Source organism: Sciurus vulgaris (genome assembly GCF_902686455.1).
Source record: "Sciurus vulgaris genome assembly, chromosome: 7".
NCBI classification, from domain to species: Eukaryota; Metazoa; Chordata; class Mammalia; order Rodentia; family Sciuridae; genus Sciurus; species Sciurus vulgaris.
In genome coordinates, this window is record NC_136467.1 from 38,389,397 (window position 1) to 38,533,575 (window position 144,179).

At 35.4% G+C, this 144,179-nt stretch overlaps 1 protein-coding gene across 2 annotated transcripts; it reads right to left on the minus strand.

Moving 5' to 3' along the window:
• Window positions 1-8,740: 8,740 nt before the first annotated feature.
• RSPO3 (R-spondin 3) lies at window positions 8,741-89,716 on the minus strand. 2 transcript variants are annotated; one of them, XM_079148750.1, is made up of 6 exons: window positions 89,103-89,716; window positions 59,457-59,648; window positions 57,512-57,658; window positions 52,624-52,821; window positions 14,646-14,815; window positions 8,741-13,227 (listed from the first exon to the last, which is right to left on the minus strand). In XM_079148750.1, the coding sequence occupies exons 1-6, from the start codon at window positions 89,197-89,199 to the stop codon at window positions 13,192-13,194; spliced, it is 840 nt and encodes a 279-aa protein (XP_079004876.1). In that variant the 5' UTR covers window positions 89,200-89,716; the 3' UTR covers window positions 8,741-13,191. The 2 variants fall into 2 exon arrangements, with proteins under 2 accessions (XP_079004876.1, XP_079004877.1); XM_079148751.1 differs by lacking the exon at window positions 8,741-13,227 and having other exon boundaries at window positions 13,596-14,815; window positions 89,103-89,710.
• Window positions 89,717-144,179: the final 54,463 nt, after the last annotated feature.

Consider the following 144,179-nt stretch of genomic DNA (forward strand, 5'->3'; position numbering starts at 1 on the left):
TGACAGCAATAATTTATAATATTCCTTACATAGTGTTGTTCAATAAACTACGCAGCCATCTAATCATAGTCGTGTCTATAAATCTTACTCATAAATATATCCAGAGAAACTGTCAAATCCTTTGTTAAATTCAAAACACATTCTATGAGGGTTTCCTAATTTATTACTTAAAATAGTCTAAACAAGGGCAACAAAACACAACAGGAAAATAACATCATTAAGGCACAGCCTGATGTCTGAGAGTTGTGGTGATCCCAGATACTATAGTCCCTCTCTCTCTCTCTCTCTCTCTCTCTCTCTTTCTGTACAGTCTCTTCTACTGGTAAAATCTGGTTTTCCAGTAGCTATCAATAGTTTCGTTTCGCTTATAGAATTTTCGTCACATGTCAACACACAACTTCAGATTGTCTATCTTCAGAATCTGTATTTGTTTCTCAGATCAGACCCAACTATTTAGGCAAAAGAAAATATATTTCAAAAATAATTTTTTAAAATGACCATGCTAAATATAATTGTGTTTTTCATTCAAAAGGATGTATAATAGATATGAGAAAATTGCTTTATTTTTCTGGTTTTATATCTGATTTTGTAATGTAGAATCCAAGTTGAAAGCAAGCACTTCTCCTTTTTTGACTTAGGAGGAGATTTGAAGATGTGTGTTTTTATTGGTCTGAATTTCCACTGGGCAGAAAACTAGAATTCTATATTTATCATTGGATCCATACTGTAAGCATTATATTATGTTTCTATTTTTAGACATAAAAGAACAAGTTAATGGAGAAAATTTAGCCCTATTTTTGCTGAATACACTAAGCATAAGATGGTTTCTATCAGCAACTAAATACATTAATAAAGTATTTCATTTTTAATTGAATAACTGAAACCACGCCAATATGTGAAAGACAAGATATAAACTGTCACAAAATATAACAGGTTGCATTAAATAGGGTTACATATAGTGGGCTGCTTATGCATGTGTTTGAAAAAAAGAAAAGCAAATATGAGACAAAATTATGCTTTATATAAAAATATAATTAACAGATTTAAGTTTAGTTAAATTGTTTTTATTAAGTTTCTCTTCTAATTGATGACTTAAATTCATGATTCAAACACTGGATTGCAACTTTATTTATGAGATAATACATTGTTAAATTGATGTTAATATAATATTTCACATTTTATAGTATTTTACATTTCAGAATATTACATCTACTTTATTTTGTTTATGTATAATTTATTTATTAAGTAATATACAAGAAATAGAAATCAACATAGTACATATAAAGTTTTAGGAAAGTTCTGTGTAAGCAAGGTTGCCTAAAAGTCAAGACTTGATAAGAAAGGCAGCAATACAGATTGGTTTTAGATTGAAAATCAGTTAAGTTGAAATAGCATTACTGGTTGTATTTATAGAAAAAGAGTCAAATAAAGGAGAGGGCAAAAATTATTTTGCTGAGAATTATAAAGTGATATGGAGAGTTGAAAGAACTGGAAGGATGTGTTCGTGGAACAGGTTCGAATGGAAATACTGCTAACATTGACATTTGCCATCATGGCTAATATTTTTAGTTGAGCTTTTAGTTTTATTACAGGTTAGTGTAATTCTAATCCTTGTCTGTTAAGCTAGGAAATTTTATTACTTTTTCTCCTATGCCTAGCAGGTTGACATGCTCTAGTCTAATTTCTTCCTTCATAAAGCAAACCCAAGTAAATCATACCTTGACTCTGTAGGCCATTCCTTGCAATTCCTTGATCATTCACATCCTTTGTGCCTACGTCCCACATTTGTGATTCCCGACACACCAAGACCTGGATTCTTTACTCAAGACTTTGTTAAACAAGTTGTTAAAGAACACCATATCAGCAAATCCAGAGGACATGTCAGTCTTTAGATTGACTTTTTTTGTGAACTTTGGTGTTAATTATACCTCCAAAATTTCTATGTTATCACATTTTTAGATCTTCACTTGTTTACTTCTTATTCCATCTTTGTCATTTTTCCTCATAGTTTCTTTTTTCTCCACTCACTTTCTAAATATTACTCATTGTATGCAACCTTTATTCTTTTCTTTCACTGTATTCTTGGGTTGCTCACTCATACTTATTAAATGATTATTCCTAAATCAATACCTCCTCCACCTTTCCCACATTTTAACAAGAGACAGAGCTATATTCCATTTATCACCATTGACTTCTTTCCTATACCTGAGTATCAATAAAGCAAACAATGATCTTAATCTTGATTGTAGATGATGCTCTACCGAGTGATGCTGCTCTCCTCAGACACCCCAGAGGGAAACATGTGATTCCATTTGTTCACTTATGTCCTCCTACTGTTCATCACATTTTGTGGCCACTACCTTCAAATGACCTCTGGTATCTATTCCCTCCTCTCCACCTTTCTCTGAATTGATTTGGACTCTTATTTTGGAGTTGACTAATATAATTTTATACTCCAATATTTAAACATGCTCTTCATCAGCATCTTTTTTTCTTCATTCTTAACAAAACTCATCTTTTCATTTCCACCAAAGGTAATTTGTAAGGCAAATTGAATCATTTCATTGCTCTTTATAAATCTTTAACGGATTCATCACTGTTTTCAAGATAAAGTCCAGAATTTTCCCATGGTACATAAAGCCATTTGTCATCTGTTCCCTGCCCACACACCTCCTAAATCTCTTGCCAGAGAACACAAAATCTGCTAGTAATTCAACAAACTGCAATATTCTCTTTTATGTCAGTCTCTTCTCATGACTTGTGATACACAACCCAGCATTCTTTTCCTGGCAAAGAAATACTCACTGGCAAGGAAATATTCCAACGTGAGGAATTAGTTTAGGTTCCTGGATACACATCCTCTCTTGCCCTGACAATCAAGACCGAGTGGCCTCATTCCTCTTGATTCTGCACCTCTTGATTCAGGCACATACTTAGGTAAAAACACTTTAATAGCATTTGGGTATTACTATATATTTCTTCCATAAGGCAGTTTCAAAGGTAAGGATTTTCCAAATATATAAAGAACTCAAATAATTTAACACCCAAAGAACAAGTAACCCAGTCAATAAGCAGCAAAATGAGCTGAATACACATATTTCAGAAGAAGTATAAATAGCCAATAAATATATGACAAATGCTCAACATGTTTAGCCATCAGGAAAATGCAAATCAAAACTGCATTGAGATTCCATCTCATGCTAGTCAGAATGGTTATTACTAAGAAAATAAGAAATTAAAAATGTTGGCAAGGATGCAGGGAAAAAGTACTAACATACTGTTAGTGCTACAGCCCCTATGGAAAACAGTATGGAGTTTCCTAAAAAAAACTAGAAGTAGAACTGCCATGTGATTCAGGTATACCATACCTGGGTATATGCCTGAAGGAATGAAAATCAGCATACAATAGAGATAACTACATAGCCATGTTTTCAGCACTATTTACAATAGCCGAGTTATAGAATCAGCCTAGATGCCCATCAACAGGTAACTGGATAGAGATGTTGTTATATACAATGTAGTATTATTTAGCCAGAAAGAAAAATGAAATTTTGTCATTTTCAGGAAAATTAATGGAATTGGAGATCATCATGTTATACTAAGTAAGCCAGGGTCAGAAAGACAAGTATCGTGTATTTTCTTTCACAGGTAAAATCTAGGGGGTGGGAGAGATGACATGCAAGTAGAAGGGGAACTATAAGGGAAGGAGAAGAGGGACAGAGGGAGGAGAAAAGGAGGTAAGAGAGAGTAATAGGAAAGGCAGATATGATCAAACCATGTTATGTGCATGTACAAAAATGTCACAATGAAAATCATTATTTTGTACAATTAATATGTGCTAATAATTATAATAAAAATGAAAAAGGTAAGGATTTTTGTCTTGTGAATTTACATTAGCAGGTTGAAGCATGTTGCCTGGCAAACAGTAGATATACTGTAAATACTCATTGAGAAAATTGAATTGTCAGGATAACAGGGCAGGCTGCTCAGGAGAAAAACAGGAACAGAAGAGCAGGACTCGCTGTAGGGGCTGAGTGGAAGAGGGCTGGTGGAAGAGATGGATTGGTACTCTTCTCCCTCCCTTTCTGTTGAATGGAGTGTTTATTTCTGGCTGATTATGTTTTATTTTGTTTCATTTGGAAACTTGGAGAATCAAAAGAAAATGCTCTTTGTAAACCTTAAAATATGAATCAACTTTTTTTTTTTTCATTTGTTGAAGGAAAGGAAATGATTAATCATGGAAACTGAGGATGATTCTTTTAAGTTTATTACAACAAATAGCCTGAGTAAATTTGACCTTACTTCCAACCGTTGCAATATCTGAAGAAAGGGAGTCTGAAATTTAGGACATCTTTATGCAGTCTGCCTACAACTGGCATTTGGTTATGAAAAAAATGTTTGATAAAATTTTTAAAAGGGAATTTTGTTGAAGAAAACTAATTTTGCTAGTATAGTTCAGGCCATGTGAGAAACACAATAAATTTATGTCATTAGGAGCAGACTGAGTAGATGAAACCACATCTCACAACACTAATTTGAATGTAATTATGTTTACATATTTATTTGACTAGATGAGAAACATTTACTGTTCCACTCTAGTGAGGTCCTTCCTTCCTTCCTTCCTTCCTTCCTTCCTTCCTTCCTTCCTTCCTTCCTTCCTTCCTTCCTTCCTTCCTTCCTTCCTTCCTTCCTTCCTTCCTTCCTTCCTTCCTTCCTTCCTTCCTTCCTTCCTTCCTTCCTCTTTCTTATTCATATTATTATTCTTATTTTTCAGTACTGGGGATCCATCCTAGGGTGTTTTACCATTGAGCTAGATCCTCAACACTTTTTCTTTTTTATTTTGAGACAGTGTCTCTTAAGTTGTTCAGGCTGTCCTCAAACGTGTGATCCTCTTGCCTCAGCCTCCCATGTTGCTAGGATTATAGGTGTGTATCACCTTGCCTGGCAAAATTATTTTTAAAAATCAAGATTTATGACCTGGGAACTAACAACAAATGAGGGCCTATAAATTTGGAGTCATTTATCTCATTCTTTGTTATTGCTATAGTTGTAAATAAGGCAAAATGATTTTTAGGAGGTATTAGAATTTACCCAAACATTACATAAATTTCTAAAATTTTTGTTTCTTTGGCATTGGACCTACAGTGCTAACTATGTCACCTACAAAAATCTGATCAGAGTATTATATAAAACAAGTGAAGTGATTTCTTGGGCAAGGATCTGCATACCATTTCTTAAAATTTACTAGGAGTGACTTGAGCATTCCATGTAATTATTTTGTACAGGATACACTTTCATAATGAAAGTTTTGTGCTTTTCTAGTATAATACATTAGAAATTTTGGTTCCCTGAGGCAAAAAGAATGGATAGTTTTCTATCTAACAATAATTAGACCTTAGAATGAACCATTTTCATATCTAAATATCAGGCTTTGTAACTGAATGCTTATTATACAAACTTCATATAGTTGAAAACAAGAGAATTAAAGCATTTCCTAAGAAGATTAGCCGAATTTATGAGAAGAAATTGTATACAGACAGTATTACATTCTTTGAGATTTTAAATTAAAATTAGTAAATCTTTGGTTTGTGTTTGGTTGATAGTGGAAAGCATTTCCCAAATTAAAAATGTGACATCCATACTTTATTAACAGTACTAAGAAAAGTTAGCACTTTCTCTCTCTACTCTGTGCAAAACTTTGCCTCCAGATGTTATTTCGTATTTATTTTGCAATGTTTATTATGACAGTCCAAGATGTTTATATTTTAAAGACACATTGGCCAGTTTATAGAGGGACAGCTTCTTCAAGTGAAGATAGTTTACTTTGGGTGTGAGTAAGCTACGCAGCACTGGAGAGTCTAGTTCCCTCCAGGGTGTTCTCTATTATTCCTCATTTCCTTTCTTTATGAGAACTCTGTTTTATTCTTTTCTTTTTTCTTTTTAATACTGTAGGGTTTTACATGATTTACCCTGTGAGAAATATCTGAGCTCCTGGAGCTGTTACCCTGAACAGGAAATGAAAGAAACACAGGATGGGTGATAGACCTTGGCACATTTGCTCATAAGTCTGGCTCCTTTCAAAGATGAGACTGGAATAGCTGGAGAATTTCTCAAGACATCCTGGATAGAGAGCACTTTGTTGTATTTTGATAGACTCACTGGTGTTTCTCAAATAAGGCTCAGACCTGGCTAGTTGGAGACTAAGGAGGCAGTAGGTGATTGTGCTGTGGATGAAGGTTGTTGGGGGCCCTAAGTGCTAAAGATTCTGTTATCCCTTTAAAACACTGCAAAATAAGACAATATTAAAGTGTAAAACTTGTGGAAGAGAAGTCAGCAAAGTTATCCTATTTTTCTATTATGATAGCTTCAATGCCATTTTGATAATATTGAACAGCATTTATTTCAAAATTTATTTTTTAATATAGAATCACTTTTTTTTTTTTTTTAAAGTTGTTTTTCTTTAACTTTTGTTGAGTTCCTCAGAATGTGCTTAGGAAATCCAGTTTGTGGGAGGATAGGCCAGGAGCATTATAAAATAGAAGCTGGCACTGTGAGAGCTTGTGAAGGCTGGGGAAAGCACTGAGTTTTGTTTTCCCTTAATACTAGAGTGACATCCTTAGAACCCTAATTGAAGCACTTACCGGTAAGGTTGTACTTGGAATTTAGAAAGCATAGGGAATTCCACAATGAACTTTTTTCCTCCATTAAAAAATTATTGTAGTTCCTATGCTTTAAGAAGTTATTTGGGGAGGGATTTGTTTTCTGATACTCTTCTCAATTCACTTTTAACTTAAAATATTGTTTAACATTTACTTAATATAACTTAACACTTACTAGTGTTTCAGGTGACACAGGAAAAACAGGATCATCTGCCACTTTTTCTTTGAGGATCTGAAATAATCTTATACCTCTGAAGAAGACTCCTGTTAACACTTTGACAATCACTAGCCATTATAACTGATTTGATATTCCAAATGAAATGTGCCTCAGAGGAATAGTTGATTTTACTTTTTTAGTCATTTGAAACATTGCTGGAATAGCAGATCATGATTTTGATTTTGCTGGCCAGTCCAGTAGTTCAGTCCTGATTATTGTTACAGATAAGGAAGTTTCTTATAAATGGCTGATCAAACCACTCTTGGTCTATGTGAATTTACACATAACTGTGTATTTTCACATTTTCTGGTTTATTTGAAGGGTATGGCATAAAACTTACAAAGTTAAACAACTAAAAAATCAGTAATACATTTTAGTATCATTTTAACAGAATGGAAAACATCAGTATTTACTGTGGGTACTGGGTTTGATATATCAGTTATTACAGATTAACAAAGGCTTTTTACCTTCACCTAGAAACCTGATAGAAAATTTTAGAATATTATGTAGTCTATGTATATGAGGATATTCAAATCTAGTCTGATAGCTCTACTAGCATCTCAAATATTGTTACTAACTAGCTATACATTAAGGATGGCAAACTCTATGGCTTGATGGGTTGTTTATATAAATAATCTGATTAATGGGTGGAAAGTGCATCTACTGACTGGTTTTTTATTTGTGTTCCAAAGTGAGTACATTCAACTTGAAATAAGTGATGTTCTTACAGTGATTTCTCTATGTAACTTATTAATTTCTAATTATACTTTGTTAACTTTGTCTTAATTTATCTATTATTGAATTGACAGAGCTTTGCAGGGAGTGAAGTGTAGGGAGTGGAAAGGGTAGAGAGGCAAGGAAACTAATACAGTCTCTGAATTTCAAGTGGCTTAGATCTGCCATGAAGTCTATGATCAAACAATTTACTTTGATGATCACAGTCAATTTGGAAAATCTAGAGACACTAACTAGCATGTTCTAATTATCTCTTCCTTTCTACAAATAATACCATTTTGAATTTGGATCATCTATTTCCACAAATTAAGCTCTGTTCTCTTAATCCTTCCATATGTTCATATTAAGCTGTTTTAAACATTCCATAGTCAACAAGTAGAAATGTTGACTTACTATAATAATTCACTCTTCTGCCCTGCCATGGGAAAACTCCAACTTTTAAAATGAAACTGGCAATCAAAAAAGCTAGCACTTTTTGGCATGAAACTGAGTCATTTTCCTAAAGTGACTCTGCTTGTCTGTGTCTTTTTTTAAATTATAAATTATTCTCACTGCTGGTTTGGATAAAACTAAAATCTATTTTCCTGGAGCATTTGATGTGTTCCTAAAGTGAGTCATAACCATTTTTTTTTTTGCTATGGGAAAAAGATCAGTAGGAGTGAACCTAGTGATAAATTGAATCACCTTCTAAACAGTTACCACATGAGGACGATCCCTTGGATATTAAATATCAAATGTTTTATTTGATATTTATTTTCCTGTTTTGTTTTGTTTTATTAAATTAATGGTTTAAGAATTACAAACAATAGTTTTTCCTTGGTTCTATAATAAGGGTAGAGGAATTTATTATACAATATCTTCCCCAATTTATTCCCATAATTTTTAAGTCATGAGATAGTTTTTTTTTTCTCCTTTCCCTAACTAGTCAACCAAAAAACATAAATAAGCCAAGTAATAGAAGCAAAGCAGGGAGGCGTCAAAGACCAGGATGAATCTATGACTACCATGAATAACCCAGAGCCCCAAGGCATGGGGCATGCTCTCTCTCTCTTTCTCTCTCTCTCTCTCTCTCTCTCTCTCTCTCTCTCTCTCTCTCTCTCTCTCTCTCTCTCTCTCTCTCCCCCCTCTCTTTCTCTCTTTCTCCCTCCCCTTCCCCCTCTCCTTCTTTTTGGCATGGAATTCTCTAGGACAGACAGTACATGACTGTTAAATAAGGAGCTTCAACAGTAAAAGGAAGGATCTCATTCTTTTTGCAATCAGAATTTCTTTTTCTTTTTATAAACCTTGAGATCATCATAGCCAGATGGTTGACTGAGCTGTTGCAGAATTTCTTACCTTTTGGAAAATTGGGACCAATCAGAACTGTGGGTGGTCTATGGGAAACAGCTAACTGACTCAAAGATATCTCCAGATCAAGATACAAGATTTAGTATTAGCTTATTTTATTGAATTTGGGTATATTTACCAAGTAAATATAAAAGATGAAATATATATATTTACAAGGTGAAATTGCTTCTCAAGGACATCTTTAATGTAGCTCCAATGCCAACAGCTGCAGAAGAAATACACCAGAAGAAAGGTTGCATTACTGTGTTCTTAAACATGTGATTGCTGCAGTTATTATTACTTCCATTGATTCCTTTTTGGGAAGGATATGGATAATTTCCTCTAAGGTTAAAATCTCCAATGAAAGCAGAGTTTGAGGAATGGGGAAAGGAACACAACCTCTTATAGTAACTAGCAACTGGCTAGTGAAAATAATACCTTATGTATTTATTATACTCTATAATTTCAAAGCATTTACAATATGTAGGGTTATTTTAGATTTTATTAGGAAGACAAATGTCTCTAAAATGTTTTCTAAAAGAGTTATTACATTGACTTTAAAAATCTAACTCTTGCTTGAAATGTATTTTTGACAGAAATTAGGAGTAGCTAAAATTTTAACTGATATTAATAGTGCAAAAGGTAATGTCTCCATTAAACCTCAATTAGCCAGAACATTTTGGTAATCAAAATTACTATTCAACTATGTTTAAAAACTTTTCTAATATGTATTGTCCATTTCACTGTGTTTAAAATTTAATCTTTAGTAGATGATTCAGTCTTGGATTATCTCAACGTTGTTTTGAATAATTTTCATTGCACACAACTGCAGATACGGAAGTATAAGCATTTTGCAAACTGTTTACATATCAGATTATTTTATAGTCATGTGATTTTGTCTTCTGAAATTTAAATGTTGATTTTGCAGTTAGTGGAATTTTCCTACTCATTGAGTTTCTCCTACAATTGTATTTTAATGTTAAAGTAGTTACTATTTAGGGGGTTCCTCCCTCCTGCTCCTTCCCTCTGTTTTCCTTCCTTTTCTCCCTTCCTTCCTCCCTCCCTCCCTCCTTCCCTTCCTTCCTCTTCACTTTATTTTCTGTTAACTATTTATGTGATGCATATGTTGGCTTCTGAATTATTTGAGAAACAGAATGGGTGAGAAGAGATGTTAACAACTGAAGTCCTGATATTAAATGTCTGAAAGTAGCTGTGAGAAAGTAAGGCAAGGTAGGAAGGAAGGAGCTTCGTCTGTTCCAAAAGTGGAGATGTGTTAATGCTTCCTTCCAGATCAGTGCAATTCTGAATAATGACTCAAGGGAAAAGGGACAGTGCTGATAAACACTTTGTTTGCATACTAGAAGAGAAATGAATTGAGGGCTATTCCAAAGTCATAAAGGGCTACAGAAATCTAAGATTTCCGAAGGGTTCAGCTCTCCTGGTGTGAACTTTGGTCTTTCTCTAATGGCAAAATCTCATTTCTCCCATTAATTCCTCTCACCTCCCAATGCATTTATGTCCCTTTCAATCCAAGGGCCCTACTCACCCACAGGCTCCTCAAAGCTCTCATTTACACAGATCTCTACAAACATACATTGGGGGTCACGTTTCAGTTTCAGGTTCCAGGCTAAGTCTTATCCTGGTTAAGACCTGTAAGATTGTCTTCTCTGGCTGCTTCATGAGGTTATTATTCCAGATCATGGGAAAGCACTTTAATATTTAATATCATAGGTTGTCTCTGAACTAAAAATGAATATTTTAAGGGATATAATCACTGGAAAGAAACACAGGCTTGGGAATTGGCCAGTGCTCAGCGGGACATCCAGGGTCACTGGTTTGTAGTTGTGACTTTGTGTACTTTTCTGTCTCAGTTTCCTCATTTGTAAAACAAGGATATCAGTAACCCCTTCAGATGGCTCTTGACATAATTATAACAAAGTATGGTGAAAGGACAACTGGGTAGCATAAAAGAAATCCAGCCATTTATTTTGTTTCTCTTTTTACTAAATAACCTAGAAATGAACTGTTACTAATCTACTAAGCTAGTTAGGTGAAATACTTGAAATGGGAAAATTCTCAATTGATTTGACCCCCAGATCTTATTCTTTTAATAGCTAACAGACTCCAGACAAACTCCCTTTGAATTACAAGAAGTAGCATCCTCTAACAAATTAGCCTTTGATAGAAGACTTCCCTTCTATTTTGCCCAGTAAAGTTGCAGTTGTATTGAGAAAGAATCTAGTCATTTCCTTTGCTATTAAAATATATCCATGGGAAAGATGGAGTGTCTTTACTTAGCCCATTTATAAAAATGCAGATTCCTTAGAATAAGTAACATCTTAATTTCAAGAAGTTTCAAGACAAATTGTAAACCGGGATTTACCTGTGAGTTGCTACTACTCATTTCATTTTTGTGATTCTTACATATGCTCCATGAAATGATCACACATGTACACTTATATGGGTACTATCACATATCATTATTCAGGAAATAGAATGAATTTATATGTATGACTTTTTAATTTGTCTGCAGAAGAGATGTTATTATATTGAGTGATGGAACTTCTAAATTCTCATTACAATCTTGTGAGAAGCATTGCCACCTCTATTTTGCAGATGAAGAAGGAGGCTCTGAGAGACACACAATTTGCCCAAGGTCACACAAATTACAACCAGTTAGTAACCCAATTCTAGCATTCACATAGACTGTCTAACTTGATTACTTCTCATTTTCTTTACCACCTTCATTTGTGGGAATTTACCCCTATTCTTGGCATTACTTGTATTTATGTACACTGTTTCCTCCCTATGTTTTTCTGGTCCTGTATTTGTATTATCATTAATATGAACCACTTATAACTTAATAACATCAGAGTAGCAGAGTTCAATCTTTATTCTCTGACAGTCTGTACCCTTCCACTTTGAGAAGTAGGATTAGGATAATTTCCAAAGGACACTGTTACTATGGAGGACTCATGGGACATTAACCTGAAATGGGACAAGGGTCAATGTTCTCTTCCCTGAGACTACAGTGATCATTTCCTGTCCCACTCTTTTTCATTGCACATGAGAAATGGGGACCCAGATAATTTATGTGACTTACCAATGGTTACACACCTGGGACTGCAACATAAATCTTCTGATGACAGAACAGAGGCCACCCTTTGGTTATAAAGCAGAATTTGATGACCAGGTTAGGGGTATCGATCAGACACTCACAAATTAATGTTGCTACTTTCTCTCATTTCTCATTGTATCAAGAATGTATTCACTGTCTATTCTCATGGAAAGTGTGATTCATATGGGAACTTTACCAGAAAGCTGTTAATGAGCTTTTACTCAGTTTTGAGGGTTTCTAGTTTGAATATTATAAGATTTCATGTGCCTAAGGATCTATTAGGGTAGATTGAGAATTACAGTTAAAATTAATGTTATCTTTGTCTTCATGAATATTTCACCCAACATATGAAGATTAATGCTAGCTTTCAATACTTTTCCTTGGTATTTTTACTCAGGTTTTGTATGAAGAATTTAGATCTTCTGCCACGGTCTGGAGGACCACAAGGGAAGTCATGATGGTCCTTTGCCACCATTGTTATGTCCTGGTTTACTCCTTTACCAGCATTGCATATGCAGATATAGATATTCCCAATAAGTACTTGTTGAAAGAATAAAGACGATGAGAAATACCGACAGAGATAAAAGCAGTCTGGCTACTTATTCTCAAGCACAAAAATGGTGTTTGATACCATCCAAAAGTTTTAAAACATGGGGACAAAGCTTCTATCTAAAATAATTCTGCAGGATAATGTTTGTGTCCCCTTGGTAACCTAAACTTTAGTTAAAAATAATATTAGAATTACTTTATACATAGGGACATAGGGAACAGATCAAATTCATTGAAATAATTATGTTGTGTAAAGAAGGACCAGAGTAAGAAGAAGAAGCAGGAATACATCATTTTAAAGTTTTATATCTTAGAAGTGGAAAACCAAGGAAACCAAGCAGTCCACATGAGCAGTACAGTTAGTGGAGAACAGGGCCCAGAGATAGAGAGACAGCAGCAGATTCACTGATTCTTCAGAAAGTAGTGATCTTGAGAGAACTAGGAAGCATGGCAGACAGAGCAGCTGTATGTCCTTCCATTACAGCAGGAAGCCTGAGGGTCATAAGATTTTGTGGTGCACACTCTGAGAGGCCTCCTCCTGGACTGGGCTGGATGGATCCTCTGTGAAACACTGGTTAAGGCTTCAGCTAGGGTGACTTCAAGTCCCAAAAGAGATCCACAGACTGAGAAGATATGGAGAAGAGAAGGTTAAATACTGAAGATGCAGGAGGAAACAACATAAAAGAAAAGATGCTCATTTCTAGGCAATGAAGAGGGAGCGGTTGAGATCATAGGTAGGCTCATGTGGCCAAATCTAATTGTGTTGATTTATTACAATAAGAAAGAAAAGGTGAATAAGTATCTCCTAATACCCCGTAAGTAAGTCTTCTCTGGCTCAGATAAAGATGGATGCAAAGAGAAAACACTGAGAAACATTATATGTTTTGGATTACACAGGTCACAGCTTCTCTGATTTAGCAGATTTTTCAAGTCTCTGAGTAACAACTACCCAATAAAACAAACTATAAAACAAAGTGAACCAAACTTTAAAAACTATGAACAAATATATTTATTGTGGTGGCTTTCTCCCCTACTAGATACACCTTGTTAGAAAGTAGTATCCCTTTTAGTTTCAGGTGGACCATTAAGCAGGTAATAAAATTGTTTTTCCCTCATTGAGAGAGAAATAAAACACATGACTTTGCAAACATGTCATATTCTCCTTTCTCTATTTTTTGTTTTCTATGACATCAGAGTTTTCTTCTAATAAGTATGATTTTGTTTTTGGAAGAAAGTTACAGGCACACGTTTACAGATTTATATAATCCAAGGGGTAGCAGAGGCTAAACCACACAGTGCTGACAGATTGGAGACCTGTTCCAGGAGATCACAACCCTTCACAGTTTTGGAAAGCACAAAAGTAATCTCCAACTCTATGATTTCTTCCACATTTTGCCTTCCTCCAATCCCATACAGTATATTTAACTCTGGTATGCACTCTCGTGTTTCTTGCAGAAATACAGGATGTGGACAATAGAAGTAATCTTAAAATAGTTGTTTCTGTGATGATAGATTCTATCATTCCAAATGCCAGGCCCTAATACTGAGCATTCTCTAGATCTCCTGAACAAAACCACACTGTCTTAGAACGTTGTTTCTCTCCCCCTGGTCTTGTCTTTGTTTTCAAGGGACACTGCGTCTTTGAATTTTCAGAATTATCTTCTGCTTCTTAAAACAATAGCTTCGAAAATATTTTTATAGGGAAAAGAGGTTTCTTCTCCAGATATCATCATTGCATTAATGATAGCTTATTGATAATAATGAACAAAATTTTCTTGTGTTTTAAAAATGCTTAGAAGCACATAAGATAACCATTCAAAAGTATCCCTTCTTTGAACTTTTGGCTCTTTGTTGTTAACTATGCTCACATGAAGAATATAGCAACTATTTGGAATGTTGTTTAGACAGAGCAATAACAGATATGTAGTCCATTTGTTGTCCTAATGGCTAGAACACCTGTCCTGGGCATCTGGCTGAATAGCAGCATCATGAGTCTACAATAATCTCATGGGAACATCTAGTGTACGGTGCTGACTGATACCGATTTCTGTGGTTTTTCTTGAACTTTTCGCTTCTTCTGCTGTGGTTTGTCTTTGTTTTCTCGTTGTTCTGGGGTTTCTCTACTGGATTCCAGACCTTTGTTGTCAGGGATAGCTTCCTTACTTTCTTCTTTATTAGGTTTTTTCCTTTTCCTCTCTCTTCCTTTTTTTCCTGAAATGAAAGGACATTCCTTTAAAAATTATATTCAATTATGTTCTACTAGGTTATTACAAGTTTTAAAAAATGACTTGCATTACACTTGAGTATGGCATACCAAACCCCATTGATAGCAAATATCTACTCTTTACATCATCCATTCAACTACTTTTTAAGTCCTTGCAATATTCCCAACAATGTAAACATGAAATGCCTATATAATATAATGACACAATTAATATATGATAGTTTGAATGCTACAGAGTTCTATTCCTATAAGTTTGAGGTTTATTTTATAGGTTACTTATGTATAGTTAATAAATAGAAAATTTCAAATACATTTCTTACCACTTAAAATGTTTATTAATATATTTTATTTCGCTCCTCTTTAAGACACCATTTTGTATTTAAAAATTTTCAAGTAAATGTTATATATTTGCAATCTGTCAGGATGTTTGCATGCCCTCCAAGAGAAAAGAATTGATTATCATAACAAATATGGAAATAATTTTCACGATGAGTGACAGGATAACTGTATTTTATACTAACACAAATATTTGCATTTTGAAATTAATTTACACTTCAATTCCTCTATGTATTAGGATGCTATTGATAACTTTTCAATAATCATGTGGTATAAGCTAAAAGGGCAGGGGATTTATTATTTCTATGGACCAAATAAGTAGGTATTTATTGGATATATTCTGGATTCCACGGAGACTCCCGACATTGAACTGGATTTGAATGAAGCGTAGAAGCGTAGATTTACTTCGGATTCACTGTGAGGTATTTTTCACAAGAGGAACAAAATGCCTTTTTCATGTGGGAAGACATATTGTAGCCAGCATGGGTAAAGCACTGAATTTTATTCCATTGTCAGAAGAGAACCTCTGAGAATTTTACAGATGGTAATTTAATCAAACTATATGAGCCTGACACCAAATTGGATGTATTATTTTCATTTGTTTCTAAAAGTGAATTGATTATATGCTTTATTATGCAAACATTTCATATGTATAATCAACGATGGCATGGTTTTAGTAACACTCATTACACATATATCCCAAGGAGAAATTACTTATACTCAAATCATTATCATAGTAAATGAAACTAGGAACCAAACTATCCCTCGATGTATAACAGATACTGAATGTATAACCTGGTACCCTGAACAGTGTAAAATTTAAAATCGATCTATCTCCAATAAGTCACTTTGGACATAATTATTTTGGAAAAACTATTTGAATGAGAGAACCAAAGAATTTTCATGTCCTGAAACAGGCTGCCAATATTGAATTCAGTGGTTTGGCCCTTCTTTTTCTGAGCTCTGGTTACCAAATCCTAGGGAGCAGTGTTATTAATACTGCATACATATCCTAGGCCAATAGTCTCCTTGGATTAATGATTTTATGTCATAAGTAGCTTTGTCAGGAGATTATATTTACAAAACGCTCCAATTACTTTATGAAAATTTTTCTTGTTGGGCTCAACATAACACATCTTTGAATTTCTAACTCTAGAAGAACAGTTAATAAAAATGAGAATTCAGATGGGGTAAAGCAAATATCATATTATTTGGGATATATAGAGATGAACGAAAGAACTAGAGTCAACTATCACTTCTAAGTTGAACTACTTGTCCACAGATTTGCCATTTCCATTATTCCAATATTCTGTAGAGAATATTGCTATTTTGGTAATATTTCTACAGACAGAATCCAGGGCTTCTTTTTCATGTTTGATTTAAAGACTACATTTGACTTGAACATGGTAACTAAACAGAGAAAATTGGAGAGTAAATTTAAAGTAAAATTACTTCTTGAATACGAAGCATAATTTATAAAGCTACACAAACTGAAAAAGAGAAATGCTGGTTTTCATAAGAGTGCTTGGTTTTCATAGGAGTACTTAGTTCTCACAAGGAGATGGCTGCAAATGCTGGATTACATAATATTTCCATTTTGAGGCATATTTTGGAGGTGTTCAAGTTCAGTTCTAAAAAAGTTGTCAATGAAAATCATTCCAAAGTTTTGTAAAAACTACTGACCCCAAACAAAATGTTATTTTTATGGAAATCATCCAGAAGTTCAGTGTTTGACATTGTTCTCTTGATGATGATCCAACATGTTACAGCTGTGATCCTAACATAGTGTTTAGAAACTTAAGAAATGTATTGTTTCTTTCTTGGTTGAAGATTGATTATATGGTTTTTAGCCACTTATGACAATAATGCTCAACTTGCAGAACATATCTGCTTATTAGCAAGCTGATATGATTATTTCTTAAGACAGGCAGAAACATTTTTGGAAGTACCTCGAAACTCAGTATTATAGCTTTATTACCCAAGGAAAAACTATTTAGTCTGGCCAGTGAGTGAAAGGGGAGGATCTGGTGAAGTAACAGGAAACTAACACATTGTACACTGTTGCTGCCCAAGAGAGGGTGATTGTGCAATAGAAAAATGGGATTATTATTATTATATTTTACAGGCCATGTGTTAGTGGTTGGAAATGCTAACTACCCCTCTGCATAAATAATATATTTTCTTCCTATCCAAGAAATAAAATAGAAATGTGAAACAGTGACTGTAGTCCATTAAAAATCATGTGCAATTTAGGGTGATTTTGTAAGGTTTTCATTAAAGAGGACTTCTTTTTCTATTTTGGTGATTTGATGACTTTTCATTGATGTGGTTAATAGTTATTCTATGACTTTTTAAAACAACATTTTTGAAAAATTAAGCCTTCCAGTTATAAAAAATATCCACCATATATGTGTTTCGAATGCACGTGTGTAGTGTGCATAGACACACGTGTGCCTGAACTGGGCTGTGCAGTATTCCAGAGCACAACAGAATGTTCATCCTCCCTTGGTGTTCCAGTCATGAGGGTGATGAGTACTCTGTTCCCATGAATAGATTAATAATGTTCTGCAAGTGGGTTTTTGCAGGAATGAGTTCCTGATAAAAAGGGTGAGTTCCACCAATTTTTTTCTGTCCTACGCATTCTTTCTTGTCTTTCCACCAGATTGTGATGCAGCAAGAAGATCTTCATCAGATGCTTGTGCCATGGTCTTGGATTTCTCCACTTCAGAAACATGAGCCAAGTAATCTTCTACTCTATACAATTTATCCAGTCTATGGTATTGTTATAGCAGCAGAAAGCAGACTAAGACAGTCCTTTCAGGGAAACACTATGATGTAAGATTTAGAAACACTGTCTTTAGGGTCAGAAAAAACACTGTGTTCAATTTCTAAGTCTGCCACCAATAGTTGGGTGGACCTTTTGGCAAGTTTCTGATATTTCTCAGGATAAATTGATATTTCAACTATGAATAAGCATTCTTAATTCCTAACTTTGTAAGGATTAAATTAGATGTTTGTAGAACACTTGATTAATATGTGACTGACATACTAATCATTGGACAAATGAAAGCCTAAAATTACTAACTCATTGAATAACATGAATTAAGCCCTTCTACATGCCAAAAATGGTTAAATCCTGGGGATACAAGTGAGATAGGGCGATCAACACATTAGTCACACACCTATGCCAACATAGAGATATGCAGGAGATCCATTTGGAACACAATGGGGAAAGCATTAAACTTTTCCAACAGAGACTGAAAAAGGTGAGATGATGTTCAAGTTGAGCCTTAAAAACATGTAAGAATTTGCAGGCTAATGAAGTAGAAGGGCAATCCAGGCAGTGAACAATATAACAGCATGAAGGCATGCAAGGACAGTGTACTCTGCAGCACTGGAAGTAGACTTCCTCCATTTGATCAGAGTCTATATATAGGATATTACTGAGAGACCTGGAAGGATTACAGGGGTCAATTGCCAAGTTGGGAATTTTTCCTGAGGACCAATGGCACTGAAAACTGGAGAAGGGCAAGTATCAGAATCTGACAGCAGGGTGGAGTTTTGATGGTTCTATGACTGGTTTATAAAAGACCAAGGAATATTCTGATATGTAGTTTTGTTTCCTTTTTCCAGAAAATTGCTCTAAGTAATAAGAATCCATCGAGGGAATATAGTCAGTGGCTGATATTTATATTTGAGCCTTAGCTTTTGAAAGAGTAGCTAAAATCTTTATGTAGACCATGAAGGCATTATTATTTATGACTTTGTTGCACACTACCATTACATAAGTGAATGGTTAATGGACATTTTTGAGTCTTTGAAATTATTCCATTAATACAAGCATATATAATCTTTTATGTAAGCAATTTCTAGGCTATTCCACAGATCAGGTTGCAAACGGATAAGATTTAAAAATACCGATTCCTTGATTCCACCCCTGAAGATTATGATTTATAATTTTTATAAGGAGTCCAGGTCCCTGAAATTAATAAGATCACCTCCAGTTTGTTCTCATGTGCGTTCTCATCAAGAACTACATCTGTCAAGCAATAAGAGTACCCATTTTCCTAAAATACATACAATTAAAATTTATTTCAAATTGCATGGTTACTCACTTGATTTAATTTTTCTAATGGATATTTTCCATTTAATGGATAGTAAGTTTGACTTACTATTCCCAATAATTTTTAGGGAAACTTTTCTAATTAGGTACATTTGAATAGGCACCCAGTTATGCTATGAAAATTCCTTGCAGAATTTTTCTTTACCAATTGTCTGTTAAAATGCCAATGTGAGCAAAGAATGAACATATAAAAATAATAAAGAGAAGAAAATGATCCTGAATTATTTTTCCCAAGTATATATTTTAATTCCAAGTGAAAATACCAATCTTAGAACATTTTCAATATCCTTTTAAACACACTGTGGTTATTAATAAAAGGGTTGTCTTCCCTAGAATAAGAGTTTAATTCGTTTATCAAGCATTACTTAAATTATGAATGTGAGTCAGAAATGGTCTGTCCACAGGTTTTTAAAAGGGCTTCTTTGTGAAGTTCCTACAAAGTGTCACTAAGGGGAGCCATTGAGCTTTAAGCGATTACACATCCCAAGATAAACTAGGTTATAATTTTTCCCCCAAAGTTAAAAATGTATCCCACATTCTAGACTGAGGACTAAATGATTCTATGACTTCAGCCAATCAAATAAATATCCTATTTAAAAGATGAATTTTCTTACTATACCTTTACTTGTAAAATGAAATTCCGTTGGAAGTTGATGGCTTTTACCTTCAGAAAAGCACAAATGGTGTGGAAAGGGGTTTATCTGATGATTTTTAAATCTGCAGTTGGACTTGGTTTTTATGTAGACAGGATAAAAATTTCAATATTTCTTCTTTTTAATGAATATATCACTGGAGAAAAGTTGCAAGGGAGGGGAATTACTATAGTATTATTTTTTAAAAATAGCAATGATGATCTGTTATGTAGATACATATTTAAAGGCCTTTGAACTGTGGGCTGTATAAACACAGGACAGCTTGACCCAGTGGTGAAAGACACAGCTGAAAGTCATCAAGGCCAAATGTCCTTCTCAGTTATATTATTACCAAGCAGATTGACTTGAAAAACATATCCAAACTTTTTGTTCTTTTTTGTTTGCTTTTTAATAAAATAGATATACTTATACCCTTTGCCATAATTTTAAGAAATGTAGTAAAAATATCAGAGAATAGACATCTCCTCCTTCTTCTTCATTTTTTTAAAAATAGGCAAACACTTCATTACTCTAAGTTGAAATTTTTGGCTACCTGAATTAGCTATTCTCTTACTTTAAATGTGAATAAATTCTATTGTTTTCTATTTAACTTCGAAGATGTTTTTGACTAATTATTCAAAGGTTCACACCTGTAATCCCAGCGAGTTGGGAGGTTGAGGCAATAGTATTGCAAGTTCAAAACCAGCTTCAGCAACTGAGAGAGGCCCTAAGTAATTTAGCAAGTCTCTGTCTAAAAATGAAATAAAATAAAAATCTGAGGATGTGATTCAGTGGTTCAGTTCCCTTGTGTTCAAACCTTAGAACCAAAAGAAAAGAAAAAGAAAAAGAATTCAACATATCCTTATATACTCTCCTACCTATTATTAATTTAGGACAGTATCTTGAACTTATTTTTTGCAAAGATAGAGTTGATCATTAAAATATGTTAAGATTGGGATTACATTTTGTCAGCATGTGGGGAAAAGTCAATTTAAGAGATGTCATATATTTATATCATGTTCTTCTGGGAATTCAGAAATGAGAGGACACTGAATGCAAATTTGAGGGGTTAGTATTAAACAGAAGATTTTTAGCATGACTTTCATTGTGACCTGTCATCCACTTGCTTCCTCAACTCTGCTGCCATTATGCTTGTCTTCCTAGTCATCCCTGCACTTCCTCCACCATAATGTCGACCAATGACATCTATTTGCCATTCTTACCTAGAATACGGTCTCTAGAATCCCTTGCCCTAAGTCAGACTTAAGTGTTTAATTCTCTGGTCACATGACCTCTTGAAGAAAAGTTTCCTTGGTCTAAGCCTTCCTAGGTTAGGTTATCACATTTCTCCTTCCTGGGTACTCAGCTCCCAAATAAAACCCTGCTGCAGTAATCAAGGTGAAGATGACTATTTTTTTTAAAACACTAAGAATAATGTTCACTAAAATTCCATGAGCACTTCTATATGCCAGGCACATTTCTAAGTAAGAGTGTCGTGTCTATAAGCTCTATTCTTACCCCCTTTTTGCCGATGAGGAAATTGAGGCTCTTAACCAGGGACCTTCTGCTTCTGTGGTATTTCTCAACAGAGTCTGTGACACTCCATCCTTGTTTTATTTCCTACTCGAGTTACTGAGTAGAAAAAGCGAGGCAAAGCAAGTGTCCAGATGTGGACTAACTTTCAAACAGAGGAGTTTTCTTAAATTCAAGGTTTGCAGCCAACTTATTTAACCTCTTAAAATTTGAATTTCCTGGATCAGCAAGTTGCTTATCAGAATCTGAGGGCATTTTGGAATAGATGTTTTATGTCAGCACCATCGTTCAGTTACCTCACTCTCTTTCTTCTTCTTTTTTAGTGCTATGAGTCGAATTATTTTTTAGTATTTTTACTCCCCCTTACATATAGAGGTATGATACATGTAATTTCAAGCTTATTTATGCAGCAGTTCCTACTTCTCTGCAAAATATGTTTCAAGACTCCCACGGGATGCCTGAAATCATGTATCCAACCCTGTACATAATCCTATATATACACTATAGTTTTCTGCTATATACCTAACTATGAGCAAGTTTAATTTGCAAATTAAGCACAGATTAACAACAATAATAGAAGAATTATAACAACATATTGTAATAAAAGTTCCATGAATGTGGCCTTTGTCTATCCCTTTCTCCAATTGTTTCATTGTACTGTGCTCACCCTTCCTGTGATGGTGCGAGATGATGCATCCAGAGGCGGAGTGAGGTGAACAACAGGCATCCTGATGCGGTGTGTTTGAAGCCCCTGTGGGAACACAAGCACTGGACACCAGGATGCCTCAGATGGCAGTTTAACAGACTGGCAGGCAGGCATGGATAAAAGAAAGTTAAAAAACATGGACATGTTGGGCAAAATGATGGCTTGTGTCCTGAGTGTTTGGAGCAGGACATAGTGAGATTCCATCATGCTGCTCAGCATGGCCCAGAATTTGTTTACTTCTGGAATTATTCATTTAATATTTTTGGACTGTAATTGACTGTGGATAACAGACCACAGGAAGTGAAACCTTGGATAAGAGGTGCCTACTGTATAATATATCATTTACATCTAATTTAGAAATATTATTTTATCATTAAACAATCATTGCATTTTTGAAACCCCAATGAAATTATTAAATGTTTTTATATTGTCAAACATAATACCAAAAACGAGGGAAAGAACTTTGCAGATCTTTGCTTTAAAAATCCCACTGTTTTGAATATAGTCCTATTATAAATCACTTCATCTTATAGCAAACATCAGAAACGTCAGAAATCACTATTTTTTAGAATCTATATTTTCATTGTCTGCTTTAAGCAATAGGCCTTTTTTGCAGGTTTTTTTTTTTTTTTTTCCCCTACTGTCCTTTAAATAGTATCATTGAAGTTTCAGAATCCGAAATTTTGAATTTTGGCTCTCTTGGCTGACAACTTTCTATGACCCTTTTACCCAATAAACTCCCTCCCACCTCTTGACTTCCTCTGCTGTGAACCCCAGTCTGGAATCCTTGTTTGCATTAAAAAGGGACATTTGCTGGAGCCCACAAGTAACTTTTAAAAGATAATGAATACTGCATACTAGGATGCCTTCCTTTAGTAAGTAATCAGTCTTAAGAGAACAATTAAAAATACATACTGGAGAAAGTTCCCAAAGATTTTGTTAAGCTATTTGCAATATTTAAAATATACTCATTTTAAAAGTACAGAATTTCCTATATATGTAACATTCTAAACACATAACAAGGTCTAACAATTTACATTAGATAAATATTTTAAGTTTATTATTCTTTAATATGGGTGTACTTCTCTTGAATACCTGCTTTACGTTAAAAAGTTCATTTAAAATAAGCAGTTTCAATGTTTCTTTTTTCAGAGTAAAAGTTCTTAATTTTGAATTCCTACCACCAAATTAGGTTAGATCACAAAACTCCTGGCAACAGAATCAGATAAATTTACATGTTGAAATCCCATTAATGTACACGTTGAAAATTTCTTGACCTAAACATTTCCTTAACACATTTTGAACTAGATGTTGGGTCTTAATGATTGTGAGATAATGATGTAAATTTATTATGATTCTTACTTGATGTAAAAGGGTGTGTTTCAATTCAGTCAAATTTTGTTCATGAAATTCATGACTAACATATGAAATGAATATTACTGTTCCCTAAAAAGTGAGCCTTCATGAATTATTTCACATACTATTTATAAACTAAAATGTGGGAATTTTACCGCTTATCTTTAAAAACTTAGTGCTGTGGCTGAGTTCTAATATTTCAAAGGTCATAAAAATGTATTTGGTAACATTGTCAAGTGTACTACTCAAAAATTTTAATTTGGAGCCTCCTAATGACTAGGGAGGCTGAGGCGGGAGGTTTGAAAATTAAGTCCAGCCTGGGCAGCTTAGAGAGACCCTGTCTCAAAATAAAAAATAAAAATGGGTGGGGATGTAACTCAGTGGTAAAACACCCCTTGGTTCAATCCCCCATACGGCAAAAATGAAAAAAAAAAATGTTTTTTTTTTTTTTTTTTTTTTCAGTTTGGACCATATCTTCTCAAAGTGTTAGCAACTGTCAGGAATGAATGGATGTGCTCATCTTTTTTTGTAATACATGTATTCTACTCAGCCTCCTTCTCACCAACCACCCCTGCTGGTGCCCTCTGCTACTTCAGATCACACCTAGTATCTCAACCTGGAGAATATGTGTGAATCTATGGAATGTTTATGACAAATACAACCATCTCTCAGTATCCATGTGGGTGGAGCACAGGACCCCTGTGGACACCAGAATTCCTGAAAGTTCTAGTCTCTCATATAAAATGGCATAGTATTTATACACAACCTATGCAAATCTTCCCCACATACTTTGCACCATCTCGAAATTACCTAGAATACACAATACAATGCAAATGCTATGTCAATAGTTCGTATACTACATTACTTAAGGAATAATGATAAGATAAAAAAAATCTGTGCAGTTCAAATACAATTACAATTTTTTCACAAATTTTCAATGCAAAGTTGGTTGAACTCTTGAATGTGGAACTGTGGATACAGAGACATGACTATTTTTTTTTTTCATATTACACTTTAGAAAATTCTCAGTAGGTTAAACAACAAAAAATAAACAGTGAAATGACCTCTTTGAAAATTCCTCTCATACACATATTGCCAGACTGAAAACATATAAATGTTATTCCCTATAAATTTTCCTATAAAATTTTTATAACCAGAATACACAATTATCATACCAGTGATCCCTTTGAGAAATCTGGAACATTTTCTCTTTATTACTTGACTACAATTAATTATTTTTAAAAACTTTTCACACTCTTTATGATGAAGTAATTTGCTTAATATTGTTCTGATTTAAAACTTAAAAGTAACCAACTTAATTTAATATATCTCTAGACAACAACTAAGTTGAAAGTGCTGCTTATGGTATAGATTGCTTTAAAAATGTGAATTTTCAAAAGAATTTGTTTCTGTGGGTTGTTATTTTCTGATTCTAAGCTTTTCTGAGTTGACTCTTATACCCAGGCTCAGTAACTGTATTCAAGAAATACAATAAGAAACATAAATTAGCTGGGGTGCAGTGGTCCACACCTGGAATTCCAGTTGCTTGGAGGCTCAGGCAAGAGGATTGCAAGTTCAAGGCCAACTTCAGCAATTTAGCAAGACCCTGTCTCAAATGAAAAAGTAAAAGGAGCTGGGGATGTAGCTCAGTGGTCCAGTGCCTCTGGGTTCAATCCCCAGTATTACAAAAAAGGAAAAAAAAAAAAAAAAAAAAAGTACTTAAATTTGTTGCCTTTTCTAATTCACTTACCTCAGAAAACCAGAAAACAAAGTTGTATCAATATCTGATTCTAAAGGTTAATTTTTAAAAAAAAGTCTTCTTTATCTTTACATGCTCCTCTCATGAGGAAGTATACTGAGTTTTCATGTAGTGTTAAGAGTAAAAATGATAAAATTTAAGTTTTCCTATTTTTCTTTGCTTGAAATAAATGTTCTGGAATATCCTTATGGTAAATGTCCACCAAAAGAAATTCTCTTTCATTGTTGTTTTTTTTTTTTTTTTTCCAAAGAGAATCACTAAGCCAAGAGCAATGTCTTCATCTTTGATGAAATATAGCTTATAGCTTTCCAATTAGCAGGAAAGGCCTTCATTTCAAAAGGCTGAACAGAATGCTACTTGAAAATTCATTCCAGCTGGGTAAATTGAAGAACTGAAACAATTCCAAAGAAAGAATATTCTCTGGGCATTTATCATTTGATTTTCATTTGGATAAATTTCCATTTGCTCCCAAGAATTTGTTTCAGAATTTTGTTCTTCTGAGACAGAAAAGAAAGTGTTGATAGCCATGTTTGACAGTACTGTACTTCTTCCCTTACCCAAATTATCTGCTCAGCTGTATTGACAAGAGGGACTGGCCTCACACTTGCTCACATGTTTGCAATGGCTGACCATACAGGAAACCTTGATATTACTCTCCTCTCTTTCATCATTTTCCACACTAGTTGACTCTGCTGTCAAATTATCATTTGACAACAGCCCACTCTTTCTTTTCTTTGGAGCATTTTATTCTTCTATGGGGAAAAATAATGTAACTCTAATCTGGAGCTGCATCACAATAGGAGAAACAATGACCAAGTCAAGTGTGTTATTTAGTATGCTGCTCCATGATGTTTTAGCTAAAGATAGCCACACTTTTTGTAGCTGTTGTTTAATGTTTCTAGCTATTTATTGACTACCTATGTAAAGCTAATTCATAAATGTACCTTCAATACAATTTAAAATGTTTTTGCTTTGCTCTAGTACTTTTTTCCTTTTCCTTTACTGCATACTCTTTCAAACTATTAATATAACTAGCTTGGAAAACATGGGCTGGGGATGTAGCTCAGTGACAAGCGTGAGGACCTAGGGTTACAATCCCCAGCATTATAGACAAATAAACCCGATAGAAAACTTTAGTCAGCCTCTACTATATTAAAGTTACTGATAATTTAATTTTATTCCTAATGTAAATAATATCATAAGGGGCATATTCCATCTATAACAGATAATGCAGATTGTTTCATCTACTGTTTCTTCCTTTCTATGGGACAGGACAAATACTTGTTCTAAATTAGAAACACTTTCCTTATGCATTTCCATACCAGCAAGAGGGCTTCTTGTAATTACTTCACCAATAGGGTACGTGTACTTGAGTGCAACACAAGTGAAGTACCTCAATTTCTTTAAAATATTTTAGCAGCTGGGTGTTCACTGATTTAGAGATATCCTCCACAAAATTAAGAAAGATTAGTAAGATTTTCACCATACTTTGTCTATCATTGTATTGAAGTATGTTGGATTGGGGGAGAGTAGGAAGAGCAGACACATGTGCAACAAATGTGTGTGTACTTCTGTGTGTGTGTATGTGCGTGTGTGTATTTGCACATATTTATTTATAGGTCCTTTCTTACTACAGATGGGAAATTCTATTTTTTTTGGTGTGGATTGTAAAATATGAATTCCAAGATAGCCTATTTTCAAATTTGATGCCTAATAACAGTGTTTCAGAAATTTGAAGTTTTGAATTAAGAGATTGCTCTAGTTTATATGACTTTTAACATTTTAACAGTCATTTTTTCCATATATTCCATATATTCAACTAACATGTACCCTCTCTATTTTTCTCCATAAATTTTGAAAATATTTCAGGAAAATGGATATTGCCTCCAATAAGCATCTGATTGACACAAAAGAAATAAAGGAATTATTCATTCTTTGTATACTCAACCTATATTCTTATCCTGAGCAGTCCAATTTCCCTAGTATTTCCTTGTGAGTAGCCAGAGTATTTCCTTCCATTGTTTTGGCAATTACTGCCTACCACAATATATATCTGCCAAATTTTGATCTATTTTTGCAATTTGTCAAGTTGATATTAAACTTTATATCTATTTTTTCATAATATCAGGAATTACTGCATAATGCAATAACAGTTGTAAGTATAATGAACTTACTCCTTTCAGAAATTAAACTTTAATTATAGTTCACCTACTAAAATATTGAAAAAGGAAATACAAGTCACTGGACAGGTCATTTAGGAGTTGGATAGATGGACAGTAATAGCAGCTTCTGGCAGTGGGTTCCTGGTCTATTTGCATGATTTTGTGCACAAAGAGATGCTTATAAAGCACATATACTTGATTCCTTGGTACTACTACTACTACTGTGGCTCAAAAACATGGTAGCTCCAATTTTCTGTTCGGCAAGAACCTGAACACAATAGCTACTTAATAAATATATGCTGACTACATTAAAAGAAAAATATAAATAATGTCCCCTTTCTTGATATATCATAGCTACCACTCAATTTGGGGGAGAGTAGAAAACAGGCATAGGTTTTGGTCTTACTCTCTCCTATGCAAATATACTTTGATTACCCCGTGTCCCAAACAACTTGTCTTAATAAGCCCCATTTATTATTATGAAGTCCTCAGCCAGCTAGCCACTTTTTTACAATATTGACTTCAAGTGGCTATAGCCCACTGCAGAGATATCGTGGTTTTAGGTAAATTATTCTGGCCTCTCATGATCTAGTAGAGTATCTTTGGGACCAAGTCAGTGATAGTGATGAATAACTAGAGTATCCCTAAGGCTGTGTCAAGAAGAGTCCTTAGAGTTCAGGTGCAAGAGAAAGGTGACAGGGGAGTCTACTCTCCTCTAGCCTGAGAAAACACTTCAATTCTAGAGAAGTTTCATGGATTTGAAGGGTCTAAATGTTCCTGAGGTTGGGGGCATGGGCCAGAGTCCATTTCCCAGCCAAGAGCTGGGAAACAGTGGCCTAAGAAAAAACTTTCTGAGACTGTTTGGAAAAAAAGAGTCAGGGAGAGCAATAAAAAGGGGAAAGGGAGGAGGAGAGTCAAGGACTTTGGATGATTGTGAAAAGCTGAAAGATGCCAAAACAACTTTTTCTTTCTTGAATTATCTTCTATAGCAGGCATAAATGATGCTTTATTTGGTGGAGTTGGGAATGCAGTCTTCTTTTAAAGTCATGAAATATGATCCTGGCCCATCTTGCCCCAATCTTGGGGCTTTTGTATATTCCTTTGAAGTGGCACTCATAGTCTCAGAAGCCTGACTTCCCCTTGAGTTTTGAATGACTGTGGCTTTTGCTGTAATTCATTGAATTTTGCTTTCAGTGGAATGCCCCCAAAATGAAGGACCGTTGGGTAGTATGATGAAACTTCCATGTAGAGGAAGTAGCAAGCACAGCAGATGGCAAGTGTAATATAGTTAATGGGGACAGAGAAAGTCCTGGGAAAACTGAAGCAAAGAAGCTGAGGACTAAAGAAAATGTGACCATTCCTGAAGGAATAAACCCTGGCGTATGCAATCTCGGGGAAAAAAAAAATGAGTATTTGTTGTTTAATTGTAAGTATCCAAGAATCAAATAAAATGGTCTTGGGAACAAGACGGCTGGATGAAATAGGCAAAAATAGTTTTAAAAGGATAATAGCTTTTGATAACCCATGTTTTTGTTTTTATTTTCTGAGCAAAGTGAACAGCTTCCATCTGTGCCTTAAGACCATGTTACTGTAGAAAAGAGGATATGTGACCAATGATTATATGTAAGCCCTTACTGCAGAGAAGTTTTAGAAGAAAAGTGTCCACACTTAACCAAACACAGTTGTGGGCCCAATAAACTCTGTAGAATGTTTTAAGCTATAGAAGTCTTGAGGAATTAAGTATAAAATATTTCCTGGGTAGACTTGCTGAGTAGGAACAGGTCTGGGGGTGGACGTGTGAGTCTGCCATGATAAACAGAACACAATACAATGGCTTCTAAAATATTAGCAAATATTTCAGACATCATCAAATGACTTCTGATTTGCACCACTGCTTATAACACCTGGAAAGCAGTTGTATCCTTTATCAGTGTATGCTAATGCTTTTAACTGTCTTTATTTATACCTGGGTTACAGGATTCATATATTTTACTATACTAGTTTCAGGTATTGAAAATCACCCCTTCAAGGTGCATTTTGAAGGCTGCCTCTCCATCAAGTAGTCCCTTACCATTTTACAGCAGGTGAGGATAAAGTAAAATAGAGCTGCTCTAACCTTGGACTGTGAAGTCAGAAAGTTCTGAGTCTGATTTTCTGCCAAGCCATTTAGTCATCATCTATCCTTGGGGATATTACTTAAACTCTCAAGACTTCATCTTTTAAAATGTGTCCATAAGAAGCACGGCATTAAATTTTTAAAAAAGTCTGAAATAGGTATCAGGAAATGTGCATTTTAAAGCAGTTACATTATTTATCAGTGAATGTGACCTTAAGGAAAGCATCCTTTATGTTTCTATTGTCTCATCTGTAAGATAGAACTGATAAATTCTTATTGTTCTCATAATTTGGGGTAGGTGTAAGAAACATGTGATATATAAGTACTATTAAGTAGAATTATGAAATTAAGAGGTTTAAAGTAATAGCTAATGGTGGTCTCTATGAAACTACAAAGCAGCTGAATGAGTAAAGCAAGTCGCCTTTGAAAACAGATCAGCCTTTACCTGGCTCCAATAAAATCTCAGGAGCATTTAATTCCCTTGAGACTTCTGGTAAAAGAGCCCACTCAAGTCTACCTGGCTCAGGTAATTATGAAGCATTTTACCATTTGCATCTCTTTTAAATGTGTCATTTCATCTGTCCTCATTTAATTAAAGTGTCCCTGGTATCCAGAATGTATTTTTGCAAAAACTGGATCATTGGTGTTTGTTGTGTGTATGTGTGCCTGTTTGTGATTCCAAGTATTTTCCACCCTATTTTACAGAGCATTATCTCTTCTAGCAACTTACCTTTGCATCAGCCACACAATATATTTCACTATTATTTAATCACATCCTGCTCTTTCCTGCTTTTATGCCTTGGTAAATGGTGATTCTCAAAGGAAAGTTCCTTTCCCCTTCTTTAGCTGGAAAAATTTGGTCTGGCCTTCAAGAGCCAATAATAATTTACCTCCTCCATTTTCAGAGAACACATTAATCTATTCTGCCTTTGTCTACAATCATCTTTCCCATGAAATTATAATCTTCCAAATGAGTCTTGTACATACTGGCACATCTTTCTTTGCTCTCACTTCTAGTATCTAGTACAGTTTCTGACCTATGGTAGCTACTCTACGCCTAGCATAGAGTGGCTGTCTATACACAAGAGTTAAACAAAAGAATGGACACACAGAATGTTCAACATCAGACTAATGCAAAGCAAGATAGGTAATATATCACAGGGCTTAAATAACAATACAATTAAATAATTCTAATCATAAAAATATTTTCTAATAATGTAATGGAGTTTACTTTTCATTGTTTTTTTTTTTTTTTTGTCTTTTGATGCTGTTTGTGGTAAGAGAGTATTTGCTTTTGGTTATGTTATGATTACTGTAAATGAAATCATTCTGTATGAGGTATGATATCAATGCATCCCTCCAGTTGGGAGGAGGAGGATGCAAGGGTTACTCATGGTACCATCACATCTAGCTTCCAATTTCTAGGCTTCATTTTGACTTCTGACTAATCTGCGTGGAACAATCATGCATAAGTCAGAAATGTAAAATTTAGTCATGTTTTTCTACAGTATGTTATGAGAAAAATTAACTTGTCTTTTAAAGTCAGTGAAAAATAGAGAATAAACAGAGAGTAATAAAAAAAAACAGGCAGACTTAGTTGACTCTGTCAACAATTTTCAAGAAGAAAATTACCATAAGCATCCACTTCAAAAAAAATGAGCAATGCCAGTTAATGTTTGTCTTTGACTTGGTAACCATTCATACCCAGAGTCCATTAAGAAAATATTATGCAAATTGAGACCCCTTCACATTTCTAAGAAGCATGACCTGTACTTTTTCTGAAACAGTCCTACAGAATAATAACAGCCTCTATAGTATAACAACCTCCCAAAGATACCCATGCTTTAGTCACAAGAACTGACGAATATCTTACAATATAGGACAAGAGGGAATTAAAGATGGAGAGATTAGCAAGGTTGCTAATTGGCTGACCTTGCCATGGGGAAATAGATCATCTGGACTTATTCAGAAATGTTTGATCTATTTATTTACATGAATTCTCCAAAGAAGAGGAGGCAGAAGGAAGGGTCAGAGAGGTGCCTTGTGAACGGAGTTAACCTGCCATGTACAACTTTGAAGGTAGAAAAGGAGGCCATAAGCCAAGAAATGTGGGCAGACCCAAAAATCTGGAAAAGGCAAGTCCTCCCTAGAGCCTGTGGAAATGTAAACTGCTGCCATCTTGATTTTAGCAGCGTATAACCCGTTTGGGACTCCTGACCTACAAAACTGTGAGATAATAAATTCGTGATGTTTAAAACACTACATTTTTAATCACTTATGACTATAGTAGAAAATTAATACCCAATTTTGTGAAGTATGCCAAGAGTGATTTTAGCAACAACTGTCCCAGCACTCACATGCTCCAAGGCAAAATGAATAAGATCATCTTTTTGACGAACACCACCTAACGTCTACACAGAAGGGAAGAGCCTTACTTTCCTTTTTGCAAACTTTATTCCAGCAAATTTGGAGAGATGGAATTTATTGATGATCAAATGTAAAATCATAAATCAAAGGCAGCTGAATATTAGAAAGAAACAATATCCTGATTTTTAAAATTACCAGTTCATACCTCTACTCTCAATCTAATTTTTATGAGAAGCAAAAATTTGCTTTTCCTAAATATGATCTGATTAAGTATTAAATTGTGAATGAGGTAGTGTAGCACACTTGGGTACCCTCTGCCTTATTTTTCCATATATGGTGGGTATTTTTTCATGTCAATTTGTGAACAAGAATTCCTATTAAGCAGAAATTCATCTGGACTGTATCAACTGCAAGATCAGCTTTAAGACAAATGAAAGAATGTGAAAACAGGGAGATTCCTTAAGAATGAAATTATGCCTTCCTCCATCGCCCACACCAGTGTGGTTATAGAACTATGGGGAATTTATCCTAGAGTTTTCACTACTCTCAGTGTTCACTGCTTCAGTTCTTCCTATCAGAACCTCCTGAGATTAGAAAGTGTGCCCTTTTCAGAGACTTTTTTCAGCTGATGAAGACTTCTGAGTTAACCAGAAGTCAACATGGGATGCTGCATTATGTCAGAGCTGCATGTTTAGTCTGCTTTCCTAGAAATAATCAAGAAAAGTTATATATGAAAAGACACAGATGCTCCTTTCTCAGCAATATTTTCCAACCTTTGAAGTATAATATGAAAAACTAAGTACAGGCCTAGAATATGTGTATTTTAAATATCCACATATTTTTATTGATTTCATTTGTAAAAGTTCACAAGGCACTAAATTTATTTCATGATTCTTAGTCTAGCATGTTTTTGTTTGAAAATTGATGTTTATTCTACTATGTATTCTGACTTATTACCAAGCTTATTTGTAGCATGAAGATTTTTATTTGTCAGATTCCCAATTATTTTAGGAAAACCTTTGAAGAGGTACCTAAAACTATTTTGTCCTAAATTCAGTCATTCAGTTCTTTTATTTTCATGATTATGAAAAAAATAGAACTGATGTTAAAACCGCTTCAAGACATATATCCTGTTTTAGTAATTAAGAAGCTTGTGTGTAGAGCTTAGAGAATCTGAGTTGTCTGTGATGTTATTGGTTGCTGTCCAGTCCAAATAATGTAAGATGTTTCCTCCTGTCAACTACAATACATAATGTATTATTTTAAAATACACACTATGAAGTATAATTAGAACATTTCAATATTTTAACTTTTTATAATCAATCATCCTCTCAATTGGATACATAGCCCTGGACATGCAGCCAGAGATACTTATTAGTATGTTAAGAACACAAGGTTCACTTCCACACTCATTTCTGAACTAGAAATGAATCAAAGCAGGACGACATCCCACAGATTATGAAGCTAATACTAATGTGATAAAAGTTATTTTGATTCTCATCTGGGAGTGCGTGGGGGATGGAAAGATAGTAGAATGAAACAGACAGTATATGTATATGTATGGTTACACGAATGATGTGAATCTACATTGTGTACAACCATAGAAATGAAAAGTTGTACCCCATTTGTGTACAGTGAATCAAAATGTGTCTGCAAAAATAAAAAATATTTTAATTAAAAAAAAAGTTATTTTGCCATTCTTTTTTTGAAATCACAACAAAACTCCAAAAACAAAAAGAAAACTTTGTTAAGTCCACTATTTGGCTCTCTCTGACGCCCTTCTCTGGATAGCATTTACAATTGACTTTTGAGGAAAAACAAATACATGTGTAAAACAAAAGTTTGGCTTTTTGCAAGTCTTTTCCTCCTCTGTCTTTCAACTTTTTACTCATGCTACAAAAAGAGAGGAAGTAGGCAAAAACCTTTTCAATTGGCATTTTTTAAAACTTCAATTCTTGTTTCACCATTTTAGTTTCTTACTCTGTTCTTACTGTTGACCCCTGTAGTATGTAAAATATTGTGCTCACACCTTATCACAAATTCTAACAGAATGCAGAAATAAGTTCTGTGATCAGCACTTATTACTGGCCTGGAACATCTGGTGCCAACCTCAAATCTATTCCAGATTACACTTGGATCCGTCTTCCGGCCAGGGCAACACCCTTTGCTGTCTGAGGGTCAAATATGCAGCTCCTGCCTGTGTATATGACCAGCTGGTTTCCAGGAGTCGGAACCTCATGGTTGATGGCAACCAGATAAATGTGTCTCTTCTGTACAGCTGAGATATGGAAGTGCCACTGGTGAATGCCTGGTACACTCTGGAGCTTAAAAGACTGGGAATTCACATTTCTGACTTTTAAGCAGATTTTAGTCTCATTGGCCTTTTATCAAGAATTGGGTAACATGTTATAGTTTTTGATGATTTGTTGGTTATTTGTTATTCTTTTAAATTCCCAAGGAATGAGCAAAATGCCCAGTGGGAACTTTGAAGTGAGCTTTAGACTTAGCAGTCACTTTCAGGGGTCACCAGCCATGGCACATTGCATTAAAAACCCCAAAGGCAGGCCATTCTGGGGTCAGAATTTCTCTGGTTAGAGGAAGGCCTAACACTAAGGAAGAACCAAATTCAAAAGAATTCTTGTTTTAAAATGTAAGACTTGAGAATCTCAGTATGGTGGGGGAAAAACAGATAATGTTTGTTGGAAATAAATTTGCTGCCACAGAGAATCATAAGGATTATCAAGACTGTAATGATTAAGCTACAAGGAATGACCGCCAACACTTTCTCCAGTAGTTTGGAACAGGTATCACCCGAGTGAAATGAAGAGAACTTTGACTTTTATTTGAAGTTAAAATAAATGTACAAACCCTAGAGTAGAATATTTCTTCTTTAAAGTGTATCTTGAGCTTTTTCATTGTACAAACCCTGGATTATCCTAAATGCATCTTAAATTACTTTCTGATGACACCTGAGATAAAGTGCCTTTTTTTTCTCTCTACACATTAATACCCATGGGGCCCTTTTAAAAGGTTATTTTTCATACCTGTTTATAAACGGGATTTTAGGACCCAAAGGAGCCAATAAGAAGAAGTGAGTATTTTAGGTCTATTTACAAAAAAGGAAATAGCAAGTTCCTTAATGTTGGAGCTCCCACCCCTTGTTACAGGCCAGTACTCTGACTTCCTTTTCTGCTTAGTCATTGCTGTAACTCCCACTCTGAGATTAATTGCGTGACCCTGGAGATGAATGATCTTCCACTTAATCTTAGCCAATGCAATCTGGACAACCTCAGGTTTGGTGAGGCTCCTCTTGGGTGGTTTAAATTTGTTTTAAGAACATTAAAGTATCTCATAAATCTATATTTATTTTATTGGTAAGTAATCTACTGTAATTAAATATGAAATGCTAAAAACAATGTTAAGGTAAAATTGGGGTCACAAACCTCTTTTTATGGTTGCTTCATGGCTGCAAAAATACTCTGGAATTTGCTTTTGTCTTTATGTCTGCATCTGTTTAACATTACAGAACATCCAATAGCATCTCGTGTTCAGATGAGTACTTCATGTTTTAAAATAATAGACATTTTTTAATGATGAATACTAAATGCTTATTAGAAAACAGCTTAAGATGCCACCACTTAGAAAAATTGGAAATTTGGTGAACCAGTATTATATCCAGGTTTGATACTGGATCTATTCTTCCTTGCTTTCAGATGGAGACATGCAGAAATCAGGCTGGATAATTACAAAATTAGCTAAAGTTCATGAATTTGGAATTTATGATTTAGGAGAAACTGTGGCAATTGTGCTAAAATTTATGTTTGCAATACTTTCAGGAAGAGAAGGAATTTGCTGCACAGATTATAGTTGAAACAAATAATTGTTTTCAGCGTACTTACATGATCAAAAAATATAAATTTTTATTACTTTGTATTCATTTATGAAAAAAAATCATAGTATCCAGATAGTATCATTTGGTAACTGGAACTGTCACTCACCCAACTTTCACCTGGCAGTGATAGACTAACCATAGGCACTCCAAGAAGTTGGTACGAATGTGTCTTTTAAACATTTTATGTAATCCAGCCTAGTGAAAATTGAAGTACTCATTTTCTGGGTTTTGTAATATTTAGGAAGATGCACACATGCTCTTCTCAATAACTAAATAATGTGCTTTGGGACTGTATCTTCAATAAAGGTAATCTATTTTCTAAGTTAAACAAATGAACAAAGACAAGTGGGAAAACCAAAGATAAGGCAAATTAAAGGGGAGATAGAGGAATCCCCCCTACGCCACCCCCACAAATCAGGAACTTACGTTGGGGAAATGCATATGTTGGAGGACAAATGAATTATTCATTGTGAGAGAATGAGGTGAGCATCAAGTGTTTTGTGCATTGGTGACTATGTTTCCAGCTGTATGGCTGCATGCATACTACTTCTACTGATTTTATTAAGTATCTGTGCAGACTTATATACTTAAACTGAGGAAAATGGAGCAAGATTAGTTCCATTCTAATGGCTCTAAAGAATATGGTGGCAGTGAGGTTAACCAGAGAAGCTATGGTCCTTGTCTTCCGATTGAAGAGATAGCAGAAAAATACAACCTAGCAGAGTAGCAGGTTTTTAAACAATGTATCTATTACCCTGATTTCTTATGTTCCATTTTTTTAATGCTTTCTTTCACATCTCTTGGTCTTCTGATGGAAACATAGCTACTGTTTCAAAACTATACTAAATGAAGTGTTTATAAAATTACATAGGCAATGTCGAAATGGCAACCACTAATTTGTTCTTATTTCTATTACGCCAACCTTGAATGTGCAAATCTCTAATTATATTTCAAGTGGTTTAGAAAGCTTAATAAACCACTAGTAGGTTTTTACCACATCTTAGTTCTGAAAATCTGTATATAATTTAAAGGAAACATATCCATGTGTTTGACTAATTTGCTATTAAGCCTATTATGTGAGCTGAACTGCATGTCTAAAAAGTATTTAAAAGGTTCTTTAAGTTTGTAAGCCTTTCCTAAAGCAAGATATCACAAATATATATGACATTAGAAATGGACTGGTCTTTGACAACCTAAAGGTTATAAATATAAAATAATACTACTAGAGGAAACTATGTTTTTTCTTTTCAAATAAATAGTTTATTCTTACTCTCTTAATGCCAGTTTCCCTTGTTTCCAACATTAAGCTATGATATTCTAGGAGAAACTTTGCCCCATTTCCCAAGCCTCAATCTCACGTGCCTTCAGCAGATGTCTACAGCAATTGAGAGCAGCATGTGATTTTTCCATACAGTGATGTGTTCCCAAAGAACAAACCAAAAGTCATGCTGCATCTGCTTCATTTGCACATGCACATTGTGTTCTCTCTTGGAACTCTACCCACTCAGGGTTTGCTTCATACTGAGAAGCCTCCTGGGGTGGGAACTTTGCTCTGTGTCTGGTGTGTCCACTGAATCACATAACATTTAGGAGTCCATATATGCTTCTAATTTGAGTAGAAAATTTCAGTTTTGAATTCATTTTTTTTTTAGTAAATTTTATTTCATTTCTTCAATGGTGTTTAATAGTAGCTGGATGCATTATTAACCTTCACAACCTTTTAAAAAGTCAGATGAGGATTTTTATTAGGATTATATTTAAGCTTAGCCCTGTGAAAATTGCACAAAAGATTTACAGCCTGAAGGTCACTGACTTTACTGATTGACAATATCTCTGTTTAGAAAACATGATATTGCTAATGCAACCATTTACTGCACTTGATTATGATGTTGATAATTTATGAAAACTATCTGGCTTTTGAACACTAGCATATTTCAAAGCAAAAGGGAAATCATTGGGTAATTTGTTTATTAAGTTCAAGTGTTTTTTGAACAACAGAAAGACTATGCAAATTTGTGGTAGAAATAGAATGTTTTCAATTTTATCAGCAACAACAATGACAACAATAAGAAATAAAGGTTAATGTTTACCCTCATGTGTGATGGGTAGAGTTAGAAAAGAGCAGATAAATGCAAATAAATGGTCATCCTGAATATGTGGGAAAAGATCCAGGTTCTAGTTATGTCTGCCTCGCTTAATTACACACCGACACTCCTAAGATAATTATATCTTCATTTCAGCCTCAGTTATTGAAATCATACTGGATATAGAGTCAAGTCTGGATTTTAGTCCTGTGTCTACTACTAACTTTGTGTTTTTTAGTTAACTATTCGCACACATAGCTTTGATTTCCTCATCTTTGAAATGGGGCTGATAAAGTAATGTGTACATGTCTGGAATACTTAAAGGACTAATTGAGATAACTATGCAAATTGCCAAGACTTAAATAAGCAATGGTATTAAATCTCAGCCCAATTGGAAAGGATCTATGTTAAAGAACATGGCTATCATTAAGGGATATGGTTGAATAATGATGACACCACACAAATTATTTTCCCACCTTTTGTTTTTCTGCATGATGATTTTGAATCCATGTGAATTTCCCCTGGAAAACCATTTTACGTGCCTTGGAATAGCTATTTCATTTTTTACTTTAAATGTCTTATCAGGTTCCAAGAATTATAAAACCAGCTAACAGAACTACCATGTCCTATTTAGAGTCTAGAGGTAAATAAATGCCTATCCATTGTAACATTAGCATTTAAACCTACTCAGTATTTGGGTATTATTTTTTTAAGTTTCTGATTGAAAAACTATACATGTTTAACAGTTTGGTTCCAGACACTGAGGTCAATAGCTAAATGTGTGCATATGTGTGTGCCGTGTATGTGTTTATGTGTGCAAACACACACACACACACACACAAATGATTCATTGGCCCCTTCTCTAGAGAAGTGTACACCTTAAAACAGGACTTTTACTTTAAAGAAATAGAGTTTGAGGCAACCCACTGTTTAATATGATAAATTCCTATGTTTCCCACAGAAGTTTAGTGTTGGCAGTTAAAGGATTGTGTGTCACATATTGGTAGCTTTATTCTTTTCAACATTTCAATACATATATTCAAGTTCTTTGGTATTAAACTAACTTTTAAAAAAGTCTAGTATTGCACACACATTTTTAGTTAAGTAATAAACATCTGTCATCTGCCATTTATTAATATTAATTAAAACTGGTCGGTAGCTCATGGGATCCAAGTCCAGCAGCTGAGATTTTTCTAAATCTGACCTTCTTAGAATTTATGTAAAAAAGAGTAGTTCTCCTAAGGTCCTAAGCAATTTAGGGCCAGTTTGTAACCTAATGTTTTAGATTATGTATTTAGCAATCAAAACAGAAAGGACGAATGACAGAAATTCTGTGAAAACCATAATGCTGCCAGATTACATGGGACAAATAATGAGATGTTCAAAATGATAGGGTGCCACACATTAAACATTGCTACAAGGTAAGGAGATATGGTCACATGATTGATACACGTGTTAGGAATGTTACAAAAGTCCATCTGTTTTCCACAGTTTTAATGCTTTACATGACAAATATGGAAGGGCCATTTCCATAAGTTTGCATAAGTGAATATAAACTTGAGGAGAAAACCAAAATACAAATGAACACAAACCTAGCATCTTAGCCTATCCTGAGAGAGCTACTTTTCACAAATGCTTATTTTCCACCCCTGCACAGCATACTACATTGTAATGGACTCCAAGACATCTGAAATAACCTCTACTCAATGCCCTGGGAAGCACGCCGACACATTTTTCCCTTCCACGATTTAAGCACTTTTCCTAAGGAAAAATAGTTTGCTTTTCTGTAGCAATAGGTCCAGAGGAAAATCAAATTCAGATTTTACTATAAATATAACAACAACAACAAAAGAGATTTTAGAAATCCCATTGTTCAATGTTTTCTAAATACACTACTTCAGCATAGAGCTATTGGTTGGTTGGTTAGAACTTACCTCTATATAAGCACTTGTTTTACCTTTTATTGCCTAATTGGGGTAATACGTAGAACAATCTTAGCCATTTTAAAGTATACAGTTCAGTGGCATTTATTCATCCAATGTTTGGGACCCATTTGATGTTAGAATTTATAATTAATTATAACAGCAGAGGCAGAAATGAGTTTATGAGAGATATAGGGCAAGATATATACTCCTTATGTGTGTATGGATCATCATATGTTCGGACAAATCCATTTATACTAGGGTGTCTGGCACTATGTCTAACATACAATTGCTGCTCAAGAAATGTTTGTTGAATGAGCATACATACATACAAGATCACAGTACTTAATAAGTTTAAAAAATCAGCATTGCATAGGAAATGTGATTATTTAAAATATATATAAAATCCACTATAAATGTAGCCAAATAAATAACAGAATAAGAAAAATGTTTACTTGTACACATGACACAAGGTCAGTATTCTTACTGTAACAAAGAGCTTCTATAACTGTTTGCTTAATACAAAAATCAGAACAATGTGCAAAATAATGGGCAATGTTTATACACAGGTATCTATGGAAATCCAAATAGCCAACAAAAACATAATCAGCCTTATTCATAATCAAGAAAATGCCTATTAGTAAAACCATAGAATTCTATTTGTTAATCTCTCGGATTGGCAAGAGTTTAAATAATTGATAACATTCAGTGCTAGTAAGGATATAAGGAACCAGACATTTCTGTTATTGGCAAGTTAAAACTGTTGAAACATTTTTGAAAAATAATCCAGCAGAATACATTAATTTTTAAAATGTTGACATATGGTCTAGGCATCTCTGGGTTCAATCCCCACTACTAAAAAATAAAATAAAATAAAATAAAACAAAACAAAACAAAATAAACTAAGATAAAATAACAAAATGTTGACATACTTTGCTTTATTCATCCAATGTTTGGGACCCATTTGATATTAGAATTTATAATTACTTAGTGTTACTCTGTGCCATACACTAGTGTAAGAGTTTTATACACACAAATTGCTACAACTCTGTGAGGTGGTTACTGTTATCCTTACCCAATGAGAACCCTGTATTCACAGGGTATACAAATTCTAAGTGATTCACTTAAAGTCATATTGCAGGTTAAAAACACAGCTGAAATTCGAAAACAGGGACACAGAGCTTGTGTTCTAAATACTATACTATACTGCTGATGCAAAGTGAATTTATGAGTTCATTAACATGATAGAGATGTTTGTTGTAGTAACAGAAAAAGTAGGAAACAATTTTATTCTCCATCAACAGCAGAATAGTTGAATAAATTATGTGTTCTTCAGAGAATATAACATTTTGCAGCTATTAAAAAGGATGAATTAGAAAGACACCCATGATACATAAAGTAAAAAGTAACATACCATCGAAGTAGCAGGATACACAATTCTCTTTCTATACAGAGAAAGAACAAACCAGATCCATTTGAAAAGAAAATAATGTATTAGTCCTCAGTGGAAATATGCTTTTATATTTGTATTTTTCTATAGGCAGAAGAATAATATGGGAGAGTATACAACATATTTCAACATTGCTTTTCTCAGGGTATAGGACTAGACTGAGGCAGTGTATGATTATTTCTATATATTCTAGTTTTTGAGTTTTTACAAGAGTGCACATTTCATTATTGATATTTATAACCAAACAATGAGACAAAACAAAACAAAAAATACCCAAAGTTTACCTGAGATGGTTCTGATTTGCAAACTGTTTCTGAACTTTAAATTCACTGGGCTAACAGTGAAAATATTAAACATAAGTTTTTGAAGACTGTGAACCTCAGAAGAAATCATGATTCTATGAGCAAGTAATGAGTTAAAATTAAGGAATTATGCAGGGATAGGAGAAAGAATGACAGGGTGATAGGAGAGGCACTTATGGGTGTATAACATGGTAGGAAGCTGTAGGGCAGAGGGGCAAAATTAAATATAAAAACTCCCTTCTCTTACACATTTCAAAATAAAACAACACAATAGACAAATGTGGATCCAGTACAGGCTTGACCATGAAATACGTTTGTATTTCAATTTATGTATGCATAATTTATCAGCCAAGATAAATTATATCTTGACTGTTGAAACAAACCCAATTTTATTTATTTGTTTATTTGTTTGTTTGTTTGTTTGTTTGTTTATTGTGGTGCTGGGGATTGAACCAGGGTCTTGTGCTTGCAAGGCAAGCACTCTACCAACTGAGCCTCCAATTTTAAATAAAACAAAAACTCTGTAGGATTTTGGTGTGGTCTGGAGAACATACAAGCAGCAAATGAGAGGTTTACAATGTCTACTTATTATGCTGAGGAATACTTCACTATCATATGTAAGTATTTCATACAAATACTTATCTAATAAGCATGCTACTAATTTAATTATGACAAACTAGGTTATTATTTGTTAAATTTTATTCACAGTTAAATTAATTAGACAATAACTTCTAAATCTAAGTATGCACATTTTCTACATCTGCTTTAGTTTTGAAATTAGCAATTATTCATATTTCCCAAGTATGAGCTTAGTATACTATTTCCTTATCTAAAATGCAATATTATTCAAAAAGTGAAAAGTGTCATTGTGTTTCCAGATGTAAGATTTCATGTAATGAAAATGTAAAAGGAATATCTCATTTTAAAATGTTCGAGCTGTCTTTACACATAAAATGTAATCGGACTTTGTTGAGAAACTCTTCCCTAAATCTGACTCTGCAAAAATAGGAAACACAGTCTCTTCTAGCAGAAACAACAAATAAAGAAAATAACTCTTTGTAAGGCATGCTTTTCAATGATGGCAGCTTGGGCTCACAGAGACCAGAGTTATGACCTGATGGTGCCTGCATAATATAAACACAAGAGTTCAGTAATTGGGTTTGAGTTAATCTTAAAGTTCCAGTGGCCTAGTGCATAATCAAGCCAAAGGTCATTACCCACACTGGTACATTTCACGCAGAACTCAGCAGCTACAAATGAAAACAGTCATAACTTTACTTAACCCTGAACAAATCAGTCCCAGAAGCCACTCCTAGGAGTAATGAATTCTTTTTATTTTTATTTAGGGCCAGTTTACTCCTTTAAGGAAGTTTCTGGAAAATCCAGAGAAATTGGGGGAAAAAATTCGTTAAATTAAAATATTATTAATGTTATATTGGACATGCATATCTAGTCTAAATTAGATTGAAAAAAATTTAGATTCTCTTCTTCAGTTAGACTATTTTTAATAATTAGGCCAGATATAGTGGTGCATTCCTGTAATCCTAGCTTGGGAGGCTGAGGCAGGAGGATCAAGAGTTTAAAGTTAGCCTCAGCAAAAGCAAGGCACTAAGCAACTCAGTGAGACCCTGTCTCTAAATAAAATACAAAATAGGTCTGGGGATGTGGCTCAATGGCCAAGTGCCCCTGAGTTCAATCCCTGGTACTCCCCCTAAAATTATTTTTAATAATTAATATTGGACAGGATTTTCTTGTAGAAGTGCACGTTTCTACACTGGGTAAATTTAGAGCTTCTTTGACATCTATACCCCTATTTCCAAGTTGAATCACCAATCACAATTGTTCATTTATCCCTAGCTTCAATTGTAGAAATCTGACCTAGGCAGACCAATTGCAGTACTCTAATTCCCCACCAGCTACCAGGCTCAAGGGGTGGACATGTGACCCAAACCCAGTCAATAAGAATCTTCATGCAATTGAAGGTATGGACACTGAAAGAGAGAGGACACTGTTCTTTTACATTGAAAGCAGTATAGACATAGACTTGGAGCTGCTCAGAGTCAGGTTTCCTCCTAATTGGAGAAAGATCCTGCATCAGGGAAGAACAGAACTATAAACAAAGAAAAGGAGGCAGGATGTGTTGAAATGGTGAGAAAAGGAGAAAATAGATCCAGTTTACCATACATTGAAGCAATCTGAGCTTGGTGAAAAGGATCATCAATGGGGAATAAATACTAACAATATTATTTTTCTATTATGGTAATTATTTCAGATATCATGTAAATATTTTTTTTAGAGAAACTAATTCAGATAGGAAATACATAGAGAAGTATTTCCCATGCAGAACCTGAGAAATGGGTGTTTTGTATAAAAGGTAAAAGGAACTGAATTAGAGGGAAAAGGGCATGAAACAGAGAAGTACTTGTGGAAGAAAATGAGAACATAGAGGAATTAAAAGATTTGAAGAATTTCCCTTCTATATCCATTTTGTCATGTTAATAATAGCTAGAATCTAAACTTGGATTTGTCCATCAGTAAAACACACAATTGTTCTATTTGGAGTATGGTTTGACACCAATGTAGAAGAATTAAACTATTTGAAGGCTGCCTTCTCATTTGTAATGTCCAAAAGGATACAATTGATTTTTACATAACCAAGTTTGAGAATGCTTGTTTCAATGATGTCACAGAACTTCATTGTGACCTGGTTTTATTTGCTTGGTCACACCTCCTTGGAGGCCTAAGAACAAGGTATCCAATCCTTTCTTTTAGACTATAACATCTTACAGGGTTAGCCTGTAAGACTTCCATGAAGCTGCTGGAGTAGACAAGAGAGAATAAGATAATGATCTACGGGAAAATAATTCTTTTGTGTCATCAAATGTGGGGTGGCTCCTGTGCCAAAGAGGTTTCAGCAACACCAGCAGTTTCAAGGAGTGACTGTCCTAGGGATGTGGGAAGGAGAATAGGAGCATGAAAGAAGGAAGTGTCTTTTTGCTGAGAAATGTTTACTTTGTAATTAGCAAAGCACAAGAAGGCCCTTTCAGAAACCATATTTGGGGGTCCAGAATATAAATTTATGCTGAAGCTCTCTGGAGTCTCTCTCTAGGGAACACTCCTAATTGGCAGGGATCATTGTTGGCTAGAACAGGCTGCAAATGAAGCCAAGGTCTTGGGGTCATTTCTCCAAAGGTCCAGTTAACTCAGCTCTATTCCACAGCCACAGGCTGCACCTTTAACCCCACATAGGCATCTTACGAACACATTGTAGTACATCAACATGGTGGTTACAGGAAAAATGCATACATTTGCCTTGAGATCAAAACAAAACATAGGCAAAAGTATTTTATTTGTATTTAAAAATGTCTTTGTAAATGTGTCAGCAAACTATAATGAAGAGTGCAGCTACTGGCAATACTAATCATGAAGATGGAAACTGTCAATACAGGTAGTTGCTGCAAGCAAGCTGATCACCAGTGGTCATTAATTTGTGGAACAACATAAACCATGGTACTAACATCTGAGACCCATGATGAAGGAGCCCTTTGTCTTTCTTGTTCTCTGTTACTTCCTCTGCACCTTAGCATGCTAGCACATAGCTGGTGCTTTAATAAATATTTGTTGAGTGGATGAATATCTCTTGGCCTCTTATTTTTATTTATTTTTTCTTATTCTGTCCTTTACAAATTGGAAAGTACAATAGAAATGATATTCTGTACATCTCCTGTGTCAACCACTGACTGTATGTTTACAAAGGAAGAGACACTAACTCCCAAAGAGATAGTGCAAACATGGAGCAATCATATTCATCTAACTGCAAACAAGAGAAAGACCTTTAGGGTAGATTGCAACAATGGATGCAATTCTCATCTGTTCCCCCAGCATGCCTAGCACCTAAAATACTGTCCCAGTTTCTCCTGCCAACAGGTGTTCTTCACCTTTTGAATCAGGACTGGCTTTGCCACTAGCATAAACTAACAGAAGACTGTGGAAGTAAAAGCATGCCAGTACTAAGTTTAGCTTCAAGAAGAACCACTTTTGCTCTCCCACCTGGAACCCAGTAAACCCCCTCAGCATCTTGAGAGAAACATGGTCCAGGTTCCTCAGTCCTTAGCCATCCAACCACATGAGGGAGCTGAAATCAGAATTACCCAGGGGATCTCAGCCTATCTTGCCCAGTCACAGATTGTTTAATGAATGGTGGTTGATTGGAGTCTCTATGTTTTGAGGTTAATTGTTATGCAGCAACCAATCTTCATGCACAGGATCTGAACAATGGCAAGATTATTATTGTTTTGGGGCTGAAGGATGCTTCATATAGCATAACTAGTACTCTATTCAATAACCTGACCACTGTGTGTTATGTTAAACACTGGTTTAAAAAGCATTGACTATTTATAAACATCACAAAAAAAAAATCTCAGAGAATATAGGTGTTAGCAAAGATCATTTCTGATTATAAGGATTAATTTAGAACAGGGATGCAGAGGTACATACCATTATAGTAGGGGAAGTCTATAAATAATTTTTCTACCACCATAGGAAGGAAGGGATTATATGAGTAACAATAACACTCATGAATTTCCCACAATTAATAATAGCTACCATGAATTTTGTTCACCATTAGTTATGTCCCCAAATTTATATCCCCCAAATCTTAGGTAGCCTACAAAATGGAATGATTCAAACTTGGTCTTACTTATAAACAAATAATAACTGTTGGCTGAGATATAAAAATTGATGATCATAGCCAGGATTTCAAGGCAAGAAATAAGAGGTCTTCTTATTTTCTACAGTTTTTTGTATAACACGGAGAAGTTCAAGAATATACAATGGTGTTATAAAGTGTGTTAAGAGGCAAGAAACCCAGTTATTGTCAATTCACTTTTTTTTTCCCTACATTCATCCAGGGATGACTGCAGTCCTTTTGCTTCATTATGACAAATATACATATAAAGGATTTTGGTTTGGTTTTCAACCCACACAACCAGGAGACAGAGAATCCTCACACAGATACTGCCAGGAAATACCAATAGGAGAGGAATAAGAAGCTGGGGCCTATTGCTAAAGTTATAAATGTTTTTATCTACATGGATATTAAATTCTGACACATATCCAGGAAGTTTTCAAGCTGATTTAATGTTTCAGTGATTAAGGTGGAGTTGTTAGGAAAGAAAAAGGAGTAAAAGTTGTGTAATATGTTTAAGGAGAAAAACTCAAGAAGGGAATGAGCCAGATGTGAATATATCTGAAAAGGATCTGAAGGTGAAGTATTTTTTTATCAGGGTCTTTGGAGATCAGTAATGCCTACATTCTTTCAAAGACGATAGGACACTTGTGTTATAATTAAAGACCTAATATTTGAAATAGGTTGTACCACACGTAAACTGTAACTTTTCAATCAGTAACAATAATACTCTATGTCTGGTTCTCATATTTGAAAAATTTAGACAGTTGATATTTTAAAGTATCATGTTGAACTATATATAGAACTGCTAATATTTAGATCATTTAAGACCTACCAAAAAAGGCAGTTGCATATAAAGCTTGTAAAACAACAAAGCTTGTAGAACCTTGTAGAACAACGGAGTAGAATAGTGTAACTACAGACTGGGAAAGGTAGTGGGGAGGAGAGACAGAAGCAAGTTAAGTGAGGGGCACCAAAACACAGAGTAGAGGAATTAGTTTTGCTTTCTATAACATAGTAGGATAACTATTGGTTAAAACAATCTATGGTAGATATGCCAAAATGATCAGAAGATTGCAAAATTCCCAACAAGTAAAAATGATGCATGTTTAAAGAGATGGATGTGCTTATTACCTGATTTAATTATTATACCATGTACACACATATCAAACTATAATGTACCCCATGAAGACGTACAAATATTATGTCTCAGTAAAAGAGACAGCTGCATGTGGTTCTACTTAATGAGACAGAATTATGAAATAAGAAATGGCTGTAGTTACATAATGAATTTTGTTGAAGAGAAAGCTTAGCAGTGATGAAACAACTAGGCGTCCTCTCCACTGGGGACATTAAATGAAAAATTGGGCTTAGTTTTTAAGAGGTAATACATATATTTGCATTCAGGAATATTTCTCTAAGAGTGAAGTTGTTATTTATTACAGTGGAATGTCTTTCTTGAGGGTTTTAAATAGGGTTGCATTTTTTTATATGACAGGAATATTTTAAATTAAAATATTATTAATTTGAGTAAAATTGATTATTATATTTATATTGTGGAGCAAAACATCTGCCTCTGTTCCACCATCTTGTCCTAGTTACCAAGGCTTCCTACAAAATGCAGGTTTTCACTGGTGGTAATGGTCTTCTCCAGAATCCAAATAATCCAAAAAATATATCAAAGAAATTGTTGAGTTTACACCACAGGTTCTTATTCTTGGTACTATTAGTAGTTAATGATTTTTCCTGAGAGTAAAATCACCCCTGGTTAAGAACCATAGTCTCTAATGCTATTTTATCTGACCTTTATATTTTATTGACATTTCTCTGATTTGTGTTGAAGTGTCAGCCTAAGAATAGGTGTGAGGAAACAGCAGAAAGTTTCATCCTTCAATGCTTAAACAGAAGGAGTGTCTTTAGGCAGTTGGCCTTCCATGAAATAAGAACTGGGAAAGGGCAAAATCTAAATTCTTCTTCAAACTAGTTGGCATCCTATAATTTTCAATGAATAAAACCATCTATTTGACTTTTGATGAATTGTTCTAGAAATCTTGGCTGTGTATCTGGTTTTGAATTGAATTACTACTTAATATAATTCCTTCCTGTAGTAAATTCAACTATAAGTTCACTGGAGTAGTTATAAAAATTTAGGAAGCACACTATAGGACAAAGAAATAAACCTAGGAACAAATAGACTCACCGTTGTTTTCTGTTAGATTTTTAAAAACTGATCTTATTGTAATTTTAAATATAGCACTCATAATAAACATAATGCATATTTATAATGCTGATATAAGTTAACATGTAAAATCTTTCCTTCATATAAAGCTCAGTAGAATTACTATACTTAATTTTGGGGAAGTACATAAAGAAACCAACCCATAGTATATTAAAATGATATAATAATTCCCATACTTATTTGTTCCCTGGAGTGTCCTTGGAAATTTTATTTACTTTATTTTAATGTCCTTTTTCAGTTCTAAGATGGGAAGAACACTTCATATTTTTAACAAGAAGGTAGACCCCAACTGTATTTTTTCCATGACTCTGCTCTCTTATTTCTATTCCAAGATCACCTACTACTTGTAATTAATAAGGATCTTCACATATTACCCATGAATGGAATTTCTTTAATTCTTGTGAATCCCCCTAAAAGCAATCCGTAGGAAATTCTCTTCAGTAAATTAGGGGAATGAGAAAATAAGTAAAAAAATACTAGCCCTCCTTTATCACCATCACACACACAAACTCACTTTGCATCAAATGCAGGCACACATGCATTTCCTGGTTTCACTGTTTCACTTCTCTTATCTGAGATGGTTACACCCAGTAGGTTGAAAGAGTCAATAATTATAAATTGACAACCATTGAAAGTATACTTTCTCCTTCTTTACTTCCATTTCAACACATTGTTTTAATACCTACATGGTATTTGTATGTTGACTTGAATAATCTCTTCAAATATATTTCACATATTTTTGGTATTTCAAACATATAATTCAGTTAAGTTTAACTTTTTATTTAGGCTAATAATTGATGAATAAGTTAAGGCTGCTTAAAGGTAGTATGTTAGGCAAAGGAAAATATATCTAAATGGTACATTATAAACAGCACATTAGATTAAAATTGGATTTGGGAGTAAGAAAATTACATTTACCTCCTCCAATTCACTTACTACTGCTATTCCCAGCAACAGAAGAAAGGTAGTAAAGAAAACTGTGTGCACGATTTTGCAACCTATCTTTTCAACAACATGTATTAACTGAAAAACATCTTATGACTAGGATAGCCATTCTGTTACTAGAAACTCTTTTCTTCTATTCAACTTCTTCTTTGTGCACATTTTGGAAAGTCATTTCTGGTTCTTATCACTCTTCCCTAGGGACTCTGCCTTTGGCAATTATAACATAGCAGAAAAAATCCTGAACACATGCTCCATACCTAGTCCAAATGAGTTATCTACCTCTGTCTATTGTTAACCTCTTGAGTAGGGATCATAGAGGTAAGTTTAAATTTTAGGCTAAATTTTATAATAAAACCCTTAACTTTTAGTTTACTCACCAAATGAATCTTCCTGTTTTATGACTCTTATTAGTATTTAGGAGAATTCAAATAATAAGATATTTTAGAGGTAAGAGAAATCATGTCTTTATTATTTTATTATGTTTATTTTTTAAATTGCCTAAAGGTTTTAAATGCTTACACTAATTAAAATAAGAAACATCAGATGATATAAAAATTAAAAAGAAATAAGGTCTTCTACTTTATTCGGCCTCATGATATTCTCCTTTCCATGCATATTTGTAGTACTTACCACTAAGATGATAAATTCAAGACAATAACTAGATGTTTTATTAGACTGTATATATAACATAAATTTATATCACAGCCTAAAATAAGGACTTGCATGATTTTTTGTTTTGATGGGATTCTTTATATAGTTGAAATTGTGGGATATCCAAAGGTCATAATTACTTATCTATTTGGTTTCTCTGTGTTCATATAGGATATTTGACAAGTAAACCTCATAGAAAGAAAGGTTTAAGGTTAGGGAAATAATGAATGAAGGGAGAAACAGATTTTTTCCTACTTTAAGTTTCTAAACTACTTAAAATAGTTCTAAACAAACACATTGAAAGATGAATAAAGGGGAAGTAAAAGTGAAGCTAGATCTAGAATTTAATTATTAGGGATCCACATTTTCTATTGGTTATTCTATGCATTATTAAATTTCAAAAAGAATGAAATGCCTGGGTTTTTCTAATTGAATAAAGTTCTCTTGTAAACGTAAAATGTCACTGTATCCTCAGAGGCAATAAGAGAGAATTTTTAGGCCAAGTCTCATGTCACAGGTTGCTATTTCAAATGCCTTGCGGCATTATTTATCTTATCAGTTGTTCATTTTAAGGCCTGACATTTTCAATGTTAATGTTTAAATCAAGTGCCAGCAAAATATATTAGAAGACCACATTCTTAAATAAAGGAAATAAAATGTGACTAGTGTCACATTTTAATTTTTTCATTTGGATAATCTTTTCTTAAATTTTAAAAGTAAATACTAATACTGATTAGTACTGTAGAATTTTTGTGGAAAGAATATGAGCAAAGACCACCTGTAAGTCATTAGAGTTCAAAAAATTTAGTAAACATAAGTAAACATAGGGCTATGGGAGCACACGCATAGTAGAGTGATGAAATATTTGACTTCCAAATCCAACTTTTAAAATCTAAGATGTTTTAGATTAATTGGTAACAAATGCCAGAAAGGCCTTTTTCACTAGCCAACTTCTATTCCTGAACCTAAATTTTAATCAAAACCTCTTACAAATTTACAAAAGTTTGAAGTTCTTTTTAAAATACCCCATGTGTTCAAGAATTTTATCATGTTAACTACTTGATTACAATGGTAACAATAGACTATACATTCTGATGATGGCCATTTTGTTTTTGTATAATGAAAGGTGCTTTGCAAAGCACAGGTGACTCCAAATCCTTTTTATATGAACAATGCTCATGTGGGCATAGAGCTCTCCACTGTGTTCCATTACACTTGGTTCACACATCTATAAATTCTTGTAGTTCATGGTTTTGTGATCACCTATTCAAATATCTCAACCTTTCACTGGACTTTGAGTATTTTCCCAGAGACAGCACCCTCTGACAGTATTCTATTTAAATAGGAATCCCTACAGCTAGTACTACCTGTGGCCATGAAATGAGAATTTAATAAAATATGCTGAATGAATGAATGAAAGAAACTAAGGAAGTTCAATTTCAGAATCAGACTACTCCTTACAAGAAGCAATTAGTTGAAAGGATCATTCACAGGGTCACCAGATAACTACCAATAGTTACCTAAAGATATACAACATATTTGTAGGAAGTTGTACTGTCAACATGAGTGAGAAAGACAGGAAATGATATTTTAAAGCCCAACAATTGTGATTCTTCTAAATGGAAGTTTATTCACCTTAAAGCATCATAATATATAGTATATTTGTCCTTGAAACTCATAAGATTTCAGAACAAATCCTTGCAAGGTTAATATTGATCTAATAGGTTCTATAATCCAGTATATAGAGTTAGTGTAACATGGAAAAATCAAACAAACAAACATAGAACCCCAGGGATAGAGCATCATTAATAGTTGTGCTAAACTCATAAAATACAATATTGATAATTTAATTCAGATGTAATATAGGTATTAAAATACTTATATGTTTAGGGCTAGGGTTGTAGCTTAGTGGTAGAGAGCTTGCCTAGCATGTGTGAGGCACTGGGTTTGATTCTCCCCAGCACTGCATATAAATAAATAAAATAAAGATCCATCAACAACTAAGTGTACATATATATGTATATATATATTTAATACATATGCATATATATTTAGTATATATGTATATATATATTTAGTGTATGTATATATTTATATTTGTTTAGTTACAAAGGTTTACAGCCTAATTGCACTATTTTGATTTGTATGCAAGGAGGGAAGGAATAAGTTGTTGGTGTCTCTTTGCCATGGTATTGCACAAAATGGCATCAGACATTGTGTTTTGAGACTTCTCAAAAGTTTCTAGGCACTAGGAAGGTGGAGGAAAAATAATTACCCAGATGCTTATTATATAGCGTTATGCACCACAATTCAATTAGCACATTTCTATAGTAGTATAACATTCTGACATCAGGCCCCAGTTTTTAAAATAATCTCATCTCTATTCTATAATGTAGAGTCTTTGCTTGTACACACTGTAGGGTTTTAGACATGAGTAATATGGACAAATGTTTCCTAAGAAATACTTAATGCATGAAGTAAAATATGCATCAAATTATGAGGATTCAAACACATTTTGTGAGTATGACTGTACCTCGTTCTCCCTTCTGACACTTCTTTCTTTGCACTGTACACTTTCTTGTCTCACTTGTAGGTGGACACAGGTTACCCTTGGCTGAAGGATGCTGTATTATTTCTCGGACCCGTGTTTCAGTCCCTCTTTTAAAGCCACATGTTTTTCCTTTCTTCATGCATGGACTCCAAGGGCTCCATTCACTGGCCTCACAGTGCACTGAAATAGAGCAACAGAAACAGTCTCAGTTGGCTTACAACCACTGTCACGATTGTTAAGAAAGATTTGCTTCCATCAATTCTTGCCCAAATTCTGAAGATAAAGCTTGCAGATCAAAGTGGTGCAAGATGATTAAAGTATACATTAGAGAATGGGAAAGGCAGAAATAGAATGCTTTCAGTTTTTTCTAATTATTAGGTACATTCATTCTTGCACCGGATTTACTTTTTGCTCTAGATTTGATTAACCCAGGTAGTAATATAGTTAATCACAACTAATCAATGCTTTATGATTTCCAGAGAACCCCTCCAATTATCTATTGACCCTGACCAGAACTCGAGAGAAGTTGTGATTATTCGCTAGAGAATTTATTTTCAAACTTCAGTATGTGTCAGAATTACCTGGAGTTTCTGCTAAAACACAGGACGCTGGACCCCACAGCTCAAGTTTCTGATTCAGTTGTCTGGCATGGGATTGTGAATTTGCTTTCCTAACAATATAGATGATGCTGATTTGCAGATACTGGAAAGAGCCTTTGAAAACCTCTGTGCAATAGAATGGTTGAGCAGAAAATGAATCCTGGTCTTTGATCTACCTTCACTGCCTCTCTTAACTCCTGCAGAAGAACACTTAAATATTGTCCTTTATTACTGGGTATGGTTCAGGCATAGCAGCATCTATTATAAGGGAATTCTGGGTCAATTTCAGCTGATAAACTGCTTATAGAATGAACTTAACAGGTTGATCCCAAAGAGAAACTGAGTTACCATTTCTTAAAAGTTTTGGAGATTTGTTTCCTTTTTTCTTTATGTAGTATTCATGTGTTTTCGATAATGACTTTTCCAGGTTTTAGAACAGATACTTGCACTTTTAATAAAAAGAAACATTTGAAAACTCTATTCTTATATTTATAACCATAAAACTTCCTAACTTAATAACAACTGAAATAGCTTCCAAAAGTCACACTTTCAGATGATACAATCCGTGCCAAGTTTTCTAGAAAACTCTTCTGCCTTAAGGAATCCTTATTTTAGAGCAGAATGCTCTTTGGTAACAACCTCAAGACACACAACCTAGTTGGACGTGGTGACATGCCTGTAATCCCAGCTACTCTGGAAGCTGAGGCAGGAGGATTGCAGGTTCAAGGTCAATCTGGGCAAATCAACAAGACCCTGTCTCAAAATAAAATTTAAAGAAGGTCTGGGGTTTAACTCCGTGGCAGAATGCCCCTGGGTTCAATCCCCAGCACTGCACCCGTGCATGCACACACACACACACACACACACACACACACACACAAAGAAACACAACCTAAATATTTTATCAATTTAAATCCATTCATCATACATTTCTCAAAGGATTTTTCAGTCCCTTTCAGGTACCTGAAGGCAACACAGAGTTAAACAAAAGTGATTACATGCTAGATACTTGAATTTAAGTTTTTGTGAACTTGAGCTTTAGTGAACCACTTTCAAAATAGTCTTCACGCTCAATTATATCACCATAATTTTGGTTAAAAAATAGAGCAACTATTAATAATATTATAATCATTTTCCAGTTATGAAAATTATCTTCCAGCATCCCATCTCAAAATTAACCATTTAAAAAGTACTGGATCTTTAATATATAAAAGAAAAATGTCTCCAAAAATGAAAGTGGAAAAATTGCAAAGGTTGTTAGCTCTAATTTTGTTGGGTACTCATTTAATGCCATGATTAAGAGGACTACATTAGGAAACACTATCTAATGCAGAAATGACCCAACCTGGGTTTTCTTTTATAATAGCAAAGATGGTAAAGACAAATGTATATACTTAGCCTTCAGAAAACCAGATTTAAAACATTACAACTTGGATAAGTATTCTTAGAAGGTGAATGATGCTAAAAGTAAAATTGTAATGACAGATTTTGATAATTCCATTGGAAGAAGTATATTCAAACAAATGAAGTTAGATAGTGAAAAGCTCTAATAAGACCATAGAGTTAAAAAGCCAGGAGAAGAGAATCATTTTTTTTTTCTGTAGGTAGAATAGAATAAACTTATATTAGCATCCAACTATTTCCAGAAAAATGGAAACTTTGGAGGAAATACTAAAGACAACAAAAAAGTTATAGTCAGGTTATTAAATGAACAATGGAGGACTTAAGCAATATTTGGTTAATAGACAGTTAAGAAAAAAAAAAAGAATTACTCAGTTTCTGTGTTTCTTGTATCTTCTGTCTTAAGAATAATCTCAATGTTGCAAATCTCCAGCTATTCACTAATGAAGCAAATGTCTCAAAAAACAGTAATGAGCTCCCCCCACCCCCTGGAAATGGTTATGCTGTGGTTGACCATTAGTCTTGGACTAATGGTCCCAAGAAAGGTATTCTGGAATTGGGAGGAAAATCAAACTGGACGTCCTACAAGTCATGACCTTGTAATATCATTTCGTTTTTGCTTCATTTTTACTGACCAACGGCATGGTTCCACAGAGAATCTAACAAGGATATTTTCTTCCCTCTGTGACTACTAGAGCAACTCCATTTCTTCAATGAGGATGACAGAAAGACAGCAAAGAAAGGAAGCAAATAACTGGAGCACCAACTGGAAATAATATGTTCTCATAAAATTGGGTCCAGTGGATGTTTATGCTTATTTTGACCTGAAACCACAGGAATGTATAGGCAGTGACAGAGGACTTTCACCCTACCTCCACATCAGGGCAGTATTTTCTTTGATTTTGACCTTTCCACTCAATTTGAAATCTAGGTAGGGAGCCAGTGACACAATTTTTAGATTTTAGCATAAGGAAAGACATATTCTGTTTGGTAGCCAGTGGGGAGCTAAAGTTAAGGTACCAATTATATCCCTGACAATATGCAATATGGCCTGGAGGTTAAGATTTCAGCTCTCTGGGTTCTAGTTTTCACAGTTGTTAAGGGAATAGGCTTTCATATTCTTCTGTATAGTGAACTAGGTCACCATCTTTCCTGAAATTCTGGGGCAAGTCTATATGTGCAGTGCTTGTAGGCCAGAGGGCACCTGATGGGAGACAGCCCTTATGAACAAGCAGCAAGAGCCAACCCTGAACTAGAGTCTCTGGTTTGCACTGCTATTGTGTCCTAGGTCATTTGTACCTGCAAAACGAGCCAGATGAAGTAAATGGCCTTTAGACTGCTGGTACCTATTTTAAAATACAAGCCTCCTAAATTTGTGTTAAAAAAATAGTCTAGTTCTATGGTAGTATAAAACTAGTAAACATTAAAGGTTAATCCAACAGTGCCAAATATTAAAAACTTTTCTTGATAAGAAAGCTTTAAAACCTTTAATGGAAATAGCACTTGAAGACAAAGTTCTACAGCTTCAACCACTAAGAAATTTTCAATGTGGATCATTTTCTCTGGGTAAAGAAACCCCACAAACTCAGTAATTCATCTTGAATTTCTGTCCTTGAGTATTCCACAACTGTGTTTCCCATTTTTTTTTCCAGTTTGGAACTTATTACCTCTAATCATCAGCCCTCAGGACCTGTAAAAAGGTCAACTTGAAATCCTTCCTCATGGACCTCTTACACTTTTCTTTTTTTAAGTTGTTTTCTGTGATTTTATTGAGAAGAAAAAGACTTAATCAAAAAGAGTCATGAACTGGTTCAAGATTGTTATTTTCCAGATGCTTCTGTGGTTACCTTTAAACATCATCTATTTGCTTCAAATCATTTGCATTCAAATCAAATCATTGAATCAAAATTCAAATCATTCAGAAATAAATGTTCTGTGGAGGACCTGAAATGGTTAAACCACCACCTTATAGTTACTGCTCCAACACTTAAATTCTGAAGGGTCTGTGCTGCGGTCCCAGGGCTACCCTGGAGACTATCTTGTACTGAATCAGGAGGGCTGTTGTGTGCACATGCCAATCTCAGTGCACCATCAAAGGTTCCTGCAATTCTTGCCCAGGGGAGTTTGAGCTTTCCTATGCTGTTTTCGCATTTGTTTTGGCATCTGCTCCCCAAGTGTTCATCAAACTCATAGCTCAAGTAGCTGCACAACATTTAAAAGAGGGAAAATATAGCCTGACAGTGATCTGTTATTTAGACAAACAACTTGTCTCAGAGACCTCCTCTCTAGGAAATTCAGCCTGCAGTTAATCAGACCCTGGGACTGTCTCATTTTGTCAGTTTGAGTAAGTCCAAAATCCTCTCTTTCTCTTTTTCTTTTTAAATACCTGTGCAAGCAGAACATTGAAGCATCAATGGACTATATCAAGAGAAAATGTTACCTCCTTGGAAAATGACTGGTTATTGGTTGAGATTAGACCTATGTGTTTTGTGAAATTCTTGCTTTGAGGTGGTAATTACTTCAAGATTCTCTCTCTCTCTCTCTCTCTCTCTCTCTCTCATTCTAAGTAAAACTTTATTAAGTAATGATGCACAATAAATCTACAATGATCAGAATAGTTGAAACATATGAACGGTCCTCAAGAAATAATGAAGCATTCACTGGATGAAAAATGTTACTGTGATACAGGCTGGGTAATGCTATGGGAGCATCTTTAAAATAGGATCTTTGTAAAGAAGGTTGGAGAGAGCCTTTTAAGAGACAGCTGCTCAGGCTCTTATGAGACTGGACTTTGAGAAGCACCTTCATGGAGAATGACTTTATCATGTGAGGTGTTTCTCATCATTCTAAATTTCAGAGGTCCTCCTCACCAATACTGACGCACTCCATGGTGTGGTTGTTGGCTTCCAACCCTTCTGGGCAATTGTCAAGGCACTTTCCAAGGTGTAAGTAAAATCCACTTTTACACTTTGTGCAGAAATTTTTGTTGAAACATGTATCGCAGTCGGCCTTGCATTCTGAAAGAGATAAAAGAAAATAGAAATATGCTTTCATGTTTTTTTCATAACTATTGTTGGATCATTTTCCCAGGCACTTGCAATTTTGTATCAAACACACACTTGGGGTTCAAATTTATTTTGCTAAACTGAGTTAAAGATTCCTCTACAGTCATTTAGTTGATGTGTATCAGTTGTTGATTTAATATCACTGTACTGGCTACTTACTGAAATGTTTTGATAAAAAAGGATGAGCATTCCCATCCCAAATGTCTAAAACCCCAAATGCTCTAAAATATGAAATTCTTTTTAGCACCACATCAATGTGACACTCAAAAAGTTTCCAACTTCAGATGTTTGGATTAGGGATGGCTCAATCACTAAAATATACACAAATATTCTAAAATCTAAAAAAACTCCAAATTTGGAAACACTTCTGGTCCCAGGAAACTCAGAAGAAGATACTCAACTTGTATGTATATATATTGTCAAAAATGGTTAGAGGACAAGTATCCATTTGTATTAAACAATAGAGAAGATGTCTCATCAAAACTTTTATAAACTGTACTGAGATACTGTCTTGTGCTGTTCTTAACGACTATCTATTCATTCAACAAATATTTGATTGTCTAGTATATGCCAAGCATTATTATAGGTATTGGTTGTTAGCAGTACACATGAGAAAAAAGAGCCAGACTACACAAAGTTTGCATTCTAGGACAAAACCTAATAAAAATAATAAATAGTTGACCCTTCTCTGGTGATTACTATAAACCAGGATTATTATAATTTTAGAATATTAAGTTAGTTAAACTTTACAACAATCCAACAAGGAAGTCACTATGATGATTCCCATTTTACAGATAAGGTACCTGAGGCTCAAAACGGTTATGTAATTAGTTGAGAACCACAGACATGGATTGGTTTTCAAAACCAGGAAGTTTGGTTGCAGTGAAAAATGCTCCGAAAAAACAACAACGATGACGACAACAATAGAAAAGAGAGGAAAAAGAAAAGGGAAATAACTGACAAAGGGCAAGGTCGATTATTTTGAATAAGATGGTCATGGAAATGCCTCTCTGGGAAGATGGTTGTGGAACACTGCTCTGACATACAAGAAGAATCTTGAATGAAACGGGAGAGTTAGCCATACAAAGATAGGCAAGGAACTTTCCAAATTACCAGAAGAGCCAGCACACAACAGTAATCACAAAGGCTGGAGGAGAGGGAGTCATAGGAGAGGGAGTCATAGAAGATGATTTTGGAAGGAGGGTAGAGCTATGTGTGATAATGGATAGAGGAGTGATATTTCCTAATTTACAGTTTTGAAAATTCACTTGGGCTCAGTGTGGAGTCCCTTCTAGACTCTCTGGGTCTAAAAGGGAATGCATCCAAAGGATGAAATACATGTTTGAGTTGCTACACTGGAATCCTTGGGAAGCCCAAATAGCAACAATTCTTCAAGTTATCAAATACTTGGACTTTGTGATGGTCATGGGAACTAATATGGTACTGATGCTGACAGTACTTTTCTATCGGTTCAATGAGTGATAACCATGTTCTTAGTCTTAGTTTTTCAACTAAACAAACAAACAACAAACAAAAATGAGGTTTTTGCTTTGTCTTGTTTTTGTTTGTTTGTTTTGTAAGTTAGTGGTGAAAATTCTTCCTGGCTTTGGGGACTAAATTTAAGTAGGTTTAGCCTAATCATCAGGTAAACACTATTTATTTAACACAATCATAGATATATTAGAAGCCATTTCAATCTGGAAAAGTCCCCAAGGATGAGATAAAAATATAATGTTGTGTAGGCACTTACTTGTACACTTATTTATATCTGGATATCGAGTTCCATAATATCCACTTGGACATGAAGAGAGACACACTCCTATCTGCTTCATGCCAATTCGTTCCAGAACAAAAAATAGTCTGGGCTTACATGACAAACATCCATTGTAATCTGAACACGTTGCACAGCCTCCTTGGCAGCCTTGACTGACGTTAGGATGCACTGGGGAGACAAATGGAGAGAGACAAAAACAAAAGTTAACTTATAAATATAGAAATTGCATGACATTTTCTGGTAGTGTTTACATTTCTTTCATTAGTTTTCAATTTGGTGGTAATGGGTGAATGAGGCAGGATTTTTTTCCAACCTTTTTTTTGGTGATATGATATATTTCCCTTTGACACATATGTTGCCTTTAATTTCAATGTTCATAAAATTCGTGCATTTGAAAAATAGCAATACATCTGAGTTGAACATTTTGTAGAATATATGTGTAAGATATACTTACTAAATTAGCTTCTCTGGAAATTGGGGACTGGCAATTCTGTGCTCATTTATGGATTGAAATTCATATGCATGAGTTTAGTTTTTCAGTTATGCAGTAGATGATAATCACGTCTTTAATTTCTTCAGCAGTATAACACACACACTAGGGTTTGAGTAAGACTACTAAGTTCCAGGATATTTATTTTCAACTATGGTATGTTAGAGAGCACAATTTTACTTTTTGATTCAGTGCAAATTGATTCCGAAACTATGTTAGCTACACCAATGCTTTCTTGAAATATTTCTTCTCATATGGGTCTAATAATTGCCAGTACAAATTGATATAATGGTGTAAATTTGATATTTATATTACCAGTATTTCCATGAGGGTCCTACGCAAGTGCTTATGGTAATTTATTCTCAGTATTGTATCTTTTGGTAGAGAAGTCTTATAATTTCTGTGCCCTTGTTTTCCACTTATTGAAGTAAAAGTCTTATATCCTGAGGATAGACTAGTCTGTTCCTAAGGATCTAGCTATACATATTCCCAGGTTTTGAAGAGTTCCTTATGTAAGAGTGTCCATTATCAGTTCTGAACAAATATGAATACCCATTTGGGAGACTGATGTTTACTTCAGATCATCTCTCCTTTAACTTTCTCACCACTATCAACTGTGTGCTATCTGATAGGAACTGCTGTCTAAGGGATGCCTTTCATGTGGCTGGTGTTGGGATGATTTCCTCTCCTAAAATATTCTCTATTCAAATATAATGCTAATAGCTTTATTGCCATTTCAGAATGCCAGAAGGGAATAAAAGTTCCTTTGAGAAGCAAAGGTTGATGCACAGGAGTTGAAAGGTCTCTCTACATACTTCTGACTTCCTTCATTGAAAGAGGAAGGAATAGCTTTGAAAGGTCATGCTGTTATTAATCTGTATTCATAGTGATATTTGGTTATTAGTTCTTTATTAAAAATGAAGACCTCCAGACTTACTTAGTAGGGGTACCCGGGAGATCAAAGAGCCTTACATAGGAGTGCATGGGTGAGGTACAGAGAGGTCATTTGGTTGACCAGCATCCTCTGCCTGTAAGAAGCCATCCTGGAATTGGCCACAGGAACCACAAACAGCTCATTCTCATTCCAAGACGTTTTGTAAATAAACTGAGGAAATGTGTGGGGGAAGGGAAGTCTGCTTTTCCTGTCCATGCTCTTCAGTAGGGTGGGGCAATCATATAAAGTGGCATAGGAGGTTTAGACATTATAGGGCCCAGGGGACTTGTAAGTGAAAACTGCTTTCCAAGTAACAGGGTCATTTTTCATGCCAGTAATTCTGCATTGGAGACTTACAGAAAATGTGTACATATTTTAAGCAGGGAAACACCCCAAAAAGGAAAGGTTCAAATGAGCTCTATGTGTTCAGAATCAATCAGAATTTATTTCAGGAAGTTAGAGGTGTAGGTAAAAACCTGCAAACCCTTTTCAAAAAGAATTGCCTAGGGAAAAGTGGACCTAACTAGAAATAAAACTGTGTCAAGTTCCCAGGCACTGAGTGGCTCTGGGTTCAGTGAAGATGGACCAGATTGGTCCATGCCAGCATATCCTTATTTTTGAAAAGCAGCTGCTAAGAGAAAAAACATTGGCACATCTGTATATCTTGAAACTTTTGTCAATTATAGTATAACTTTAAATAGATCAGTTATCAGAATCAGCATGATTTACATATTTGGAACCTCAAATAATGGGATTCCTTAAGATAAATTTCAGTTTAAAAAACTGGATTTGGGGTGTTTGGAAAGTTCTCAGAAGAGAGCTCTGCATGGGCCTCATGATTGGAACCAGTATCCATTGAAATTATGAGATATGTCAAAAATACCTCACTCAATTCCCCTTTTCTCTGAGCTTTTACTGATGAAATGTACCACAGTTCACACTGTGTTACAATAAATATTTTTGCCTATCCTTTATCTACTTTGCCTATGAAGACAAAGGTCTTTGAAAAAAATATTTTTGAAAAAGCAAGGAAGACCCAGTTGTCCCAACTTGCAAAGAAAATTTGTTTATTTCTAGTCAGTAAACTTTCAATAGGGGCAGTGAATTATGAATATGAAATGAATATGAAATGAAGGCAAACTTTATTTCTTCAAGAAAGTTTAAATGCTGGCTGTGGAAGTAAGAGAAATTGGGACTATAAAGTTCAGATTCTATGATTCTTATTTTTTTTTTAATGGTTGAATTCTGTAGTGACTGCTGTCTTGAATGCTGTATAAGGATCACTCAAATTATACAGTCAGTATTACACAACTAGATACAAATTTCCCAAACTTCATCTTAAGTCAAGAGCTTTTACTTTTTTATATGAAAACCACAGAAAACTTTGGTCTGGATTGACTGTAACAACTTTTTCAGTCATAAAATCTTGTGATCCTAAAATGGAAAATACAATTTTACTTTGTTGTGTCTCTTCATAACCCCTATTCTAATAATGTCATTTTTCATTCGTAAATTGCTCTTTCCAAACAATATTTTTCTTCTATTATTTTATACAAGTATTGTAGATCTTGGAGGTGGAGAGCAAGGGAGGTTTCATGGAATATCTTATGTTTGAACTTAATTTGAGAAGGCGAGTCGGAGTTTACCAGTACATAAATGGCCCTGTGGGGCCAGGGGAGGAAACACCACAATCACCCAAACTGAGGAGACTGGCATGAGTTCAATGCAAGTGGTGCATAAGTAGTGGGTTATGGAAAAATGAGGAATATCAGAAAGATTGGGAGAAAAGTAGATCTAAAATTATGGAACGCTTTGTTGACTGTGCCAAAGAAATTATTCTGTAGACACAGGGGTTTCAATCCAATGAATGATATGACCAGCTTTCTGTTCAAAAGGAATTTTCCTAGTAGTATGGGAGTCCTGGAAAGCAGGAGATGAATAATGTAGTGTTCAAGGTAAAAGAGAGACAGTAACTTACATGTTTGGAGCAGTATAATATGGTGAGAAAGGGGTATGTGTTCTAAGGATATTTAGGAGGTGGAATCAATCAAATATGGCAACCAAAATGAATGTGGTCTGAACAAGAAAGGGGATTTGAGAAGGCATGTTTCTAGTTCTCACCAGTGAATAGAGAGCAGATGAGCTACCAGGTGAATACCAGGTGAATAAAACCTGCAGGGGAGGATTAGGACACAGAACATAGAATAAAGAGGTCTAAAAATACAAATATGGTATAAAAGCACTAATTTTCATGGATGGAGCTTACTTTGGGGTGGTCAGTGGAGACATGCATGAGAGTCTCTGGTGGTGGCTATTTAATTAAAGACATTTTGTAAGGGAGGAACACTGATGACTGGCAGAAAAAGGAAACAAACAACATTTGGTAAGAGAAAAAGATATATTTTGAACAGAACTTAATAATGCTTTATATTTCTATACCCTTTCAAAAAAGCATCTCATAAAAGAAACTAAGTTACTATGGCGACTGTTCTATGATGTATATATGTAAATTGTAATTACTTACTTTGAAACCCTAAGCTAGGACTCAAAGAAATACTCCAAATTACTGAATCAATACTGAGTTTAGATCAAAGTTTAAAACACATATCTTTGATATCTGGTATTTCTCTAAAAATTAATAGACTTCAGATGTGCAACAAGGGTAGATATGAGTGAGAAATGGACAAATTCAGGGAACTTATGATTTTACAAAGTAAAATAAGCATGGCTTTCCTTAAAATTAAGAAATATTGGGGCTGGGGATATAGCTCAGTTGGCAGAGTGCTTGCCCCTCAAGCACAAGACCCTGGGTTCAATCCCCAGCACTGCAAAAAAAAACAAAAAAAGAATCTTTTCTTAGCCTGTTTATGAGTTGAGTGTATGAAAAGGGTATATATTAATGCATAATTTAAAACCTATTTGCAGTGTCTGAATTGTCAGCACTCCTGAGCTAAGTGACTTCAATTTCTCTAGCTGTTAAACAAGACTTTCTACTACCTATTTGATAACCTTCAAATTGTGGTACATAACTAATGAAACAGTTCCTAAGGAATGTCATGAGTGTTAATTCAACTATGATATCCAGAACATCCAGCATTTTCTGTTGTGTCGTTTGGTGCTGAGAATTGAACCAAGATCCTCATGCATGCTAGGCAAACATTCTGCCACTAAGCTACACCCCCAGCCCCAGAACATAGATTTTTAAAGGTACCAGAGCGTTTGGTCAATATATCACCTTACTAATTTTCAGTATTTATGATGTAGCAAATAAATTACAGTATTGAAAACTAAGTTCTGCTACTGTAATAATTTAAATATAAGTTCCAAAGATTGTCCTTACTTTAATTCCCTTATAAAGCTCAACTGTAAATGTACTACTATCTATTGTATATTGCTATGCAGAAGAAATTCATTATTTTATGCTGCCAATTACCTCTGATAGTCATTTATTTGTGGCTAGAGAATTTTTAAAAATATAAAGTTTGATAAAATTTAGGATTGTAAGACAGGTTTAAATGAATTCAAAGGAAGTGCTAAATAAGGAAGTGATTTATTGAATAAGTAATTAATATAATTAATAAACTCACAAATGTGATAAAAGTTATTTTAAACCAAAACAAACATAAAACTTGTACAAAGTCTTCTGAAAGCATTCTTGTTTTCACATTCATTCTTTTCTTTCCTGAATGCAGGGGTCTTAATAGTCAGGAGAGGGAGATTCCACAGTTAGTTTTACATTTGTCCTTTTCTCTAGGACCTCTCCTTTTATAAGGATCTTCACATTGAATGTAAGTTTCTTGAAGGCAGGGGTATGATTGCTTTGATAATTTCCTGGTAAGTTTCTTGATAATTCCCAGCTTCTATGCAAAGTGGCTATTTATTGAATAGGTTCTCGATTAAATTATTATTACTTTTTTCTACTGGAGATTGAAACCAGGACTCTCTCTCTTTAATGAATGAAGATAAGTAGAAAAAATAAGCTACCTTAGTTCATCACAGAATTGTCACCATGCTATAATCATGACACCCTGTTTTTCAGAATGGATTTGGATTTTTCAGTCCAAAAATTGGTTTATAACCTTGCATCCCGAAATTGTCCCTCAGCATATTTCTGTTCAACACATGGCTTAAAAGGCAAAGACAGCAGCAACGTATCCACCAGTGGCCTATGGATGTGCATTTGTTTCCTTGGAAGCTCAAGCCCAGAACTCTCAGCACTCACACACTGACAGTACTTTTCTGAAAGCTGACTTGGCAGGTTTGTTTAAAGCGCTGCAGTACTAATACTAAACATGTCTTTACAAGTGGTGCTGAGGCCCATATGTCAGAGACAGAAACCAATAACATACCTCACAGAAGTAAATTTTCTTAAGTGTACTAGTTCGATTATAATGCACAAATCAATAACAACTAATGTGTTGACTTTTTTTTTTTCATAGTGGAAAAATGTTCCCTAAACTATCATGAAGAAATAATTTGGACTATTTGGTTTTAATATATATTCATAAGTATTCTGTGCATCTTAATCTTGTACCAAAGAGAGGTTAGTAATAAATGAATTTAAGTAATACCAGCACAATTTTAAAAGTTTCTCATAATGGTCCCACTCCACTTTTTTGCAAAAATATTTTGCATAAAATCTGTGATGATTATGTGGTGAAATATGGTATCTGTGCTTTTTAAAAAATGATAAAGATGTTAAGTCAATAAATATTTAAGTGAAGGTGTCTATAATAATTGATTTCATGTGGGCTGTGCCTATGAACATCTGGTAAAAGAATCAAGCTCCAATTCACATATACTTTGAAGATGCTTAATTATGAAATGAATCATTCAAAATGAAATTATGAAAGTTCTCTAGAGGTCATTTAGCTGAATAATACATTCACCTGCAGAAAATGTGGGAATTTTTTTTCTTGCCTAAGTTAGAATAACACATTTCTATCATATCTGGGAACTTGATTGTTATGGAACCATATTTAAGTTTAGGGTAATGTTACGGTCACTGAAAATTAAGAGATGTTTCATGGTTCTTATGGAATGCTTGGCAACATCCACTTTAAGAAAAATCTTACGTTAAAAATTTGAATTACTTGGCAGTCCCCTTCAGATTCTGTTGTATCAAGTAAGAAAATACTGAAACTCAATTTCTTTAAATTTATAAGTTAAAAAGCTTCCAAAGGAGAATTGACAATGGCCAGGTCTTCACAGTCATTTAAATAATTAGGAGAAGTTAGGTATGGAAAGCAAGATATGTACAAGAGCTTTTTAAATAAATATAATTACTTATTCAGATTTGACACTCTTTTGACATTCCCAAGTTATGAAACTGCATGAATTGAGGTCTAGTTACTATTCATTCACTGCATGAATAGTGGTCCATTGTTATCAATTAATAATTTCTTGAAAGGGATATATGTTTACATATCCAAACATATATACATATTGCTATTTTTGAAATACTATTTATTGTTTGATGGGTTTAATGATTTAATATACCAATGTCTTAATCTTTAAATGAATTAAAATTCACCTATTATTTAAGTGACATGTATGCATAAGTGTTTGTATGTAGATATGGAAGCATATACAATATAGACACATGCATGCTCATGCACACATACACTTATGCATATTTTATTTGGTCTTTTATCAAAGTCAGTAGCACAGAAATTAATTGAAGTGTAACAGGATAATAGTGTGTGCTATACCTTTTGTCCCACTGAACCCATTTCTAATCTGAAAGTTTGTGCCTGCACCAATGGGTTCTCAGAAATCCTAAGTCTCAGAGAGGAATATACTCAACAGATGCTGAATACAGCCCAGTTGGTGCTCCACCATTATTATGTGGGGAAACACACTGTTTTTAATGGAAGTGATTTCTTTGAGAACTTGGTAAACCTTTCTTTTTCACTTACTAAATAATAATTTCCTAAAGGAGTCTAATATTTGTATTCTATAAATACTTTAAAATAAAACCACAGCAATAAGACAAACCTAACATTAAATAGCAACTAACTATTCTTTTCACTTAAATGAAGCCAGCTCAAAATATTATAAAAATGGCTAGTAAATGATGGTAGCTGCAGAAAATTCCTGAAATCTAAGCTATGATGACTCCTTGGTAGCTAGACGTGAATGTGGTTGGCAAGGGCTATATTTTGCCTAATCACATGCTATAGGATCAGGACTAGAAATAAAAGATGGATGGGAGAACCAACAAGTGCAAAGGTTTTTAAGGCTGTGGGAAAGAACCAGGCCTGAGGATCAGCACAGGAAGAAACCATGAGGCTGTAGTGCTGTGAGTGATAGGACATGAAGTTAGAGAAGGGCAGAGCGCGATCCTAAAGACCCTTCCAGAGTGAAGTGAATAGCCTCAGCCTACTTACACTCTGCATTTCTAAGTAAATATCAGAAGGAAGGAAAAGAACCCATGTGGCCTGATACATTTATTCACTTTAATTTTTGCTAATTTGATGAGTCTTTGAACAGAACCAGCTTCTTATATTCTATGAAAATATGTCCTATTATTAATTTTTATACTAGAAGAGACTATTCTAATAAATGTTCTAATTAACATGAGAATTTACATATAGATCCCAATCTTTGAAGAGACAGTGCATCAATCTCCATGTTCTTTGCTCTTGGGAACATTTCATTTCTCCTCTGTTCCTCCCCATCTCCCACCAGCTGTAATTTTAGTTTGCTTTGGGGTTTTAAATTTTCATTGCTCTTTTATTGGAAAGTATGTGGAGGTGGGGTGGATGAAGAAAAATGGGAAAGTTATGAAACATGTAAGAGGTTATAAGAACAAAGAAAGGGTAAAAAGTTTAAAAATTACAATCTTTCATATCATCTTTTCTTGCATTTTTCTAAATTCTTGCCATTAGCAATGCATATGAGACATCAGTAACTTAGAGCGACAATACTATGGCTTTCATTTTACTATAACCTATTAAAAAACAATTTCAACATTATGCTCATGGAATGACATGAATTAAGAATCCACAAACTAATTTCAAAATTGATTCTTCAGAAGTAGTAAAAACCCATATTAGTTTTCCTGTGACCAACTAGGCAGCCATAGTTGATACTGCTGTAGAGACTGTAACAAACGCTTTTGCAGGATCAAAAATAAAGTTGTTTTTTTCTCCCCAAACCACAAGCAGAAACGCTATCATAAAGTTGATGCACTCTGCTACGGGTTAAAATGTAAGGTACTGATTCAGCATCTCCAGCTGTTGCTAAGGGAGGGAAAGCTTCCCCTTCTCCAAGTGGCCATGTTCCCAAGTGGAGGTGAATAGAGGACAAGAGGGGGTGGAGAGGGGTAATGGAGACCCAGTTCTGTAGAGAGCCAGGACCTGTTGATGAGTTAGTGGGTGGTAATAACAGCATTTTTCATGAGACAGATCCAACAGTGTTCATCCAACAGTGGGAATCATTATGTGCTCTGGTCTGGCTAAAAGAGCCATTTCTTTTCTTTCTTTTTCTTTTTTTTTTTTTTTTTTAAGGGAGAAATAATTAGAAATCAACACAAACAGAAAATGTGATAGTTTAATGGTAATGAATCTGCATGGGTATAAGTCCATAACTACTAACTTCACATTCTTAAGTGAAACAAACTTCAGTTTGTGCTAAAAAACAAACTCAGCTTTGTTATATTCTGAATAAACTTGGATCTTCCTGCCACATAACATGCTAAAGTAGCATATCTGATGGCTGGAGCCTTAGCATAAGCAAACAGCAGGAGAAGCCTTGTGGTATTTTAACAGGCACAAGAAGATGTACAAACAGTTGGTGTACCGTTTTTTTTTTTTTTTTTTAATTCAGCTTTATGTGCCACATCTAAAGTTCTGAGCAGAGAAAATAGTGGATTTTTCTCATAAAATTGCTAACAGAAGAGGGATACACATGCACCTTTGTGGGTCTGATGGATTTTTATGTATGTGCACAGCTCACTGCACTGCCACCTCGTTCAGAAATGAGCCCTGCACACTTCCCAGAGGAGCACAGGGACAGGCTGGTGAGGCACTGGCTCTGAACTCATGCACAGTCTGTTCTGAATCTTAGTTTTGACATTTTTCTAGCTAAATTACCAACATTTATCTCTTCTTCCAGCTATGGGTATAAAAAAATTAAATTATTCAACATCTAGACACCATCAGTTAGTAAACATACAAAGATGAACAGCTCCAATTATTTGCGTCAAGGTGTTCACAGTCTGATTATTTATTTAGATAAAAGTTGCTTAGCCTCTTTGAAGCAAGACTTTCCCATTTGCAACAGGAGAGCATCTAGTTAATACAGAGGATTAATGAGAGGATCCTGGAAGATACTGTAAAGCACCAGCATCCTTACGGGCATGCATTAAAAATCAATAGGTAAAAAAAATTTTGTTTTACTCAAGCGACACTAAATATAGCCTGTGTTATCTCCATCCATATTCAAGGCAACTGGCAGATTTACCCAATAAAAACTCTGAGAAACCACTAAGCAAGAAAGCTGGAAAGAAGGCAGGTGCTGATGTTTCCTTGTACAATAGGAGATTTGATAACTTGGAGAGCCAGAAACTCATAGTCAGAGAGAAGCTATTTTCTAAGGACCACAGACACAAACTCTAATGGGAATCACTGGTAACCTCACACAACATTCTGGGTAAGAAGTCTTGGGGGCTCTGGCAACTCAGTGAAAACAAACACCTACTTAAACAGACTGAAAGATGTGCCATGGAAATGCTACTAGTACAGTACAGAGGACCAAAGGTCTGTGCTTGTGGCCACAAAATTTCACTGCACAAAAGGACCTAGAGTACTAGTTCGAAATGCACATACATAGGTTCCACTCCCAAGGGTTTTGATTTGGGAATAGGGATGGTAGACTTAGCTGCACTTATAAGGAGCACTCCACATGAATTTGATGCAGGTGACATAAATTCCACACTTTCAGCATTGTATCATTACCATCTTCATAAATAATTGATTACTGGAGGCAATCCTCTAGGGACTGATTATACTGAGAAACAAAACATTGCCTTCTGACTCAAGAAGCCTACAATGGAGTTTGTAAAATAATCTTTTAAAATTCCAAAGGCCATAAATATATAGATAAGAAATTGAATACAACAGATTTTTTTTTAAGTAGGAGCAATTACTGATGGTTATATGAAAACTACAGAGAGCAATTAGGAATAGTTTATGGGACTTTAAGGGAAAAGAAGAACATATACAAATGAAAAGGGCAAAAGAGGTAAAGTGTTATGAACAAAATTATTTAGTAGGAATGCATAAGAAGTATCTGGGAGGATGGAGAATATAATCATGGAACTTAAAAGTATCTTAAAGCTCTTTCTTATCTGTATCAGCTTTCAGATTTGAACCCCGCAGCTAATTAGTGCTCAGATGGTAGTATCATAAACCTTTGGAGGGATCTAGTTCAACTGATTCTCCAGAATCATCTACTTTATTTTGTCTATTAAAACAAAAGTCCTGATATTTGGGGGACATTCATATAATTATAACTATTTATTTTTAAAAATTCCCTTTATAGACACTCAACCTCTTAGGAAGTTCTAGCTCCACAGAGAACACTCCTTCCTTAGGGCAGTTGGTTCAACAATGTTGGGTGCTCTTGCCTCCACAACTCCTTCTCCCCATGATGGGAGCTGAATTGGGATAGGCCCTTAAGAATCTGCCAGTTCAGCTTGCTAGTCAGTAAGACTCTCATCTACAATGGAGAGTTCCCATAACCTTCAAGCCTTTATAGTCAAACCAAAGAAATTATAATAACAGTAGACACTTCAGTGGAACTATATGGGGATTGTGGCAGTGTAGCAAAGATCATGAACTTTTACAGAAAAACAAAACAAAAAGCCCCAGGGTCTGCTATCTATTAATCTTTGATGCTAACTACACAAATGACATAATATATTGGAGCTTTAACTATAAAATGAGCACAGTAAAAGTTGCTCTATTTATTTCAAAAAGGTGTTGAAAAAAATTGAATAAGATAATAATGAGAAAGGTTCCACATACTGTGCAAAACTATATTGATATAAACTACATTGATTATTAGTAATAATTATTGTTAATATTGTTTATGTAACTACTTGGGGTTAGATCTGAAACTCCCTTATTCCCAAGAATAGAATAAGGAGAGAAAACTGATAATGGTATTTTATGAGAGCAAAACAATTGACTTGTTTTTTAAATGGCGCCTTTTTGTGAGTCATCTTAGGTTATTAGGACAACAGGTTATTGGAACTTTTTAAGGCTTGACAACTCTTGCAGTAAGGAAATAGATTGTGAAATAAATCCTCAGCCAATGAACAAATAATTTCTTTGAAAAAACCATTAATTAAACAAATATGAAATCAGATTGCCAGAAAATCCACAGAACACTTCTTAGGAATGTCAGTTTTTGGAACCATATGCCATGTGGCCTTTTGTGCTACACAATGGCCACAGGAGTCTTTTTTACTCTTGGATCTGCTGCAATGTGATCAACCAAGTTACTTACCTCTTTGGTCTCTTTTTCTGCTTCAGTAAAATGAGGGGTTAAGGCTGAATACATCATTTTCAAAACCCTTCTTAGCTATTAAAACATATTGTACATATTAAATAAGTGGTGCTATTTATAGTATACTCTATAATATTTTCTGTCTCAGAAAATGGCACCATCCAGTTGTGAAAGCCAAAATCTAGAATCCCTCTTCATCTCCATCTCCAATCAACCTTTCTCATGGATTTTACCTCCTTACTAAATAGCATTCATCTCTTTCTATTTCTACTACTACTACTTTAACATTTAGCAACCAGATGGACCTTTTAGGAACAAATGATTATATCGAGCTTCTGTTTTAAAAATAGTTTAAAAGCTCATTGCTCTTCCCAATTAACCACCCTGTCAATTAGCATGGTTTACTCCCTCTCTCATCCTCACTTTTTGTCCAATGAGGTAATAGTTCCGTCTCTGCTGCAGAAAGAGATCTCTCCCTCACAGACCCTCTAGGCCTTCTCTTTCACAGACCGAGTAAAAAGCAGTACCACAGGGAAGGCTGTGCATTTGATCAGACGATCTGGGTGGACATTTCAGGTCTACCATTTCTATCTGTATCTACCATTTTAATGTGTTCCTTAATCCTTTTGAACCAGTTTCTTCATGTATAAAATGGTTAAAATATGTCATGGTAATTGTTGTGAGGGTCACTCTAAATAACACTTATAAAAACTTCTGATAGTTGCCTTTCTTTACTAAAAAACCCTTCACAAGTTAGTGATGACATATAAAAAAAAATTGAATCAACTTATTTTCAAGACTCTGGATTTTGGTCACTGACATCTTTTAAGTTATCAGTTAATGTTAGAAAAGGTCATAAGAGACTTACAAAAGAAATCCAAATAACTTGTTGACATATGTTTGCCAAACTGGTACTTTAAGTAGATTGGACTGTATGTTCTATCTAGTGGTCAAGGGTTACCATAAAAGGTTTGAGAAATGCTGCAGAGAGATGAACAAAAATGCACTATTTTTAAACATACAATATTTTAGTGTTTGTTTGGTAAAAGTAATTCCAGTTAATGAGCTAGTGTGAAAGTTCAGCTATAGAAATTAATCAATGTGCCAAAAATGGAAATTCGCTCAGCCAAACTATGCCACTTCATTATAAGCTTTACCTAACAATGCCAACTACGTTTACAGTACGCATAGCATGCTTCCTATGATTGTCACAAACGTCATGCTAAGTGATGACTGCTATTCATTGGTCATAAATCTTTAGACAAGAAAATACTGGGAGGCCTAATAAATTTCAGTGTTTTCTGTTGATCTTCCGTTCATCTTCCAGCTTCCTCCCCACAATGCTCTCTAGTATCCTTGTTTTCCAGAGAAAAAAATGTGGACATAAATTAGGCTCATTGTAAATTATTTAATGAATTTCCAATTCCATTTAAACAAATCTAACAGAGAAGTATTAATAGCTTAGAAATGATATCTAAGTGTACTAATTTATCTTTAGCCAAATATTGCTTTTTAATTATAGCTTCATATTTTCCTATTGTAAGTACTGTACAGTGTCACATAGGCAGATTCCAGGTTTATTTTGCTCACTTTTGTAATCCGGTAACATGAAAATAGCTGTTCAATGAATTAACAAATTTATGGTGTTTTAGTCAGGCCTAAGTTTAATGCAATTTTTTTCTATACTCTTCCCCCAACAAGATTTCTTTTTTCACTTGTCAGTTTTTAAAATATGGTCTAAATATTTAAAAATACAAAAGGAAACTTACATGTTTAAATTCAAGCTCTAACTCCACATTCTTGAAGTTTTGACAGACAACTTAGGTAGAGCATGCTAGAAGAATGAAAAGGGAAAGCCTGTTGATCCTTCTGGTGAGGGAACCTCAAGGTCACTTTCCTGCCTTCAGATAAATTAAAGAGTGGGTCTGCCACTTGATAGTGGATGCAACTGAATCACAGACTAAATGATTTGCCTAAAGTACACAGCAGGGTATAAACTAGAAATCAATCTCCCTGACTTGTGCTGGGTGATTGCTCTCACAATAGTCTAAGCCCAAGAAGGTAGTATGAAATATGTGAGTCTTCTGTAATGAAGTTCAGGAAGTTTCCATTCTGTCCCAAAGGTCCCTCTGTAGTATTTTCTTTGTTGAATCATAATTTATACAGAATGCGAGTGGGAATCAATTAGAAACCAGTAGTGAATGATCATCTTTATGTCTGAAGCAAAACAAGAAGTAAAGTCCCATTGTAGGTGTTTCAATGTTATTGAGATAGCATCTTTTTTTCTAAAATGATTTCTCACAGGAAAAAAGAAATCTTAATGTGAAGTTTTAAAAAAAAAAAAAAAACCTCACAAAGAAGGAAAAACCACAGATATCAATGAGGTATCTTAGACTGTGATTTGTCAACAAATAAGTTGATTTAAAATTCATAGCTTTTGCCTTGTGCTATGGCATACGCCTGCAATCCCAGTGACACGGGGGGTTAAAACAAGAAGATCACAAATTCGAGGCCAGCCACAGCAACTTAGAGTCCCCTGACACCCTAAAAAAGGACTGGGATGTAGCTTATCAGTAAAGCACCCCTGAGATCAATCTGACTACCAATAAATAAATAAATAAATTCATAGTTGTTTATATTTTAGTGTAACCTTAAATCATTAAGGGAAGGAGAAAATAACTTGTCTAAAGGATGTATACCTTTGCCAGTCAGGTATCCCAGGAATCATTAGTATTGTAGAATTAATACAAAATAGTTAGGGAATGCTTTAAATTTCTTTGTTATGTTTTCCCCTAGTACGACTGGTTTTTTTAATATCCATGGGTTCCACATCCATGGTTTCAACAGAGGATTGAAAACATATATCTTTTTAAATTTTGTTTGTACTAAACTTGTTTTTCCTTTGTCATATTTCCTAAAACCATGGCGTTACTATTTATATGACATTTACACAGTGTTAGGTATAAGTAATCTAGAGATGATTTAGTATACAATTGGATGTGTGTGGGTTATATGGAAATGCCATGCCATATTACATAAGGGATCTGAGCATTTGAGGATTGTGTCATCTGAGATGGAACCTGGAACCAATCCCCTATGGATACTGAGGGATGATTATATATAATAAACACTTGAAAATGCTGTACAAATGGGAAACATAAAAAGGGAATATTGGTAAGCTTTTACTCCTCAAGGTCTAGGATGCCACACTGTTTTAACAAGTGATATTTGATATCAACATTAGAGCTCAATCATTATGCCTTTTAGTAGTTCTTAAATAATAATACAGAAACTGGAACTTAGATCAGATCAGATCTCAGATATGTGACTTCTCTTTGGTGATCATATGGAGAAAGAGCTAAGGACTGTGTTTGAACTTGCAGGGTGATAAGAAGATATGTTATTGGCCCCCATCCTCTTTTAAACCATTAAAACATCAGTAATGTTTTCCTATTTTAAATATAAATGACCTAATTTTCTCTACATTCTGTGCCCTTTAAACATCATCTAAAAGTCATATTTTGCCATTCAAATTATTTAAGTCCATTCTAATTCCTCTCGATTATTTTGCCTTTAATCTTTTCTCCAGTGTACAGTATCAGAATCTATGCATCAGAGAGCATGAGGTCTGCTGTTGCAAACATTAATAAAATCTATCATTTAGGAACAGTTACTTATACTTTGTTTAATCTCTAATGGAAAGGGTTTTTCTAAATATTTACACCAGAACAGTTGTAAGAATGAATCCTGCAAACTTGCTGCGTGCGGGTCTACTCCCAGAAGTAGAGGGTTGGGGTGTGTGTGTGTGTGTGTGTGTGTGTGTGTGTATGTGTGATTCCTGATCTTATAATTTTAAGCAGCCTTGGAATTTCAGGGAGCTGCCTGCTAGAGTATAAAAGGATTTGTATTAACAAAAAGGTACTTCAGTGTGCAGTGCAATTCAAGTAAAGTATTTGAACAGCCACTTTAGTTTATTGCTCTTGTAAAAATGACTTTCTATTTGCTTCAGGTTTAAAGAAAAGGGATTATGCAGGTTTCAGACACTCAGTGAATAAATTATCTATAAGAAAAGAAACTTGTATGAAAAGTGTGAAGAAACATCAAACTTACTCTGTGCGTTGGTTCTCAAAGTGTTTAATACATAGAAATGACTTGTTTCTTTCCCGAGTGCTAAGTGGAGTCAGCATACAAGAGTTGTACACTGGGGAGAGAACTGAAATCTGCCAAGATAAATGCGAAGATAAATGCAGCAGTGTTTTATAAATTAACTCAGCTGTCTGTCTGTTTATTTTTTCTTTGGGTTCTAAAATTAAAACTGTTCAACTCATCTTAGCAGTAGTTGAGAATTTAGGGAGTGCATGAGGAAGTGAATTTGGGCTAGGAAGGATGAGGAAAATTTCCTGCACTGGAAAATCTTGGCAATTTTCATTTGAAACATGCTCTTATCTCATGAACTATAGTGCTTCTGCCCAACAGTCTATGAATTAAGTAGTTTGGCTAAAAACTATTACATGAAGGTTTCTGGGATTGTAAACACTCCATTTATAGCATGATTAATATATTAAATTCAGACACAGACAGTTTTAAATGAATTCCTGGATGTCCATGGGGTGTCCACATGGATACTGAAGATGGCAATGGTGGCCTGAAAAGATTTGGAGCTTCTCTTACTGGAATTCTCCCTTTCTTTATTACAAATTAGACTGACATATGGGCACATATACCCACAGGTCTGAAAACATACATGAATCAGGGGTTGGGTCCTTGAGGCTTGATACTGGGTGTAATGACAAATGCTAGCAATTGTTCTAGGAGTAAGTATGCATCTATATGATCCTGCAAACCTAACTAGCCTTCCAGGAAATCCCACTGATCTCTTTTAAAAGCTCGGATCTCCATCAAGCTCTGGATACAATTGAGACATTGATTTTTCTATGTGAAGAACTACTAAGAGTTATCATTTTGAGGATGGCATGAAATTGTGAATTCAGATCAAAGGGCCTAAGGATACAATCTCTGGGTCTTCTTTCTTCTTAATGAATAAGTAATGAGAGTCCTTTTAGCTTCTGGATCAAAAACATTATCTTATTTTGAGAAACAAAACTATATTCTGTAAGAAATATTCAACGCTTAATATGTGCTCAATTAGTTTGTAGCCAAGCAACTGTTGTCCTTCTGTGTTTAATGGCAGAAACTATAGCATCAAAAGATAAGGGTGCAAGTAAATAGGTCAAAGTGTTACAGCTAAATTAAAAAAAATTTTTTTTTGATTCTTCCATTCTTTGCTGCTGCTGCTGCTGCTGCTGCTGCTGCTGCTGCTGCTGCTGCTGCTGCTGCTGCTGCAACTGCTGCTGCTGATGATTTGTGCTAAGGATTGAAACCAGGAGTGCTTTACCACTGGGTTACATCCCCAGTAACCCTGCTCCCACCACCACCCCCCTTTTTTCTTTTTCTTTTTTTGGTACCAGAGGTGATTAACTACTGAGCCACATCCCCAGCCCTTTTATTTTCATATTTTTTAGAGACAGGGTCATGCTAAGTTGCTTAGGGACTCACTAAATTGCTGAAGCTGACTTTGAGCTTGCAATCCTCCTGCCTCAGCCTCCCAAGCCACTGGGATTACAGATTTGTACTACCAGGCATGGCTAGTCCTAGTCCTTTTTATTTTTCTTTTGAGACAGAGTTTCACTGAGTTGCTGAGGGTCTTGTTAAATTGCTGAGGGTAGCCCCAAGTTTGCAATCTTCCTGCCTCAGCCTCCTGAGTTACTGGGATTACTGGCATGTGCCACTGCTTTAGTCTTATGTTATTTCATTGCCAAACTCAAAACTAAAGAAAATCAAATGTGTTATTCTTCTGTATGGGTCATAATGATAAACAAATCACTATAACTATTAGGTTTATGCACCATGCAAGAGGTCAGGGTTTATTTACCACATGATCCATGAATATTGCTAGCTGCCAGAAAAAGCTGGCCAGGAAAAGATTTTGACTTCCTCTCTGTTTTAGTCAGCTTTTTCATCACTGTGACCAAAAGACCTGATGTGAAAAATGTAGAGGAGGAAGAGTTCATTTGGGGCTCATGGTTTTAGAAGTTCTCAATTCACAGATGACTGACAGTTGCTCTGGGCCCAAGGTGAAGCAGAACGCCATGGCGGAAGTGCATGGTGGAAAAAATTAGCTCAGGACATGGAAAAGAGGAATCAGGGAGAGCTCCTTTCACCTGGGACAAAATATAGACCCCAAAGGCATGCTCCCAGTGACTTATCTCCTCCAGCCACACCCTATCTGCCTACTGTTACTGCCCAGGTAATCCTTATCTGGGGATTAATGCACTGATTAGGTTAAGGTTGTCATAATGCAATCATTTCACCTCTAAACTTTCTCACATTGTCTCACACTTGAGGTTTTGGGGGACGTCTCATATCTAAACCATAACACTCTGTATATTCAAATTAAGCAACATCACTCATCCATATGTCTATAAATAGAATTAGTAATCTAAGCTCAAGGTAATATGACAATATACAGAAGTCATTCTGAATAATAAAGGAATTTGAAACTTGAAGGATATTGACTAGCAGGAGCTTTGTGTCTTTGTTTAAATGAAGATCTATCAAATGAGGTTATTATACATAGACTTGTGTGCTTCTTGAATATATTCCTATGAAAAGAGTAAATTGTCTTCCAATTTGTCATATAATGAAAGTTTAAAATGATAACTCCTCTTATTTGTTGATAATTTCTACTTAGCCACTTCCAGTACTATGCTTCTAAAAGGTATCATTTTAAGTACAAGTGAGTTTAATTTTTTTTTTTTTAATTTTTAAAAATGTTTTATTGTGAATTCACTCTTGGCCTTAGTTCTGGGAATTTTTAGAGCTCTTGTCTTGGTGTAAATGCACTGCCATCTTATTGTCAAATGTTCCTTCAATAATTATTATAGCTAAATTGACCTAAGGATGCTTATAAGGATTTGGTCCCTTCCCTTTCTCTCCTAGTAAGGTAATTCTTTGGGGAAGACTGAGACTACATTCCTGTGGTTCTTTCAGTCTGCTCAGGAAGGAAGGAGGATTGTGAGCGTGACAGAAATTCTCATTGTGGGCTTTGCAATGCTGCAGGCAGGCAGGTGGTTTATAGAGGATGGTGACATGAACTCTGCACGTACTAATGACGGGTTTCCATCTTTTGCATGTTTGGGGTGAATGACCTATTGAGGAAAAAAAATAGGTGAAAAAGCATTGTTTTCTGGAGGATTTCCTGCTCTCTGTAACTCATGATTTCTCCCAATCATTAGGGACAAGTAACGAGGTCTAACCACGGAGCAATGGCTCAAGCACGCTATGATGACCCTCCTCCCAAGGAGCCTGGCTTTGCTCATTCTAATTACTTTTGGCAATTGTGGTTATTGGGATTTGGCCTAGTGACTCACTGGAACCCAAATTTTCCCAAAGAGCCCCTTTAACAAGCAGAATTAAATCTGACAGGAAGCCCAGACTTCCACCTCAGTTTTCATGGAGTTTTCCCCGATTTATGGCAAGGTTTGAAAATTCTTCATGGACGAGTAAAGAATAATAAACAAGATTTAATGAAGATAACTACTCAAAGAAGAGCACATTAGGAGTGAAGTAAAAAACAGTAAGTTTTTTTTACTACCACAAAGTTTTCCCCATTAAGTTAGAGTTAAAAACTATGCTATTTTTAGTAGTTTTACTGATCACCAGTAGTCAATCTAAAGTTAGGAATTATAGAGACCATAAAAAGGAAAAGGGTGTTTATTTCTTGTTAGGCAGTTGTCTAACCATTAGGATTCTCCTAACAACAAGGAGGATACTAGGGCACATTGCCAATCAAATAGTAAGACATAAACAAAGAAACAAAAAACAGTGGTTTATTATGAAGTAGCTTTGAAAAAAGGTTGAATATGGCTATATGGCCAGTGCTCCATGATCCACAGATGCCTTCTTTACTGCATCACCCACCACAGCAGAGCCCAGAAGCAAGCACACTCACCCATAAGCCAGTGCTCTTATTCCACAAAGCCAGTACCTACTAAATACACTATCATGTCACTGCCTGCACTTTATTCCTAGACTCTTTGAGACAATTCTCTATCAGATAGTCCTGTCTTTGCAAGTCAGTGCCCCAAGTTTATCAATACTCTAATTAAAAATAGAGTCCTATCAGATTGTTTTATATTTTCAACTAGCATTTGCGCAAATGATATACAGTTCATCTCTTATTACACTCCACACAAGTTTATGTTGCCTGTCAAACCCTCATAAACCTGGCATTGTTTTCAACAGTTGCTCAGATGCAATAGTTATTCTTGAATTAAGGGCCTGATGATATTTCCCAGTCTCAGCCCGGCATTCGTATCACCAGAACTACTTTTAAAAATAAGGATATCCAAGTCCCATCTCCAGGGATTGATTTATTTCATCTACGGTGTGGTCTGGGTACTGGTTTGTGTTTTAAAAAGATCTCCAGTTGATTCTCATGTGGACTCAACATTGAGAATTTACTGTACCAAGACCCATAAAGAAAAAATTCAGAGTGGAGGTTACTATTTATGCTGCTTGTGGTAAAAGGAATAATAATAACAGATTTTATGAAGCATCATAAATATAACTTTTCTAGATAACAAAATGTAGGCAGTGAAAAATCTATTGTGGTTGTAAATTAGATGGAAAGATTTTGATATTTAACTATAAAATTATAGACCTTGCCCACATCCTCATGCCTAAGTTAATCTTCTCTTGGATATGTACATCATATTTGGGAAGAAAAATTTCAGAATATTTCAAATAAACTGTGCAATCCTATTGCTTTTTATGAAAAAGATCAGCAACTTTTTAATTCTTAAAAACAATGCAGGGCAGGTTTAAGGAAAGAAAGGATGAAGGTTAGAAAAAATAAGGACATGTAGGGGACAAGACTTGAATACCAGAAGCCACCTACTCAAGTAATGTTTGAAAAAGATTTGTGGTTTGTCTCATGTGGAGTAAGAGAAAATGACCAAAGAAGAGAGGGTAAGAGAAAGGAAAAGTAAGGTGGGGTTTGAGAAAAGGCCTTGTGATTGCCCCAGGAGTTGAGCTGGCAAGTGCAAATGTGGGCTTTGGGGCCAAACTAGACTAGAATCCAGGTTCTCACATCTTCATTGTCTGGTGGACTATGGTGAGACCACTGAAATATTCCTCCAGGGTATGTATGAGGACTAAATGGGATCAATTTTTCAAAGACATTACCTAAAGGGGTTGCTACTCTTAGGTAATTAAAACATGGAATATATTAAGTAAAATTGTCATCACAATGCTTTTAAAAAGTATAAATATATATTAAGATAAAACATATAGGAATATAACAGTGATTCTGGAAGCTATGATGCTATAGTTTACCATGAAGCATTTAATATGCTTTGACATATTAGTTTATCTCTTATTGGCAAAATATGACTTATAACCCCTCTGATTATATGCCAGCTGTCAAGATGACTGTGTTTATACCTTTGAGGTCCTTTTGTATGACAGAGAACAGAATAGTGAGAAACTACTGCTTTTTCTTACCAACTTATTGAGCATATGTTAAGAAAACAGTGTTCTAAAATAAGCAGTTCACAAATTGTTATTTTACATTGTGTGGTGGTGGTTTGTATTATGTGGTTATAAAATGGGGGTTGCTTTACCACTTACTCTCAGGAATGTGCTTTGTATTGGGGTATAATTATAAATATGCTTACCAGCTAGTTTTCTGGGGACAATTTTTGGGAGTGAATATAGCACACTGGGTTATTATGTATACATTTTGGAAAGGTAACTAAATCTAATCCATGACCATGCCAAGTACTCAGAAGGAGACTAGGAGAACAGACTTCTTCCTATACAGAAACCCAGAAACAAAGCAAAGGAAAAAGGAAGCCTGGGCCTGGTTATTACTGAGGCTGGACAATTCCTCGGTGGGGATGTTACACTGAGGGACGAGATTCCTGCAAGATTTATGCCATTCTGGGATTCTGTTTTTAAAAAGAACACTTTGTAGAGAAATCTCTTGAAAGTAGAATGCTACTGTTATAAACAGATACTAGGTCCAAATGGAATGGTTCAAAAAATCATTTTTATACCCTACAGAAACTTTGCTTTTATTACCATAAAGTTTTCCAAGTCTCCTCATGCTCTGTGGCAAAGTAACATAGTCCCTCAGGTAATGGGGCTTCCAAGTATAATCTTCAACTTCAAGATCTGGCAGCTGACAACTGCAGCTCATGCCAGTGACCATTCTCTTATGTAATACAGAGAATACTATGAAAATGAGGAACCACAGTGAAGAATGTATTAAACCATTTAAAGTGGACAACACGCTTAATGTAATTAATCTTAATTTATACTACCAGGAAGAATGAGTCTCAATGTCAGCAATGCAAACCTTTTGATAACAATAAACAAGGTATCATGAGATCTTATCTCACATGTCCAGCTATCCCCTTTATGTGAGTGACTCTAAAGCTCTTGATTTCAGTTCTTGATACTCACTGAAACTGGTTTGGACTCCATAAATGTCTTATAAGTGCCTCAAAGTAAAGAGAGTTCAAAAGAAAAATAAGTTTCCCATCAAATCTGCTTCTCCTACTTGCCTGTGTTTGTGTTTGTCTATCATTTTCCCACTAACCAACACCTGAGTCCTCATACTCCAAGGTTAAGTGCCAAATATGACTTTCCTTCTTTTTCCCTTTCACATCCAATTGCCCAGAACTACTGATTTGATCAAAATAAATTATCTGCTACATGTATTCTCATTCTCAATCATTCACTCTCAGCACAGGGTTTTTTGCCTTAAACCTGGACTATCAGAATTAGCTCTCCCTTGTCAGCATAGGTCGCCTTTGAAAGCCTGCCATGGTAGGGTAGCTCTCAAGCGCTGCTCTGCTTGGTATTTCAAATCAGCTCCCTATGATTCTAAGCCCAAGCCTAAGTCTATGGAGCTGCCATAGACTGCTGACTGATGCTTCAGCTCTGGTTTTCAGACACTAGAAACTGATGGATGGGGCATTATCATAATTAACTCATTCCTGAGTTTAAAAAGTTGCTCATTAGTTAATATTTATGTGATAAACCTTATGGGATAAATTTACTTATAATAAATGATTGCTTATATTTACAGTTTTATTTGCTAAATTTAGTTGAACAGAACAAATAAGCTTAGAAGGATTATTTAGCTAACTAGTCATGACTTATGTTCTCATTCCATAAGATTCGAAGTTGAGAAGACTAGTGAATGATGTAGGTCTAAATTTTTTAAATCAACTTCCTCCTTTTTCCATGGGAGAAATGTCACTTTAGGTAGTAAAATGACTTGCCAGCGTTACACAATCTTGGTAACAGAGCTGGGTCCAGAACCCAGGTTTCAGCTTTTCAGTTTCCTCTTCCACACTTACATTGGGGATTCTCCTTCTCAGGTCTCAGTCTTTACTATGAACTTACGCTGCTTGCCACTCATGAAATCATTTGATACAGATTGAACACTAATAAGGCAGTGCTTGGAGAATAGATAAACTTTTACATGAAATATACAGACAGTTATAAGCAATTAAATCTATTTCGTTCTTTAGTAACACTGAATTTTCCTTTAAAAAATTCCAAAAGAATTTTAGTGACAACAGATGGTAACGAGGTTCCTATGCAAAATTACAAAGGTAGAAATGCTCTTATCAGAAAAGAGGCACCTGCAACTACATTTTTAAAAATGAAATTTTAAGCTATTCAAACTGTTCATGTGTTAAAATATTGCAGGTATTTTGCTTAAAAGTTACATGTTGTTGAAACTTTGGGAGTAGAGAATGGAATTTCTCAGCATTCAATGACACTTATGCATTTAGCATTCTCAGCACCCCCACAATCCTTGACAATGGAACATTCCATTATTTTTAGTATTGCTTGGGTTACAACTTTTATCAGAATGCTAGCAATATTCCTGAATGGAAAGATCTAAAGGGATAAATTAAATAAACAGAAAAATACAGGTAGCACCTTCCACAAATGTATACTTCATGTATTTTATTAAGGCTTTTTACTTATTTGACGGTGTTGGAAATTGAACCCAGAGCTTTGTGCATGCTAGACAAGTGCTCTATCACTGAGCTATATACCCAGCCCTTTATTAAAAAATAATAGCAAAGCATTTTCAAATTCACTGGGTTCTCCAACAGATGGTAAATTTTAAGATAATCCAATTGTGTTCATCCTTGAGAAAAATTCACAACAAAGAATTTACATTTTCTCTCAAAATCTAAAGCAAGACCAAAAAACTAAATAATTTATAACAACATTTTTTCAAATTATCATTTTTGAAAGAATGCTGGTGTACAATGTATTACTAGGAGAAGAAACAGTCATAACTAAGTCAAATGTAAAATTTCAACACTGTCTTGCCTGATCCTTACCATGCCCTGAATGATGTTTTCCTAATGGTAACCAAAGTTGATTCTTGCATTTCATGAAATACAATATCCACTATCCTGGCATTTCAAGAATTCACTGCTTGGAAATTTTGGGGGGTGGGGATGGGAAGTGTGATTAAATAGTGAGGAATTGAGAAAAGAAAGTCCATGGCAATGTCTAAAATGAAACTTCTGGTTAGAGATAAAAGGAAAAAAGATTATTTAGTAAATCATTATATCTATAGTAGTTTTATTTTTTCATAGTTCATTCTGACAATTACAGAGTAATCTTTCCATCTTAACTCTACGTATTAAAAACACTACCTTACCTAGGATTCAAAAGAATTTTGCATATAAAAGAGATTAGACATTTAACTAAAAAATATTTTAGATATTTAGTAGCAATCTGGAGAATTCTGTCCAGATTCAAATAATCTAAAACGATCAAATGACTAATAAACTCGTTTTGTAGTAGTATAGCAAGGGTTTTCCCAAAATAACTTGAAAATCAAATTTTACTACATGTCGTAATTTCTATTCATTGCTTTCTGGGGACCTAATTTGTAGAATACTGAATACCAGGGAAATCTTTAATAGAGAAACGATTTAGCAACGCTTATCTACTTATAAGTTGAAATACTATTCATATTTCTTGCTTAAAGGAATATTGAAATAATCACAGCAAATCATTTTTACACTCATTTTTATATTCCCAATTACTTCGACAAACTTGGGGCTAAATGATAGCATTGTAAAGTTACTGTTTCTAATGTGCTTAATAAAAATCCTAGTGAAGTAATAACAGAATTAAAATAATATAACGACAGGATATTTTAGTAAACAAGTTTCAAAATGTAATGATGATTAAATTAGCTTCACAAAGATAGTTTTTGCTTGTATTTAGATGTTGTCACTACTGTTAATGAATTTGAATTTGTCTTTGATTTAAATGGATGCCATATGATATGTCACAGAATAACTCTCCCCAGAAAATTTTGTTCTATCTGTAAATGATTTTCTCAAAAACAAGGTAGACTGGTGACACATGTAGACAGGTGGAAAAAGAACTGTGGTAGTCAATATTCAAATCAAACTTTCATTCAATATTAATATTATAAAATGTACAGTAAAATGATTTTTGTTGTATCAGATAACTTGTTATTTTCCAAGATTAGCAATATAATCACTAAATGCATATCAGAATCTCAAAAAAATGACTCGACATCTGAAAGAATATCATTAGTAATGACCAGTTTATTCCAGTAAATTCATTTTTTATTTTATAATTATTAATATTATTTTGTTGGTAGTCTTGCTCATTTTTTCAGTCTTCTTTATGAAAAACAAAAGTTTTATAGACTATGCAATGGGGTATATTGCAATTATGTACACAATGGTTTTTCAAAAATTGCATTTATCTGGAATCTGAACAATTAAAACCCAATTAATAGATGGCAGCAAATAAAATGGACACTAACTGGTACTAATGCTTCTAACAATAGCCTTCTGGTACAGTAATATCCCACAATGTCTTCTGGATAATCAAATTATCATATTACATTTAGCGAAGTTCACTATCACTTTAGATATTTAATTCTTTGACAATGGCCACCATTGTATAATATATATAAATATCAATTTAAAAGCTTCCAGTCAAGCAGACTAGCTTATTCTCAAACATATTGGGAAATGATAATCTAGAGATGATCAAATATATTACTTATTCCTGATATCATCTCCATGACATGGATCAGCATATAGTATAAATGTATGAATAACTGGGGCTCATGACAGAAAGCAGTTCTACTTATTGACTATAAGGCTTTGTGGAGGTTGCTTACTTCCTGTTTCTCAGGCACTTTCTCTGTAAAATAGGAAGACCAATATCTGCCTCTACACTTCAAGTGACTATTCTGGGGCTCAGCTATATCATACAAATGAAAATGTGGCATAACAGTAAGGGATTACAATTATTTAATATTGTGGAAAAGATAATTTACTATTTATTTATTTATTTACTTATTTATTTATTTAATTTTAAGCACACAACCTGGAATTTCAAGGTTGGAAATACCAAGCTGCAAAGGCTGAACTTGAAATGAGTCATAAGTTGAGTTCAGGGTTCTTGATTGAGCATCCTGTACTTTAAGCTAAGGCACACCTCTAAAAACACTGCTAGAAGGGGATTTTTGAATAGGAATAGAATTTAATTTTTATCTTGAATAAATTCAATTTTGTTATCCCTAGGAACTGTATATCAATCAAAATAAAAAAAATGCTATTGTGTGTTTATTCACCATAATTAAATAGATATTTTCAAGGTACAAGATTCCTGTTTTAAAGCCTGTTTATTCTGCAAGAGGCAACACTGTTTGAAACAACTAGGATCACTAGTGTGTAACAAAGTAGAGTTAACTGAGTAAGGGTTATTTAAGTGAAACAGAAGAATGTTAACATGGCTTTATCAGCTATTTCTGAGGAAAACCCAAGGGTCTTTAGACCGGGCAGCGTTTAACTCTGTACATGAATATCTTTGCTTACAAGAACTCTGCTACCCCAACACTGAAGAAACCATTTAAAAAAAACAAACAAACAACAACAACAACAACAAAACACTTCGGAAAACAATTTTTACACCTTTTTTCCATCTCTTTTTAGAAACGGTTTTAAGCCATTGCTAGGAAGTTTAGGAAACTGAAACTATCTGCAAGCCAGAAAAGGATACTCTTAAATATCCACTTTAGTATTTTAGTCCTGTTGAAGAAAAATAGGACGTTGGCATCTTTAGAAAATAGGTTTGACAACACCTTTTTTTTTTTTTTTTCATTTTAAAAACCTGGATCTTACTCATATTTTCATTCCTTCCCCCTCCCTCGGATATTTCCAAGGAATTGGTCCACATAAGTGTGTGAATATGCAATTTGACGTTTGAGTTTCTGGGCATTCAACAAGGATCTTTCTATTCTCCACTACTTCCCCATCCTCCAGTTACGCTGCACCTGCCAAAACTCTTGTCTGTCTTCTCAGAGGACACAAGGGGTCGCCCCTCTCCCAGGATTGCACCAGCAAACCAAGCCGCAAACGCAGACCTAAGTGCGAAGGCGCAAGGAGCACCGCCTGCAGACCCACTCCCAAAGAATCACTGAGATTTCAATCCAGTCCCACGCATTCCCTTTTTCATTCCGACAACACAGCCAGAGGGAGCTTTGACTCGGCCTTGAGAAGATTAAGGCGGTCGAAAACCAGTTCTCCTTTCTCCTCCACGATTCTTCCCCTAGTCCAAGCCTAGAGGTGCACTCTCCCGCTGAGCCTCGATATTCCTACCCCACAGTGGTACTCACTAGGGAAGATGGGGACAAATGGACAACAAACTTTCCATTCAGGTTTCTTCCTTCAGAAACAAGGGTTATAAAACCGCAAACGGAGATGTCAATGACACTGACAGGACCCTGTCCCACCCCCGCAAGAGTGTAGCTCCCGACTTTGGGGGAGGGGGTGCCCTCGTGAGTGAAGGAGGGAATAGGCTGTGAGCACCCAGTGAGCACTGCTTGGAAGAGCGGATGAAAAGCAAAAGGCTGAACTTCAGCCCAGTCTCGTTTTCCCCACTAACCCTACAACTCAATTCCCCCGGACTGACCCAGTGAGGGGACCACTGGAGGACCAAAAGGAGGGAGGGCACCGCTGAGTCCCGAGCCGCTCCTTGCGTGAGGCGGCTGCACAGCCTGAGCAAAAAGAGTGGGTGGAAGGGTTACGAAGAATACAAACCATTCAGAGGCCAAGAATAATAAATTGGATGCCCTGATATGTTTAGTTTAGACCCTCCTGCACCCTGCTTCGCGATTCTTGAGGCAAAGAGCCGGGCCGCAGCCCCTGGCGCTAGGGCCCAGCCAGGTTTTTTAAAGGCAATTTTCAGGTGAATCAAACCTTGTCTGGCCGAGGCTAGTGGTACAAAGGGAGCTTTCAGGGGACCCTCATGCCCATGGGCAGGGCAGAGACAAACAGCGGCCGAGAAGCGATTACTAAATTTCCATCTCACACAAGCGGGTGTGTGTCCTCCGCGCTGCCCCTGCGTCTGCCCCAAGGAGCTTCACCCTCTGGACGCTGGGGAGGGATCCGCCCCAGGGACCAGGCAGGGCACTGATCTTGGGCTGCGCAGTCGCGGACGTCCAAGCTGCCAAGGCAATAGCATCACGCTCTGAGCCACGCGAACTCTAGGACAAATTTCTTCCTCCCCTTTCCACCAGCGACCTCAACGATGGAGCCAAAGTTGCCCTTGCCATTACGACCTGCGAAGGGACTCCCCACGCGGGCACAGACTGCAGAGCAGCGTGCGCGCCGGACTACCTCCGCGGAGTAAGATGCAAAGTTTACTTTCGCATCATATCTCTGGAAGTTGACATCTCTCAGACGCATCGACATAAGTTGAGACTGCCCTAGAAGGATGCCCTTTTACTCCCATTTGGGGCACTGTTTTATGAAGCCGTCACAAACCAGTTCCTAAGTAACAGGAGAAGGGGCGGCAAAGAAGCGAGCGCGAGTCTTTGGGGGGAATCCCATCCTCAGCATGTTTCTGTCTCAAGGGACCCACATGAAAGAGTCTGAGATGGCTAACGCGCTCACGTGTAACAAGAGAGTAACTGGAAACCCCGTATTTGTGGGGTCGCTCTGTGTTCAGACCCCCAGGCGTGGGACGTCGGGCATTTCTGCAAACAAACACACGAACTCCCTACGCCTGCTCCATTCGAGCGAGTCGCGGGAAGCTGGCAGCTCAGTCGCTATCTAGTTCCTGCCCTTCCCGGGGGGCGCTTCACTACCCGAGCGTAGCCAGGGGGCCCAGCCAAGGTCTTCCCACTCCAGGCGACCACGCAAGGTGAGGCAGCACCCCGGCCGCGCCTTTCTGGCGTTTATTCAGCTGTCAAGGGTATCCCGCAGGCCGGGCTCTCAAATGCTTGGGGCTCGAGGCCTCAAATCTTTAGAGCGAGTCTAAGGAGGACGAAACTTTCCCAGAACCTTAAGTTACTAGGGGGCGGGAGCCACACTAGGGTCCGTCTGCCCAACTCCAGCACCTTCTAGGATGCTAAGAGAGGGGCTTCGTCAATATCCCCAGAGCCCAAACTATGATCTCCTTTGGGAGGCTTTGGGTATATGGTGGGAAGATTGTTACCTCTGAGAGCAGAACTCAGGACAGGCAAAGCGACCCGACAGGTGAACGCGGCGGAAGGGAGCAAATGCGTAAAAACCCCTGCACTTACTTCTTCGCTGGCGCCTTCCCCGGGAGGCGTTTTGGCTGCCGATGTATTCCATAAAGTTCAAAATGATAAAAAACCAAGAAATCAGTCGCAAGTGCATAGTAACCCAGTAATGTTTCCCTTCTTTTTCTCCTTTTTCTTTTGATTGTTAATTATATCTAATGTTTTAAAAGTACATGTAGGTGTTAGGCGTATCTATATGGAGAGCGAGCGAGCGAGAACCCAAGCAGCGGGACTTCTCCACTCAGTTCCAAAAGGCGTGCTGTGATGGCAAGCGAAGCGGGGCGGGTGGACTGGGAAACCAACTATTGTACTTTCAAATTGTCCGAACACCGAACACTGACGGCTTTGCTGGGGTGGTTGTCATCGCCGCAAGCGAAGGTTCCAGGAGCCGCCCGGGCGGCCGCAGGTAGCATGGTGCGCGGCGGCTGCGGCCGCGGGCGGGATCCGGGCGAGCAGCGGCGGCGGAGGCGGCCCCTGGGGCTCAGAGGCTGCGGCGGCTGCGGCAGCGGCTGGGGCCCCGGGAGCGCAGGGGAGCGGACGCCGTCGGCACCGAGGCCATGGCCAAGGGGCTGCGGAGAGACCCCGATCTGCTTCTGGCGTTGGCGAGCAGGAGCCGCTCCAGTGTTGGGCTGGGCTCGGGGGAGCACCCCATAGGGGAGGGAGGGGGGAGGAAGGGGGAGAGGAGGGGGAGAGGAGGGGGGATGGCTGCGGGGGGCGGGGGGAGCTCGGGGGCGGGGAAGGAAACTGCTGGAGCAACAACCCTGAGCGACCTCAATAACTTTCAATTTCAAGAGGGAAAGAGGGAGCTGGAAAAGTACAGGCGTTGCGATTTGGCAGAGGGAAGGGAAGAGGCGCCTAAGGGGTCCTGGGTCTGCGGCGGAGCATCTCTGGACACTGCAAAGACGGCTGGAGAACACGAGCTGGGTGGGGTGGGGGAGGGACTTGGGGGAGGCCCTGCGTGCGGACAGGAGCCTCTCAGAAGGGCAGCTCCAGCAGGGAGAGGTGGGCGCCCTGGGACTGGGGGTGTTGATGCCGAGGGTCCAGCGGGTGGGAGTATCCCCACGTCCCCGCCCCCGGTCCAGCAGGTCTCGGGGCCTCAGGCTGGGCCAACCCTGTTCTCGGTGGCCATGCTTGCCTGCGCCACTGAGCCCCCACCTCACCCTCGACTGCTCCCCTGCGGCCCGCCCCTCGCCCCTTTGGTAGATAGCTGGAGGGTTTCTGGCTGCGGAGTCCTTCCCCGTTCTCCTTAGCCTCTCCTCTGTTGCTTTCCTTCCTTCCTTTCTTTCAATAAAAGTTGCTGCGGTTGGACGCCGGTCGAGTGGTCCGGAGGGAACTCAAAGGGCTCTGCGGGTCTGCTTGGCTGCGGTTTACCTGCTAGGAAGGGGGAAGACCCAGAGGTGTGTGCTCTCAGGACCGTCCGGTTGGAAATGCTATTGTGCTGCGGCTTTCTTCCAAACCGAGCCTTTACTGTGGCTCTGGAAGATTCCTCCTCCCCTCAGGCAATTCCCTCAGTAGTCAGCTCGCCCGCGTTAGGCTCTTGCGCGCGCTCTGTCTCTCTCCCTCTCCCTATCCCTCTCCCTCTCTCCCTCCCTTCCTCCGTCTCTCAATGTTCTTGTGAGGATCTGTTGTGCATTTTGGTTTCTCATCTGGGGTACTGGGAATAATATGTGGAAAGATTTCTCCTGTCTTGAGGGAGGAGGAGAAGTTCCGTGACTTTGTGTTCCCAGCGCAAGCGGGGGCTCTTGGCAGTGGAGAACGAAGGTTGCTTGGTCCCCAGAAGGGTGGGAGAACCAAGGGCTGGCGCTTCTGGGCGGTGTGCACCCTGGCTGTTAGTCAGTGTTGAGCTTCTCACCTCTTTTCTCCAGTAGCACAAGCCCACGAGCTTTCAGTAGTTACTGAAGAAGTATTTAATTGAAGATCGCAAGCCCCCAAAGGTTTTTAATATAAAACTGTCCTATGTATATTTAATAGAATATCTGAAGGTCTTTAGCGCTGCAGCTTTAGACAGGACCAAACTTCTGGGAAGCCACTTTGAAAAAACAAAACAAAACAAAACAAAACAAAACAAAACAACAACAACAACAACAACAACAACAACAAAAAAAAAAAAACCGCCCCATTCATAGATACCTTGCAGATTCTTATGCTCAAATAATTTAGGTTTTGAAAATCGCCACAATCATCCTGGAAAACAAGATTTGCAGGATTGCCTTTAATTTACAGAGGAGAAACAAAGGTTATTAACTATATCCATTTTGTAAACTTGCAATGCTCTGGGGTTCTTCGATGCCTCTGGAATGCTTTAGTAGTTATTTGTTAAGCACCCCAAAAGGAGGATTGAGGAGATGTAATGGCCTGGATGCAAAAGGAAGGGAACTAGAAATAATGCATTCTTTTCAAGGTTCTGAAAATTAGAAGCTTAGACTGGCCTTTTGATGCTAATTCCTTACTTGAATGGCATTTATTATTTTGCAGACTTGTATTGGAATTCTGAAAGTAGGAGTAATTTTCTTTAGGGTTGATATTATGAGGGCAGTAACCCCATTGATACGATTTTTGCCTTATTTTGAAAAACTTCCATGTACAACATTCCTCTTTCTGTGGTGGAACTGTCTTCTGGACGGCCTGTGAGTGCACAGTGAGCGTGAATACACGCACATAGCCACCCCCATCTGTTGCATAATGTCTAGTGGTAAATGACTGAGTTTATCACTTTGAACCAGAAGAGTTACAGATAACCAGACAATTCCAATAATGATTATCTAGCAAAGAAGTCACTCTATTTTTCTGTGCCTGTCCCCATCAGCTTTGCTTTCCTTCTTGCTTAATACCTCAGATCTTGAATATCTGCACCATAAAATGTGGGGGGATTTAAAGGCTATGGGAGGCTCCCTTTGAAAAAGACTCCAGAGACTGTCTTTCTAATCCTGGATACTTGAGCCGGATGGGATGAGATTGCAAAAGGGATGTAAAAAAGCAATTTAGTGAAAAACTTCAGGGAAATAAACATGAAGAAAGACACTTCTCACTGTGTGTTGTGCAGACATATGTTCGTTTGGATGAGAACAGGAATGGCAGAGCAAATAAATAAACAAACCCAGAGAGAAGCTCCAGTTCTTGAGCCATCCCAGAAAAGAAGTGCTAGATGCAGTGGGCAGGAAAAACTTGTCAAGGAATAAGCACTGTTCAGAGGAAACATAAGGAAAACATTAAACAAATGGAGAGTATTTTTTCTTTCTTGATGCTATGCCTTAGAATAACTTTTTTCCTGATCCATGTTACCTTACTATTAAAAGTGTGTTTACTTGCCTGGCTGTCTTGCATTTTCTTAATTGTCCTAGGATCCTATATAAGGTATGCCATGGCTTATTTTGTGCAACATAGTACCTATTTTTTTGTTCAATAAACAACACTCACAAAAACCTGTGGCTGGCAGTGGATTTCAGAGTTAAAACCTGAAGCAAATTGAAAACCATAGGCTAAGCATGGAAGTAGACAATTGCTTCTTAGTTTTCTCCAAAAGAATAAGTTCCAGAAAACTTGGATGTCCAGGAATCTGAGAGACTCAGGCCAGGAGAATTGTATAGTTTTGAATAAAAATAGAGAATTAAACATATGTAGTCTAGTTAATACAATTTTTCATATCTCTTTTACCACCTCCCCCAACCAGGCAGTGACAACAGTAACAAGTTATTTTTATCCTTTGCTGCAGTGGCACTTTAAGGAAAGAAAAATGATTCTCATATTGTTGAATCCATACAGCAAATATGTAGAAGGGGGTGAGCTCCAGAAACAGAAAGCAAGCCCAATAGTTTGGAATGGGATATAACTAATAGTGATGAGAGATGTTTGGCAAAGCTGGGGCTGACATCAGTCATTATACCACAGAGCTAATATGCACATTCTGAAAATGCTCAACTCTCCCGTTGCTCAGATCTGGAGGCATTTGAGTGTATAAGTCAAATAGGGTGCTGGCTGGGTCTGTGTTAGTTCTGCAGCTAGAAGTCATCTCTGAAACCCAGAGCAGACAGCAGTCTTTCAAAGCTATTGAAATTAGTAGACAAAGGACAACTACTACTTTTAGAGAAAGAAAGAAGATACAATGATTATAGCCATTTAAAAGTGATTCAATATTTATATAGCATTAAGAAAATGAGAAGATCAAGACCCAAGATAGATTATTCTCTCTCAACAAGAATGTTCTTCCTCCCATTTATGAAGTTATGGAGCATTTATAAAATCACATGCCTATTTTAAAACTTCTTTCTTTCATAAACCATTTAATTGCTGGAATCATTTAAAAAGTGAATATTCAATAGTACTCACTATAAAAATTTTAATCTCATAAAGTTTTACATAATTAAAGAGCTTTACTATAAAGAGGATATTTGTTGTAGTAAGAGGGTACTAGATGAGGAATCTGGTGATCATGGTGGGTCCTCATTCTATGTTTGTATTGTGTACCAGGTTTCTCCATCTGAAAAATGAACAAATTCAACTAAGTGATTTCCAAAGCCCATTAGCTCTGAAAATAATGGCAATATCTGCAAAAAACAAAGACAGACTTGTAATTGCAAATGTCAAAGCTATTTCTAGTTGTGTGACATCACAGCTTTCACTTACGGAGTTGTGTTTAATTGAATAGGTCCAGATTTAGAAACCTGCTTTTAAATGCGTTGATTTTCTGGAAATGCCTAACCCATTACAAGAATCCTAGATGACTCTGGCCCATTAAAGATAAATCCAGGACTAGTTTAATCCATCTAGATGTCTGTAAACTTTGGGATAACAAGGAAGAACAAATGTTAAGCCCTGGATTCTGGGCAGACTCCTAGAGAAAGTAAAGGACTTCTATGTCTCGTGGAAATACCATTCATTTCAGTTTGTTTTCAGGAATCACAGGTGAGGGAGAAACATGAACTTTATTGAGTAAGGACTTATCATTTCATGGTATTCCTTATTTTTTCAGAATAAAAGTCATATCATTCATATCATTTTTATAAGGATTTATATCCAGTCTCTTTTGTCCCAGGAAACACTTCAGAGGTCAGCAGTAAATCTTCAGATTGAGGAATTACCATCAAAGAAATGAAGTATTTTATGATGTAGAATGTTCAATGAGAGATAATATTAATGAGCCATTTTTGCATTTGCATTTGCATGTGTTACCTCGAAATAGCCTCAAAACACTTTATGTCTTCAATATGGGATAACTGAAGCCAGAAAGGTAAATCACTTGCTTAAGCTTATGTAGAAAATACTATGGATAGTTTATATTCCCCCAAGATGTATTTCCTCTGCCTCCCTTGTCCTTCAGGATGTTGATTTCAATGAACTAAGTCACCAGAGCTCCCTTCCTCTGGTTTCCTGTTAAGTTCAGCCAGAGGAGGTACATGCAGAAAATCAAAGTGTGGGAGAAAAAAATGATGCTGCTCCCTTCCTGCTTTGGCATCATTCTGGAAGTGTCTGTATCCCTGGGATACTATGGCTGTGTGAAGCAATTCCCTTTCCATGCTCCATCTCTGAAATAGATTTCAATACCATCATTTATCTTCTCTGAATCTTTGGACCTATCAGTGAAAATGGCTTCACACTACAACTAGTCTCTAGATTCCTCAACACCTCCTATTTGATTTCTTTTACCCTACCTGCTTCAATAGAAATAGTCATTTTATAGAAGTATCTTCCAAAAATTCTTGCTGCATCTCTAAGTGACACAGAAGCATCAGAGTTGCAACTTAGAATGAGGTTGTCTGAGTTAAAGCTAGTGATTTTACTACCATGCCATCCTGCCTTTTCAGGAGAATGCATGCTGATTAAAAGTGAATTGGGCTGATTATAAGTGAGTTGGTTGATTAAAAGTGAGTTGGGGGTCAGGGTGAGCAGGTGAGAAAGTTTATAAAGTGGAAACAGACACAACAGACGTCAGAGCAAGGTTATTGGCCAAACCAGAGTGAAGAACTGGAATGAGAATGACAAGAAACAAAGCAAAGTTCATGTTCAAAATTATAGCCAGAAACAAGGAGACAAACAGGAAAAGAAAGAGCAAGGTAGTCAGGAAACAGCAGTAGCAAAAGTGAAAGCGGACATTGATTTTAAAGCATGTTTTGATTAGGTCACTATTTTTTTCCTGCTATGTCTAAAACGATTCTTGCTAATCGTTTAATTCACAAGCTAGTCAGGGTACCTTATTGGAAAGGGAACAAAATGGTATTTAAGGTCAATCAGTCATCCATTTACCACATGAATACTTGTTGGCGGTGTCTTCTATGGGTGACTCCAGTTCAGACACAAAGGCAGTGATTTATGTAGTGTATAAGGCAAGAATATTGAGGGGATGACTTTATGGATTGAATTGGTGCTTTGATTAAAAGCAGTGCCTTTGCCGGGCATGGTGGCACATGCTAGTAATCCCAGTGGCTCAGGAGGTTGAGGCAGGAGGAGTGTAAGTTCAAAGTCAGCCTTAGCAATTTATCAAAGCCCTAAGCAACTCCATTAAACCCTGTGTATCTAAATAAAATATTGGTTGGGGATGTGGCTCAGTGGTTAAGAGCCCTGGGATCTATCCCTGGTACCAAAAAGGAAAAAAAAAAAAAAAAAAAAAAAAAAAAAAGCAATGCCTTTGCTTATGATGAAAATAAAATGACATATAAAAACACATAAGGACATGCTCAACAACAAGTTTTAAGAACTCTCTCTCCAAGAACCATATTTAAAACCAAAACAATGAAACCTCTCCACATAAACGATTACAACTTCCATGTGATAAGGGCTATGCTGATGATAAAGGACGAGGAGAGAGGGACAATATAGGAGGGGTGGTGAGGAAAGGGGAACTTTGTGTCTAAGATGTACAATGTTGAAGCACTGATGGTGAATATTCATATGGATAAGGAAGGATTCAGATTCCTTCTTTTGCTTGAGGCTGGCCCAGGTTCAGAGGTGGAGGGGGAACCTCTTTTGTGGTGTTTGGTGGAGGTGACTGGTTGCAGCTGGCTGTCTGCTTGCTAGCAAGCAGCCCTACCCCAGGAGGGGTTATCAGCCTCCTCATCCTCCCAACAGTTCATTGTTGCTGTGTTGACCATGTGGGAGTGTTGTTAATGGCTGACACCCGTGTGGAGGTCTATGTAGGTTAATGATTGGACCACTTTACTGTAGCTACACTGTGGGCAGATTCCTCTCATATGAGAAAAAGGCTATTTTCTTTCTCCTATTTCTTTGAAAGTGTTTGAAGAGATTTGGAATAACCAACAAAGAAATGAGGATTGGTCTTTCTAGGGGTCTGGTTGCTCCCACTCACCTGCCAAACCTCTCTTCATACTTTCTTGTGTTCCTTTGGGACATGTTCTCCCTAGAGGGGTTTTGTGCATCCACGCTTATCAAAAGTCCCCTGCTGAGTCTCATCCATTTGGCATACTGGCCCTCCCCACCCTAGAAGTTTCCTACTCTGAAACTTAACCCTTGCTCACATATTAGTGATAAAGAACTGATTTAACTTCCTCTCCTTCTCTTCCACAATACATCCTGTTCTTTCTAGAAACCCCGTTTGATTTCATATTGGCCTATAGGATATATCTCAGACATGGGGAATTTCAAGTCATCATGAGTAAGAGAAAAATCTCTGGTTGGCTGGTGGTCCTGATATTTGACTCATGACGTTCTTTATTTATAGGTAAGATTGCTTCAGTGAGAAGTATTTGGCAAGAAGAGAGAGGAAGCAGGACTTTGTTCCCAGGGAACTTGTATCAGTTATGTATTACTGTAAAATAAACAACTCCTATATTGAGTGACTTAAAATGTCAATTAGTCATGGCTTCTCACAACTGTATGGTAGGACTGGGTATCTCACTGGACTCCCCTGGACCCTCTCATATCCCACATTCAGCTGGCAGATCAGCTGAGATGACAAAGATGTTGTACCTCTCTTCCCAGGGACTTTTTCATCTTCAGAGAATGGGGCTCTCTGTATGGTAGAGCGGGGGAGGGGAAGCTTCAAGTCTTCTTGGAAGTCCTGCAGGGTCACTTCTGTTGCATTTTGTTGGTCAAAGCAAATGATGGGGCTGGTCAAAATTCCATGATTTACTAAATAAACCTCATCTTTTGATAGGAAAGACTGCAGCGAATTGTTGTCTATTTTTAATCTACCACAGAACTAATGAGCAGATTACTGATCTCTGTAAAAAAGTAACTGTTCCAAGGGTGAAACAAGTGTTTTATAGATGTCCTTAGGAAATATTAACGAAAGGTTAAATTTGACACTATATTGCATTCTCTTAAACATAGATAGATGGAAATTGTACACAATATTACACAAGTTATTCTAATAATAATTTAAAAATTTAAATAATAATTTAAAAATTCCTGACAGATTCACCTGAGCTTTGACATGTCTGATGAGATAGAAATGAAGAAAATTTATTCAGAACATTCACTGACAATTGAAAATAGTTGAACATAATACTCTTGAACACAGAAGGTGAGGCAAAATGCAGAATACCAGTTTTGCTCTTCATTCATTTTCTACTTTAAGGTAGTTATTATCAGAATTGATGCTGTTAAAGGTATTTATTAGTATTGATTATATGAAAGGATTTTCTCTTCCATGACCAGCTTCTAAATGCTTCCTCAGTGAATTTTTAATGGCAATAGAGAAATGTATGATTAGATACTAGCATACATGTTACGTTTTAATTTAAGGACTGCTTCAACTAGTGAAAAATATATTAACTTATACCCCAAAGTTTAATATCCACATTGCTTTATGTGAAGATAGTAGTTTTCAAAATGTTGAGCAGATGCATTTTTCATTCCCAGAAGATTATGTATGATTGCTTTACCCATTGTACTAAGGTCATTAATTTTTGGAGGTAAGGGCACCTTAAACTGTAATTTCATTGTTTTGCTTTGAAGTCTCAAAACTTTCTTCATTCATTCCCTCGTAATAGTATTGTTGGCATGGATCCACTGAGATCCATGTCAAATTTCCTTTTTATATACTAGCAAAGCTTTGGGTCCAAATAGATAGTTTCATTGAAAACTAGTTATCTAGGAATCAGAACTTAAAAGATGTCCTTGCATAGGGAAGAAGAAGTGGAGAACCCTTCTGGAAATGGAGGGAGGAGAGTGAGAATGTAGAACAAAGAAGGCAGACTCTAATCTCATGATGGCTGTTTGTTCATGTGGAATTACATGAGGGATGGAATTTACACATTTAGGGCATTGTGTAAAATGTCTGCAAGGAACTTATAATCAAACGTCAGAGGATGAGATAAAACCCACCCCTGTGCTGGTGGGAATAAATATCATTTTTTAAAGAGCAAATTTCCTTGAAGACAAGAGACATCTTGTTTAGCACTTCAGTGTGAATGAAGAGTAACCAAAGGAGTTTCCCTGGATGTTGGCCCTGGCATGGCATTGTGTGGCAGCCACAGAGCTGTTCAGCACGTAGTTCTGTCTCTCTTCATGCTGCTTTCTGGACGCGTGTACAGATCGCATTTCCTGCTCCTTCTTGCCCCCTTTAAAGTTAAGCCAGGTATATGTAAATGGAAATAAATGGGAGAAGAAATGGTACCAGTCATTTCCAGATAAAAGTTTGAAGAATTAGGTTTGAATTCACCATGTTCTCTTTCTAGTGCCTTTGTGATTAAGGAAGTACATGACAGAATGAAGCCTCCATCACATGAGGTTCCCGAGTGCACACATCCCTCACCCCCAGTTCCTTACTGATCTGTGCTGGGTTCATAGTGTGAGTGAGAAACACATCTTTGTAGATAATGAGCCACTAAGATCTCCCCTAAGTCAGATTCTGAATCCCTCAGTCAGAGCAGTTCCCAGCATGAATAAATTAAGACATTTGTTCAGAAAGGGAATAAATAAAACATTAAAAATATTATAACTTCTGTCAAAGTGAGAAGTAATGGATAATTTACTGAATAAATTCAAAAGGACCTTAATGAGAATGGACAAAAATGACTGGAAGATAAAGCAGCTGAGTCCACTGGAATAAGATATATTTGCTCTTGCTGAATTAATAGGCATTTAAAAGTTAAATGGAATCTTTTATTTTATATCCATTGTTAAAGAATAAGTTTTCTATGTGAGTCAATTTTTCATTGCTATATTGAAATACCTGAGGCAGTCTACCTTTATAAAAAACAAAAGAGGTTTATTTAACTCAGCTTGGCTCTGGTGAGGACTACATGGTGCATGGCAGCAATGTGCAAGAGGGAGAGATCACATTTCCAGAGTGATTGATGGAGGAGGCTTCCTTTTAAAACAATTCACTTTCACTGTAGAGGGAGCTCAGAGTTCCTACCTTAATCTCTTCTGAGGTCAGCTCCCTCAGTGCCCTAAGGATCTCCCACTAGGCCCCACCTCTTGAAGGCTCTATGCCATCTAACTAACCCTGCCACACTAGGGGCCGAGCTTCTAGCACACAAGTCCTCCAGAATGAAGCACATCCAAACCTCAGAAATTATCTTTAAAACCAAGTCAAGACACGCGTATTTCAAATTTCAAAGATCTTGAAAAGTCCTTGTTGGACCCATTAATCAAATTTTTCACATTTGGCCAATATTAGAGTCTGCTTTCCATTCCTTTAGCATGTACCTTCATTTGGCCTTGTCCTTCACCTTCATCATTATTTCAAATTAAAAAAAACTTCAAAAAGTTTAAAACAATCATAAATTTACACATTTTACTTGGTTAAACATTTTAATTCTTGTTCTTTTAATAATTCTTCAGTGACTTAGCTATACTTCTTATTTGCAAAGCCTATGGTCAGGTGAGTTCTGAACATACTAGAAAGAAGATCTAACATTTCTGCATTTACTTTGGTAACTGAAACCCATATTTGTTTTTATAACTAAAGAATTCCATATGAATTTTCTGTACAAACTGATCCCAATTTTATTTTTCAGTCATACTTAAGGAAAACATAAACTCCTCAAATAGGGCCATGTGTTTATGTTATTATTCTATTTTTGTCTTGCTAGAAATTCATTCATTTATTTTCAAATTGCTGTAATGTATAAAAGTTGCTTGGATTCTACTTCCACATTGCCAATCATTGAACATGCTGAGTGCCTACTCTGTGGACAATAAGCACAATGTATTAAATGTAGTGAGAATGATTTTTTCTTATTACTGGAAAAAAAGTCACTCTCTTAGACTATAGACATCTAAGAACAAAGCCAGTTTGATTAAGACACTGGTTTTTGAAGACTTGAGTGTTAAGCTAGGTTTTGAAGCAAATGAAGTCTAAATCTCATGATGATACAGGAAATGAACAGTTCAAGTGTTGAAGATATTTCTGTTCCAGGTAAAACTTATGTAGGAATTCTTCCTCCTCTAAGGCCAGTTGAATGGCCAGTGTCAGCATATGTCCCTTCAGAATGTTCGACCTCATGTTTGGCAGCAATTCCTGAGAGCTCATGTCCCAGGCTCTGAGCAAAGCACTATGACCTGTTCTGGTATCCATATACCTAATCGTTCTTCCCTCTTGGTAGGTTGGAAGTTATTCTCAACCTTCTCTTCCATGCTGTGTGTCTTACTCATCACTGGAATCTAAAATATATAAATTGTGTGTGTGTGTGTGTGTGTGTGTGTGTGTGTGTGTGTGTGTATGTGTGTGTGTTGGGAATGGTGGGTGAATGAGTACTAGATGTATCTCTGGCTTCACTCCCAAGTATATTCAGCTTAATAGGCCTTGCTGCTTCATGGGTGTCCTCAGAGCAACAGCAGCAACATCACTTGGGAACTTGTTAGCAAAGCAGACTTCCAGGCCCCACCCCAGAACTTCTAAGTCACAATCAATCCCACCATTTTAATGTTTTTCCAAGTGATTTGTATACACATCAGGGTTGGAAAAGCTGCTTCTTGACACAATCATCTGAGAGATCTTTTAAAAATACTAATGAATGGACTCCATTTCAACACATTTAAATCAAAAACTGGTTATTAGGATGTCAGCACCATTTAAACACTGCCCAGGAGATTCAAGAGTGGCCCTTGGGTTAACACTCACTGCTCTGTTCTTTCCCAAATGAACCCAAACTTATTTCCAAGTTTCTTTATATAAGTATTTAAAGTTGGGGATTGTCGATACTAAAATAGCAAGATATTAGGATCTATCAACATATGTTAGCAATGGCCATCAAACAGAACTTACTAAAAAAGCCCTTGTTTAAAAAAATGTCCTAGGTTTAGGCAGGGTCTACTGAAATCAGAAATCAGAATTTCCAAAGGACGGAGCTGTCCTTCTGCAATATTTAACAGACAGTTCAATCCATTCATTTCATCTGGTGACCTTGGAGGAACTCATTTTTATCTGTGTCCTTACATCCTTCATCAGGTGATAAGAGAGAGTAGATTTACAAAGCAGGAGACAAACATGGGAAAGAGAGAATGTGGAATGAGATATAGGTCCCAAAATATCCAATAGAACGGGGCAGAGGTGGAGATGGGTCTCCAATCAGCCTACATCACTTTATCATTATCAAGAGCTGTTGCTGTACCTGGGTCAGTGAATGATTCTCAACAACTCTAAATCTCTTTGTTTGGGAAAGGTCTGCAAGGGTACATTTCAGAGAAGATAATCAGGTTTTGTGTGGAAGAGAGAAAACTAATCAGAATAGTTAACCAAGAGTCTTATGATTCAGTGTGAAGGGAATAAATACACATTCTTCAGACCATGGAAAACTGTTTTTTGGATTCCTTACATTTTATGTGATCCTCAGATTGAGGAACACTAATTTCAAGAATGTTGTGTAATTTTTTTCTTGGTAAATATGACACAAAGAATAACACAATAACACATTTCTAGAACTTACAAGGATTATATTTATTACATCTGTATATGGCCATCTCAACATAGATTACCAGGTTGGTTTGACAGAGTAATTCTTCAAAAGATTATGTTAGTTTTCATTTAAGAATGTTTCCTTTTCAAGATTGTACATTGCTGTATAGAATTTTTTGTAATTTTTTTTTTTTTTTTTTGTATTTTGTAGTAGGAGAAATACTATGTATCTTAAGTATCCACACACCAGAAATATGTGGAACACTCTGCTAGGGGCTACAAATAGAAGGTATTAGAGAATAGAGTGCCTGTTTCCAAAGGATTTAAAAATTTGGGGGGTAGCAGTTGGAGGTCAGGACTTGTGTGCACAAAAAAGAAACAATAATGGAGCAAAGCATGGATTCACTACTAAATGAGAGTTTCAGATATGAAGTACTGGAGAAGTAGAATGCTGTGCTGCCTACGGATACTATGTTCAGGGCACCCCCTAGAAAAGTGACCATGTGACAGGGTGCTATTTTATGTTTCATCACCAATTTGTACTCTAGGACTTTAATGATTACTTAACTTCTCTGTATATTAGTTAGTTGAATGAAAATACATTAGGAAAAAAAAGAAAAAAAGAAAAAAAAAAAAACACTTCCTGGATTTCCCCTGCTGAACTTAAGGGAACTTCAAGATCACAATGAGTTATCTTATCTAGTGTGAATATCTAGAGGAATTACAAGACCCTAAGATAATTAGCCTTTGTAATGAGCACCCATACTGGACATTTGGCTGATAACATTGGCCTGCCTTCTCCTTCTAGCAAAGGGTTGTGATTTCCCAACAAAGGCATGGGAATTGCAAAACAGCAGGACTTTGCTACAGTCAGTAATTAATGAAGTGCTAAATGTGTCAGAGCAGAGGCTCCCAGACTAGTGTGTGACTCAAAGGGATAAGAAGCACCCAGCATTTTAAACAAGTGTCACTTAAATAAACAGTAAGTCAAGTGAGTCCAGTCCGTGGAATGGGAAACTGTCTATTGATATCAAGAGTCATTACATGACTGTGTAATACAATATTATAAGGATTAGTCATTCTATTTTGCAATTTGTGAAAAACTAGAGATTTTCCCTCAGTTCTACAGAAGGTGGGCAATCATCTGCTTCAAAGTATTCAAGGAAGTCAAAATGAACTCCTAATGTACCATAGCGTTCAGATAAATAACCAATCCGCTACAGTTTCCCACCAGCATGACTTTTCTTTCCCCCTTTAATGAATATGAATCAATCAAGTTAATTATTAATATTAGTAGACAGGCCAAATTATTTTACTAATCAACTAATAACTGGGGACTCAAGGTCTAACAAGAATTTTCTTTCCTGGGAGCAACGTTCCTGAGAAAAAAATGACATAAGGGGACATTTTGCCAAAAATGAAATGTGTTTTTCTATAGATTAAAAGAATTCCTGAATAAATTTAGATGAATGTTAAGATATTATTCACATTACAATTTGAAGGTTTCTTATATTATTTCCAAGTTTCTTTATGTAAGTATTTAAAGTTGGGGATTGTCAGTACTAAGATAATAAGATATTTGGATCTATTAACATATGATAGCAATGCCCATCAAACAGAACTCACTAAAATATATATCCATAACTATAACTATAGATAAAATATTGTTATAGATAAAAAATTGTCCATTAAAAAATACTGAGTTGTTTTTGCCTTTTTTCTCTACCTAGAGGTTCCCTATTAGAATGGGAAAAGATAAAAATAGTCTAATGAAACTCGACTACTCCAGTGTGGGTGTTACTTATATGAGGGATTTCATACATACTTCTGTATGATTGATGTATGGTACAAATACTTGGTAACACTGAGGAAATGTTTATGTTGAATAGGTGTACCTGAGATTGAAAAAGCAAAACAAATGAAAGAATTCTAAATATATTCAGATGTTAAAATTTTATGAGAAGTAAATAAGTCCCTGATTTTCCTTTTTCTTTCTTTCTTTTTGCAATATGGAACTACTATTTATTTATCCTTAAGGGAACATAAAACATTTGTAAGTGAATTTACATTGTAAGTGTGAAAAGCTGAATCTCATTGAATTGGGTTAGAGGACATTAAATTAGAGAAATAAAGGCTTAGTGTTTGGTTGATTTGATGTGATAACATTTATTAAATGTAAGCTCATTAAAAGAAACTATCTGCCTTGTACTAAAGTGATTACTGTGAATTTGAAATTTTAACACTTTAAATCACAGAGGCAGTATTTAATGACTTGACCTTAGAGGTCTTTGGTTCTGGCACCAGTAACTGAATAAGTTAGAGATATAAATCTGTAGTCTATGCTGCAGAAACATTTCAGATCTATCCATGGACAAACTCTGAGTTGTTTGATTTTTTTTTTCTCTTATAGTTATTTCTTTGAGGGGGCATTGCTTTGAAGATTGAACTCTCCACATTTTAAAATGTGTATTGAAAAATAATTTATTGGATCAAGTCTTTTCCTTCAGCATACTCTAGAGGGAGTCAAATCTAAGAAAGTTATGTTTGATGCATTTCAAAAACTATTTCTTTTTATGAATTTCTTTCCTTGGTAGCAATCTGTTTTGACCTTCTTAGTTAATAAACACCCAGTCCAGGTCTTGGTTAGAACCTGAAGCTAATTAGGCCAAAGAAGATACTGAGCTCCTGGATGAACATCTTACAGAGAAAACATCTCTTTCTTGGTCACAGCCTACTGGGGTCAGCACCTGTACCAGTGCACACTTTGGCATGAACGGGGAGACAGGGAGAGGTAGGTCCCAGACGCAGGGTCAGGGAAAATCCTTCCTCCCCAATGGAAATAACAAACCAATTACGGAGTTGTCAATTATGGGTGTCAATAATTAGCTCTTTGAATTTAGAAACACCGCTTAACCTCTTGGAAATTCAGCTTTTCAATTCTGCTTAAATGAAAAGTTGAACTAGAAGGTCACAGGTCTGAATTTTATGATATTATTTCTACAGCAGATAGTTTATTATTTGTATAAAAGCATGTCTTGAAAATCTGGGTAAGAACCAGTATCTCTTAGAAAAATTTTGGTCACCTGTCATTTCATTCTTATTATTTTTTTGCCAACACTGCATATGCAAAACTGGACCACATGTATTTGCCCCGAATACCTCCTGTGTGTGTTCAACATTTGTTTCTTTTATTGTACTATTTCTTTTTTTAAATTGTATATAAATTTTATTTTATTTCCTTAATTTTTATTTTTTAAAAATTTTTTACAGACTGCATTTTGATTCATTATACACAAATGGGGTACATCATTTCATTTCCATGGTTGTACATGATGTAGATTCATACTATTCGTGTAATCATACATGTACATAGGGTAATGATGTCTGTCTCATTCTACCATTTTTCATACCCCCTCCCTCTTCTTTCCTTCTACATAATCTAAAGTTCCTCCATTCTTCTCTCATTCCCCACCCCCACCCCCATTATATATCATCATCCACCTATCAGGGAAAACATTTGGCCTTTGGTCTTTTGGGATTGGCTTATTTCACTTAGTATGATATTCTCCAATTCTGCCCATTTACCTGCAAATGCCATAATATTATTCTTCTTTATGGCTGAATAATATTCCATTGTATATATATACCACAGTTTCTTTATCCAAATGGAAGAAACAATAAACCAAATTAAAAACTCAATAGAAAGCATCACCAACACAATAGATCTTGTGGAAGACAGAATCTCAGACAATGAAGACAAAATATTTAATCTTGAAAATAAAGTTGAACAACCTGAGAAGGTGTTAAGAAATCATGAACGTAACCTCCAAGAATTATGGGATATCATGGAAAGACCAAATTTAAGAATTATTGGGATTGAGGAAGGCACAGAGATACAAACCAAAGGAATGAACAATCTGTTCAATGAAATAATATCAGAAAATTTCCCAAACCTGAAAAATGAAATGGAAAATCAAATACAAGAGGCTTACAGAACATCAGGTGCACAAAATTACAACAGATCCACACCAAGGCACATTATAATGAAAATATCTCACATGCAAAATAAAGATAGGATTTTAAAGACTATGAGAGAAAAGTGTCAGATTACTTTTAAGGGGAAACCAATACAGATATCAGCAGATTTCTCAGCCCAGATCCTAAAAGCAAGGAGGGCTTGGAACAATATGTTTCAAGCTCTGAAAGAACATGGATGGCAACCAAGAATCCTATACCCTGCACTATTTCTTTCATTTGGAATTTCTTCAACTTCTATTGACAATTGTAGAAATCCTACAAGTTTCTTAACTGAGGGGTATGTGCTCTGTGAAAAAAATCATCATCCCTTCTCAACACAATGGGCATGATTTCTACTTCCTCTAACTTTCTCTTCGATTTGGATTTTTTTTTTTCCCTCTCTTTCTCTTTTCAGTACTCAGATTGAACCCAGGGTCTCAAGCACAATTTCTCTTTTGACACTATCAAATCCTGTCTTGTGTTTCAATTGATTTTTTTGGACATGTCTCCCTCTTCACCAAATGTTCAAGTTCCTTAAGTGCAGGGATTTAGTGATCTAATCTTTATATTCTCAATTGTAAGCAATGTGATGTACTCAAGAACATGTGCAACAACAACAACAAAAACTAACAAAATGAATGAAACAATCCTGTTTTGAAAAAGAATGCCTAACTTTTGAAAAAGATTATTAAAGTAGGCAAGGAATTTGTTTTAGTGAAATCACTGATTCCAAGTCCTCAGGCTTCAGAGTGCCTACTTTTATGAGAAGTTGGTTTTAGGAAATTTTCTCCATAGGAATTGAAGGAGAAAAAAATACTTAGTACTTCTTTTTTATTGTAATTTACATGCTTATTTCTAAGAATTCATACAGCTTCAGTGTTCTTTGGTGACTGTAAATTGATATGTACCAGAAGCAGATTTTGAGTGAATACTTTTTCTGAAGATCTGTATAAAATGTTCACACGGTTAATCTTCTGTAACCCTTGGAGGTGAGAAGTTGTCAGCATTTTTTCTTATCAGGTGCCAATTTATTTTATATCACAAAAGAACCCAATATGGAATCGGACATGCCCACGTTGGTATAAGATGTATATTAGGATTTTGTTCAACAGTTTCTTAGTTATTGTTGTACATTTTGTTATTATTCCTTCTTTCTGTCTTCCTACTTTCATTTCTGCTTTTTCTTTCTTCCTTACAACCCATAGTTACACGGATTTATATGGTGGGTTCACAACGCATATTTTGTTGGATTTTTTTTTTCCTACTGCTCTTTTCCCTTAATCAACATATGAAATTTTATCTAGGGAAAAAAGTGACATGTGTAGACATTTGTGGAGTTGTTTTAAACTTCTAGTTACACATTCCCCCAGTGGCCTCTTCCATCCTATATATTAACTCTTCCATATTTCTTTTTCCAGGTGGCTGCCATTTCCCTTCTCTTAGGTATCTGACACCATGGGAACCCCTTTCATAATGACTACGAAAACCGAAATCCGTGATGATAAGTGTCAAGTGGTGTGGTTGAACCTTTTATACTAGGGACTCTTGTACCGTATCATCCCCTGCATAGCATCATGTTATGAACACATATAGCTTCACTGATGGGCGTAGGCAAGGTCTTTTCTCCTACTTCATGCTGAATTTCTTCAATTTAGGTATGGCTTCCTTACCTCTCAGCTCAGCTCCAGGCTGACAATGGAATTCCATTCACGTTGCTTACTTTTCTTGTGTTGGGGCCTTCATAACTCTTCTGGGCTGCTGGGTAGGAAAATGGAATGGTCATAGTTTATCCCCAACTACAGATATATCTGAAAATGATCCCTAATAGTAATATAGAGAACTAGGGTTACTGACCAGTCACAGAGTCTGAAACATCAAGGAGATTGGTGTCAAAGGGTAGATAGAAATACTGGATTAGAGAGGGATGAGTGTCAAGTTCAAGAACAAGCTTGGGTTAGGGCTCAGGGCAGCCTGCATTTTCGCTCTGTCACTTGGATGTCAGATACTATTTTGGGGTTATGTCACATTGAGCAGTGTGGGATGTGCAGTATCTAGAGATAGTAGAAACTTTATAATATCTAATTCGCCAGGTTAATTTCTTGTTCTATGTTGTAGAATGAGGATGCTTCCCTATAAAATCAGATTAAAGATGTAGTAGAAAACAAAACCTATTTTTACCTCTATAATAAAACTGAACAGAATTTCAAAATAAAAATAATTGGCATAATCTCTGATTTTGTAGCCTGATTTAGTTTCTTTGTCTTCTTTTCACAGCTTGAATTGTGCCTTTAAGTTATCCAGGAACATTTTGAGGATTGAAACGATTGTGACTTCATGGAAGAGCAGTTGACTGTTGCCCTTACAACTTGGTTGGCGTTAGTCTTTTCCTTTGGTTTTAGAGTTAACTTTGATTACAGGCTGGCTGCTTTTGCTATTAAAAAGTGAGTAAATGATGGTAAGATGTAACATCTCTAAGGCCATTATTAATGAAATGCCATGGGTGTCATGTTCATGTGTGGTCTGTTTGGGTTAGTACAGCAAAATACTTTAGATAGGTTAATTTAAAAACGACATAGATTTGTCACTCACAGTTCTAGAATCTACAAGTTCAAGATCAAGATTGCTCCTCATAGCTGGGAACTTCTTGCTGTGTTCTCACATGCTGAAGGAAAGGGAAGCTCCCTCAGGTCTGTTTCAGAAGAGACCTGATCCCATTCATGGGAAGAAGGCTTTGTGACCTAATCACCTTCTGATACAGGACCAGAGGAGCAGATTTTGAGATATGAATTTTAGAGGGACACAAGCATTCAGACATGGTAGCTTAGAATTTCAGGATTTTAGATTGTGTCTTCCTTCCTTCCTTCCTTCCTTCCTTCCTTCCTTCCTTCCTTCCTTCCTTCCTTCCTTCCTTCCTTCCTTCCTTCCTTCCTTTCCTTCCTTCCTTCTTGTCCTCCCTTCTTCCTGCCCTTCTTCTGTCTCTCTTTTTCTTTTTCTTCTGTCTCTCTTTTTCTTTTTCTTTTTTCTGAAAAGTATAGAAAAACTGACTAGTTAATGCATGTGTTTGCACTGCTCTTTCATCTTTTTTTGGAACTCCTAATATTAATAACTGATAATGCTAATACTTGAATATCTTCAAATAGTGGTTGTAATGTCATAAAATTATTTTTAGAATCTAGAACTGAACATATCATAGCTATTGTATTTTTGTGTAAACACATATAAGGATAGTACTAATATAATTTCTGTGGGAAAAACTGGTGCCATAAGACTAGTCTTCATAGTAACCTGTGGACTACTAACAGCCACAAAAATGTTTCTGATAGCATTTCCTGCCTTTATGTCAAGAGTATGGTTTGTGTTTCCCATATTGTGTATATTCCTTGGTATGATTCTTATTCAGAATAGAAGTAAAGAAGCCAAAAAATTATCTCTTATTTTAACTGAAAAATTTGCAAAGGATAAATGGTATGAACTTAGAAAGCAGATGTATCCTTGTATATTGCAATAATTATGTCCAAATTTACATGTTGATTTTGGAAAACTCATTTCAGGTCCTTGACCTAGAGAGGAAGAACAGTGAGATTTCATTTATAGTAATGTCAAAATATAGGAAAAAAGATTTGGAGAAAAAGAAAAACTGTTGGAGACAGAGGTACAGAAATAAGGAACTTGCATTTATCATACTAAACTCTCTTAAAAGTTTTTCTTGGATGATTAGTGGTGGTTTTCTTCTGTTGCCTTTATATTTGTGTTCAGTCCTTTGCCAAGATATTAAAAAACAAAAACCAAAGAGTTGAAGCTCCGGAAGGATCTTATTCACAAATATAAGGGTTTACATTCTTTCTCTACTTTTCCTCTCTCTACCCCACCAAAGAAATGTGGTCTCTGTGATTTTGAAAATGATACTTTTTATTCCCTCATGCTAGATATCAAAGTATTAGACTAATAATTCTAGTACTATGGATAACTTGGGTGTCATTACAAATTATTTCATAAAGCATTTGAATTCAGACTTCCAAGTTGCTCAACTCTGGTTATCAGATTTTATATATAGACTCTAAGAATATTTATTCACATACATCTTTGCATTTGGGGGGCTCTCTGGTGTAGGCTCGAGATACTTTGCATTAGATGAAGGGTAACATCTTCATGCACTGAGATAACTAAGAATTAATGGGGAATGTTTAATCAATATTTGGGTCTTGTCTTAATACTATCTATGTCTCCTTGTCTTCTCATGGGATGTTAACTACTAAGCATAATGAAAATATATGATCTTTCTTTTTGGCACTTTGTTTAATACTTTCTAATTTTTCTGCTTGTTTTCCATCTCTTTATTTGGGTTAGGAATTGTATTTTAATTTTAACATGTCTAGGGATATGATAATTAAGTACCTCATTTTGAATTCTACTAGTGATAAATGTTCATTTAAAAAATGATTTAGTGCCAAGCTTGATGTTGCAAACTTGTAATCCCAGAGTCTAGGGAGGCTGAGGCAGGAGAATCATGATTTCAAAGGCAGCCTCAGCAAAAGGGAAGTAATAAGCTTGCTGCAAGACCCTGTTTCTAAATAAAACACAAAATAGGGCTGGGGATGTGACTCAGTGGTTGAGTGCCCCTGAGTTCAATCTCTGGTTATCTGCACCCCCCAAAAAAATTTAGTTTCTTTGTTTCTCTTATTATTGAAGAGAGAATATAAATGAGTAACTTTTGTTCACTTAGTTATTCATTTTTAATTCTACAACTGTGGTATTTACATAATTTAATAAGCACATTGTAGAATTAAACATTTATGTATTCCCAATTCATTTGGCCCCACATGCTTTCTGGGTCTTGGCCACTTACTCAGTGGAGATCTTTGGCTCTCTCACTGTGCAGTTACCGTACTCCAGATATTACTTTTTGTCTCAGGTTTCCTGGCAAGAAGTTGGGCTTTATTGCACCTGATGAAGAGGGATTTGTGACATCATCTAAACTGGACTCAACATATCTGAATACCTGAAAATTCTCTTTCCACTGGTTCTACATTTAGATGAACACCGAACATTGGACATGAGATCTGCCTTTCCCAAATACTATTCAGAGGAGATGATTAACAACCTAGAAGTTCAAGGGAGTTAACTTGTGAGAGATAGTTGACCAGTGAGGAACAGGAGATCAGAGAGCTGATTCTCTAGCCTGCTCTCCATCTGAAACCAACCAGCTCTTCGGAATTGCAGATGTTCCTTCTGAACTGCTATAATATGTCCCTAGCTCTGTTTTCCCCTAAAGCTTTGCCAATTGTATACTGCTCTATGTTGTTTTTGTTCTCCTTGGCTTCCATTTTTTATTTTTCTTACTCTTCCTTCCCTGGCATTGCACATTCTCTTCTTAACCTGCCACCACCCTCTATAAAGCATGAAGGTACAAGATTTACCTTAGCTTCTGTCTTCTAGCAAAGTTCAATTTTGACAAATATTGACTTATTTTTAAATGAATCCCATTTGGGGTTATAAAATTTAGAAATTAAAAAAAAACTCTCCTTTTCTCTTTTCTCCATTTCCCTATCCAGTACGTTTAATATATTTTCTTATATATTTAGAACAGATAATAATACATGGAGTTTTTCTATAAATGTAATAATCATGTATGTTTTTCCATGCAATTTGACGTCTTCAGAAAGCTAAGGATTTTGGAGATTGTCCTATGCCAACATAGTGCTCTCCTGCTTCTACACACAGAATTTCACAGTATGGACTACCAAGATGGTACCATTGAGAGGTACCAGACTGATTTAATCCATTCCCTTTAAAGTATGCATTTTCAGTATTTTGCAGTACAAATAATGCTGCAGTACATATTTTTGTAAATACTTCATGTGCCCATGTTTAAAATTTCCTGGGACAGAAATACTATGAGTAAGATTGCTGAGAAGAATATTACTCACATCTGTTTTACCATAAGTTCCCAAGTTCTGTATCTCTTAAATCTGTAAATTTTTTCTATAATCAATTTCACCTATACTTCTAGGAGCACTGAATATTATAAATCTTTACACAGCGCTAAGTTCATCTGTGAAAAATGACATTTAATTATTGTTTAATTTGTATTTCCTTAACTGACAAGGACAAATACTTTTCCATGTTTATTGACTACTAAGACAGCTTCTAAAAGTGCCCATTTTTATTCTTTCTTCATGGTATTTTTGGGCTGGCATGAATGAATGATAAAATGCATGAGAGTGTTTTACTCTCCTTAGTCTTTTGTACTATTTGAAGTACTGATTTTTAGAAATTTATTGTCACACAAGATCATTTGTAGCACATAATAACAATAATTTTCTGTGTTTGTTTACTCATTTTTATTATCAAATGAATATTTCAATTTGATTCTGTGCTTAGCAGAGTTGAACACCATAATTTTTAAGTTTCTTACTTTGACTCATTCTTAGTTGCTAGAAAAACATAAGAACAAAACAAGTAAAATTAGAAAAAACATAAATACATTTTCATAATGAGGTTTTGACATGTAGCTTTATAGATGCATATTTTTAAGTTATACATATGTATTTTTTAAATGTCTTAATACCTTTTGTTTTATTTTTTAAGTTAAGAGATAAATGATAATTCCATATATCCATTGGTTAAAATGTAATATTTTAATACTTATTATTTTATGACCTACTTTCCTTCTTAACTGTATAATGCAAACATTTTTTAGTATATTGCTTTTTTCATAAATGTTTCAGTGTGGTATATTTCTGAACCCTTGAATATCTAAGAATGTTTTTCGGTTGTCTTCATGGATGAATAATAACTTGGCTGAATATTAAATTATTGGGTCAAAACGTTTTCTCTCAATTGCTTTTGCCAATTATTATTGCAGAAAGAAAGCTTATGTAAGCTATTCTTTTCCTTCATTTTCATCATGTAAAAATTTTGTCTAGTTTGTGTTTATTTTTATGGATTTATTCTGATATTTGATTTGATTTGAATTTTCAAGTCCTTTCAGTTAAATTCTCTCTCTCTCTTTTTCTTTCTTTTTTTTCCCCAGAAGTTTTTGTGAGGGACATTACAGCATAGTGATACAGCAGGCTGTGAAGTTCACTGACCTGGTTTGCAATCTTCTTTTTCTCTACCAGCTTTGTGACCTTGGGTTTCTCATTGTACCCTTTCCTACTCAGTTGCCATACCTGTAAATAAAAGGGTGCATTATCTAAGAAATCAAACATGCAAATGCTTGTAAAGTTCTTTCAAAGGTGTTCTCTGTCAACTACCATTGCTTATTTATATCTTCATCAGCTCTCCTACCTGTCTACTATTTAATTCTTTTCTTTTCCCAGTATTTTGGGAGAATATTTCAAGCATGTCTACTGCATTGTTAGTTTGAGTTCCTCTAGGGTTACAGGTGTCATTTATGCTCTCTGTGTGTATTTAGGTCTTTTAGAGCAGTTTAGCTAAGGGAAACAATCCTCCCTCATTTCCTGTTTCTCTTCTTTGGTGATTCTGTTGGATTTTCATCTCATCTTATGGCTTTCTCTTCTGTTTCATAAATATTGTAATTTCTTGCATCCTAATTTAGATGCCAAATATTTACATTTGAATTTATTTTTTCAAAGTTCTGTCTCTTTCATTGGACATTTAATTTGATGTAAACTTCCCCACATTGACATTACTTATTTTTCCAGAGCTCAAGCTTTTTCTCTTCCTTTTCTTTTTTCTTTTTATCTACTTTTGGTGTATGGCAATACACTGGCTGTATCCTTTTCCCTTTGGCTTCAGAATCTGTTTCTTTTAGTGATGGTTAATTCTGATTCCCAGACTCATAATCATTGGTTGGTGAAGAGTTGTTCCCAATATTCACTGTTGACAAGTGTTTATTGTGACTATTTAAGGCATAATCTACTCTTACAGGCCACTGCCTGCCATAAGTAATTTTGAGCACATGGGTATATGAAATAGTACAATATTCAATATTCTTTTCTTTTACAAATCTTATCTCTACCTATAACTCTAATGACCAACTTGAAAGAACTATACCTTTTAGAATTAAATGTGACATTATTACTCACACTATTTCCTACCTAGTTTGCAACAGTTTGCAGACTTAGACAAAAGATGAACAGGAAGGTCCTAATGATGGAGTTGAGAAATGAATGTGAGAAGAAAGCTTCAGTCTGATCCCAAAACCTGCACCTGACACTAGGAATATAAAATATTGCCCTCTAGATCATTCATTTTGATCCAATAAATTGTGATGAATTTATTTTCTACTTATATATTATTTGACATATGTTAAGTACTTGACAAATACATATTCCTATCTCCTTTTTTTTGGTGGGCAGGCTTATTTGGACACTGGTAGTACCATTGAGTGCATTACTGGGGATTATTTCTAAATGTTTTCTAAATTGTGGTATTAGTTTTCTGTCATCCTTAATTACTAGTGCCATTTTTTCATTTTAAATAGATGATGAACAGCAAGAAGATTTATCAGAGACTTCCAGCCTTTTTATTACTGAATCATGTATGTATGTTTCAAAATATTGCTCTAGTGTTGCCAGGAAAGATGCACCAATAGGTACTGAGACTGAGGAAGCAAGAATATGTAGTAGTTTTTTTTTTTTTTTTTAACAACCCTAACCCAAAGTGATGAGGATTTGGACATTGGAAAGAGGCAATTTTGGAGGAGGAGAAGAGGATATTCAAGAGATATTTGGGAAATAAAACAGCAGTGCTTAGTAATGATGCATGATGTCTAGGAGAGATTGATGAATAAGAGGAAAAAGCCTACAATGACTAACAGATTCCAACTTGCACTGTTGATTCAATAACTTAGTGCAGGGGAGGAGTAGGTTACAGGGCAGGAAATTAAAAATTTCAGATTTTGATGTATTGGACATGTGGATTCTGCAGCATGTCCATTTGGAGATATTCAGGAGGTAGCTGCAAGGATGGACCTGCAATTTAGAAAATCAGTCAGGGTAAGAGATATGAATTTGGGAGTTACCAACTTTCGTGAATTGATATGTTGCATATGAAGGGACAGATGCCAGGGAAAGGCAAGACTATAGGCAGGTAGTTCAGTATAAAATTACAATGATCACTGACTTCTCCAGAGCAGTAACAAAGCAGATGAAGAAAAGGTTCATATTCCAGGAAGCTTACTGTGGTTACATAGTCAAAAACAAGGTAGCGAGGTAGTTAGGAAGAATCCTCTACTGAGAAAGTGACAGGTGGGACTGAGCACAGAGCCCATGGCAAGTTGTGAAGATTTGTAATGGCTGACATTAGCAAAAAGGAGAGAGGACAAGAACCAGGCACAGCTGAGACCAGAAACCATAAATTTGTAGGGTAACAGTTTTCAAAATAAAGGATTTTCTCCTTATTTCTGCATTTAAATAGTAGTGATAGATACCTTTTTTTTTTTTTTTTCCTTTTCTTTTCTTTTTTTTTTTTTTTTTTTGGTTTAAACAAGTTTTGAGGCTTTCTAAATAGGTACTGCAAAAAGACCAGGGACTTGGAATTGTCAAAAACAATGAAAATGTTGGGCTACAAAGCAGCAGCTGAAACAATGCATGTGGGGTGGCGTTATTAACATTCAAGGGAAGAAAACATGGGCAAAGGAATCAGTGACTTTAATTTGGCTGAAGATTGGGTGCCTTTGCTTTTGTAAAATAAGTTTAGAGGAGATAAAATTTGCAATATTGATGAAAATTTGGTGTTTGTATTTAGATTTCATTTATCATTGTTTTCCCATCTCATACTGTTCCTATATTAAGTACAGATCATATATGAATAAACATAAAGTGCCTTTATTGTCTGAAATAAAACATACCACATTCTACATATGATTTTTCCATTTGTATTCATGTAGTCTAAGACTACCTATATAGCTCTGATGCAGATTTCTTAGTCACAGTTTGTCAGTGGCCTGATATCGCATTATAATAATCATCTTGTGAGCAATAGAACTATCTTGAGGATGAACAATAAAGAAATCACATAACTGTCAGATGCAGTCTGGTGACTGAAGGGACAGGTGTTCAACCCTATTATTATCCTTCTACCCTGGCCATACAATTGAAATTTTCCTTGGATAAACCTTTTTAAAAATGCTGATCTCATGATGGCAATGGATTCACAGTAAGATGAGGTGGACTTAGCAGCTCCTTTGCACAGTCAGAAGTGAGTGACCAAGTTAAAGTAGATGCATGACTGGAGAATGAGGATTATAGTAGTTATAGAAAAACCACAAGTTATTATTACTATTAATTTTTAATCCAGTCTAAGTTCTTATATGTCTGGAAGTTTACAATTCAATAACCGTGAATGACAAGAATCAACTTAGCAACTTGTAATTTTGCTTTACTTTCAACTTTGCAAAAGAATAGTAGCAATTATATACTTACTATACATCTACATATATATATTTATAAAATATCATTTATGCTGATAGGTAGGTCAAATAACTTAATAAATATGGCAAACTAAACCAATTAACAACCTAAATATTTTTTTTGGAGTGGTAAAATCTGTTTGCTTCTGTGATGGTCTGTTTCCAAAGATAACTGCCCACTTTAAGCTCCTTTAGGGCAGAGATTTTGTGTTATTCATCACTTTGTATACTGTACTGAGAACACTGATTTAAATATAGTAGATGATCAATGACTTTTCTTGCATAAAGCGCACAGAGTGAAAAACTAAAAACTAAAAGGCAAATTACAGTTTGAAATACCATAAATTCTAGGAAAAAAAATCCATTGATAGAAGTAAACATCCTATTTTGAAGCCCAGAACAATACCATAACCATGAATTCTAGTGTGTAGTTGTTGAAAAAAACAATTTCCTTTTTCTGTGACACTGAGTCAAGTAAGTATATAAATCTGGTCTTGGCTAATTTGGTGAGGCCTGGAGGATGGACTGATTCATTACATAGATTGGTTTGGGTGGGTGAGCCATTTCCCTTTGTCTCTTAAATGTCTCAGTTCTTTTGTCCCTGCTTAAGCAGCCTCTTCCCAATAATGCTTTTGCTTTTGAGTGGGAGGACTTGTTAGACCACAAACTTCCAGGCTCAATTTTTGTATATCCTGATGAAAATTCTCAAATTTCCCTACTGAATGTAAACATCTCTGTGATGTGTTTAAACTGAAGCTTGCTGAGTGTTGGTGAAGATTTGCTGAAGTGAATAGGGTGGTGCATTTGTATTGATCAGCTTGCTTGGAACATGAAAGTGAAAGAACAGAATAAACTTGGTGTATAGTAGCATTCTCGTCTCAGTCCACCACCTGCACTGTTACTTCTTCCTCTGCCACTCAGTCTCCTCCCATTATAGACTCTCTGGAATTTACTGACTTCCTTTCCTCTTTGCCTGATATTTAACTAGAGTTCCTACATTTAGTTTCTTTTCTAATATTTTTGTATTATGATACTTCATCATTTCTCCCTGCATCTTTTTTAATCTGTATTCTGGCATGCTAGTCACAATCTAATTTTAATGCTGATAACATTTAAAAAAAGGATTTAAAAATATCCCAAGGAACTTCTGTAAGTAAAGAAATATAAACATGGTTCATGGTCTCTATGTTTATTTTAAAAAGCTTACAGTACATTTATTTTAACGAGCTTACAAGTATTGCTGATGTGATAAGTGAAAAGCAACTTGCCAATACAACCCAATTATTACCTTTTGAGACTTGCAACTCTGCTGAACATCCTGAAGACATTAATAAAAACCAAGTGTAAATTGGAGAAGAGATCCAGGATAACTGATGTTGAAACTGAGTCAAAGGGGACAAGTCATAGGATTTCTAAATCCAAGTTCTATCAACTAAGGAAATCTGGTTTAGATAGAGTTAATATACTCAATGCATCTTTAGGTTTAAATTTATTATTAGTAGATATGCATAGGTTTTTGAAAGTAGTTATAGAAGTCCAATAGATTTGATATCTAAAATATAATAGAAAAGCATTACCTGAAGCACTTGTATACTTTAGTTTGCCCTTTTAAGTTCTTTCACATCTATAGTAAGTCTATTACTTAGCTGCTGAAGGCACTTAAAAGAACAGAGGTCTGTTAAAATGGCTTTTATAAGCAAGCTATTTTTGATTAATTTTAAAATCCTTGTTGAAATTTTTGCCCCACTTGGAAGTTAACAAGTTAGTTTGCCACAGTTTTGTGGATGCAGGCAGAAGACACAGATTCCTGTTTCAGAGACAAAGGACTGTATTATTAGCCAAAGCAATAACCAGGTTGTCAGCATTTTTTCCATGCTGGTTTCCCATGCTCCAGTTCTGAAAAGATAGTGCATATAAGATTTAGATAATACCTGTACATATGGTGACATTTTAAAGGGAAGGGTCCTAAGATTAGGGAATCTGAATCTTTTATCGTTCGTGGTAATCACTCCCCTTTACTCTGGAGAGAGACATACAGGACAATAACCAACTAGCCCTTTATATACCAATGCTTTTAGTTTTACAAATATCTTTTAAATCATAGTCTGTAAAAATTACTCTGCTCACAGATGTGGAAAAATGGAAGAAACTCAGTGGAGAATTATCTTCCAATAATATAAACCCTTTTATCGACACCAGTTTGACGTCTGTTGAATTCTCCCATGAGTAGGCAACTTGACTGTCCCCTCCAATTATTCTGATCAACAGAAGCTGGGACCAAGTCTGTTCAATTTGTCTCATAAGGAATTAAATTAAGTTTACTATCAGTCGGACTCCAGGCAGCAGAATGATGCCAACCTGGAAGATTGAGTGTGCTTGAGTTTGCCATCTCCACTCGGCTAGGAAGGTTATTACCATCCATCTGTTTTGTATTTTTGGAAATTTTTCGAGCTCTTCCTTCTGGCTTTAATTATTTCCTTTCTTTTGTCCTTTTTATTCCTTAACTGTGGTGTGTGTGTGTTTTCATAAAAGAGAAAAGATAAATACATAAATTCTATCCATCATACATAACTGGAAGGTACATTGTTTTCTCTACTTTTAGAAAGGTATTTATGGGATAAAGACTATAAAAAATTATTTAACTCTTCATTAATGGTCTGCTAATAAAAGTTTAATTAAATGTTTCTCCAAAAAGTAAAACATAAAAAAATCCCTGATTTTAAAAATAAAAAGCCCTGATTTTTAACATTTGGTAATTTTTATGGTGTAAATTCTCTGCCAACACAGTCAATATCAAATTATCAATGTGATATCATTGAACATGAAATTGGGAAGGGATGTAGATTTTGTTGTGTCTCCAGCACAACTCAGAGTACTTGAGTATTAGAACAATAGTCACTAAAAAATACCTCTCCTCTAGGTATCCTCCACTTAGGTCATTAAGTGGTCTGAGAAAGTTATTATTACACAGTGTGCCAGAACAGTGGTGCTAAGGTGGCCTCACAAGGCCCTAGGACATTTTAAGAGAGTTTGAAATTTTTCTCTTGATAAGTGATTTTACTTGTCCCTATTGAATAGCTGTGGTCGTATATATCAGCCTAATGTTCTTCTAACATGATCAATCTACCTACCATTCAAAACCCCCCAAATGGTTCTAGCAGCCTTGCTTCATCCATTCACAGACAGTATAGCACTATCATAAACATTTCATGACACACCAATGACTACTCTGGGTTCTGACCTGTTCATGATCTCTTTAGCTTCTGACCTTTTGTATCATTTCCTGTCTATGTCTTCGCTTTTGTTCCTTGCATCTTCTGTCCAATAATGTTCTCTGATAGTGACAGATAATCCCAGGATTATATGTGTTTTTGCTGCTTGGCTTGTATCTCTTGTTCAGTGCTCTGCAAAACAAATATGAACTAGCCAGGCTTCTGGATTCTATCTTGTGCCTGAAAACTGCTTCAGAGGATTGAAGTTCACACTGTTTTCACTAGATTTTATGAAAAGAAGTAAAATTTTTCCCAAAGCATGAAATCCTCTATAAAGATTCCCAACAGATGGCCATTGAACTTTTACTTGATTTGTATCTTCTGGTTTGACAGTACAGTCACAAATATTGAATTGTAATATACACTTGAGAAGGGTATTTTGAAAATGATTTTTGATGAATACCCTTCTAATGGATGATACATGTATATATATATATTCATTAAAAAATATGAAATATTATTTTCATAAGACATACAGAATTGCCCAATCCTAAGTGCTTCAATTATTACATGGGTTCTTGGAAACAAGAAAGTGTTTGATAGGGCTTTTCCTGAATTAGATAGATATTTCATAATAAAAGACTACAAATATTTGAAAATCTATGACCCTGAAAACCATAAAAATAACTTTGCTACCCCATATAACAATTCGTGATATTTAAGCATGGGGAAAACATAGTCTGAGAACCAACATGAAGTCCAATGTGAGTGATTTCATAAGAATTCTCAATCTATACATGTCCGTTCTATTTCCCCTTACAATCTTACTATTCTATTTTACTAACAATTTTCTTATTTTGATTTTCTTGATATTTCAATTTTGCCATATGATTTTGTTTATTCTTACATGTTATGAATTAAAATCAAGTTTTTTACAAAAAAATAAAATCTTCACTGATTTTCTCTCTATTCAATTCACCAGGAATGAAACACATTGGAGTAAAATATGGCCTTAACTATATTTCTCATAGATCCTCAATTCTTTCATGCTCTTATCAGAATGCAAAGAGAGGTGCTGTACTTAGAAGTAGTACCTCAGTGTTTGGCACTAGGAGAAATCCTTGGATTGTTTGGCAGTGAGAAATTTGTAGAATCTCAAAATGTAGTAAAGACTTAGAAATTAAACATTTTTGAACAAAGAAAAAAACCGAGCAACAGGGAGGTGAAAATAATATGATCAAAGTCATACAATTGGTTTAATGACAAAACCAGGACCTCAAGTTACATCCCACTATATCAAATTCAACAATTTTTTTGTACTATAACCTGCTGTTATTATTTTGACTTGATATTGAAAAATGCATTAAAGTTACAGAACTCAAAAATGAAAAACAATGACACTTAAGAAAAGACAAGATAATATGCTCAGGGAATGTGGAGCTAATTCATGCTGAATTGCTTGAGGAAATTGAACTCATAACCAGTATGTATGCAGGTCACCAGGTTTAAAAGTGAGTCACAGATCTTAAAAACTCAGGGTGTTTTGTGACCAATAGCATTTGAAGTTATACAAATCAGATAAAGATAATCAAATCTCATACCACAGCACATAAATTGATTACCCCAGGGATCCAGCGCCTCCTTTCTCTTCCTCCCTCTCCCTTATGAAGTAATTTCTTGGCCCCTAGAACTGTTTTCTCAATTTATTCAAAGTTTTGCTGCCAGAGTCCCATCCCATTTGGCACAAAGAAGGGAACAAAGCCCCCAACAACTCCACTGCTTTCTACAAGGGATTTGACTCCCACTGTCTCTTCCTTTCTTGGCTTTTGGTAATGACAGATTGCAGAATCAGATGTTGCACAGAAGTCTTGATAACAAGTTAGAAAGATGATCACTGCTTGCTTGCTCTGTCAAGTTTCTTTTTCACTAGAATGTTTACTATCTATACTGCCAGGACTTGAGGAAAGAGTCCTAGCTCTATCTTTCCAGGTGTCTAGTTCTGTCTGGCAGGAGTGCAACTAATGACCTCTGGAAGACCAGACTGATTATCTCTGTAGGTCTACTAACCTATTTCACAGGATGCTAATACGTGCCAGTCACTCTAAGATTTCACTTAGCAAATCTTTCATACTTGGACCTGATCTGAAAATAAAAAAAAAAAATCATTTTGACTATTTCATAATAGATCATCTATGTATGTAAGAAATCAAGCTTAGGGAGCTTTCTGTAGTAGGAAGAGCACATATGTGCCTGGAATCAGAATTTTGTAATCAGAATTTAGAGTCTGGGTGCAGGATCAGCTGCTCTACACAAGATACTCAGGTTCAATAACCCCATTTGTAAAGCAAGGACAGTAATACTTTGCCTGCAATATAATAATCTGTGAGAGTCAAGTGGAAAAATGTACATGAAGATTTTTCTGTAAACCATATAGTGCTCTAGAAATGGAGGCTTTCATTATTACCATCTGAAGAAAATGGGAGAATTGAAGAAGAATTTGTGCCATAAGCAGCTGGACTGATAAAAAGTATCAATTTCAATTTGCCTCTAAGAGATTGTCTCAACTCTGACTGTCTCAACTCTGTGACACTATCCATGGTGAGGTGTTATAACTGCTTCTGTATCAGGACATTGAACCTGATACTGTGCTAAGGGAGGGGTTGTGGGAAGTACATGCATGGAGGTGTTTACTGAAAATAATTTCCAGTGTTGAGAGACATCCCCCCAAAATGACATTTTTTGAGCTATACTCTGGTTCATTGTCATTAACTTGAAGTTCTATATATGCCTGAGATTAAAGTGAAAGAATACTGAGTTGGGGCTCATGACGCCCAGGTTTCAGTGTCCCCACTGAGTATCCCTGAACAACAAGAATGATAATAATGACAGTGTGGACAATGCTGATGATGGCAAAGATAACAGCAGTAGTAACCATATCTTGTTAAGTAAATACTCTGGGCCAGACAGTATGGTAAGTACTTTATATGCTTTAAATTATTAAGCCCTCTCTTTGTTTAGTGCGTATAAAGCACTTACCATACTGTCTGGCTACTCAGTGTTATAATTATTCCCATTTTATAGGTGAGATAACCTCAGAATAAGACCTAGAGATTATTGGTATTAAGAGCCAAGATTTTGTCCTGATAGTCTCATTTCCAAACTCATGCATTTATGGAATCCTCTAACTAATGTTCCTCTACCTTGTTTATTTCAATCCAAGGGTTGGTGTAGGTTCTCAAAAAGGGCTTTTCAAGCCCCATCATTTTGTAGATTTGATTTTTTAAAAAAATTGTTGTACAATACAGAATTCCTGAAGCTGCACTTTGAGTGTACTGTATTGCTGTAGTAGAATCATATTGCTTGAATTTCCCAATGCATATTAATTGCTTTCTCGATCATTACTTATTTAAGGCTTAAATTCTGTTACTACTGTTCAGAGAAGAGGCAAATATTTAGACAGGGAATAGGTTTTGTTTTCCCAAAATGAAACATGACAAGTATGTGAAATTTAGAGTGCTCTTTTACAGAAATGCAAGGATGGGGCATTTGGGAGTTCAGAAAGCAGAGGAACTTGGAAAAGAGCACGTATTGCTAGTACTGGTCTAAGGGCTCATTTAAAAACCTTACTTCACCAACAATGAAAGAATAAGATTAGTTCATCAATACAGTACTTACACAATGAAGAATGGTAAAGCTGGAAGAAACCTTAGAGAACACTACTCCCATAGCTACATTTCACAGAAAAGGATTTTAAAAATGTAATAGGAAAGATCATAGACTTTGAAGTTTCTCATATCCAAACATAAATCACTACATTGCTACTTTAGCATGTTCTTTTAGGCAATTATTAATTTGTTTGGGACTCTTCAAAAAACAAGAGTTGTATAAGTTGAGTATTTCTTATCTGGAATGCTTGGGATCACAACTGTTTCAGATTTCAGATTTTTTACTTTAGAATATTTACACATAATGAGGTGTCTTGGGAAATGGGATGCAGTCTAAACAAAAAATTCATTTTTCCCTTATATACATAGCCTTAAGGAAATTCTAATAAAATATTTTTAATATTTGTGTACATTTTAATTGTGATCCAGCAGTGGGGTCAGGTGTGGAATTTTCCACTTGTGGCTTCACGTAGACCTTGAAAAGATTTCATAGCGTGGAACATTTCAGATGTCAGATTTTCGGATTAGTTTTTTATACTATCTACCTCAGTAAGATAGATACAGAATAACTAGAGGGAGTCTGATGAGCATTCAATAAACATTAATTCTCCTCCCATTTAAATATCGGATCCTTCCTGAAAGCGTCAAATTCCATCTCACCAAGCTCCCTAGGGTCCTCTGACATTCAGTCAGCAATGGTCCCTGTGCCTGGTGGTCTGTTCTACCAAGGAGGAGTGCAATTCCTGTATTTATTTATTTATTTATTTTCAAATACCTTTTTGAACCTCAATGTGCCCCATTGAAAAAAAATAGTGCATAATGTAGTATGAAAGAGAGAAAGAGGAAAATTTTATATCCTAAAAATATATTGATCCCATTCATTCAATCAGTCCCTCTTGGGAACTTCTTTCTTTAATACAATGTCCTCCTTGATTCCTTTTCTTTTGCCTATAGTTACACTGAACATTGGTATTGCCATTTGTTATCTGAATACCTTTTAAGATTCATTCAAAAGTTTCCTTATATTAATTATTGCTATTTCAGTAGTCTTATTATTTTAAGTTTAAAAATACTAAAATAACTGAAAGAGGAGTAGAGTAGTGGTAGTTTCACTTATTGTCCCTTTTCTTACTCTTCATTTATTTCTTAATGCATTCTCATTCTGAATAACTCCCTAACATGTAGGCATAACCTTTCCCTGTGTTTCTCACACAAATAATTCAGTTTCTTAACATTTCCATTATAATGCCATGCTTATTCCTCGAATATTTTATTTATTTATTTATTTTTAAATTTTTTACAGACTACATTTTGATTTATTGTATACAAATCAGGTACATCATTTCGTTTCTATGGTTATACACAATGTAGATTCATACCATTCATGTAATCATACATGTACATAGGGTAATGATGTCTGCCTCATTCCACAATTTTTTATATCCCCCTCCCTCTCATTTCCCTGTACATAATCTGAAGTTCTTCAATTTTTCTCTTGCCCTCCCACCCCCCACACCCCTTATATATCATCATCCATTTATCAGGGAAAACATTTGGCCTTTGGTTTTGGGGGATTGGCTTATTTCACTTAGTATGATACTCTCCAATTCCATCCATTTACCTGCAAATGTCATAATTTTATTCTTTATGGCTGAATAATAGTCCATTGTGTATATATACCACAGTTTCTTTATCCATTCATCTATTGAAGGGCATCTAGGTTGGTTCCACAATCTAGTTATTGTGAATTGAGAAGCTAAAAACATTGATGTGGCTGAGTCACTGTAGTATGCTACTTTTAAGTCCTTTGGGTATAAACGAAGGAGTGGGATAAATAGGTCAGAAGGTAGGTCCGTTCCAAGTTTTCTGAGGAATATCTGCCTTGCTCTCCATAGTGGCTGCACCAATTTGCAACCCACCAGCAATGTAAAAGTGTGCCTTTTTCCCCACATGCATGCCAACAACTATTATTGTTTGTGGTCTTGATAATAGCCATTCTAAGAATATTGTTATTTTACTCAAACTTTATCATCATTTTTCCAAATACATCAATGTAATGAAAGAACTTTTGTCATTTTGAGAACTCTTTGTTTTCTATCTCCTTAGGCTTTCTACTGTTGCTATTGTTTGAATGTATTTTTTCCCTTGAAGGTTCAGGTGTTGGAAACTTTGTCCTTAGTTCAGATATGTAGTGAAGTGGTGGAACCTTTAAGAAGTGAGACTGAATGGAAGGTTATTAGGTCATTGGGGCTGCTGCCCTAGGAAAGAATTGAGGCTGGTCACGAAGAGTCAGGTAGTTCCTGTGACAGTGTGCTGTTAGAAAAAGAACAGCACTTGTCCCTTCTGGTCTCTGACTTTCTGATTCAGCATGGTGTTGCTCCCTTTTGCAGGTGCTCTTGCCAGGATGCTATCTGCCATCTTGTGATGTGGCAAGTAGGGCCCTCACCTGAGGACATTTCAATGGGTTTGCCTCACCTTGGACTCTCATCTTTCAAAACTGTGAACCAAATTAATATTTTTAAATACTAAAACACCCAGTTTCAGGTATTTAATTATAGCAATGGAAAAATGTACTAATACAACTCCCTTAAATGTTTCAAGTTATTATCTTCTCCTATATTCCTTTTCTACTCATGTGCCTGGAAACAATATGATGTTTTGGGTCTCCTCTTGGAATATCTGACCTTATTAGTGCAGCTATTCAGTCACATTCATCTTGTTATCACAACCCTTTGGAACCTACTTCTTTTCCATTACAACAGACCATATTTCAGCACAGATTGTTAGCAAATCATTCCTGAAATCTTACAGGTATTTACTATTCAATCTGTTCTTCCCCTTGATTCAACTGCATGTTTTTTTAGCAGAAAAATCAAACCTTAAACTGTACTACAGAGCAATAGTAACAAAAACAGCATGGTACTGGCACCAAAATAGACAGGCAGACCGATGGTACAGAATAGAAGACAGAGAGACAAACCCACATGAATATAGTTACCTCATACTAGACAAAGGAGCCAAAAACATACAATGAAGAAAAGATAGCCTGTTCAACAAATAGCGATGGGAAAACTGGAAATCCATATGTAGTAAAATGAAATTAAACCTCTGTCTCTCATCCTGCACAAAACAACTCAAAATGGATCAAGGACCAAGGAATTAGACTGGAGACCCTGCACCAAAAAGAAGAAAAAGTAGGTCCAAATCTTCATCATGGTGGCTTAAATAAGACTTTTAAAGTGTAAGAAATAAAAGCAAGGAGCAATAAATGGGATGGATTCAAACTGAAAAGCTTTTTCTCAGCAAAAGATACAATCAATAATGTAAAGAGTGAGCCTACAGAGTGGGAGAAAATCATTTCCACGCACACACTTCAGACAGAGCACTAATCTCCAAAATTTATAAAGAACTTACAAAACTTTACACCAAAAATACAAAGAACCCAATCAATAAATGGGCTAAGGAACTGGACAGACACTTCACAGAAGATATATAGGCCATCAACAAATATATGAAAAAATGTTCAACATCTCTAGTAATTAGAGAAATGCAAATCAAAACCACCCTAAAATTTCATCTTACTCCAATTAGAATGGCTATTATCAAGAACACAAGCAATAATTGGTGTTGGTATGGATGTGGGGGAAAAGCACACTTGTACATTGCTTGTGGAGTTGTAAATTGGTGCAGATACTCTGAAAAGCAGTATAGAGATTCCTTGTCAAACTTGGAATGGATCCACCTGCTGACCCAGTTACCCCACTCCTCTGTTTATACCCAAAGAATTTAAAATCAGCATATTACAGTAATGCAGTCACATTAATGTTACAGCAGTTCAATTCACAGTAGCTAGATTGTGGAACCAACCTAGATGTCCTTCAATAGATGAATGGATAAAGAAACTGTGGTATATATACACAATGAAATATTATTCAGCCATAAAATTATGGCATTTGCAGGTAAATGAATGGAATTGGAGAATATCATGCTAAGTGAAATAAGCCAATCTCCCAAAACCCATGGCCGAATGTTTTCCCTGATAAGTGCACGATACATACTGGGGGTGATGGGGTGGAGGGTAAAAGAAGAATGGAGGAAATTTGGATTATGTAGAGGGAAATGGGAGGGGAGAGGGGGCTTGGGTAAGAAAGATGGTGGAATGAGACAAACATCCTTACCCTATGTACGTGTATGATCACAGAAATGGTGTGAATCTACATCATGTACAACCATATAAATGAAAAGTTGTACTCCATTTGAGTACAATGAATCAAAATGCAGTTTGTAAAAAATAAAAATTAAAAAAACACATTGTGCTTTGACTTGTCTCTTTCTCCTCAACTACGACTGCTTAGCATACTTTTATGTTACCTATTAAAATAACTCCAACCACTTTTCCAAGATTGAAAACAAAATATGTGACTCTAGTTACATCTATCTAACTTGGTTTCACATTGCACTCATAACAACTAACTTCAATGTTCTATTGTGAGCACTCCCGCTTCCTTACACGGGCTCATGAGCGTCTCTGGACCTTGACTCACATAATTTTTCCCCACTAAATGTGCCTGGAGAATATTCATGGTTCTTTGCAGTTTCCAGAGAACCTCTATAGGCATTACTTTTTTTTATTTCATATGATCATACCTATACTCATAACAGATAGATGATTATATTTTCCCCATTTCTCAGCTGAAAAGTTTGCGGTAAAGGTATATTAAAGATTGCATAGATTACATGAAATGCAATGAATACAAAGTTTTGTGGTTGAGAAAAAAACTATCGGCCACTTCAGAACACTTCTAAGAATGGTTCCTGTGCTTCACTATTTTTCTATTTATTCTTCAATCCCAGATAGATTCTCTCTTCCTTAAAGTTTCTTATGGTCACAAAAGGCCATAGAGAAATCTCTTTTGGGTGTTTACTCAAAAGATATTTACTAAATATATTCACTTTGATCTCTGAATGTTCCTGCCTTCTCTATTAGACCATGAATCCAAAGGACTAGAGTGACATTTTTTGGGGGTAAGGTAATGGTGTTGAATACCTATTACAGTGTTTTGATATTAAAATTATTTTTATTGAATAAGTGAATTACTTTTTGTCTTTGTAGGCCAGAGTTCTTGTGTATAACATACTCAAAGCAAGGATTCACTCTTGTCTTTAATTATTATTATTAATTATAATTTGGCTGGACAATTCTGTCAAAATTCAAAACAGGCTTATTTACAAAAACAGTTTTTGTTTTCCCTATAGCAATTTAGTGGTAGAATTAATACAAGAACTTAAATAAGTTGATTCAGCAGTGCCCAGTACTTTTGCCTCTTGTCCAATGCTTTTAATTTTAATATGAAAAATATTACTTGACATTTCAATCTCTCTTCAGTTCTTAGTTATTAAATATTTTCTGAGAACAAGGTGTGGTTTCTTAGTTTTCTCTGAAAAATGGAAGAGACGTGGATTAGCTTTGTAAAACTAGTGCTATTTCACTGTGATCACTACCAAGACTGACAAATAAAAATTCCTTTTGATCATCTTTTTGTGACCTTAAATAATCTTTCTGAGCTGTCACGTTGCTTTTACATTGTTATCTCCATTTAGCTTGAACCTAATCATATAGCACGTTATACATGATGGGCCAAGAACAAACAATATTAAATGCATACTAATATTTTCTGATATTTTTGTATGCAGCAATCTTAGGGAAAAAAAAAACTAGATTGGAAATTCTTTGTTCATATACCCCAATCACATTATATGTATGATATAAATCAATTTTAAATAAAGTAGATCCATATTAAATTATATTCTTTAAAAACATTTTCTTAAAAAATTCCTATAATTTTCACTGATCTGAAGATTTGTCCAATTTTACAGCCTGAATCATATTTCCTAAATGTTAATTCAAGTAGAAGATTACAAACACTTATCTACATATATCTCAGTATGGATGGAGTATAGAAATTCTGTCTACTATTAAGAAGTGGAGGGAATTATCAGTCATGTCTCCTATAAGAAGGATTTTCAAAATTGTCTCATCTGATATTTTAAATTATTCAGATGGTTGTTTCTGCTTCCAGGGATTCTAATTTGTACATCTTAGATGGGGTTTATGTATGTCTCTCTCAGGGTTGCGTATGTGTGTATGTGTGTGTGTTTGTGCATGTGTGTGTGTGTGTGCATATATGTGTGTATATCTACATTTATTTCAAAATTGTAAGATTTTTTTTTTCTCTCTCTTCCTTAGGCTGTCTTGCTTTGAATGTGTTAGGTATAGAAAACTGTGACCTGCAAAAACAGAACAGAATTCATTCATTCAACAAAAGGTATTAAAGCCCGGAGGTAGACAGAGTTTGAAAATGTTGCTACTCTAGCCCATTGCCCAACTCCTTATTTCTTACTGTACTCAGCAATTTGTTGAGACTTAAAACTTTTAAAACATGAATGCATATTAATAAGTTACAATTCTTCAATTCAACAAGAATTATTGAGCACCTACTTAAGAATATTTTAGATTCATCAAGTCATGTCACCATGAGTAAGAAGCAACCTTGCCATTTAAGGACTTATCATAATCATAATGATAACAACATCTGCAAGGAGGTGAGGTTATCACATAGCAGAGTCTGTTAGCATGTACTTAAAAGTAGTTATGTGATTTGGGTTTGAAGGAGGAATTTAGAAGAGGTGATAAGGGCAGAGAGAATATCTACCTCCCCTCTGTTAGTGGAAGAAAAGGCCATCAACTGAGGGGTATGCAAGCCGTGCTGGATTTGATGGCGAAGGGACCATAGAGGAGAGGTGGAGAATGTTGGATTTATTGAGATAATAGGTTGTGAGTTCCAGACAGTTCTGTGTAAAAGTTGAGAGTGTTGACAAAGCATGGAGGCTTGAGTTAGACCAGTGAATGTATAGATCCAAACTGGGGTACAAAACCAGTTGATGCATTGTCAGTAACCAGGCAGTAATTGGGTAGGTCAGAGAGAGATCATTAGTCATTGTATGGATTTAGGATATTATTTCAGTTGAGATGGAACTATTGGAGAGTGGTGAATTGGAAAGTCTTTCTCTGCCTTGAGAAAGGAATATAAGGGCTTAAAAGTGGCAATGAGAACATTTAGGAAGTTTTTAGGAAGTTTTTGCAATAATGCAAAAGTGGAAAAGAGAAAAGTTAAGTTGTGACTCTAAGATTTTTTAGTTTTTTTCCCAGAGCAAAGAATTTTATTTGGAGGATACAAAGGAGAGAGAGAGAGAGAGAGAGAGAGAGAGAGAGAGAGAGAAAGAAGAAGAAGGAGAAGAAGAAGAAGAAGAAGAAGAAGAAGAAGAAGAAGAAGAAGAAGAAGAAGAAGAAGAAGAAGAAGAAGAAGAAGAAGGGGAAGGAGGAGGGGGAGGAGGAGGAGGAGGAGAAGAAGAAGAAGGGGGGGGGGTAGAGAGAGAGAGAGAGAGAGACACAGACTCCTCCGGAGAGAAGACTCCAGTTTTTGTGCTGAGAAACCAGAATGATAAAAACTGTTGCCAGCATAGACAAAGAAGACCTTCAGAGGAGTAGGCCTTGGAGGGACTATCAGGAATTCATTCTGAATATTTGTGTTTAAGAAGTTAATTAGACATCTATGTGGAAATGCTGAGTAGGTAGCTGGTTATACATGTTTTGAGTTAAGTATTTCAGGGAAGAGAAATGGGCAGGAATATAAAACTGGGAGTTGTCTATGTTTAGATAGTAAAAGATGAGGAAAGAACATTTTCTCTTTCTCCATCTCTAATTTTAATGTTCTTTCCCAGGAACAATATTTCTTAAAATAAAAATGTAGGTTCTACCAAATGCCTTTTAGCGCAACCTGATTTTAGACTGAGTAAGATGGGGTGAGTAAATAGGAATATTTTTATCTTCACAGTTCTTCAATATTGTAATGAATTCAATGGAAGCATTTAATTTCCATTAAAAGGCAAAGTTTGCAGTCTCAATGAGGATGACACGTGTATTATGAAGGCATATTTGTTGGTGACACTCAGAAATTTTTCTTAATAGAAACCTAAAGACATTTCCGCTCTTTGGTTTGTTGACTCTCAAATTAAAAATTACGTAGTAAGCAACTGCTGTGTAGAGTAGGATGTACAGGATTTAGTGAGGGATAATAAGAAGGGAGATTCTTGCAAGGACTTCTGATGTATTTAGTTTTGGTGAATACAGTGGTGCCCTTTGACCAAGACAAAGAGTAGTGAGGAGCAGAGCAATTATGTTTTTGTGAGAAATTAGAGTTCTCTTTTATACCTCTTAAGATTATAGAAATTAGAGCCTATGCAAATGGATTGTCTAGTGGTCAAATTTTTTGGATTATGTTCAGAGCTCATGGAGAGATTAGGATGTGAGGCCTCCATGCCAGAAACACCGGAACAGAGTTCTCAATCCTTGCTGCACTGGGTCTCAGTTACTTTTGATCACAACTTAAATGTCACTTCCTCAGTGGCTTTCCCTTTTCTACCTTATTCCCTTAATTTTTATCCTGTCTTGTTTCTTCCATTTCTATTACCAATTAATTCTTATTCATTTGTTTATTTACCAACTTGCTTGCTGTATTTACATATTTAGTACACAGCTCTAGGAAGCCCATATGAGTTAAAAGATAGTAATGGCCATGACTATTTTGTCCTAACTACATAACATAAATTCTTGGAACATAGTCACTAATCAACAAATCTGTATAATTGAATGAGATCTATATTTAGTAGTTCATAGCATAGTGTTAGCAATTAAACTTGAGGATACAGTGACATTTCTAAATATAACACAGAAGAATATCAATGAAACAATCTGGGGACATTTCAACATCAAGTAAGAAAATAGATGAATTGTTAAAAAGCATTTCAGAGAACAGAAAGAGATCGTGCAATCTTAGAAGGGAAATGTTATAAGAACCATTTTTCTTTTTTCTTATTATTTAGTTTTTGTTCAAAGGAAAGCAAAAGCCTCCAATTCTTTGTTTTTATTTTTGTAGAAAAAAATAAAACAAACACAAATCACACAAAAACAATTCTTCCCCTTTCTGACCAACTCTATCTATGTAGTAGGGGTATGCAGTATATTTTCCTGTACATTAAAATTTTTTCCTTTGAATTAGAACTGTTGTTTACAAAGTTTGAAATAGTGGTTTTATTTTTCTTATACCAATGTCCAGTGTAGTTAAAATACAAGGGATATATATATATATATATATATATATATATATACATATATATATATATACACATACATATTTGCATGTCTATGTGTATGTCTGTTCATGTTTGTATGACACGGAGTGTATGTGTGTGCAGGTTCCTTTGTGCCCTTTAGGTTAAAGGAGGGTTTGAATCAATGAAGTGTCTCATGAGTTCTGTCTAGGTCTACATAAGAGAGCTTTGAAAATCCATAGTGTGTAGGGCCTAAATGTACTGATTAGAACTAAATGTCGCCAGGAATGACCCACGGAGTGAATAATTTGTTTCCCTAGGAACATATGGAATCCACTGACTTCAGGAAATATTTTCAGAGTGCACACATATTTCTTCAAGACGTTAACATCCCAGGGGAGGAGGAGGAATAAAAACATGACAGGGAGTAATTTAAAATGGCAGGTACTGCAGTTTTCTTTTCCTGTGCTGGAAACCTGATATTTGATACGAATGTAGATGATTTTCTTATGATTGCTATAAAAAGTTGATACTGTTCTTTCCAAAATTCTCCAAGATTTATTTTTGCCTCCTCTTTTGTGGAATTTTGTTGTTTTTGAATGGCTTAGATTGTGGGTACAGAGAAATCAAAACATTGCACATTATTTCTTATAATGCAACCACAAGAAAACGCAAATGCTAAGGCTCTGATTCACAAAAGAATATTGCCTATTAGTTACGGTATGGTTCAGTGGGAAAATAGAGTCTAAAATTAAATTATATTTCACTAGACTGTAACACAATCAAACCTTGATTTTTGTGCACCAGTTATGTTATTTCCCTTTTTAATTTTAATCTTTTCAGCATTTTTTATAAGATTATAACACCTCAGGAGACTTACGTGCTGGACTTTGATAGAGACAACACAGGTTCCAAGTCCCATTTTGCCACTAATAAGATGTGTGACTTTTAGCAATTGCTTCAATTCTTCAAGTTTCAGCTTCCTCACCTATAGAAGAGGGCTGATTCTACCTATTTAAGAATATATTTTGAATCCTATAATAGAAATGAATAAATGTGTTTTCCTTTCATTTATTTTTTAGCTTATACATGTTCAGTCTTTGGTGGATGTTGAAATTGTTAAGAAATGCTCAGTACATTATCAAAAAATCCTGGGGAATAGAATCATCTGCAGAAAGCTAAGATTGTGAAAGCAAGATTTTATTTAAAAAAAATCACAATAGGGCTGTGATATAGCTCAGTTGGTAGAGTACTTGACTCAGAAGCACAAGGCCCTGGGTTCAAGCCCCCAGCACCACAGGAAAAAAAAAATCAGGATGACTTATGTAAATGTGTTCTTCCTTTTCTGAAATTAATTTGTTTATCCCATGGAAAGATGTTTGCTGAGTTTAAAAACCATAAGCTTCAGCAGAGAATATAGATTTTTATGACAGTGGTTTTTTAAGTGATGACATACAATATGAAAAACATTTTAATTTGCAACCCAGTATGTTCATTCATGTATGTATTATGTACAAAAAAGTTTTATAAAATCATACTTATCTTTTCTATATGTGAAATACTTGGATCTTTTCTACTATTGTTTAGTCTATTTCATTACTGGGTAAAACTTAATAATTGGATACTCAGATTCACTAATGAATGAATAAATCAATTAAAGAAGCCATCTTAAATTTAGAAAACCTTTCTCTACTTCAGGTATTAATGTATCTGTAACAGAGTCTATTTTCTGATTAAGACAAAAAGCATCTATATAAGCTCCAAATTCACAAGATTTTTGGAAACCACCAAAGAATTCACAATCTGAGAGACAGCAGAAACTAATTAAGTCTTATAACAAATAAAAACAAAGTCATCAAGTCCAACTTGAGGCAAAACTTGAGTCAGACATTTACAAGACAATTGTGTTTGATTTCTTGGTTCATTTAGATAGGTAGGGTTGTTGTCTGACAGGCAACAGGGAGCCCTTACATTTATTGTTTTCATGGATATATGACCTGTGCAGGTCTTACAATGTTCTCAGACACTACGCTTGGCTTAATGTTGTGTTGTGAACGTTTTGAAATTCCCAATAATTTTATCTTGGTCTTGTGTCTTGTGTGGGCACACGAACAGAGAAGGTATAGCAACATGAGTGTCTGTAGTTCCTTGCCATCCAGGTCAGACATTGCTCTTTTGAAGTCCTATTAATGCAGAATTGCACTGGACTCATGACGTTTGAGGGGTTCAACAAGATGGAGCTAGTGAAAGGAAAGGGCAGAAGGAGAGGGCAACCCATAGTTTCTTTTCCTTTTCTTCCTTCATGGGTAAGCTGAAGGTAGAGTGTGTTGTTATACTGTGTATATCAAGAAGTGAAATGATAATAATTCATTAATTAGTTTGGGGCAGTATACATGGTTCTAAGAAGAACAAAACACCTACATATGTGTGAGTTACAAAATAAGAATTATGTTATTTCATTGTTTCTGCAAACAAGTTAGATGTTTTTATATTTGCATCTAAAATTGGCATTGTACAAGATAAAAAGGAACAGTAATATTTATGCTGATAATTCAAAATTTTAGTGTTTCTTTGTTCAGAGTCACATTAGTAAATAAAAATCCATGACCGTTTTAGAAAGAAGCAACAGATCTTTATCTATTAAGCTTTCTATTTTAGCAGTTTTAATGGCACTTTTTTCTGCTTAATGAACAAGGGACTCCATATTTTCAATGTCCACAAATTGTGTAGTTCACCCAGATTTTATAATTTATAATGTATACTATAATTTTATATTTGTATGTGTATATATACATATATATTTGAATAGCTCAATTAAGAAAAACCAAGCAGTAGTTAAAATCATTTTAATTCATCTATTAATTAATTCCTTCCTTTATTCAAACAGTCATTTATTGGACTTCTACTAAATGGTCCTAGAAACCAGAGATTCATAACAGTGAACAAGGCAGAGCATCACTGTTCCCACACAGCTCAGTAGGTGGGTAAACGTCATTTAACAAATACTTACATTGGTAAATATTCAATGACGAGCGTGTTAAGGGGTTAAGGGATAAAAAGAAAAGTTCCAGGATGCTATGAGGGAATTCAATAAACTGCATGTAAACTGTTAATACTCCTTCAAGAGCAACTTTAAACTTCCTTTTTCCTTTATTAATGGGTTTTGCATCCCTAGTAGATGCCAGACATTATTTAAGATAATAGAGATATAATGATCATTGCTCCCAATCTATTGCCAGTATTATATATTCACTGTTAACATGTAGTAGTGTGTGCTATGGTTATGACAGAGATGGATCCAAGGTGGAGCAGAGATGAAGTAATCATTCTTTGGGTGGGTAGGTGGTAGGAGTGATAGGGATTAAGGTGGAAAGCCCTCAAAAAGCCTTTTGCTTAGAGGAATGTGGGAGCAATAATTTTTGTAGGATTTGAGAAATCAATATCTTAAATAGCAGCACCTTAAATCAAGTAGGTCAAAGACAGAGCTGGCAAACTTTCCAGTGTTATGTTGATTCTCTACAGGCTTTGATGAGAACTCTGGATTTTTAGTTTTCTAGATTGAAGCAGAGTTTAAACTAGCTCCTGCTTAGAAAACTCTTCAGATCTCTATTTTTTAAAATCAGTCATTATCTAATGCTATTAGAAATTATTTGTTGTTTGGTTTTGCTGTTTAGAAATAATTCGTTGCTAGATTAATCAATTGATGTTGCTGTGTCCGCAAAAATGATAGTAGTTGACTTTTACTTTAGTGGGGTTTCTGTTCATTTTATTGATACTGCTGATTGTTGTCTAAAAGTTACATTTTCTTGCCTTTCATGATGTCCTGGAACCTTTATCTTACATTTAGTTTTGTACTACTTAAAATGTGATTTCCAGGATTACATATCCAAACTAAATTTTTTTCTAGTGTTATATTTTAACATAATAAAGAATCTTGCAACCACCTAAACCTTTCAGAACATTCACCAGATTAAAATTACTTCCTATATAAGATTGTATTGAGTACCCTACAGTAATCCAAGCAATGAAATATTTCCTGTAGTGATTTATAATGATATCATCACTAGTTACTCTGAAGCCAGTGGTGATTTTCCTGGTTTGAAAGCTTGATTTGGGTGAATTTTATACTAATGAATGAAACATTTCTTTTTTTTTTTTCTCAAGTGTAATGTGGAGGTCTTCATTTCACTCCTTGGTTGCAATGATATACAATTCATTGCCTTCCATTTATAGATTCCTTTCCCCAAAGTGCTTGAAATCCCATGTTATCCAATGCTGCCCTGTACACCACTTAGCTCTCTTTCTTCAGTTTCCTGAAAATGAATTCTCTGTTATGATTACAGATTTAGCATATTATTTAATTTTTATATTTATGTGGGCTTAACACTATTTTCTGGTTCCATCGAGTTTGTGTGTTTTCTCCTACTGAGAGCGAAACTCAGGTTCTGTTTCGGAGTTGCATAATTTGAGTGACATTTAGAAAAAGATGCTTTGAGTAAATGGGTATATGTTATGAATGTTTGGATTTGAGCATTTCTAAAGCAGGCTTAATTTAAAGGAAAAATATTTCCCTGAAGTAATGAGAACTCTCCAGGAAGAAGTACCAATATCCTTTTGTAATTTTAGAAAAACAGAACAATTTAAAAAAATCTTCAAATTGTAGATAGTAAACTAATAGAACCTGGTAGAACCCAGAGGACCAAATATAAGCACCTTACAAGAGGACCCTGGCCATAGGAATTAAAAGAAGTAACATTGAAGGTTTGTTTCTAGTTCCATCTTTCATGTGTGCAGTGTGAGTGAGACCTTGGGTGTACAATGCTGACACTCAAAAATATCCAACACCACAAAATCTTATGACTGTATTAATTTCTAATAGTCTATATTAGCCTATGTTAGTCTATATTCCCAAGCTCCATATTATATTCCATAGCAAGAAGGCTTTTATATAATTACATTATATATGTATATAATATATTGTATTATATTCCTGCAAGACAAGAAGGCCTCCCTGGACCTATTGTGATCTAGGCAGACCTGAACTGGTTGCCCAGTGGCTGGTACTAGAGCCATTGACAGCATATTCTGGGAGAACCAAGGCAAGACTAGAAAACAATGACAGAACAAAATCAGAGAGAAATATGACTGTTTTCTATACTTAACACGTCTTCAGATTTTGGTCCATGATATGTAAAAGAATGTCCAATTTGAAACAAACCAACTCAATTAAATCTTATGTTCATCCAGCTGCAGTTAATAAGAAGGGAATGAACTCACCTTCATCCACATATGTGAGAACAAAGCATCTTCCTTGGCTAAGGTCAACAAGTCAGTGCATTCCCATAGCCTGACCTGTTAGTGAGTCACATCTCCATGACTTTTATTTCAAGTGCTCAAAAGACTATGAACCCAATAAACAAAAGGCTGTCATTGCTAAGTAGTAAATATGTAATATAAACAATGTACATATTATATATATAAATATATATTAAGAATATGTTCAATGGAATCTGAATGAGAAGTACCTCATTCTGCTATTATCATTATTCCAAATTTTGAGACATAGGCTATTTTACCAGGGATGGCGGAACAAAAAAAAGACAAAGATAGAGCTACTGACTAATTTAGATAACAAGAGAACATACCAGGTGGAACTAGGCCCAAATAATTCAGCTTGAGTATCGTATTCAATATTCTTCTATTTGTTACTAAATTAAAAGTGAGTCATGTACATTCATTTGACTGCATTATCCTATGAGGTGGTGCTTAGGTTTATGACTGGTAACAAGTACAGCCTTTAGACAGGAAGTTAGAAAATGGTAAGTTTGGCAGGTTTTTGTGCTAATAGCTTCATAAATATTTTCAAGGTGTTCAAAAATTAACAATATTCATAGAATTTAGGATTAATTTTATTTAAAATGTTTAAACTTTCTCTTTCCTCCTATAATCAATGTTCTCCTGACCCATAGCTATTATCAATCATAACTAGAGAACAGTAGGAAAAAGGAGAAGGAGTTGATAACTTTTTTTCTGAAGAAACTTAGCATGCAATGGGAGAATAAGAATTGGTATATTTATAGTAAAGTGGTATATTTATAGACGAGGAATAGCATTGAATATGGAATTTTATTTTGATAAAAAATAAAATGTAAGAATTTTACTAGAGACCAAATCACTTCAGGCAAAGAAGTAAGTTTTTGGGGAGAGATGGTTAGACAATCATTGCACTTACAAAGGGGGCAGGGCCAGCTGGATCAGAAGTAGACTCTAGGTCAGGCAAAGAAAAGAACTGGAAAGCAGGACGGAAACTGGAGAAAAATTGCCTGAATGAACAGTATCATCAGGGATCATTTCAGACCCAGTAAGGAAGGCAGACTAGCTCAGCAAAACTGAGCTGTTGAGTTCCCATTAAGGAATAGATACTGTGATAATGTTCACATGAATTGTAGATTCCTCACAAGATCTTCAGTGTGAAATTACAATTATGAAGCTCCATATAAGACATTCCAATTTTATGGATGAGAAAATGACGACACAGGGTGGTCAAATAACTTGTAGAGTCCTTCATAGACTAAGTAGGAGATTGGAGACTTAGACTTGGGAATTCCTCTTTGTTGTATACAGACATACCAGAGGAACATTGAATGGTCCAAACCCAGGATGAGAGGGTTCAGGTGTATGGATATCCAAGAGCTAGCTTAGATGTGACTGTGGTGCTTACTATTGCTGTTGTTATTGAAAACTTTTATTTCCAACTACTCAAAAATCCTTAAAGGAGCCAGGTAATACATAAAACCAGAGAGTTCTCCACCCTAGCCACTAGGTGGACTAGATGGTGGTTAATGCTGTCAACTCAGGAATGTTTCCTGATAATGAACAAGTTTTCAATGTCCAAACTAGGTATTCATTTTGAATCGTGGTGATATGGGCAATTGTTTTTAAAAAGAAAAACAAGCATTGAAAGGACAGATTCTCTCATTTTCTAACTATTTATTTGGTATGTATCATGTGCCAAGATACATAAGCAATGTACAGTAACCAATGTGAACAGTTAAGGAGGCCTATATAATTACCTAGACAGAGATGCATACTCAATATAAAGTTGAAGAGAAATACTCCAAAGCAGTGTTTGTGTGTGTTAACATATGTACCATAATTAAGGAAAAGACTATAAAAAGTTTAGGTATAAAGATACCAAAGTTGCATAAGGACTTTATTAACTATGATGCAGGATGCAGTGGCTTTAGAAAATACAGTAGGGTTGTATCAAAGATGCCCATACTATTAGAGTATGGATTCTGTGTTGTTCCTTCATTTTTAGTGACAATGACTCAAATTATAATTGAATATGTCTGACCACCACATCTCTCTGGAATCATGTATTTGAAGATTTTTATTTACTAATTCTTATTTAAATATTTACTAGTTCCTCACTTCATATGAATTAAAGGCATCAAACTTCTAATTAGAGGCTCTGGTCAGATGTTACAATCAACATTCTTATAACCATTTAATAATAGAAATATAGAAAGCAGCAAATTAAACATTTTTCGTTGAGGAAATACATTAAGGGTCTAAGTTTTGTGTATACACACATACATAAAACTTACATTAGCCAAAGACATCAATGAGGAAAACAATTTTGAATTTCAAGCTTGAATAAACTTCATTTTTCCCAGATTGTTATTTTGTGTTTTGGAAAGGCAACATTTGGGGAGCTGAGTTTTATGAGGTCAGATATAATTTTTTTATTTTGTCATGCCAATTAGTGTTAAGATTGGTGTAATATTTGTGACTCAAAAAAACACCAGATTTGACATTGCCACACATACAGGCCAAAGTAAGAAAGTTGGCTTTATCCCAACACATATGAAGGCAACATGAATTTAATTTTCAAAAAAATAACTTTTTCCATTCTGAGATGCTCATAAAAATTTCTTTAAGCCTTTATCTCAAGAGAAATAATATTGAACTCACAAGGAAAAAATTGGATACAAAAAGTCTGCATATACATAAATTTGGGGAATCATTAGCTCAATAAAATAAAATTTTGTAATCAATCTTTAAATTCTATGAAAAATTATGATGAAATCTTTGTAGTTAATAGGCAGCAAACATAGTAAGACGTCTTTTCTCATTTAAGAAAGTACTCAGAAATTCAATTTTATTATATTAAATTATAGAACATGTAAAGATTTTTTTCAGCTAAAAACTTTGCATTGCCTGGAAAATGCTTTTAATTTTTATGCCCTTATGAAAACTGGTCTATGGATATTCTCCAAAATTATCTTATTTTTCAGTCAATATCAGTGCAATCAGTAGTTTTGACTACAATTTTAACTAATGCTGAATCACAAAATTTGGGTTTATAATTTTCTATTTCCACAGTAAAGTTACTAATAACAGATATTACTAAGGCAAATGTGTTTTTAAAAATTAATGTAACCACTAAAGAATTTTTTGGATATATAAATGGAATGAAAAATATGAACAATACAAACAATAATGAGAGGGAAAAGAGAAAAAATAGTATATAAAAGGACAATAATGCTAAAATAAATAAATGCTAAAATAAATCCCAATTTTTGCTAATCCCAATAAATATGAATGGAACAAACTTTTTAGTTAAAGGCAAATAATCTCAGATAGAATAAAAAGAATAAGATCATTTATGCTTATGGGAATCACATCTTAAATATAATTAAAAATGAGGAATTAGCACATTTCCTAAGGCTTTACTTACAGTAAGTTTTTCTAACGTTACAGAAGTTCTTTGAGATAGTGTAAAGAATGAGATAATTTCAGCCAGTTTAGATTGACTCTATGCTTATATCCAGAACTGCCTGGAATATGGTAATCACCTTGGGCAACACTATAAAATATATTAATCAATAATAAATTATGTTCTGTAACCATGAGTTCATGAGTTGTTCCAGGAGAAGATTTGCCAGTCTGTCATCATCATTTTGTGGTTTATGACTTGTGTCCATTTTGGATGGACCCTGAGTGATCTTTATGTTTAAGGCTGTTTGTATACTGGAATGTAATTCTGTAACCACCTCCCTGTTAGAGACCTTCATCCTGAGTGTACTTTGTTCTTCTTGGTACTAAGAACAGGAAGAGAGACCTGAGTTTGTGTGCTTCTAATGCCATCTGATGATCTCTGCCATATTATGATAAGCACAAAGGCCCTTCCCAAATATCAGTGCCATGCTCTTAGATTTTTCAATCCCCAGAATTGTGAGAAATAAATTTCTTTCTTTATAAATTTTCTAGTCTCAGGTATTTTGTTATAACAGGAAAAGGCTTAAGGCAAACTTCAACCTGTTTCACCCACACCCTTACCATTTTCCTCCTTTCTCTACCATTTTTAAGCAAAATCCAAAGAGAGATCTTATAATTTCTTCTCTTTCCAATATCACTATGTATCATTAAAAGATATGGATACATGCACACAAAAATAACTATAGTCACATTAGAAATACCTAAACATAAACCGTATTTTTGTAAAAAGTCCAAATATCTCAGAAAACCCATTTAATTCTTAGTGATTTGTTAAATAAGATGCATGTAAATTCTGATAAATTGATTTGCATAATTGACTTTTAATCTCTTTGCTTCCTGTTTCTCTTTTTCTACCTTGTAGTTTATTCCTTGAATAAAGTATCTTCTAGGGCTTCCTCATCTGAAGTTTGATGATTATACTCCAGTTGCACAGTTTTATATTCTCCTCTGTACTGTGTATTTCCTGTAAATTGCACTTTATATTTAGAAGACTGATTAAATTGATTCAATTTATCAAATTATTTTATGAGAACGGAGCTGATAGAGAAGCACTTTATCTTTTTTTTTTCACTCCATTAACTCACTAAGGAGTTACAAAATTGTGATTTTTCAAATGAGATGGTTTTTACTAGTAGGAAAACTTACATAAAAAAGAAGTTGGCCTTTCATCATTCTTTTGCCTGAGATCTGTGTCTTTAAAATATTATTTCATATATTTTGCCCACCATTTTGGTGGTTTCGGGTGGTGGGTTAAATCTGACTAATTCCTAATTATGCCATCTAGGACAGAACTAGAAATCTCTGTATTATTTATTAATAGAACTTCATAATTTTCCTTTATAGGTTTTATACATGTTTTATAAAATTCATTGCTAGAGATAAGTTTATTGATATAGAAGTCTATAAACTTTTGTACTAGATATTCAAGTACACATCTCTATAGCAACCTTGATTGAATTTAACAATCTGCTATTCTCATTCTAGATTCTCTTCTGAATGTGAAGACAAGTCAGAAATGTTCTCTGCCTCAGTGAGCTGATGGGAATGATCCAATAAATATTTTGGCAACTCCCTATGTTTGGAGGACATATCATTTGAACTAGGATCTGCAGTCTAGTTAGATTTTTATCATAAAATGATGGAAAATAAATGAACTCTAGGAAGAAGGAACAATAGTGTCAAAGGCACCAATCTGTGAAAAATGTGTTTCTCAAAAGATGCAATGCCTTTTTCCAGTTTACTAGAATTGAGTTATTAATTAAAAAAAAAAAAAAACTTGAAAAATAAGATAGAAAGGTAGTTTAATAAGAGATCCCCAAGAGTCTTGGAACTAAGTATTCTGGTCTTCATCCTGTGGCCAATGGAACATATTGAAATGATTCAAGGAGAACAACAATAGCTTAACAGATGCATTTCAGATAGAACAGGCTGGCAGTTATGTGTGAAATAAAAATTCAGTCTCTTGTTAATGAAGAGAACAGATAAGGCTTCAACATTCTACTAGGATTTCTCAGGAACTCTCCCAAACACATAATGGCTATGACAAACTTAATCAAATGAATACTAGGATAGACTTGTATGTATATTGCTTAATGGAAAATAATTTTCAGGATACCATGATTAAAAACTACCTAAATTTCACGATATTAATTTCAAATGCATTATATTTGATAAGTTGGGGAGGGAGGATTAAAATATACCATTGAGTGAATTTTATCTTGTATTTAATTCTCTACCAAGGATAACTGCTGCGTGAGATTTTTCCATGCTGGAAGATGATTTGTTTCACATTTTCAATATATAGTTAGTTTACTGCTAAAGACCACATCAGAAAAACTAATTCACTCATAAAGCAGCTCATACTCTCTGATCATTCTTTTAAAAAAAATCTCTTATATTCGGCATCAAAAACATTTACCCATTTAAGAGGGACCAAGGCTTGACTCATGATTGTGCACCATGTTGATGATATTAAGCATATCATAAGGAATGGTACGTTAGTTCTGTGGCCTGTTTCACAAACTCCATTGTGAATCTCATTAGCATATGCTTTTTGTTTTATTAAGTCACAGCGCTTTAAAGCTTATGAGGAGGGCAGTCAAATTAGAAACATCTCCTTTACCTTTACTAGTCCCTTCCACAGTCTACCATTGTCACCTCGCCAGGGTGTCAAATACTCATACAAGCTTAAAGAAGCCCCCCAAAAAGAGCTTATAGGAATGTTTTTAAGTTTCCTGAGGAAATGGTAAACACTAAGGAATCCTTGTCTCAGTTTAGACATTCTTAGTTTTGAACACGCTAAGAATTCTCTAGAACGACTTAAGGTTTGATTTATTAAGCTTTCTGAAAAGATAAAAGGTGATCAGGTAAAGAGATGCAAAAAAAGCATTTGACAAAATTCAACATTCATTCCTCACAAAACAGTTAAAAATTTGGGACTGAAGTACACTTGCTCTCTGCTTAGGGTGTTAAAAGGTGTTGACGTAGAGTATCAAAATCAAAGTGTTTCTGAGCTTAGTGTTGTCTGAAGTCCTGAGGAAATATCTACTT

Excerpts from the sequence above, each read along its gene's own strand:
- RSPO3 (XM_079148750.1), bottom strand. The coding sequence starts at position 89,199 with ATGCACTTGCGACTGATTTCTTGGTTTTTTATCATTTTGAACTTTATG. Across the intron at positions 59,649-89,102 it reads GGGAAGGCGCCAGCGAAGAA|TGCATCCTAACGTCAGTCAA; the intron begins GTAAGTGCAGGG and ends TTGTCTCCCCAG. Across the intron at positions 57,659-59,456 it reads AGATATAAATAAGTGTACAA|AATGCAAGGCCGACTGCGAT; the intron begins GTAAGTGCCTAC and ends TATCTCTTTCAG.